The sequence below is a fragment of the Melozone crissalis genome, unplaced genomic scaffold, assembly GCF_028551555.1.
Source record: "Melozone crissalis strain CALT ecotype California unplaced genomic scaffold, PUWL_Pcris_2 ptg000026l_1, whole genome shotgun sequence".
Lineage (NCBI taxonomy): Eukaryota > Metazoa > Chordata > Aves > Passeriformes > Passerellidae > Melozone > Melozone crissalis.
The window spans coordinates 8,792,677-8,911,582 of NW_026535804.1; the positions used below are offsets into that span (position 1 = coordinate 8,792,677).

Genomic DNA, 118,906 nt, shown 5'->3' on the forward strand with positions numbered 1-118,906 from the left:
GTGTAGAATATTGGTGTAGACAGGGTCCGATTCTCTATCTGAAATTTGCTGGGCACTGCTGTGTTATTTACCTTTACAATGTCATGTCAATATACTCAGGTTTTCCCAGGAGCCACGAAAATATTTAGTTTTACTGCTGCAAGACATTGCTATGACTTACAAAATATCCTGAGCTTCTGGGCCTGGGAATTTGATCTGGGTGGATTTGTCCTCCTGACACAAATCCCTCTGTGGTGCAAGGCAATGTCCCCTCTTTGGTGCAGGAAGCAGAGCTTTTCTAAGGCTGCCGGTCTGAGGCTGCAAAGCAATGTACTGAGAGTAAATGATTCCATCAGATCTTTCCATCTTCCCTATTGAAACCCACCAAGCATCTCTGAATATCTTTTCCTCGCTGAGTATAGAGCAGTGGATAAAAAAAACCTAGAAGCACATGCACCCCATGAAAATAAAGCAGAGCACTCCATGTCTCACATGGTGCTCTCCAGAGGCAGGATGAAAGAAAAATGAATAAACCGTGTCTGACAAATGTTAATGAAGCACAGAGACACGTTTTAATGAAGCACTGGAGAGTGGCCAGTCTGTTGTAGCTGGGACATCATGAGCCATACGGGAAAAGGACAGGCCATGAAGAACGTCTTTGCTTTCTCAAAAGTGTCCTTCTTTAAAGATTTTTGGGAGAGGTTTTTGTGGCATGCTCATGGATGCAGCAGGAGAACCTCCAGCTCCTGAGAGGCAGAAAAGGCCCTGTGCTGACTGGACATTTCTTGGATCTGCCTGTTAAATCCTCCTGCAGCTGCCTGGGGAACGCTTTCAAAAGGTCAGGAAGCACCACAAATTCCAAATGATAGTTCTTGAATTTGGCTCAGAATAACGCGGCTGGACGTGTCTCTGTTCTCCTGCTGTAAATCCTGCAGTTTAGAGGGATGCTGCAGAACAGCTCTTCCCAAAAAACCCAAAAAACCTCCAGCCTTCCTCAGCAAAGGAATCAGCTGGTGACAGGGCTGCTGCTGCTTGCAGCAATGGGAGACTGTGCCTGGCAGCTCTGGAGCAGACTTTGTGTTGTGTGCAGCTTTTGTTTAATCTGCCAGGGGAGATCGGGATATATAAATGTATTATGCTTGAAACAGGAATAAAATATTAAACTGAATGCAATAATGAGACAAAAAAACGTGCACAAGGTTAAATGCAAACTTTATATACTAAAAAAAAGCCTAAACCAAATGAGTTCAGGGAACTTGTGGACCAGCAGTCTTAAGATGTATTCCACATTATTAAATTTACTTCAGAATTTAAATTTGGCTTTTGTTCCAAGCAGAATTCTTAAGGAGTTGTGGCTAATTTTCAGCCTATTTAAGAATGTACTGAGCCCTCCCCAAAGAGTAATTTCATTACTTGCTTGGTACTACTGCTGCTTGGACTTATAATCCTTTTGTTTAAATAACAAAATATTCAAGCCACAACACCTTCCTTACATGCAGCATCAAAAAAGATTCCCCTCCATGATTCTGCTGGGGCTGTTGACACAGTGCGCCTCTGCAAATTTCAGAGTATTTCTGGAAAGGGATCTGTTTATAATAATGTTTGTGTGCAAATGATCCCTACAAGTCTTCGCTTTAATCTTGGTTAAATAGTGAAGTAATTAAATAGTAATTCCTGTTGCTGGAAAAACATCATCCTCCCATGAGACAAAACAGGAACAGGCAATGTTTATGGCACTGGCATTTTAAAGCTAATTTAAAGAGGATTTATCACAATTAGAAAAAGAGTTAATGAGGGGTGTATGCCTATTGTCTGGCTAACAGTGATTCACATTCCACCACCATCCTCAAGCTGAAGCAGAGGTTGGAAGGGCCAACTCTGCCTGCCAGGGCTCCAGCAAAGCATCTCCAGCATCACTTCCCAAAGAACCAGCCTGAGAGCGGCTGTAAGGAGTATTTAATAGCCCAAGACAACTGCAATGATATTGAAAAGAGAAATCCTGTGGCTTAAGGCGCTATAATTAACCCTGCCTTCCACTCTGATTTATCTAGAGAAGAAATGCCTGTGACGAACTTCATCAACTGCGCTGATGATCTGTGGGAAGAAAGGTTTGTAGAAATGTGACTAAATCTTCTCTCCTGCAACACAAAATATACTGCTTACAGAAAAGAATCTAGTAAAAGAATCTGATGCTCCAATTTTTTTTTTTGCTTTTGGCAAGTTGTAATTGAAGGTGACGCCTTGCAGAGGACTCCTGGTCTGGGGATCCACATGAAATGGGTTTGAGGTCTAATGAAAACACCAAGTAAATTGTCCTAAAAAGATGGGTAACTTTGGTGTCAATGTTAGCATTGGATTTTTTTCAGTGTCATATTTTAATGTGTGCTTCTCTTGGGATCATGGAGAGGATCATGTTCTAATATGAAAGTAATTCAGCACATCCTGTTTAAAGTGGATAATTTAACACAGCAGTTTTGACTTTTCTAAGACTGAAGGCTGAATTCCATCAAAAATTAGCCTATTTTCAAGTTACAATACCTCAGAAATATTTTTCAACCTATTAACTTTTACCATACAGTACTACTATTACTTCTAACACCAATCACCTATATTTTTTCCCCACATGGTTCTACTATAATACATCTTTCACAGTTCTAATTCTCTAAAATATCTAATCTTCTTACAAAACCATATTTTAAAACTTATGAAAACTTATTTCTAATTCAATCTCTCTCTCAAAAATGTCATCTCTATTCCATAACCTTCCTAAGTCAACACGCCTTATCTCAGTGTTTACATATAAATATATAAGACCATGTAAACTTTTTATCAAGTTTTAAAAATTCTTTAGAAATCCATTTCTCACATCACGTTTTCTGTATTTAGGAAGCTCCAGTTCAACATTCAAGTATGGTATTAAACTTCTGAGGTTAATCTAGTTAGTTCTTTAGCATGCTATAGAAAAAAAAAAAAAAAAAGAGAGAGAGAAATGTGGTTGTCCATGTTTTTATATTTAACAGCCCTAATGATCCTTTGTTTTCCCTGTCCTCACCTAAAGTCTGCCCCAGCCTCTCTGGCAGCCCTGGGGCCATACCTGGACAACCACAACTCTTCCAGTTCCACACAGAGCTGCTTCAAAAGCTGATTATTTTCCTCGGTGGGTGATATCACAGTTATTTGGGCGCTCCAATTTCATGGCCAGTGGGAATCTTTGTGAGTAAAATTTCCTGGCAGTGGCCTGGCCTGGGAATGCTCCATCCTGGCTCCCTTCCAGCCCCACAGCAGGTGAGGGATGGCGTGAGTGAAGCTGCTGTTCCCTCCCAGCTGAAGGGCATCAGCTCTGACAGCATTTGCTGATGGCCACTGAACCATAAACCATATTCTAAAAGTACTTCTGCTCTGCTCACTGCCAAGGCGATTCATGAGCAGTTTGTGAGGGGAAAAAAAATTGAAAAGGGAGCAGGGCTAAGGAGGACATGCGAAATTTTGGAATGGGGGAAGAAAGTACTAGGTAATGCTAACTCATCAAAATAGGCCTTGAAATGGGTAATAAAGGAGATGAAACAGTAAGAGAGGCATCACAGTGAAAATGATTACAGCACCATCCACGTCTCTCTGGTGCACACTTCTCACTCCCTCATTTGAAAGCAATTTTTGACATTTGGGCTCCATCAGAACACTTCTTGTCAAGAGATCACTGTATAGTTTCACAAGTATTATTGAGGATTCACACAGTGCCTGTGAAGTAGATCAGTGAAGTTATTTCATTTTTTCAGATGAGTAAATTGCATCATAGAAGTGAGTGATTATTTTTTTCTATTTTCCCTGAGACCACAGCAAGCCAGCTTTAAAGGAAGATCCCAAGAGTCCCGGCTCCTGCATCCTGCTTTTATAACCTGAACTGCACTATCTATGATTTAACAGAGTCCTGGTAAGTAATTTTGGGGCATTAAATGCCATTTCTGATTAGAAGTGGGATGTGTCTATATATGGAGGTAGGTCCAGTGCATTAAAAGAGGAAGAGGAGGTGCTGCACACCAGGATTGTATTTGCCAGTGTCTTGGCAATCAGCCAAAAATATTCCTCAGCAGTCAGGGGCTGCTGTTCTTACCTTGATGTCAGGAATGTAGAGGAGTATTTGGAAAATCATTGGTAATGCTGAAAGGTTAAAGAGTTTTCCATATTACCTAGATCATGGATATCCCACAATTTCATGTGATGATGCCTCATCCTGAGGAAAAACTTTGATTCTTGAGGATAGTCCAAAGACTCCTCAATCCTCTGAGTGGGAATTTCTGAATATCAGAAGTGTAACTCCTAAGAGATGCTTCCTCCAGCTACGGAATTGTGTATTGACTAGAAAAAATACATTTTACATTACATAAAGTACACATTAAGCAAAACATTTTTATTTGGGAATGTAGAGGATATACTGAATGAGAGACTATTTATGGAGGTTTGTTGGATGATGCTCCTGATCAAAATTAAACCCCTAATAAGTTTCTTTTTACAAATGAAAAGGGCTAAGCACTAAGATTTTCTTGTTAAAAATATAAAATCATTCTATGGAGTGTATGTTTACAACCAGTCATTAGAAAGATAGAAAGAACTGGAAAAAAATAACAGGACAATAAACATTGACTCAACTGATAGCTAAATATTAACCATCTTCATAAGGGGAAGGGAAATTACAAAGGCCTTGGCAAACTGAGTTGTCCAAGCTGACTGACTAAATCAAGAAGTTAAACATCCTTGGGTAAAGCAAACTATGCACCAGCAAAGGTCATTACTGTTTCCTCAAAGGGTTTGTCTCTTTCACTTTGCAATTGAGCTGGGGTTTTAAATACAGTTTTAATGTGCAGACATAAACCTCTTGGTCTCTGTTGGGCAGAAAGGATTTGGAAGGAATTTCCTCACACAGGTGTGCAGGTATTGGGGTGTTACTTGCAGCAGATTCACATCGGTGTATGTGAGGGCTCCACCAGCCATGCAATGGTTAAAGATCAGAGGTGTAATTAGCTGTGCTCTACTGGGCTTGCCTTTAGGCCTCAGAAATAAAAGGATTAGAAGAAGAGCAGTGGAAAGATTCCTTTTTTTTTTGGTCTTCCATTTAGCAGTCTCAGCACCACCAGCATGCTGTCTGCTGCATCTGTGCCATGGCACCTCTCACCACTGCACTGCTATTTCAGGTTGTTCCAGTAGAATTAATTTCCTTTATTATGTCTGTATTCCGTTGCCACAGGAGCTACTTAAAAAACTAGAACTGATGTAAAACACCAAGAAACCAGCCATCACCTTGCTGGTGTGCAGGTAAACACATCTGTATTCAAAAGTCTGCTGACAATATTGCACATTTTCTGCAAATGATTTGAGCAACGGGAACAACGAGGGTCTAACTGTGGCTCAAGTGCCCCGTTCACAAGAGGATGGTGCATTGTTAACCCAATCAAAGCTAAGATTAAGGCTTCATACCACTGAAGTGAGTCCAGTTAAAAGCAAGCACCAATCTCCAGGTAGTGACCCTGAGCTGTGGGTGTTGCATTATCAGCTGCAGCTGAAAGGGATTTGGTCCAGCCGAGGGATACGCACGGACTCACAGTAAAGAAATTATAAGTAACATGGCACTGCATGAGATGCTGTCTGCCTTGCTCTCAGTCCCTGCTCTCCACAAAGTCAGAAAATTGATGGTAACTGCACAACGTGTTATCGTTCATGGGTGGTTAGAGAATTCCAATTTGAGAGGGCTGAGGTTATTCTTGCCTAGCAGACTAAATACTAACTATATTCCAGTCCATTTGTGTATAGCGATGGAAAACATGATTTATCTGGGATGTCAGGAATGACATTGCCTTTCATTAGCCATAAATAATGTTATAAGGCTCTGCTCTACTGCTAGGTAGGTTCATGTACTATCAATTTCTGTGCATTTATACACATGCAGAATTAGTAAGGTGGAAATTCCTCAAAACCTTGCTAGAAGAAACCTGTTAAGAGCTTATAGGAGGTATTTATTTTATGTTTTAAAAATTCAATAGACTTCAGTTAATCTGCCCTCTGGTAATCCACAGAATAGTGATTGAGCCAGACACTTAGCTGGTGTAATGTACTGAAGCTCTTCTGAACGCAGCAGTCAGGCTGCTCCTCTAAGATATAAGAGGCTTAGGCTCAATTCTCTAATTTACAACAGGTCTCCTGTGTAACTTTGGCCAAATTCCTTCTATCTAGATAAAAATAGGGGTTTACAGGTAGCGAACAAAGTTCAAATCCCAACGATGCTCAGACTTCCTACACAATACATAAGAGAGAAAGGCTCAATGGACGGAGTGCAGAATTAAAACCACAGTGGCTGCATAAAGAGGCACCCTCAGCACCCTCACGTAATTTCTGTGTGCTTTAGGAAGCCAATTCTATGAAAGAAGGCATAAATCTCCATATTTCCAGTGAGAATCCTCTGTTGCTGTTTGCCATAATAGCAGAGCACCAGCTTCTTACTGCTTCTGAAGGCAAGTGGAAATTAGGGGCCAAGCAATTCAGTTCAGTCACGACAAAAGGCTTTGTGGGCGGGCATGGAGGCAAAATTTTCCAGCCTCTGGTCAAGCCACAGCTGCGAGTGCATTTCAAGCATCAGTTCTCTGGAACTAGGCATCAGAAGAAGGATTTTGGAGAAATTAACAACTCCAACATTTAATCTTCCTATTGTTGCTTCAGAACTTCAGTGTGGGATTGAAAGGTAAGTGGATTAAGGAGTGTAAAGCATTCATTATTGCAGCAAAGGGGAACATGTAAGCAGCTAAAATTGATAGGTGCTGTCATTTATAATTGCTGAGAGCTTGAGCACCAGAGTGCGTTACAAGTGAGTGCAGTGGGAAGGTTTGAGCTCTTCAGGGGAATGGTCTGATCCCTGATCCGTACAGGTGCAGCTGTCTGGGGGGCAACTGTGTGCAGATGTGCCAGTCTGGAAAGGTCTGCCCTGCAGACAGGACTGCAGAGCAAGCACTTCCACAGCAGTGATGCAAAGCCTGGGTGTGAGTGCTCTGTAAGCAACTGGTGAAAAGAGCAGTGGTGTCAGTGCCTTTTGGTGGCTTTGGTGCCTCAGTTCATTACAGAAGAAATCTTTATTGTGGACACAGTTCCAGGAATAAGTGAATGGAAAACGCTTTAGGGGACTGTTATGCCAGAAGAAGGGTTGGAGAAGTGGGCCTGGCAAAGATTCTAGAGGCCAAAAGTAACTGAGAAACAAGGCGAGGAAATATTAAATCAAATAAGGAATGCATGGTGGGCCTTCTGTGAAATGAGAGAAATGTTTTGGGGCAAATTCCGCAGAATATGAGAGGACAAGTATCTGAGGAAGGTGAGTGTGTGAGCATGCATGCAGTGCATCAGGAAACAAGTTTCATGCTCCTCTCATGCAGCATGCTGCCTTGTCAAATGACATCTCACCATAAGCTAAAAGTTATTTGCTTCCTGCTACACTTGATAGCATTTTCTTCATTCTCATCTTCTCCCCTTCTTCCCATTTGACCCATGACAGGTATTAATATCCACTTTGACTATTCAGGAGCATTTCCTGACACAGAATCTCAATTTGAGAGAAGTGTGGCAATTTATAGTTGAGTTACTTATTGCTGGATCTCAAAAGCTCCTTAAAGCAGCGCTGCCAGAAGACAGTGATTTGTCAAGTGTGTCAGTGGGAGCCCAGGGCTGTCCTTAGTGATGAGAACATCAAACCATGGACAGCTCCTGGCTTTGGGCTTTGTATGGAACCAAACATGCAGGGAGAGCACCAGCCATCTTTCCTTCTCTACTGGTTGTGTAAATCCCTACCAAAATTCAGCAGTGGTGCTTAAAAGCATTAGTGTAAAGCCAAGGCATGTGATTCTCTTAGGCTGAGAGGCCAAAGGTACAGTTCAACTGCATTTCTTTTTGAGCAGAGCTGTGTGTACCATTTAGGAGTCTTTCTGCTCGCAAGATCAGAAGTAGGGAATGCATATTTATGAGTGTCACTGCAAGGAAAAATGAGTGTACTGAATTAGGCAAAAAGATGGAAGAACTGCCTGTTTTCAGTAGTGACCATAGTAGCAAGCAGCAGCAGACTTGGTGTGATGGTCCAGTATGGGAAGACCTCTGACATATTGATCATGGTGGAAAAAGCAAATCATCATTCTGTATTAAATATTTCATTAAAAACCCCTCCACTGCTGACAATACTGCATCATTACCCAGAGACAGCTGTGGTGAAAGATGAAGTACAGACAAGCAGAAATTTCCAGTTTGTCTACAGCACTTGTGCTGTCTCTTAGAGTGAGTATGCACAGTGCATCCCAAACCATCCTCTGCTTTTGGAAATAGCAGTGGGATTCCTGCAGTGCATGAACTGTGCCTTTAGACATAATGATAAGTGTTTCACACAACATTAAATTACTCGTAGCTGCATGGTGTTACAAATGCCACAGCTCCAGCTCCCTGGGTAAAATGTAAAACGTTTGCCAAAAACATCAGTGTGGAGGTGCAGCCAAAGCAGGGAGTGCATTCTGAGGTTTACAGCTGTTCTGGGTAGAAATTCAGAGATTTTGACCTCAAGTTTCAGAGCAGCAACCAGCACTAATTCCACCCTGATACAGAGGATGCACCTTACTGAATGTAATTTCAGCGAGCTCAGGCTCCATGACAGGTCACCATCCAACAGTTTCTGTAAACCTGCAGTGCAGAGGAACTCCCTGAGAAATGTGTGTGCTCCTCAGGACGGCACAGAGGTGACAGTGCCACAAATCCCCATTTAGGCTCACACATGTGTTAATCTGTGAGTCCCACATTAACAGCTGGGGCAGCGTAGCACTGACCACACCCAGGTGTGGTGTAAATCAAAGAAATCTGGATCGTTTGTACTCACAAGGTTCAGCCCAACCACAAGCAACCTTTGTTTCTATGTCCAGATTAAGAGCCCAGGTGAACATTTGCCTCCCTTAGAAAAAGGGAAAGATGTTCTTCAGCCTGCACTGAGTTACAGCGTTAAAATCTGCATTTATTTCTTTATTCTCTTAACTGGCAGATATGTGGCTGATTCTTTCCATTAAACAAGTTGCAAAATTTTCTCTACATCCTGCGCTCCAACAGTAGGAAAATCATTGCCTTTCAAGTGGGACCTTTTGGCAGGTCCCCATGACTGTCACCACCAGTGGAAAGAGTTTTGGGTTGGGTTTTTCACTTCCTAGCTGTGGCGTAATTACTGTGTAATAAAACTTGCAGCTGATGGGAAGTTTTTCCAACAAAACACCCCTGATGAGCAAATACTGACTTGTCAAAATCAAAACTGTCCAAAATTCTAGTTCTGAAATTATCAGCATATCTGGTTCTGCATGCTCAAAATGAAACATAATGATTTTTTTTGTCTTTGAATAGTTTTTGGATACACTTGGATGAAAAGCATAGTTTAAACTGTTGTTTTGTTAAAGAAAAAACAAAAACATTAGGGAAATCCCAACATTTTCTCATTTTTATGTGGAACTTACACATGGCAAAAACCCAAAATGGATTTCTGAAGAGGATGGAGCCATAAATTGCATACGTATGTTAGTTCAAAAAACAGAACAAAACAAAAAATAAAACACAAAGCGTTCAAACCCTGTAACTTCTTATTCTCAAGCAGAAAACCACCCCAGCAGAGTGAACCTGCATCCAAATGACCTCACTGTCTGCTCAAAGCCTCTTTCCTCAGCTCACCTGACACTCTCCATGTCACCTCGATGGATGAGACTCACTCAGACTGTAGATAAAGGCTCCCATGGAATAGAATAATTGATGGAGAGCTCAGAATCATGGCACTGGGTTTTTTCTTGTTTTTCTTAAAATCCTGACCTTGGAATCTTTTCAGGCTCTGCCTATGTTTCCTGTAATGCATTTACTTCATTCAAACTTGTTTTGAAACCGCTTTGTCAGGCAATTGAAGTTATTAGTAAAGTTATGACATTTGTTATCCCTTATAAGAGATGAAAATTAGTGCTTTTCTTTATGAGAGATGCTCAGTGTAACAACAATTGTTGAGCAATCAACTAGTTCTATTGTTTACCTTGGCATCACACAATTTTTTCTTAAATTAGCAACCTAAAAAAAACAGTGGGTTTTATTTTTAGAGGAAAGAGGAGCAAAATGGCCCCAGCAAAAGCTAAAAACCAAACTAAGAACACACGTTCATAAGCTTTTTTAAAAACCAGATCCAAACCTGTTGCAATTGTTATTTTTATGCTGGGAAGTCCCCTTGCACTGCAGAAAAGTAACTGGTATTATGAACACTTCTCACTGAACATCAGCTAAATCTCCACCACTCACTTGTTTAATCATTCCTGAGTTTTTCTGCCAAGCACCTGCCCTTTAATTTGCTACAACCCACCTGAAACATCTGTCAATTTTTTTTCCCCCCATGAACGAATAATGCTGTAATTAAAATCCAGCAGAGAACTCAGCTGAGATTCCTGGTTAATTAGGACAGGAGGGGGCTGTGTGGGCAGCGTGGCACTGCATGGCTTGGGTTGGAACCAGGGCTCTGTGGGTGATGAGTTTCTGCCAGTCCACGAAGCTTTTGGATGCTTGTTCCAGCAGCCAGCACAATTATTTGATGGCAATCAAGTATTGCTGAAATTATTTAATTTGGCTGCAATGCCAAAAATTACTTTCTGTATGTGTATTTTTGAAGGATCTGCGTTTAGATATTGTTTCTCTCTAAGCACCAAGATGAGAAGCAGCAGTGCTGAACTAAACAAACTCTTCCTGAGAGATGTTCTGCACTTCAGGTGGCAGTGGGAGTGTCACGAAGAGAAAAATGAACTCCTTGGGAAAGGCCATACCTGCTGCTCACGGGCAGGGATTGAGGGTGTGAGCTTCTTCCAGGATTGATTTCCCCGCTGATAATTGCAATGCTGCCCAACTAATCAGATTGTTCCTGGTGCTGAAAACATCAGCTTGGTTCAGGTTTGATACTTGTTGATTCCTGTAGCTCAAGTTCTTATACACACATTGGAGATGTAAGGATTTGGAGATTGGCTGATTTGTTTTGTTCTGGAACAACAGACAAACTTATTTCTAGTTTTATTGTATTTCAGCACACTTAGAGATGAAAACATCAATCTGAAGACCTCATTTATCAAGTAATTTTTTAATTTTAAAAAGCGCACAAATTAAGCTTTTTCAAGCTTGCTCGTTGAAAGCAGAGAAATTTATACTGCACCTCAGAGTGAGATATAAGAAATTTTCATCATGAACTTTAATAATTTGAAAACAAAACTAAACTAAACTTGTAGCACATTGCAATGTATGTGTAACCTCAGTGTCCTGCTATGCACCAGCACCGCGTAACTCAAAAAGCATTCCTGATTTAATTGGGCAAGTGTGTTTTACAACTCTCCAAATTCCTGAAGGACCTCCCACAAAATAAACTTCTTCAGGTAGCCTCTAATGCAAAGAGATGTTTGGCTGATTCATACGTTCTTTATTGTTAGCTTAAATGAGAACCACTTGTTTGCCACTTTCCTTTGAGAACAGAAAAGTTCCCAACTTCTCATATGTTAGTTTACAAAAAATCTGAATTATCAAGTTCATACCTAATTTTCAATTTTGAGCTTGTTTTTATGCAGCATGATATATATTGATATATATACACATATATATAGCAGTTGCATTCTATTAATGAGAAAACGATCTAAAATTACTATAATTTAAGATTAAGGGAGTCTTTCTTTCTTTGTGAGTTTTCCTGTGATAGTCAAGTTGAGGATTCTACCTTCCAGTGGATAAGATATACGATATATTTAATATTTACCCTACTAGAGAAAAGACTCACCATATTCTGCAGTATAATAATAATTTCATAATTTCTTTATAAATCTAGAATCCATTAGAGGAAAATACACATCTGGAAAGAAGCTCAGGGAACTGGATGCTGTATCTTTGTCTCTGAGAAGGTGAACTTCAGAAAAGGCTTAGGTAAGTTTCCTGAATATACAATATTTATCTCCAGATAATAGAATATTTATCTCCAGCTTTGATCCAGGGAAAAAGGAGAGCTGTTTCCTGAAAGGGAGGAGGGGAAGTTTTTGGATTAACACTATATGATGAGGGTAAAATCCCAGAGGGAGGTAATGTATAATATCTTGGGGAAGAAAAAAAAAAAACCAACAAAAAAACCACAAAAAATCCAAAACCAACTGAAAAATAACAACAAAACCAGCCAAAAAAAAAAAACCACAACAGAAACCTCACAACCTCAATAAACACAATCCTGCAACAGCAAATGAACAAAACCCAGAAAAATAAACCCCCAAATAGATGTAAAATACTTATTTTCTGCAAGATTCTAGCCTCAGCCTGATGTAAAAGAAGGTGGACATGATTTTAATTTCAAATTAGCTGAGACTCTTGTAGTGTATTATTAAAGGAAAAAAAAAAATCATTAGAAATTCTCAGTGTTTTAGGAGTGGGAGAAATACAGATTTGTCTAAATTCACCTGAAAGTCCCAGGGCAGTGAGAGCTGCTTAGGGCCTGTGCTCCAGGAAATGCAGCAGAGTCACGAGTGAAAATCTGACTCTCATCCACAAAAATGCCACCTCCCTGACCCTCTCCTAGCTTTTGATCACCAATGCATGGCATTTACTGAGGGGTTTTTTTAATTATTTCAAATTGCAGGAGAGCATTGCAAGGGCTAACCAGCTGTACCTGAAGCTCAGTAAGAAAGAAAAACGAATATGGCTGAGAGATAGCTGCTGCATGAAAAATGAGGAGATTCCTTGACCAAGCTTGCCCTCTGCAGGCCTCTCCCTCTTTCTGGCACTGCTAGATTTGTTCCTTTTTCTAAACAGGCACATTAAACCTGCTGCTGACACAACAGCACTTGGACATTTCTTCTTTTTTTGTTGTTTGTTTTGGTTTTTTTTTTTTTTTAATAATAAAATAATAATTACTTAAATAGATATTTGGGGACAGCTCTGTATTCTTAGTGCAACTGGGTCCCAAGCATTAATTTATTTTCCCAAATAGCTCCTGATTAGGTTAGCTGTTATGTGAAGCAGTGATGCTAATGGAGATGATGCAGGAGGGATTTGATTTAACCCTGGAGCTGTTTGTTCAAGTGAAGCTCCCAGCACAGCCATAACCAGCAATGGTCTAATGAGCCACAGTGAGAATCCCACCGACTGCATCCCTTATCCCTTATACTGGATAACAAGGGAGAGTCACACTAGAACAGGCTTCTGGTGAAGGCACTGAGAGTAAATGCAGCCCTTGGGAGATGGAGGAGACACTGCTTTGCAGCTCCTCACTTAATGCCTAACAAATAAGGACCTTTTAAGAATCTCTCATTTTGAAACAAAACCAAAAAATCATTGCAATGGCTTTTAATTTTCATATAACAAACAAAAGCAGGTACAGGTCAATGCCATAAATCAATTTATGAATGACAGCTGTTTAAGTATTTCACTCAATGTCCTCTGTGCATGTATGTGATTCTTTGAAAACAGGACTGAAACCTAAATAAGGTAAAAGTACGATTTTAAAAATAATTTATGAGATATAACTCTGAAATGTAAAGCCAGCAAAACTAAATTAATAAAAGAATCTCTGCATAGCTGTAGCAATTTGGGTTTTTTTTTTTTTTTTATAATTGACATAACATCATCAAAATCTCTGGTAAAAATGAAATCACATTGACAATTCTGCTTATGTTGGTATAATACATGTTAGCTGAGCTGAGGCAGGCAGAAGCTATGCCACCAAACACTTTTGTTTCAAAACATTTTGCAAAGCAAAGTTATTTAACCTCTTCCTTCTTTCTTCTTATAACACTCTCTATGTGCTTGCAAGGGGCCAAAAATATCCATTAATAGTAATAATTAAATGTAATAGTATCTCTTCAATATTAGAAAAATTGCAAGAAGTGCAAGGCTCTCCTGGGACTCTCTGACCACCAACTCATGAATTCTGAGGATTCCAGCCCTGACAAGGCTGAAGAGCCAGAGAGGTTTTGTTTCAAGCAGAACCTGAAGCCCACCAGGAGTTCACAGATCTATACCAAAAGCTGATTTCGGTGAGTAACTTTAATCAGTAAATTCCAATGAAAAAATGCTTTACTGGAATTTTCCCCCCCTGATTATCTCAATAAAATATGCTCTTTGAAATGAGATCTGACTTGTGTTGCAGGTTTAACAAGGGCTAATTTAAATGGGCCCTCATTACAGTTCCAGGGTTAAAGAGCAAATGAGTGAAACACCTAAGTTTAGAGGATATCTTTCAAAATTCTGTGAACTAAAACAAATAAACTGACTTCTGTTTTGACAGCTGGTGTCTGGCTTTTAGCCAAGTAACAGGATCACAGAAGTGTGGAAAATTGAGATGTGCTCATTAAAACAGTCTCAAATGGAGCCTCATCAGACTGCATGATGGATTCCAGCCATTTACTGCAGACTGAGTAAGAAAAAGACTCCTACATTCATGGTACATTACCGATTTGCCTAAGAGTTCTTTAACTTGTTTTTCATAGAGATACTTGCAGGTACACCAAAAATGTGGTTTTCTCCTGCATTCACGTTAAAACCATCCAGTAGATGGGGCCACAGAGTTGTACAAAACACAAAAGAAAGTATGATTAGTTGCTCCTAAAAAAAACCCTCTCGTAGTGCAAATAGAGCTTTGTTAATCCATTAAATTCTAATGTCAGGCAAATAATTTATTTGCTTATATCATGTCTTGACTGTATGACTCATTAAGCTCTACTCAGAGGCTATTTAATATGATTCCGTGTGTGTTTGATACTGAAATAATTACAACTGTCAGCCAACAAAAATTACAGCTGACATCTTAATTTTCATTCATCGTTCATTCCCAGGTATTGTACAGGTGTGAGATAGGCTTGTGATGAAGAGACACAGTGGAAGTCATTGATAGTAATTGCAGCAAGGATGTCCCACATGTAGAAAGGTGCGTGCGACAGGAGGAACACGTTAATGGTTCCTAGTGAGCACAAAGAGGATGAATTTATGAATGTAACTTGGGCGCACCATTGGGAATTTTCCCCGTTTATTTGAGATCTTTGCTTGTATTCTTTTCAAATGTGCGGATCAGAAGGGAAGGCGGGGGTTTGGAAGCGCCTCTGGGGAGGTTGCAGGAGCAGGGGCAGCCGCGGGGGCTGTGTGCCCGTGGGTGCAGAGGTTACACTGTGTGTGCACACGGGATGCAGCGCGGTACCAGCAGCACAAGGGGCTCTGAAGGTGTTCCTGAGCTTCGCCTCACGGAACGCCAAGTTCCTCGTGGATTCACTTGTGAAATCCCATCTGGGACCCGGCTGAGCCACCTCTGCCTATGAGCGGGGGGCTCGCAGGTCCCTGGGGCAGGACAATGAGCCCGGGGCTGTGCGAGGTCAGGGGGTGCTTTAGGTCCGGCCCGGGGTGAGGGGCGCGGGGGTGGCACCGGCGTAGCCCCAGGGCAGGGCGACATCGAGCAGCCGGTGTAAGGTGCTGATGTGAAGCGACCCGAAAGACGGCTTGGGTTGCCAAGGGAAAGCTTTGCCTGGCGGGGGTCGGGGAGCCCTCTGCCAGGGGCGCCCGGGTGGGAGCCCTGTCCCAGGAGAGCCCGGGTGGGAGCCCTGTGCCAGGGGAGCCCGGGTGGGAGCCCTGTCCCCGGAGATGCCCGGGTGGGAGCCCTGTCCCGGGGGGTGCCCGGGCGGGACCCGACCCGCGGGGCGGGCGGTGCCGGTGCCGGGATCGGGTCGGAGGGGCCGCGGCCGCACCTGGAGGCGGCCCCGCCCGAGCGCAGGAAGGGAGCGCCCGGCGGGGCGGGAGGGAGCGGCCGGATCCGGCGGCGGGGCCGCGGCTGCCGCCCCGCAGAGCCCGCGGGACGCTGCCGGCAGCGGCCATGGCTTTCGGGAAGGCTCCGCGGGACCCGTTCGGCACCGCCGTGGGCAGCCTGGTCGGTGAGTAGCGACGAGCGGAGCCCCCGCGCCCTCCCCGCCGTCCCCGCCGGGCGCTGACCCTCGGCTCCCCTTGGCCTTTCAGAGCGGGCCACGCTCGGGTCGCTGCAGACGGAGGAGTGGGGACAGTTCATGCACATCTGCGACGTGATCAACGCCACGGAGGAGGGGTGAGCGAGCGGGCCGGGGGCTGCGGGGCGCGGAGGTGGCGCCGGCGTCGCTCGAGGGCAGGGCGACATCGAGCAGCCGGCGTAGGACGCTGGTGTGAAGTGACCCGAAACGAAATAGCGCAGGGAGCTCGTGGCTTTGGCTCCCAAGGAAAAGCTTTTCCCCATCGGGGCTTTTACGGATTAGGCTCGGAGGTTCTTCCCCATAGACACACGGTAGAGCAAAGTGGTGACGAAGGTTTCTTATCTGCTCGTCATGCTCTGCAAACCCGCCTGGAAAAAGGCTTTGAGCGCTTGGGTGCCTACAACAATGTTTAAAACTCTTGGCTTTCGCCTTGGAGCTCGCCACCGTGCAGTGTCTGTGGCAGGCTGTGAAGCGCGGGTTGGATCCCGTGCAGGGAGATCCATCCCATCCAGGTGTGCTCCCAGGACTGAGCTGGTCTCTTGCACCAACAGCCACAGCCAGGTTTGCTCAGCCGCTTGCTGCTCTGAACTTCCTTGTTTCCACCTGTAAAAGGGGAAAAAAGGAAACTTGTTCTCATGTAATGTCTGCTTCAACATTGCATCTTGAGAACTCATTCTAGTAGGGGCATATTTTAACACTAGCTAAAGAGTTTTCTCCAGAACAATGAGGTATGGCTTACTTTCTGCGCAGGTGTCTTTTTTACTGTATCAACTTTTCTCTTCTCTCCTTGTTTTGGATTCCATGCTCTCACCCGTGGTTCTTAGTGCTTAGAATGTCAGTAATAATGACTTCCTTCTGGTTATTGCCATAAGCAACAGCACGCTTTGACCCTCAGTGTTAGTTTTTATGTAAAGTTTCCATGCAACAGAGCCTTTTTTTAAATAAACTGTTTCCTTTTGTGCACAGCTTAAGCTTGCAGAGGAGCTCCTTGTAACTTCCTCCTAGGCAGCTACTACTAGTCACAGTCTGTAACAGAATAGTAGGAGCAGCAGAACTGCTGCATCTAATTAGGCAAATTGTTATTTTAATGCAATATCCAGCTCCTGACCAGAGCATTTCCAGATGCTTCAGTGGGGGAAGCAAATGGGACTGGGATTGTAGAACAGCTCTCTAAAAGGGAAACTTCGCCACTCCTGTGCCATCTGTCACTTGATGCTCTACTGATGTGCCTGGGTATGGCATATGATTAAGAAAAAGAGAAATGTGTCCTATTTTTTTTTCTTTTTTTTTCTCATGAAGTATAGCACTTCAAACAAAGAGATGCAGTAGTGGTAAACACCCACCTAATTTCATTGACTTTGAAATGTTTTCAACAAAGATTTCTTTGAGTTTTTTTTAAGTGAAACATTGTATTTGGGCCTATTGCTCCACCTTAGATTCTAGAGAGATCCTAAAGAGATGTTAGGACATCTTGTTTATGTTGATCATGAGTGTTGGGCTGGCCCTAATAATTGTACACTATAGGCAGTCCGTATTAATGAGGCAAAACTGCTTCCCACGTGTGATAACCTCGATACCATCTTCCACCCTTTTCCTCCTACACAGATAGTTAAAAGATATGGGGTGTATATATAGAAATGAAAATGTCTGGGTTAGAATGCCCTTGTCTCTTGGCTGGAGTGGATTGTCCATGCATCCCTGGTAGTTACTCAGATGAGTTAAGTGCATCCTGCAATTATAAGATTGGAAGTTATCCATGACACCCCTACTCCTGACAGCACTCCCAGGAGAATATTTTCTAATTGCATCATGCATGAAAGCTGCCAGTCAACTCTTGATATATCTGGCAGTTGATATTTCATTTCATGGCAATAAAAGCTAGATATGTAATTCTATTCTACAACAGTGGAAAAACATCATTTTGGAGCAGACTTTGCAGAGCAAAACTTTATCTCTGCACAAGTCTCTGGAGTAATGCACAGTCTGCAGTAACAAACCTGATTCACTGCTTTGTTGTTCTGCTCCAGTGCTGAAGAGATTTTGCTGAAATCGATGGGGCAATTGCTCTGGTTTTATGTGGGTGTAAGCACAGGGGTGGATTTGGTCCTGTGTCTCAGGCTGGTATTTTTGGTTCTTGGATGAAGTTATGAACTAGAAAACATCACTGGTAACTTCTCCTCTTTCATTTCTTGTCACAGGCCTAAAGATGCAGTTAAAGCACTGAAGAAGAAGCTTTCAAAAAACTGTAACCACAAGGAGATCAGGCTTACCTTGTCTGTAAGTACAGCTATATTTATATTAATTAGACACTAAGAAGGCAAACAGTCTAAACGATAAGGTGGCATGCAAATTATCTCTGACACAACTCTCCAGGATGTTTTCAGTCTTTGTTGTTTGTGTGTACGGCACTGCCACAGTGCAGATCAGATGGTTTGTTGGCATTCCATGGGCTCCTGGGTGATGCAAATTCTGGTGGCGAGGTGGGTAGGGAGATAACTTGTTCTGTGTAAAAGTAGGATAGTTCTTATTTGCTCCAGTGACTGTCCTGCGAGAGCCCCACCTGTTTGTGAGGGACATAGAGGTTAGGATATTACATAAAAGCTGCATTTGGCCATTCTATTACTCACCTTGTGGTGCTGATCTTAGTCAGACTGAGCACAGTGTGCAGCACTGGTGGAATGTGTGATACGTGCTTGGTAAAAGGAAATGTTATCACATATAAATGATAAACTTGAAGGAAAAGGTAACCATGGTGAGTTAAGTAAGGGAGCAAGAGGCAGAGTGAGCTGTGTGAAATTCAGATGTTATGCCTAAAGGCTGGAGTGTCTGGGAATATCCTCACTTGACATGTGGCCTCTGGAATCTGACAGTGTTCCTGAACTGCCCCAGGGTTTGGGGAGCTGTTGTGATTTCAGTCAATGTAAGATTTACTGGAGTATGTTAATGCAGGAAGTTCCAATACTGTCCTAAGTCCTGAGTTTCTGATTTGAATTACTCTAGACTACCAGTAGTGCTACTGTGACAAGAGTCATATCTTTTGTAATTTAGGTTCTTGAGGATTTTAGCTTTTTGTTAATTGGCTAAAAGTATTTTCTTCACCATTTCCTTTTTTGAGGTTTTAGAGGCCTATCTGCATCACTTTGAGTACTGTTACTCATAGGTTTGGTATTTGTTGTGCAAAATCATAGTCTATATCAAGATGTGCTGAGAAGTGATTAAAGAAGATGGGTGATGGATAGGGCCAAATTGTAGGTCGCTTAGCAATTGCCCAAGTGTCTCCTGACAAGTTAGAGATGCAGATAATTGTTAAACATGTCAGTATAGACCTCTAGCTCGCTCTGTTTCCGCACTTCTTCCCTGGCTTCCTCCTCCACTGTCTCATGAGTCACATTTTTGTGTGTTCTGTGTGTTTGCATAGTGGGAGCCCTGGCTTTGCACTGTACCTGCCATCCCTGTGTCAGCTCTGTCTCCTGCAGCGAGGTCCTGTTGTGACCATCTGACATGGTCTCTGCTGATAACCCAGGGTTTAGGCTTGGGAGCTGTTCCTTGAGTATTTACAGTGCAGATATACCCAAGGTGACACTGTAGCTTAGCTTTTGAGTATGTAAAAGTGTGAGAAGGAGCTTGAGCCAGGTCTATCCAAGGAACAACTTTATCACACTGACCTGGGAGCTCGTTGTATTGCAGACAGAGCACACGGCAAGCTCAGCTGGGAGTGCAATTTCTGTTCTGTTCCAGCCCCTTTCTCTGTCCTCACCCTCTCCCCATGACACCTGTAACTTGCCCACCAGGCAGTCACATTTTCTTGGTCCAGCTGCTGTTTTCTGTTTGCAGAGTTCTTATCCCTGTGTCCTTTAATCTTTTTTCCTTATTTTTTTAAATTTAAATAAGTTCCAGCCTTTCTTCTAACTCTCTCTTTCTAGTTTTAGTTCTTGCATAATATCTTTTATACTTTCTCTCTCCCTGTGCCTCTGGCTTTTTTCCTTTTTCTTTTTTTTTTTTAACCAGTACTGCCGTTTTTTTACCAGTACTGCCATAATTTTAGCATGTGTAAAATCTTTTCCTTTGATGACCTCATTGCTAGCCGTGTGTGGCTTTTACATTTCCCACATCACTCTTCCTATGTGCTGTATTTTCTGGTTTTATCTTCTTAATTGTCTTAATGAAATTGTTCCTGTTTTCCATTTTGAAATTCTTAGATGACAACAGCAATTAACTGCAAATGGAAAAAAAGAAATAATTTTCAATCGCTGAAACATAAGCTGTTCCCTCCCTGTGCAACTCTCATCTCTTAAAAATTGTTTTCCTCACAGAGTTTTGCAAAAACAAGGGGTTTTTTTTGGATGAACTGTTAGTGCCTGTATTTCTTTACAATAAGTGTGGTCCTCTAGCTTTTGAGACTCTACATCAGATTGTCTCTCCTACCTACATTGGATAAAACTAAGACGTATCTACAAATCACATTTCTTAGAAGTGCACTTTGATCCACTGCTAACTATTCAACCTTGACATCCTTGAATTTAATACTTGTAATGAAGCTGCTTAAGGAGCTCATTCCCAGAGGATGCACATGGAGTGGAGTGTGGAAATCTCCATGGAAGCAGCTCGACTGCGCATGTCAGCCCTGATTTTGCTACTGGATGTGTTGAATCTCAGCAGTGTGTTCCTCCTCCTCACTCTTGGATGATGCTTTATTTACTCGGAGGAAGAGGGCCGAGTGCCAGCTGGATGATGTGCTGGCTATGGCCTGGCTTCAGGTGCTCTGAGCTGCTGAGGTTCCTGTGCAGTCACGTGGATGGAGGTGTTTATGTCAGGCCCTGGAGTTGCCTCATGCTCAGGCTTTGATAACACCGAGAGATCAGGGCTGGCACTGGAGGTTGTGCAATCAGAGTGAAGGGGATTAGAACTTTCAGGCAGGAATCCAACAGACTGTGTGTGTGTGTGTGTGTGTTACTTGACTTTTTATTGCTGGTCGACTTGAGGTACATAAATTCTGTTTATGTAATGAGTACTGAGACAGCTGTTCAGTCACCTGCACAGAGCTCCCTTGGTTTTGTAAAGCATTTGCTGCAGCGCCCCAATTCTGATCCCTGTAAGGTCTCAGGAGCTGAGCAGCACATGGGGAAATTGTTTATTGAATGTGTTCCTCTCACTCCTGCATTCAAAGCAGTGGGCAGAAATTTAAGATTAAATTACTGTTTCACCTTCGCATTATATTGTTGGAAAATATTTTAAAGGAAGTCATTTTCCCACAGAAATTGTGGATGCCCCATCCCTGGAAATGTTCAAGTCCAGGTTGGACTTCACCTGACCATTCACCTGATCTAGTGAATGGTAGGGGAATTGGAACTAGTTGACCTTGAAGGTCCCTTCCAACATAAGCCATTCTATAATTACCTAGAATAAAATTTTGACAGGTATTTTTTCCTAAGAATATTTCCACTTATCCTTTTAATTGTGTGTAATTTTTTTGATGCAGAAAAAAATCAGCATGGTACATGTGGCCTTCAGATTTTAGTTTGTTAAATTAGCATTCTACAAAGCAGAGGATCTAAAAAACAAAAGCATGAGGAAGTCCTCCAGCTCCTCAATTAAAAGAGTACCACTCTATTTTATTATACTTTATGGTATATGCTGACAAAGAAGAAAAGAAGAAGACATCAAGTGGGAGCAAAAGAAATCCAAATCTCAGTGTTTGAAATGTGAAATCTAAAAAATTCAAGACTTCTGAAAATTCAGTGTTTTTGAAATGCTGAACCTTGATCAAGTGTTCCCAGGCCCTGCACTGTAATTGGTGAGTGGCAGCTGAAAGAGCTGCTCATACCGGTTTGGTTTAAATGCTGCCCTTGGAAAGAGCACATTGCAGTTCCAAACCTCATCTGGGCAGGCATCAGGATGTGTTCAGGATGTGTTCAGTGGAGTGCAATCCTGGAGACGGATTAATGGCTTGTTCCCCTTGAGTCAGAAACGGGAAGAAGCAGGCTGTTCATCTGGGTATTCTTGCAGCCACCTGGGGCTGAGAAGGGTCCCTCACAAGCTGCACCCATTGCTCAGCTTTATGAACCAAATCTGGCTGCTGTAGATGTGCAGTGAGTCTTGGAATCTGAGTGAGGTCTCTGTTGATAAGGTACATAGCTGACCTTCTGCTGTACTCACCAACTTCTCCCATTTTTTGTTTCTGCTTCACAGTTTAGCTTCACCTCTTTGTAGATGCCTTTTATCATTTTAGTTTTGTGGTTCGGTCCTGTAAACCAGAAGCCTTGGGTTACGCAGTTTGCATCTTCTGCTGAGTGCAGATCTCTGGGATCAGTTATCCTGGAACGCACCAGCTCTGTCGATTCCAGCACTTCTCACATCCTGTTTGCCATTGACAGGAAGTTCAATGGTTTGATTGAAGTTGATTTGCCAGTTTTGTTATTAAAACGTGTTTCTGTTGAGTTTCCATTGAGCTGTGTGGAGCAGTGGTTGGCTTGGCCCCCTTGGATATGTTCCTTCCAGTGGAAGTGGTTGGGACTGTGAAATCCTATTTGCACCATAAATACCCATGTTGAAATTCTAATGAAAGGTGTTATTAGCATGAAAGTGGCTTGTTCATTAATAGTCCAGTTAAAAATAATTGAGTCAAATTCTTCTTTTTCTTATACCAGCTTGGTTTTTCCCTGAGTGAGTGGGCTGGGCTGGCATAATTGTGTGGAGGATCCAGACCATTAGTTCAGTGCTTTCATTCAGTGGATAAATACTCAGTCCCCTAAGTAGGGAATTAATAATAGGGAGTAATACAACAATTTTCCCATGCACTGGGTTGAAAATATTTTACACAAAGCATCTTTGAAGTACTGCACAGGCAAATGACTTGGCTTATTAGCATATGTTTCATGTACTCTCTATGAAAAGTAATGTTTTGAGCCAAGATTTTTTTGTAATTATCTTTAAGTTAGCTTTTTGCACAGCAGTCTGTCAGTGTCTCTTTGTTCTACCCTGTTTTCATTTTGGCAATATATTTTCTTCTGGTCTTCAGCCTGTTGTCCTGTAAGTTCCTGATCACAGTGGGAGAAAAATCCGTGAGTCTTGAGGCTAAAGAATGAGTTAATAAAATGATTTCACTTAGTCAAACGTAGTCTGCTCTCAATAGGAAAGTATACTTAACCTACTTTTATTAAGATCACCATATCATCCCTTTAAACACTTGCATCCTTTTGAGAATACATTCTGTCTTGTGACATGATTCAGGGGAAATTTTGTCTCAACACCCATGACATTTTGCAGCCTTTTGTTAATGTCAGCCCTTTGCTTTCACCTTTCTATCTTCCCTCTTAACGTTGGGAGTGAAAATGAAGCTTCAATTGAAGAGAGAGAAGCACAAGAGTGACAATCCCTGTGTGGGTCATCATCCATCTTTAGATTTGGGCCAGGCAAGATGAGTTCTATTCCTGGTTCTGCACCTGATCTGATTGATCCCAGTTTCCTGCCAAGTCCCGGGTGACTGGGATGTAATGGCAGTTTTTGACATCTCTTCTGCAAAATGAGAATTGTAATCAGCCACCTCCAGATGTACAAGGGAGAAGTGTTATGTCATTACCACATCCTGCTGTGTTTGATAGGGCAGGCACAGTGCTTGCAGGGATCCTGCTCTGAGCATTTGAAGCATGTTTTTGGAAGCAGACTTCCCTCATGGAGATGAATCTGAGAATTGGAACATTTCAGCTCATCTGTTTCAAATTAATGTGACCTTTGAAACACATGGAGAAATTGTGCTCCAAGTTGGTGAATTTGTTCTTTTCTATTTTATCATTAATCTCTCACTTACAGGGCAGATTAGAGGACAGGCATTTAGTAATCTGATTGTCTTCTCTTGCAGAGCTCTTCAGAATCTGTCAGACCAGGGTACCTATGTGCTAGTGAATTAATTCTATTGCTGAACCTGTGCAAGTGATTTTTTTAAAGATATTGGCAGATTTCCTGCTGTTAAGGTACCATGTGTTCAGTAAGTGCTGTGACCATGCTTCATATCCATTCCTACTCTTCCCTACAACTACTTGAAACAAATTAAACAAACAAAAAAAAAAAAAAAAAAGCTGTCAAGTTGTGGGTTTTCCCCCCCTATTCTTTGTGTAATCAAAGGGGTTTTGTGTGTGCAGCTGCTTGAGATGTGTGTGGAGAACTGTGGCCCAAGATTCCAGTCTCTAGTTGTGAAGAAGGATTTCTGCAAAGACAAGCTGGTGAAACTGCTGAACCCGAGATACAACCTGCCCATTGATATGCAGGAGAAAATCCTGACCTTTATCATGGTGAGTCTGGAGTAAACTGTGGGTGTTCACAGAGTCTCTGCCATGTGGCAAATGTTTAATTGTGCAACCTGTGTAAATCCTGCAAACCTCTTTTGAAAGCACGCTTAACTCTGGAGCTGTTGTGGTTCCTGTTGCACTGAATGGAGTTATCCAAAGTGGAAGAAGGGAATGACCTCTCTTTAGGACCATACATTTTAAAAGCATTTTCCTGACCCGCTGACTGGCCGTTTCTGTGACTGTTACTGTCCCTGATATTTCAAAACCAGGTTTGGGCACGAGGTTTTCAAGGGATGGTGGATGTGAGCGAAGTAAAAGAAGTTTACCTGGAATTGCTGAAGAAAGGAGTGGAATTTCCATCCTCTGACACTAGCAGTGGTGGATCTAAGGTGAGGATACACAAGGACATTTCAGAAATGAGATGTGTTAATTTTATGGGATGCAGAAGGCGTGTTTGATCTGGGTTTTTTTATTTAAATGCTTCAGGGCAGAATATGACCAAATTACTTAAGCACATGTGCAGGAATCAGTTTCAGTTGTAACAGCTAAGATACCAATGAAGAAACCTGAACTATAGAGTAGTTTATTTCATTTTCAAGTACAGATTCATGGTTTTGTTCTCAGAAATGAAGCATCTCTGTCTTGAGACTTTAAAAGATCTGTGCATGCTGTTTGCTTCAAAATAAATGAGTGCTTAGTGCTCCAAACTTGTCAGCTTCTGAAAGCCTCAACAAAAATGAGTAAGGTTTTCACAAAAACACATACTGTTGAGAATATGAGCATCATCTATCTTTAAGATTAAATGGAGAGATATAGAAATCTATAAGAAAATATTATTGTCTGTGTATCTCTCCAGCTTTGCACAGTAAGCGTTATTTAAGCCTCTGTCATAGGTAGTATTGTGTGGCATTTAGGACATTAAATATAAGTATGGTTTGAACATTGTGCAGCAGCTGGAAATACAGTACATGGTTTAATGCCATTCTTTCTAGATTTCTTTTTTTTTTAAAAGAAGAATTTTCACAAGAGCTTTGGGCAGTGTGAAAGCCATCCATCACTGTGTGGAATCTTGCAATTATAGAATTTGATGTCTATACTCGGAGCAGACAGGAATAATTCAGATTTATCCTAAGTTTGATCTTCTGGTTGAATAGTGGAGTACACAAAAGCTTATGTATTTAAAGGTTGTTTCAACAAGCTCTGTGAAAAATGCTCTCAATAGATACTAATTTTTTCCCTCACCTGGTGCATTAGAGATTACTTTGTCTACCTAATGTACTTGCCAGTAAAAATCAGTGGCAAACCTTCTGTTTGTCTTAGCAGACCTGAGGACAGTTTTTACCTTAGTCTTCAGGAAGTGAAGGGTTTGTAGTGTATAGTGCAGGCTGGAGTTTACATTTGAAGTTTTTTATTAGTCAGTTCAGATGCAGTGCCGGTGAAGCTCCCTCAGGCTGTTTCTGCTTTTCAGTCCAGGAGACTTTTGTGTTTTACCTGCTGCAGAGACCCAAACTTGGCCCTCCAGCCTTTCTACTGCTTCCAAGCGTGATCACATTCCAAATTGTCCTTCACTGCAAAATTGCAGTGGCACTCTGGGAAGGACTCTCTGCTCTTAGATGGCTTAATTTATTCCTTGCTAGCCTGTTCTTAAGCCATTCCCACTTCATCCTGCGATGGAACTTATTTGCAAACCCTTTCTAAAAATATTTGATTTCCAAGCCTCATTTCATCACAAAATGTCCATTAGATTTATTTTTTTTTAAATAGGACTTGCTCAAGAAATTCCCTGGGAGCACTGATGATGAGGAGCGTATAGTCTGAGATGTGTAGTCTGAGAGATGTTCCTCTCTCAGCAGGAGCAGAAGTTTTGTTCAACCCAAGCTCTTGGTTTTTTTTTTTTGTGTTTTCACAGATTTCATCCCGGCCTTGTGCAAAGTCATCCCCATCCTCTGCCATTCCTGCCAAACGTTCCTTCCTGCCTCTTCCCGCAGGCCCAACGTTGTTGTTGACTCCGGAGCAGGTGCAGCACTGCAGGTTTAGGGGAGGGTGGGTCCGCCTGGGGTGTGCTGTGAAAGTGTGGCTTGAGCAGCCTGGGTGCCCCTGCAGGGACCCTCAGTGCTGGCTTTGTGCAGTCACTGCTCGACTGTGTGGATATCTGATTGCATCTTACAGTGCCCTTATGCAAATTGATAAAAGCTGGTTCAGAGATAAGCGAGAAAGCCAAACTTATTTCACGTAAGGCTTGTGTGAAGAGGTTATTATAAAAAGCAGGAAGGAAAGGACAGCTCTCTTGCATGCCTGCTTGCCCTGTATGTGAGTAAAAGGAGGAACAGGGACATCAGTGAGAGGGATTAACTGTAAGAAAAACAAGTAGTGTTATCAGGCTTGGATCTTAGTTTGAGTGCGCATTTAAAAGCTGAACTAATTCTATTCATTTCCATGTCGTGTTACCAGAGTAAAACAATGCTTAATAATAATAATAATAATAATGCTTGTTATACCTAATGGGAAAGAAAGTGTGTATTAGAGGTAAAAATTACTCTACTTGCTCTGTTCACCTACACAATATTCTCCTGTTGAATTCCAACAGATTGGGAAACTGTACAGTGAACTGGATATGGCAAAAATGAATGTGAGAGTCATGTCATCAATATTGAAAGAAAATGTTCCTGGCTCTGAAAATCCAGATGATATGAATCTTTTACAGGTACATGATAATTCATTGATGGGGCTATTGGTTTGGTTATAGTTGCTTTTTAAATTGTTATATCTTGTCTTTTAACAAGATATCTGAATTCAGATTGACAGATGGAACCCAAGAACAGGTTTCTATCTCTCATTTTGCTCAGCTTTCTTCCATCTCCTTCACCTTCCCTTTGACATCTTGATAGTCAGGAAAGGACAATACAGCTTGCAATGCAAATTTAAGCTCTAGGGAATTCCAGTGGCAAAGGAATTTCATAATGGAGCGTTCTCTGTTGAGCGTGTTCTGTCAAACAGCCCCGAGAACATTCCAGCTGGAGAACAGATGATGACACAGTGTCACTCTCATATCCATCCTGGAGTTTGCAGAGCTCTCTTCATTATCACCACTCCCTTAGGGGCAGACTGAGGGCTGCTGAAGAATATGAAGCGTTGGCTTTGTGTGTATGACCTCAGAGACTGGGAGCTTGCTGTGCCACAGAGGAATTCATGTGCTCTGTAAGTGTAGCCTGAAGGAGGTGTATTGCAATAGTCCAGTGATGTGACAGTGAACCTGTTCATGCTCCTTCTGTGATATTATGAGCTTATGCTGTATTTTCCAGTTCAGAAATTAAAAGTACAGTATTACTTCAGCATTGCAATAGTGACCTATGTTAATGGAAGCTTTTCAGTTTCACGTTGTCTCTGAGAACTTAAAAAGCTTTTACTGCATCCTTCTGTTTCTAACCTCACCTCCAAACTGCTACAATGAGGAAGCATTTTTGACAGTTTTGCAGCATTTGGTGTTTTGAAGAACTGATCTAATTTTTGCAAGCCTTGTGTGCTTCTCCTCCCCGGGGTAGAAATTCTCCTGTGCAATGAACCCTGACTGGGTGCTGTTGAGAATACATTGATGTATTATTCTTGACCACCTCTGTCCAATCTCTGAAAAGGCTGGGAAACAGAAAAAGGTTGTCTTTTATTTCCTGTCTCCTGCCATGACACTTCATGTGTGGGTGCACAGATTGAGCTGCCCACAGTAAACCAGCGGATTCTTACTGACACTCCCAGTAATAAAAGTGTTGGCAAAAGGTTGAGGACAGGGTGTGGAGTTTCCATATGTAGGAGAGTGAATGAAAACTCATTCCTTTCACTGTTGTTCTTTCTGTTCTTTTTCCCCTGTGCAAGGAGTGGTGTAAAACATCAGGCACGGCCGGCCTGTTCCTTGAACAATGCTTAATGTTCTCTTTTTGTTTGTGGCACTACCTGTAATGCTTGGATTGGACTTCTGTTGACACAGAACAAAATCCTTTTTTAAAACAGCTGCTTGTGTAGACTTTGACTGAGTTGGAGACATTGATTTTAGTACTTCAGATTATCTGGATCCCTCAATAAAAACTGTAACAAGGTGAACTTGATCAGTGTTTACAGTTCTTTATAGTCATTAGTGGTCAGGCTCCTCTCTTTCCCCACCCTCTTTTGGACAAGGCTTAAGATATCATATTTCACTGGAAATAATGTGCTGGCCAATAAATAACTGTAGTTAAAGAATAGTTCAGGATCAGCCAAGAAGAGTAACAAACTTTTGTACTGGATGGTGAATAGACATAATGAACAAATAGTGGATGGATGTGCAGGAATTTGGGTCCAGATCAGCAGCTGGTAAGAATTAGCAAAATGTATTGGAATTACTGGTGACTGTTATTCCAGCTGTTACTCCATCATTGTAAAATCCAGTTTTCAGACAAATCCATGCCTGAAATTAGTATCTCAATTTCCTTGTCTGCTGAGTATTGATACTTGCCAGTCTGTAATGGAGTCTTTAGAAATGCACATTTTTTTAAAAATGAATCACATAGTAAAGTGTGCAGTTGGGGAGATTTTAAATGTAATTACAGACATTAGGGTGAACACAGTTTTGTGTGTTTTATCCTGGGCTGTGAAGCTACAGTACTGAAAAGTAGAGCACTCTGCAATCCTGACACAGATTTAGCAAAGGGGTGCAAATTTCTTTTTAAATAAATAATTGATTTACATGAAGTATTGTCTTTTTCTGAGGAAAAATCAGATCACTTGGAATATTAAAGCAATTTCTGAATAGTAGTGTGCAAAGAGAGTCATTTCCCCCCTCGCTTTTTTCTTGTTTCTTTAAGCAGAGCCAGCCTGCATTTGCCAGTGTTGTATGAAGGAGAAAAAATGTTGGCTGAGTTAAAGTTCCTGTTGCTAAAGAATTTGTTTCTTTGAACATGCAGAGTTTGCAGAGTAATATAAACAAACTGTCTTCCACTTCACCAGGCAATAATGCAAAATTCTGCTTAATAAACTCTCATAATTCTCCTATCTGCTGATTCTCTTAAGGTTTGTGTTACTTTCTCAAAAATCTATAGATTAAGTTTATCCACTTAAACGAATAGTTGGAGCTTGAGATTTTCACAGAGCACTTCTGACCTTTAGACTAATATTGTCTTTTCTTCAAGCAGACATTGAACAGGATTATGTCCAAGTATCCTGCTGAGTTTAATCAGCTTCAACCAGAAGGGGGTCTCTGTTATTTTGCAATTTGTAATTTATGTTTTAGAGACACATATATCTTTAGAAAGGAAGGTGGGTCGAGAGGTAGAGATTGTGTAGGAGTGATGTGCTGGGAGCTGTGACCCTGCATTGCAGAGATCAAGGACATGGACATTGTTCCATTTGCAGTGGTTGGTACCTGTGTGGTTTGTGTAAATTAAGGAATGTTCCCTGTGATTCTATAGTGCTTGAGTGTCTTACCATTCATCTCCAGAACCGACACACTGAGAGACCACAGTTACAATTTTTAATTTTTTTCCCCTCCCTTGCCTTGGGCAGAAATTGTACAAGACCTGTCGGATGATGCAGGAGAGGATCATGGAATTGTTGGTGACAGTGGAGAATGAAGATGTAATTGTTGAGCTAATACAAGTAAATGAAGATCTGAATAATGTCCTCCTGGGACATGAAAGGTAAGTGCAGGGCCTCTCTCCTGACATTTGGAATCCTACCTGAATAAATACACTTATTGGAGAGATGCTTCCTATGCCTATTGTTGATCCTCCCCATGGAGACAGATTTTATCCTAAAATTCAGAAAAGAAATATGATTGGGAAAAGAGAAAATTATGTGTTTCCTGCCTCCTAAACACCTCAGAAATGGTTCTGGAAAGTAGTTAGGAAACATTAGAGTGGTGTAAAGCGAGTTAACAGCATAGGCAAGAAATCAGATGGAGGCACGCAAAAATAATTTCGAATTTGACATCCCTTTTTTGGCACAGTCCAGTGAATTTGTCAACAGCTGCTCCAAATCCTTTTGTGCTGGTGCTTATCTCTGTTAAGTGTCTGCGCTTCCAGAAAAGAATACTTGTCCTCCTTCCTAAACAATTTTGACAGCTTTACTGCAGGAATTGGCCATAGAGCAGCCTTCTGCCTCATTGCATGCTTAGGAGAGTTGCTTGCTGTTCTTAGCTGGATTGAAACATGGTGTTCTGCTTGTCTTAGAGGAGAAAATGTTTCTCTCTTTCACACATGAAAGCACAGCAGTACTGCTGTTGACATCCTGGGTATTTGTCTGTTATGGCACTGGTAGCATGACTGCATGCTGGCAAAACTGAAATTAGTTTTCAACTTAGAATTCCAGTGCTGCTCCCCAAAATATAATATGAGTATACTTATGGAGAGTGTTCTGATTTAATAGGAGATACCCTTCCATATTAAGAAGCTGATCTCTTCCATGGCTAAAGAGTGTTCTAGGAATCATTATGCATCAAGTGCAATTGTTTTGTATTAAATTTAGCAAATTTGTATAATTTAGTAATCTTTTCTTTTTAATCCTGTTCTGAGTGCTTCACTGAAAATATCAGTAATTCTTCTAAGTGTCAGGCATAAACCTTGGGCCTAATCATTACAATGTTAAGTTTTCATTTACTCTTTAATCTTGTTTACTGTAGTGTTGGTGGATTTTACAGCAGCTATCTTGTAAGAACTGTGTGATCACTTCCTTTAGGAGGTTTTTCCTTTTAATAAACAAAAAGGGAATTTTATTCAGCTTTCTTGTAAATCCACTGAAATCAGATGTGGACTTACATTTTTGTTACAAGTGATGAATACTGTTAAGGCCAGGAGTCCTCAAACTGTGAATAGGAGTTTATGGATATAATTCAATAGATTCCTCACTAAAGATATGGCGAGGGAAAGAATTATTAATTTGGACAGAAAACTACTGTATTCTAGTAATGTAATGCTATGGTTTGTATGGTACAGGTCTCCCCGAGTGCAGATCCATTTCACTTCAGAGTGGATAAGAATAAAAACGTATCTGGTTAATTTTGTGTTGCATAAGATTTGTTCTTTGTATTTCCCCCTGAACAATGAGGTGTGTAAAGGGCCAGCTGCTTTTAATGAGCTGCATCTGTTTCACACTGTGCATGTTGTTGGAGGATGAGTTGTGCTGCATTTTCTGTTTCTGATTATTAATGTAGAATCCAGATTATTAATGTAGAATCCAAATTAAATCCAGAGCAATCTCAGCTGTGCAACCAACAGCTCATGTGTGTAACAGTGCCTCCCTCTAGTGTCTGCAGCTTCTTGGTTCTTTCTTGATTTCGGATAAATACTTTCTGCTCTGCAGTTGGAAAGGTATTTTTACTGCTGTTTCTTTATGCATCTATGCTCTTTTTCTGGGCTTCCCTAGTACAGTGACCCTGAATAGCAAATGCAGTTGGATAAACTGTCCATACATCTGTCCAGACAACTCAGGGCTCCTGGTGCTGAAACACAGTGACCTTCCAGATGTTCAGTGTCACCTGTGTGGGTCTGCTCTGGACCCACAATAGCACTGCTATCGCTCCTAGAAAATACGTATTTATGCAGATGGAAATTTTTTTTGTTTCCATTTTTTTAAAAATTCTTGCAAAGGGCTGTGTGCCACAACAGGTGTGTGGCTTGTCCTGGGAGGGCATGAGGGAATGCCCAGAACTCTGAGGACAGAAGGCTTCCTGGGACTCAGCTGGAAGTGTTCTGGTCAGAAGGAATTGGATTTGGCGCAGTGGATGTTCACAGTTACCTGCCTGGTGTGAGCACAGACAAACTGTCGGGACTCAGTTCATCCCTTTGGGAGTCCAGAGTTGCTGGGATCCCTGCCAGGGGGCTCAGAGACCCTGGCACACAGCCCAGAGCACCTGTGGGTTTGATTATGACCCCTGGAGCAAATTACCAGCTTTGTATGAAGACCTGAAAGCAGCAGAAGTTTAAGCAGCGTAATAATAAAATTATCACTAGATGAAAAAGTAAATTTTGGGGTTTTTAGAATAGGGGTTTTGGGAACAAGATGGAGGGACTTGGCCATGTCCAGCCTTTCTTCTTCTTCTCTACCTCCATCTTCTGCTGTGATGTTGGCACTTTTGGATTGGTTTAGAGTAGAAACTCATTGTCTAACATAGGTGATGTGTGTTGGGAAGTAATTGTAAACATGTTATACATAGTTTGTAGTATACAGAGATAACACTGCCCCGAGGGCAGTCAGTGTGCCTGGAACTGTTCTGCTGGACAGACCTTGGCAGGGCAGGAGAAAAATTTTTATAGATAAGATACAAAAACAACTCTGAGACCAAGAACTGAAAAACTCCTGTTGGGATTTTAGCTGACTAGAGACTGGAAAAGTACAAAGCCGTGGCTAATTCCAAGTTCTGCACCTGCTAGATAGTGTGTCCTTGGGCCTAGCTGTAGTAGGATAACAAACAGTGAAAGAGACATGAGAAAAGAGAGATGTAACCCCTAAGGAATGAGGAAGAGTTCATGGTATAGTTTAACCAATAGATTGCTTGGCTTACAGAATATTCATAAGCTTATTATTTGCTGTATAAGTGTTTGATGCTTTCTTCAATAAACTGGACCTGTGATGAACCAGCTGGTGTCCTGGTCCCCTTCCTTCGACAAACTCCAACTCGTTCTTTGAATGTGCGAGCCAAAACAGAGGCTTTTCACCTGTTCTCTTCCGAGAACAAACCACTGCCAGAGGAGCCTTGGGTTTGTTTAGGAACAAGCAGATGGCTGTCTCCAAATGTGGGGCCAGGAAAAAACCGGCTGGTGTTGGTTGTAGGAGATAGCAGGACCACAGCCCCGGAATGGGAGTCAGATTGCCCATAAAGCCAAGTGCCCCAGAGACAGCGCCTGGAGCGCTTGTTTGGTGCGTCTGGAGTCTTTTGAGAATCAAAAGTTGATTATAACTGGTTTCATATTCTTCTGAAGCACAGCACAGGCGTGTAAGAATGAACATTTAACTCTTCCACAGGTTCTCACGGAACAGAGTTCGCTTCCTGGAGAACCAGAGGATACAGCGGGAGCGGGAGGAGGTAATTAAGGATGAGCTCCTGAGCTGCAGGATTGTGAACATTCCTTTTACTCTGCCTTGAGAAAAATACACTTCTGATACATGCAGAATTTTATTCTCTGGTTGAGAGGTACCAGGAGACAGCAAAGTGACACTACTCTTACTGATTTTTCCAAAGTCTCAGTTGCAGAATTTCATGCAAATTCATGTAACTAAAGTAGAAAATAATGTCAAATGCATGAGGGAAGCTTGGGCATGAAAAATGAGAGAGAAATTTATTCAAATGCTGATTTATTGCCTCTCCAGCTAAGCACAATTATCTGCCATGCAAAAAATGAGAAACCATAGGTTCTTTTCATTTGTTTCCTGTTAATGATCCAGAGACTGAAATACTGCTGCACTTTGAGAATTCACTTCTTCTATTGATTTTTTTTCCTGAGTCAAAGCTTTTTCTGAATTGTGAATAATGGCTTGTAGCAAATCTTTAATGACTGTCCTTTATTGATTGATAATTACGGTTGTTAATTATATTGCCCGAAGTAGTTTTGCACATGTTTTGCCTTCTTCTAAGCCATAATTTTGCAGTCATCTGGGACTCAATGTGAAAATGCATTTTGAATGCTGAAATACTGCTGACAATTATTAAAAAAAGGTAGAAGATGATCTTGTTTTCCTTGAAAAGCCACTATTACTACATTCTGATTATGTAGGTGGGTGGTTTTGCTTGATGGATCCACTGTTGGGTCCAAATGGTGCAGTCTGTGCATTTTTATATTATTAAGCAGACTCTGAGTTTAAAATGCATCATCTTTTATTCATTTATTTTTCATCTGGTGTTACCAAACCTGTATGATTCAAGCATGTGGTTTTATTAAACCTGTGGCTGGCTATGTTTTAAATTCCAACACATTCACAGGAGAAAGGAAGGGAGCTCTTTTCTGTGTCCTAGGAAACATTATTGTAGTTTTGATTTTTGTTTTCTATCCAAAAAGGGACTGGAAAAAATCAATCTCCTAAGTACATATCAAATCTCATTAACACAAGTAAGTAGCATGAAAAGAATTGTACAGGATTGATCAGAAAATCAATATCAAACCTGTATCTAAACGTTCAGAATGGCTTTATAGAATTGAATACTTTCTATTTTCTACTTCAGAACTGGTTTTCTTTACTTTTTGAAATTGATCTTTTCTGAAATGAGTATTTTATTTCATGGGTTGAATTTCACACACACAGAGTCCTGATCTTCTCTTATACTTAACAATTTTTAATATTACGATTTTAAAAGTTAATGTTTTGTGAAAACAGCGATTTGCTTAAAACTATGCAAGTTTGAAAAAACAATGCAAATTCCTTAAAAAAACAAAACACCAGGAAAAACCCCACATAACTTATTCTTTTTCAAATGTTAAGCTGCACAGGAAACAGCCATCTGCTCCCTCAAGTGATCTACTTGGCCTCTCCATAGATTCTCCATCTTCTGGGTCTGCAGTGCTGCAAAGGGACCCTGCAGTGTCTCCTTCAGCAAGTAAGTGGTGAAGGAAGTTCCCTTCCACCCTGGTTCCCTAAAACCCACCAGAGCTTAGTGGAGGAATCAAGAAGTTCCTTGTAAGAAAGAAAAAAAAAATTATACTCCTTAACTTTAAGGATGTTCTTTACATTTTCTTAAAAGGAGAATTGAAATGTGTCCATAGGAGCAAAATTGCAAGATATTGTAAGGTTTCCTGTAATTTTTTTATAGTAATCTTTCTCCCCTTTTACATAGATTTGAGCAATAGAATATGCTCTGTTTTCTACTGCAGTGAGCCTGTAAAACACTCTGGTAGCTGCTTGTTCTGTAGACTTGGCAGGAAGAAACAGGAGTTTTTTCAGGAGTGTTAGAAGGACTTGGCTTCAAGTACCCTGAATTACTATTTGCAGTAGCCCCTCCTTTACCTGCTTTAGGGAAGTCCATATGCTAAAGTTAAAGGTGTGAATGTCCCCCCTGGGAATACTCCCTAGATTTCAATTTTAATCCTTTACAAATACCAGCAAGAGTTTTAAGTGGTATCTGTCATGTAGAGCTCTGCTGATGCTCTAAATACAAAGATAAAATCCTTGGATCTAAGAATTTTCAGAGTCATTAAAACTTTGCCTTTCATGTGGTAAACAGCAATCCATTTCAGAGCTGTGTAGGCCTTCCAAAGAAAAACTTTACTCTTTTAGTGTTCAAAGTACAACTAGCTACTTTTGCATAATAATGTTTAAATTACCATTAATTATCACTTTGAATTTCAGATGGCCTATCTGCACACCCTGAAGATAAAACCAGGTCTCATCCATCAATTTACCCACAGCTGGATTCAGCAACTCCTACAAAAGCTCATCAGTCCCTGTGAGTAGTCTCTTATCAAGGAATGGATTGCAGATCCTTAGGGGTATTAGTGCTCTATAATTCATCTAATGAATATAAGAATCTCTGAGGACACAGACTTAACTACTTTTACATATTAGTCAAGTAAAACAAGTGAAAATTCCCTCTGTGCTCAACATTGTTTCAGAGGATTCAAAATACACTTATGCCTGCATCACTGTTTTGTCATGGACAGACATAAATGTAGCTGACTTTTGGCAGGGAAAGGGAGAAACATGAAAAAGGTCAGGAAAAGGGTTCAAGACAGGGGATGTGTCCTTATAATTCATGTGCATGGGCCACTGGTCCATCTGCCCATGCTGCTCTCAGTTGTAACACACAAGAAAGGCTGACCAGCCAAAAAAATGTTGGAACAATCAGAATAAACAGTTTTGATAGTTTCTTACTTATATTCAATGTATTGCTCTCTCCTAGATTTGCAGCTGAAGCACAAAACAATAGTTTAAGCAGCCCAGCTGGACACACATACAGCAATGTGAACATCTATAGCAATGTGAGTAATACTCATGTTTGGGATGATCATTCTTGTCTGGCAGCTGTCAAATGAGAACTTCTGGATTTACCCCAACTGCAAAGATCTCTTTTGTGGCCCTTCGCCATACCTCAGGGAATATTCTACTTGGTAAACAGGTCAACTTTCCTCTTTTGCTGCCACAGATCCTAATGTGGAAGCCTGTTTCCTTGGGTCCAGCACAATCCCAGGGGAATTTGCAGAAAGCTCTTGCTCTATTATTTAATTTGTTGCTATGCAAAGCAAGCTGAGCTCTCCTCCTGTTGCCATGATGTTACTGTGGTGTACTTTCTATCACAAATAAGATATTAAAAACAAACATACAAAAAAACCCCAAAACCTGCAAAGCCCCCACAAAAACACAGCCCACGAAAAAGTCACTTAAACCCCAAGTACAGTGCAGGACGAATGTCATGCTGCAGAGAAACACCCATGACAGAAGGAGTGGAAAGAGCCTGAAGGGACTTTGAGATAATGTTATGAAGGTAGTATGAAATAGAAAAGATTAGAAGCAGCTCCCAAACAAACATGCATAGTCCTTATTTTAAACTGCAAATAAAAGCAGATGTTTGAATCTGTGTGGTGGAACAAGTCACACAGAAGTAAATTATACACATGTGCTATAGAAGACTAGGTGTTGCTTTGAAGGTTGTGTGGAGAATGAAGATTAATTGGGTTGCTAACTGTTGGCCTTGGAATTTTACCTGCAGTAGTCAGAGAGTTTAAAGATAAGCCCGCAATTATATAAGTTAGGTCAAACCAGTCCATGGAACAATCTGTTTATGCATTGTTTTGCTTGATGTCCTCAGTTGACGACTCTTTTAAGCCCAGTGCCTCTGAACCCAGTAAGTCTGCAGGCTGGACAGACTGTGCCATCAAATGGACCATCACCAGCAGGTAATAAATACTGCAAATCATGCTTCCTTTCATGCTTCCTTGTCTTGTTAGAACTTAAAGCCTTTACATAATGGCTGTCAGTGACTAGGAACAGCAACAGGCATTGACAAAGTCATATTGCTCATGGAGTCCATTACACATCTGTCCATTTCAGCATGTAAAGCAGCTGAATCTGTAGCAGATAATGTGCTGCTTTTGGGAAGACACAAAAAACATGCAGTAATCCTGCTTTTCATTCTCATTTGAATCTGGGTGTGTCTGTGTCTCTTTATTCTACAGCTACATCAAAGAACAAGTCACAGTCGCCTCATTACTATGAAATAATGGAATTTGATCCCTTGGCTCCCACTGAGTAAGTAACATTTAAAATAGAATTTTAAAATTCTGTGTTACCAAAGGCAAAATGTCTTTTTCTTCTGAGAGGAAAACCAGACCACTCTACTTAGGCTGAGTTGACTGACCAGCTGCATCATTGATGTAAATGGCAGTGGCTGCATTTTGTATGATTTCTTCAAATATTTCTGGCACAACCAATTAAGGAATAAACTATAGTGTGTTCACTAACTGGCATCTGTAAAAATGGAAGAGAAATGCTCTATCAAAATTACTAAAATCTTATCCAGTTATATAGAAAGGTGAAGGAAATATAGTCAGGGTCCTGCTGGAGGTAGCTGATTGAACTTCAGCACAGGTAGTTCTGGAACAAGGTAACAATATGAACGGGAACAATTCCTGTTCATAGCAATTGTTTTTTTTAAAGAGTGTTTTTCTACTGCATATGAAAAAAATCCTTAATTTAAATATAAACTACAAAAGGGAATGGATGCTGTGTCTCTCCAGAAAACCAAAATAGTGAGACAGCAAACTAATACAAAACCCAACAGATGGCAGAACTCCCCTTTCTAACAGTAAATTGCAAAAAAAAAAAAAAAAAAAAAAAAAACTGAGCTATCTGTACAAAACTTATTTCTGAGGAGCCACTGTATTTTGAGATAGGGAAATCTCAACAAAGCTTCCATTGTTTTTTTTAATTAGTGCAGTAATTGCACAGTGGTGCATTTGCCTTTTGTGTTCTGCAGTTCTGTTCCCAAACTTGTTTGAACAAAAGTGATAGTATCCAGAGGTTCCTCATTAAATGTACAATCAGATAATCAGAGCAGGGATGGCTCTTTGTTTCCATGGAGACCTGGGCATCCTGCAAGGGAAGCTACACTGTAAACTTTGGGCAGGATTTCCCTGGTGCCATTTGTCAAAATGAAATGTGATGTAGGAGTCATCCTTCTCCTCCTCTTTCAGAGCTATTTATGAAGAAATTGATGTTGTGCTGAAGACAGAAGTTAAAAAGAACACGGACTGAAAGTGGAGGTGGAATCCTTTCCTGAACACTCTCTAGTGCTGGTCCTGTGCAGTGCTTCCTGTAACTACAAGTGAATAACAGAAGAGGTTTTGCATTTTGACACAGTAATTAGTGTTGGAGTACAAAGCTGTGTGCAAATTGAAGAGTTACTTGGCTCCTCACCTTGACAATTTGTCCTGAATGTTCAGCTGTCTGCTCTTCAAGGTCACCTGCGTGGTTATTTTAAAGTATTTTGGGTGCCTGTAAAATGTGACTTGCAAATTCACCTGTGTATGAAGTAAGACTTGACACCTGGCACGAGTGAAAAAAAGACACATTATATTCACAGAAACTGCAGAATCCACTTTCTCTTTTGGCCTCACTGCTACGTTCATCTCCCTAGAAATCTATGAGGGTGTTTTGAGATATAAATTTTTTTCCCTAAAATTGGCCTCTTAATAGATGTCTGAAGATGTGCAGTGTTACTTGCTTACATCCTTAATTCAAATTTTCCTTTATTTTCTTCCTAAAAACCCACAGTATAGTTGGATTTTTGTCTTAGGAAGAACCTAAGCTGGGACACAAAGTGCTATCATCAATAATCAACAGGAAAAAAACCTTATTGTTCCTGTGTTGTTGTTGTTACTTTTCTTTACTCAGTAAATATTGGAGGGGGATCAGTTGTTTCTTTCAATATTCCTGCCCTGCAGAGATTCTTCTGGTGAAGGAAAAATTAATCATCTACAATGCAGATGAGCAATAGTTACCCATTTACTTTAATTAAGTTGTTTAATCCTGTTAATAACTGTTTTATCTTTTAGTAAGTGCCTTATCTATTTTAATGCTGAATGTAAACTGTGCACTTTAACAGGTATAGTTCTCTGAATTTATAGCTGATACAAAATTTGAGAACTTAGTTCATATTCTTACCAGATAAGCTAATTTTTTGTGAAATAACTGCATTTTAAACATTCCTTATGTTAACTTTTAAGGATAAGAAGTTCTCAGCTGCTTTTGCAATTTTTATAGCATAAAATTCCAAATAAAAGCAAATGCTTACTGAGAAATAAACTCTTATTGCTTCCAAGTTTTTCTCTGTGTATTCCCTGAAATATAAATGTAGGTAGCATTGAAAGTATTTTAGTGTGAAACTGTGCAGTTTGCTGCAGGACCATTAGAACAACACCCTTCTATCCAAAACACAACCTTGAAGGAGTCTGGGAGTTTTTTAAGTTGAGGTGAAAAGGTGAGTTGCTTTACTCTCATTTTTCTTGCTCATTTGTAGTGGTCTGGACAGCAGCCTGAGAAAACAGCTGAAAATAGGATTGGAGGTGGATTGATTTAATTTTTCCCCTATAGCTGGGTTGTATTGGCAGAATTCCCACAGTGAAGGGTAACAAATCGAACTGGGCTGTTGCAGTGTAATCCACAATGGGCGGCTGCTGACGGAACTCTCCGTGTTTGCAGCAGCACAATGGTTATGGGATTAGCAGGGTGACCCCAACATCTGGGAAGGATGCATCTGACTCCATGATAGCAGAAGGCTAATTAATTACTTTATTATACTACATTATTCTATACTGTTTTACACTACATCTAAACTGAAACTGAACAAGAACTGCACAAAATCTCGTGACTGTCTCCTGACTGAGCGTCAACTTGCAGAGATTGGTCAAGAAAAAACAAAACATACCAGAATCCAATTTCCAAATTCCTTCAGGTAAATAATCTTCCAGCACATTCCACATGTTCACAAAACAACAGGAGCAACAAATGAGACAAGAATTGTTTTGATCACTCTTCTCTGCTTCTCTCAGAGAATGTGAATCCCACAAATGGTCACAGAGATGGAAGGGAACTGGCTAGTGACCAAGGTTAGAGCTGGTGTTACAGGGGGAATGTGCTCAGTATTTGTGCAAATTTGGGCTTTCAAACTCGGGCAGAGAACCCACATCTTTATGGAACTGCCACTTGCCAGGAGCATACTCCTTTTCTTCTAAAGAAAGTGGCCAGAATAAAGCAATGGGTGGAGAACTGCCATAATCAGTTCAGCTTTCAGAAGGACAATGGACTAAAGAAAACTGAGGTAAGAAGTTGGGGTTTTTTCCCCCTAGCCTGGATTCAGAGATTTGTCCTGATGTTACTTTTTTTTCCCTGAAGCATATTGGATTTATAAAGCTTGCTGCCATCTTCATACAGATGTATTTCACTTGTGTGGGCTTCATATGTTCTGCTGAATAAAATGCATGAGAGAGATGAAAGAATGAAAAGTTTTCATTAATAAACAGTGAAGCCCTGTATGTCATCCACAATCTATTTAACCAACACAAGTAATTGGTACAATAATGGATTTTAAAGATAGCATGCATTTATTTTCAAAAAAGCAGTTTTTGAGTTACTGTATGCAAATATAATTGAGACTTAAGTAACTGGAAGTTACCATTGCGTTTTCAGAGTCCATGCTAACCAACATCACCCTTATTTTAGTAGATCTTCTCTGCTGGAAGGTGTAGAAAGACATGGCCCTGATAATAATTTCTGTCTGAAAATGAGCAGGCTACTTGAACTTGCTCCTGGTTTGCAAGGCAGTGATGAAGTGTTATTAGACCTACTGCACAGATAATGCCCAAAAGTTACATAAACACCACTTACGTGTTCTGGTGGTAAAAGAGTCCCCCTGGAGAGCTGCTGTACTGCTGGGCAGGCTCAGGCCACCTCAGCTTCTCAATGGGCTGGTCTTGGTTTTTGAGGAGACTCCTATGCTGTTCATTCAGCTGCAATTCAGAGCAGTAATACCTGCCCTACCCTCAAAGCATGTCAGACACAAGCCAAGCTTGTCTCTTGTGGAGGTGCCCAGTGCAGAGCCCTCTGCAGAGGCAAAGTGCACTCAACAGCCCCACACATACTTCAAATGAGTGGGACACAACACAGAAATAAGATGGTGTTTCCAGATGGAAGCCATCCCAGAGATCTGATGTGCTTACACTTAAATTACTGTTCTCATGATAACAGCTTTAGAGCAGTCTGCTCTTACCAAGTGAACTACTGATTCAGTAATAACATGAGAGGGTGCATCACCTTCTGAACCATCTTCTCCTCCTGTGCCAGGGAGGCTCACACAGAAATAGCAGTCTAACTTTATTTAGTTATGAGATTACCTCAATTTATTATCTGCGTTTACCTTCTTCTAAAGTAACTAAAATAACATGCAAGTTATTTTCCAGAGCCAGCAATGGAATTTTAGATAGTTATCAACTGATTTTTTCTTCTGCATTTAAAAGAAGATCTTAATTTACACATTGATTTAAGAATTTGCCTTGTGGTATTCAGGTAACATCTTACAAAAAGATGGCCTGAGAAAAACCCTCTCTACTCCAGGAACAGTGTGTTCCCTTCCACTGTCTGATGAAGAAATACTATCCCTAAGTAATAGGGATACATTAAGTTGGTTTCCAAAAAAAAATATATATATATACATATACTTTCATAACAGCATGTGCCCATGGAGGTTTAATCGTATAATTTCATACTGCACAGTACTCCTGCAGTTTTTTTCTTCCAAGGAAAAACTGCATCAAAACTGGCACTCAGATGTAGCAGAAGTCAGATTTTGTAGAGAAGGCCTGTTACTGATAGCCAGGAAGTGGCAACTTCTGTCCTTCCTTTGCTTCAAAGAAGGTGTAAGAGAGAGTGATCAAATCAACTTTAGCCATTTTAGGGTCCTCTGCAAACTCTGGGTCAATGTAGAAAAAGACAGGCATGTCCACTTCCTCCTGAGGATTTAGCCTCTGTTCTTCAAAACAAAAACACTGCAGGTGGGAGGAAAAAAAAATCCACAATTAGACAACAGTGATGATAAATTTTATCTCTGTCAACCTGAAAGAAATCTTAACGGTTTAAAACAAACTCTCATTCCCTTTACACCCCTAAAATCCTGGGAAGGATCAATAAGATGAGCAATAAGACAGTAATTTTGTTACTGTGATGATATAGAAAAAATATATTAGCTTTTAATCCAGTGTGTAAAGGCATCAAGGGGCCAGCTCACATCATTCTGCCTGCCCTCCGAGTGGTACTACATAACAGATTTTGGAGCCACTCTGATGGGATGAGCAGCTTGATGTAAGGGCAGTAAAGCTAAGAATGAATTGATGCACTTCACCATTTGAAAAAACAAGGTATTTTCTTAGAATGTTGGCACACGAAGAATGTTGTCCAGGGTTAAAATGCAATTTATTGGATTAATTAAATTATTAAATGCAATTATAAACTGTTTTCTTTTGTGTAAAGGAAAATGCAATCTTTGCTTTGTTCATACTTACTTGTATTTTATTGAAATACTGTCCTGCTTCAAAGGGGACAACGTTGTAGGTGGAAATTCCAATTATTGGTTTGTCAGTAGGATTTTTTGCTTTATAAAATGCCAGTGCAGTCTCTCCTGGTACCACCTGTGTAACATAATTGTACAGTGATTTTCTTTTTTTTTTTTTTAATCACTGCAGCCCTCCACCCCTCAAACCAAGTTCTTTAGACTTTATCTAGAATTAATTTTCTCTATTGCTGTTTCAAATTGGTTATTTCACAAATAGTTTTGATTACATGCAGTTCACCCATATTCAAAATTAAAAGCTTCAATACTGTTCTATGTATTTTTAATCTTACCCATTTTGCCTGAGTCTTCTATTATCCTCAACAGTTCAACAGCACATAGAGCATTTTTAATATGCAGATTTAGATATGGTGTGCATTTAATTTCTGAGATTATTCTTTCAGTACTGGACTCAAACTATTAAGAAGCATAACTCCTTATTTTGAGAACGAATTTGAAACAGAAGAGTTAATTTCTGGTTTTTTTAAAATATTAAAAAAGTACCTATAAGGATAGGGCAATAGGAGAAATTATACAGATTTAAATACACTGTTACACTGTATATACTGTTATACTGTATATTTTTAAGTATATATACACACTTTTATGGTGTATGTACAACGTGCATGTGGTGTATATACCATGAGGTGTATATATAAATATAGTTTCAATAACTTTTGATAGTTTAATGGGGTGGCAGAGGGCCAGCTACACACAATGTCCTTTAAGAAGGACACTGCCATGCTGGAGCATGTCCAGCAAAGGGTAACAAATGAGAACATGTCTGGGGTTGTTCGGTCTCAATAAGAGGAGGCTCAAGTGGAACATCACTGCTCTCTGCAACTACTGACAGGAGCGTGTAGTGGTGTGGGGATCGGCCCTTCTGCCGTGCCTGCACTGAGAGCACCAGAGGAAACGGCCTTGGCAAGACAGCGAGATTCCCATTAAATATCAGAAACATTTTCCACTGTTGGTGTGGCCAGGCTTTGGGAAGGGCTGCCCAGGGAGGCGGTGGAGTCCCCATGGCGCTGGGCCTGGTGTGGGTGCTGTGGTTTAATGTTTACAATGCCGGCTGCACGGTCGGACCGAGTGATCGGAAAGGTCGGACCGTGACCAGGGCTCGGGAACGGGGGGAAGGCGGTGACTCACGTAGATCTCGCTCTGCTGCGGTTTGAAGTTCCACTGGATGCTGGCGTGCGTGTCGGCGTTGAACGTGACCCTGATGAGCCGGTCCCGCACGGGCTCCATGCGCTCGATCCGCTCCGGGTCGCCCCCCGTGCCCGCCGTCCCGCCGAGCCCCGTGGCCTGTCAGGGAAGGGCAGTGAGGGCCCCGCGCCCGCGGAACCGGCGCCGGCCGCGGGCCCCCCGTACCTGGCAGTAGAGGCGGTAGAGCGGCACGGCCGCGTACGACAGCCCCACCATGCCCACGGCCGCCGCCGCGATGTAGCCCACGGTCGAGCGGTTCCGGCGCCGCCACTCCTCCTCCTGCTGCCGGGTGAAGGGGTTGGAGCCCCGCACGCCGCGGGTCCCGCAGAGCCCGGGCCGCGGCAAGGCCCCGAGCCGCAGCCCGCGGGCACAGCGCGCCCAGCCCCGCCCGCACAGCGCCATGACCGCAGCGCGGGGGCTCTCGGGACGGGCGGCCGGGAACGGGGCGGGGAACGGGACAGGAACGGGGCGGGACGGAGGCGGGAACAGGGCGGGAGAGAAGGAGGGAAAGCAGAGACGGGGGCGGGCCGAGCCCAGTCGACTCGCCATCGCATCATTACCCTGTGTGCCCGCTCAGAGCGCGCTGACCGAGGGGGTCCCGGCGGAGCCGCCCGTGGCTGCCCCCGCGGCTGCCCCCGCCTCGCTCGCCAGCGGGACGGCCCGGGCGCAGGTTGTGTACGAGGTAACTGGAGCAGCCCACAGGCCGGCGGGGTTCCACGGCTCCGGTTACCCGCGCCGAGTGGGCTGTGCTGGACGGGAGCGGCACCGAAAGGCCGGCCAGGAGCGGGGTCACCGGGAGCGCGGTGGTCCCGCAGGTACACCGCACCGGAGGTATCTGGTACCGGAGGCGTGCCCCGGGTCCCGCAGATTCCTGCTTGTCTCTCAGGTTATTCCGCGCTGGCGGCCCCAGGACGGGCGCTGGGTGCGGGGCTGCTCCGGGTGGTCCGTCCGGGGCCTGCAGTTTCTCCCCTGTTGTAGACGCTTGACACCGGTTGTTTGTTTGTTCCTTTTTCCTGCGGTGCTTTACTTCTCGTTAGTTTCATTTGTTCATTTCATGAACAAATTCAGGCAGAGGCACTGACACGCTGCAGAGGTAGCGAGCGCTGTTAGTAAACAGCGGTAACCTGAGGACGGGCAAAGTCGGCCAAGTTCACAAACAATAGTTTTTCACACGGCTGGTGCCATGCACTGTAATAAAATTTGCTGTAGCAATACTTGAATTTACTGCTTTAGAGCTGTGTCTCTCTTCCGTGGTGGTTCCAGTAAGGTGAATCACACATGGACTGGCAGCTCCTGATACTTCTTCATTTTCCACGCTGAATAAGAGAATGGTAAAGGCTCGGTGTAGCCATACTGTGTTTTTTCCCCTGTCTTCAGATGACTGTTTTTTTGGTTCTTTAGTGATCAAAACCTGAAAGTGTTTACTGCAGGAGCATTTGTGGCATTCCAACGCGGATTTAACATCTTTTTCACACAATAAGTACAGACACGCAGGAATTGGAGGGGTTTTGTGGAGGCTGACACTGCACCTGGGGATTCTGCTGTATCCTGGCCAGGGTCTGTGGTGTGACATTGGTGCCAGGGGCACCTGTGCTGCCCTTCCTGTATGTTGGGAGAGTTCCTTGCCCCACTTGCTTTGGAAATAATTCCTGTTCTGGATTGTGGCATGTGAGGGTTCAGCCATGCACCTCACAAGGTCAGGAAGATTTCCTACTGCTGATACAAACAGATATTTTTGCATTAATGCTTTTTTAGCATTTTTTGAAATGACTGTAGTTCAGTACATCCATGGTTGTATTTCCTGTCAATTAGTATGTACTAATAAAAACACAATGTGAATTTCTGGGGCTACAGAAATTGCTACATTAGTGGTGTGTAAGCCTTCATGTGAGAAGTTCAGAGACACTAAATACCAGAGTGTAAGTTAAAAAAAACATGAGAAAACAAGACACACAAAACACCACTCCCTTTCCAAGTAACTTTACATGGGAAAAAAAGAGATTGTCTTTGCCTTCAGCAGTTATGTTGTATCATCCTAGAATTGTAATCTGGTTTTTTTCCTATTTTAGAAGATTTTGATCCTGTAGGAGCCTGTTCATATGTCAGAGCTCTTAATTTTGAACTTTTATTTTAATAGTGCTTCTAAGAAGATGTCCAGTGCAGATCCCCTCACAAATACAGAGAAGGGGTAAGTACTTTTTTTCCCTAGATGCAGAAATACAATTAATGGATTGTAATATTAAAATTTTTGCAGCTTCATTGGTAGGATCTTATCTTGATGGAGACTTAAAGAAAAAATAACTTTGATATTGAAGCAATCTGCAGTAACACCGTAGGAAAGCTGACACCAACATCAGTGAATTTGCACTTTAAGGAAGGAATTGTCCCTTAAGCTTTTCATTATTTTAATTGGCACTTGGTTAGGACTTGTTTTGTAGAGATAAAACCCTGCATAGAGATTTCTTAATTTAATGCTTCTGAACTGTGAAAACATACTTGTATATAGTAGGTCACTTCTTTGTACATCTGGGGTACCTGCAGTAGCATAAGACTGGAGGTTTTGTATTACAGTGCATTAATTTTTCAGAATACTGTTTCTATACCTTTAATATTTTATATGTAGTATAGTACTTAGGAAACATTGTATTTTTTACCAGTGTCACAGGATATAAAAAAATTATGTTCATTCTATAAAACGTAATCTTATCCACTTAGAAGTTGGATCAGATTCTAAATGTCAAATATGGATTCAGTCATGACTGAAAAGTGTAACTCCAGACCCTTTCCAAACTGCCAAATAACCACACCAATGCTCTCATCAAAACCAGAATTAAAACCAGGCACAGGCAGCTCTTGCTGGACTTACCATGTTTGTTGTACTTCTGCAATAGAATCCAGCAAAGAGTATTCAGAAGAATAAAAAAAAATTAACATAGATTTAGAGTTATGCCACCTCATAAACAACTTGATTGGTTAGAAAAGAAAAACCACAAAACATTCAAAAAGCTGACCTGCTTTTTACTGGGACCTGAAGAAGCCAAAACTCTGCTTGTCTGATGGAAATTCAGGGTATGTGATCACAAAGATACATCTTCCAGACAGCTGTGGCTTGCTAGAGTCATGTGAAAGATGAGTAGTTTACACGAGTAGTTCCTAGGTCTCTGTATTCCAAAGGTGGTTTTTCACATTAGAGATGAACAGGAAAGGCACCTAAAACTGCACTTCGGCTGCATGCTGATGGCAGGCTGTCATTTTCTCTACTTTTATTTCTTGTAGAAGATGATGCTTCCAAGAATGGACTTGGTTATATGTTAACTGAGGTTTACCTGGACTTTAAATCATACCTTTCTTCTCTGTGCAGGGGGTTAGCTTCAAACCATTCATGCTCCTCCACAATTACAATGTTGCCCAAGCTTTTTTTTAGGCCTAACAGTTGCCATATAATGACCTATGATTTCTTTTAACCTTTATAGCCTAATCAGCAGAATGTATTTTGAATAATGAGTGGGTTTGGATGGATCACACTGGGTGCTCATCCATGGTGTGTGATACAGCATTCCTTTGCCTATGGTCCTTAAAATCTGAACTTGGGGTTAGGGAAGCTACAGTTGCATAATGGATCTGTACAGGATTTTTGTAAAAGGCTTTTGGGTTATTTACAACAAAAAAGATCTTATGAATCGAACTTCCAAAGATTCTGGAAATCTTTTTGTCATCTGCTAAAGTATCATGTAATCCAGCTCAGTTGCTAAAGCATTGCAAAACTTCCCTTGAGAGAGGCAAGCTGTAATTATGAATGTGGCTGGAATGGAATAGTTTTCCAGCTGTTTGGAAATGAATCTTACTTAACAACAAATGAGAGCTCTTGAAAATTTAGTCTTACTTATTTATACTAAATTTCATGGAGTTTTGAATTACAATTTTTCTTGATCTTTCTGGACATAAAAAGTAATTTGTGTTCTTCTGAGCGTGTTCTTGAAAGGCAGAGCACTTGCAAGAGAGGCAATAATGCTGGCATTCATTAAAAGCAGCACAGCAACAGAATTTGAAGGTAAGGAGGGATAGAAGCCTTGGAGATGAGTTCAGGAAGCTGAACAAAGCACAGTTTACTTTGAAGAAGGGGTGGAGGAGCAGTCTTCTGAACAAGTCATGTATTACTGGTAATAGCTAATAAAATCAGAGCAATAAGGCTAATACTACTTTATATCTGCTTAAACTGTGCAGAAGTTTATGTCTGGTTTAATAAAAATAACTTTTTGCTTTTTTTCAAGGAAATTGGAAATTGGAGAGCCTTGAGCCATGCATTAATTGGGGGATTTCTATGGCAGAAAATGTGACACTGGTTGATCTGAGTGATGTATTTTGACAAATGCTCCTGATATTGATACCACAAATTGAATTCCACTGGTGTTAAATACAGAGGTCGTTTTGTTGGAGAAAATCTATTGGTACTTTATCTTCTGTAACCTTGCCTGGAGCAAATCTAATTGATATGAGGCTTAAAATATCAATGGATTTTCTGTAATGCTGGTAACAGCAGCAGAGTAAGCTGACTGAGGAAATGCTGCAAAGGGGCAAATTTTCGTCTCAGAAAGGATGTGGTCACGGTGCCAGAGGGGCTTTTCACTATTTGGGAACTGGGAAGGCTGCTTTATGTTCCCATTTCCATCTCTGATCTGCTCCTTAATCTGTGGTGGGTCGCTCTGCTCCTTCTGTGTGTGCATTGCAGGCTCTCAGGACTGACCGCTCTCTGTGAACGCTGTTCAGCAAGTTGGCTCTCAGCAAAGGGATCCTTTCCCCAGAAGGATTATCTGCTAATGAAACCACAGTCACTGCAGCTTTAAAAAAAAAAAAAAAAAAAGCTGCCTGAGATAAGCTTTTGCATTCCTGGCATAGCCAGCCTTCCTGCTGCACCTCCAGGCCTGACAGATGCTGTCTGATCACAGGGCTGCTCCTGGCTAGAGAGGATTCACCTTTCTACTTAAAGCCCTCAGTGAGCACAGGGCAGTAGGCTTGCATTTCAAGCTGCAGTCTTGTTAGGATCTTTTGAGAGAGGGGGAGTAGTAGGGCTACTTCTGTGGCAAGCCTGGAAGGAAACATTCATTAACCAAACTGGTGGCAATGATCAGAATTTCTGAAAATGTGCATTTCTCTGCAAGACCAAGTCTCCTGTCACAGGATCTGACCTCTGGGAACAAGGGTGATACATTTGACTTCTTAAACTACATTATTCGCAGTGTAATGACATAAATTTGGCAGTTTTATTTCCTTTCACAGAAAAGTACATATATACATATATACTTGTACATATACAAGTACAAGTAGCTTGTATTTTTAGAGAAAATAAATAACCCAAGTTCTGTGTTGACTTTTGACTGCTGTATCTTGGAAGTCTAAAAATCAAGTTAGATCATGGCACAAGCCAGTACCGTGATTGAGAATGAAAAGTAATAGCATAATGGCATTTCTTTCATTAATACTCCCAGTCTGCTTTGTTGGCTTTCCCTTTTGTGTGGCTGTGCATAATGCAGTCTGTTAGGAAGATTGCTTTAGAAAGGTCATGAGTTACTGCTTTTGACCTTGTTTGCAGGGTGTATGTAAATACATTTTAGAAGACCAGGAGGAAATAAGTTGCTTTTAATCATCGCGTTTGCCTTTGGCTGCTGGATCTAGATTGCTTAATCACAGCGTAGTAAATTTTGTCCGTTGCATTTATCAATCTTTAAAGTTGCTCTAAATGGCCGTTTCAAAGGGAGAAAAAGTCAGCATTACCTCTCTAGGTGAATTAGCGCATGTGACGCAGAGGCTTTCAGAGAAGATTAAGTAGGCAGAACGCTCAGCTGGAGCTCTGTGTTTGGGTTTTTTAGTTGTTAGCAGAAATCATCCTGCTCATAACCTTTATCCGGCTGAGCTGGAAACCTCCAGTGCGGTTTGGTTGCGTTGTCCTTGTTTTTCCTGCTGTGCTGAAGGATGTCCTTGCTTTCTCCAGGAGCTGAAGATGAACCAGAGCGTTTTGATGGTCTCTCTCTCTTATACTGGTATGCTGAGCCATTCAGTTCTGAGGGCATTGCTGTGGTCTGTAATTGGGCAAAGTACAGGAAAGATCATTGAAAAGCTGATAATTTTCAGCTTCTTTTCATCAACAGCCAGAGTTTATAATTTAGATTTTTGTGTGTCAAGTGATATGTGTTTTGTGAGTAAAGTGTATTTTTCTCCCATTGATAAACATAGGTAAATGTTTTGTTTGTGCACATAAATGACTAATAATTTCTCAGGAATGGAGATCAGATGAATATCTGGAGCTTTGTGTTCTGTTAAGTACTAAAAGAAATAAAACCCAAAGTTGTTGAACTTCTTTGTGTATGCTGCTAAAAAGTAATAGAAGCAGGTTGATTTTAATTGCCTTTACTGGAGCATCTGGACAAAATGTTGCACACTTAGTCTGTTAGCATTCCAGGACTTCAGCTGGAGTGTTGAGTTTAGTATTTTTTAGTGTAAGAAGGTTATAGTGTAGATTTTTGTGAGTTTTACTTGTTTATTTCATCTCTTGCCTCACATCTTCTCTATGTGCTAAAACCTTCCTTACAGGTGCTTTTGCCTGACCTCAAAAAATGAGTATTGACAAGTGATTATTTCATTTGCATCTTTTTCTGCAAAAAACATCGAATAATTTTTTGTTACTACTGCTAACTTGTTTAAAAGCATATTTCTTTATTTATACTGTTGAGCAGGTTTCTAAAGGTCTGGGAGAAATATTCTAACATTTCACAAATACTGAAATTGATGACATAAAATGAATATTGGGTGGGTACTGAATCCAAGTCATTTTATAGTGAAATTGTTAAAGTTCTGTTTATTTTATTAGAACTATGACAAGTAGCTTGACTTGAAGATCTGTGTTATATGGGGAAAAAAACCCTAACACTGAAAGCCGACTAGATGTGATATGCTAAACAAATTAGGGGCATTTGAAAATCTTTGGTTTTGCCTTTATGTGGTAAAGTAACTTTAAACTGCATGTATTGGAGGGATTTAGTTTTTAGAGCATAAACAGACCTGAGTACCTTGTAAAAGTTGTCTGTCCAAAGTGTCAATTATTTCTCATTGTAGGTGGCAGCATCACAATTCCAGTGTTTCAGAGATATCTTACTCCTCTCCACTGACTAATAATAACAATTAGTTGTGTGTTCTGTGTGTCTTCTTTGTCAGAATCCATTTTAGTTCCATTAGGATCTCTCTTTGCAAAGTATTGCCAGTTACTTCTGAAAATGTGGATTCTTTCCTATTGATTGTCCTATTCTTAGATTTGATCATATTTCATTATTATTTTATATGGTAGTATATAAAGAGGTTCTACAATTTCTGGCAAATTCTAAACTTCAGACTTAAATTCTGAGATTTGGTCTTTTCAGACTTTGCCAAAGTCAAACCTCTGTGTCGGTTTGTGCGAGGTTGAAGTAACGTCTGTTCTTGCTTTTTAATTTTTACCAAAAAATTGTTGTATGAAAACTGCTGAGAGGGGATGGTAAAGCAAAACCAATAGCCGTAGCAGCAAAAGGCAAGAGAGAAAAAAATTGAATAATTGCCTATTTTAAAGATCAGTATACCTTGTTTAAGATTTCAGAGCAGGACAAAGCATGACTGGGATGCTTTCCTTCAGCCTCAAAACCAATTTGTGGAATAATTGCAGTGACAGTCCTGGGTAGTAATGCAAAATACTCTGTTCTTGTCGTGGAGTAGGAGGTTGTCCAAAGGGTATTCTTAAATAAATACTGGGCTTGGGGGTTTGTTCTTCCTTTCGGGCTGTGATTCAGTAAAAGCAGTTTGGTTCACTTTTAGCCTTACAAAGGGTGCCTTATGCTCTGACATGTCATGGCATGGTCATGTGCAGTCTTGTCAAACACACACACCACAGCCACTGGGTTTTGCTATTTCTTTTTAGCCCGTGAAACAAATACTTCAAGAAATACTACAGTGAAAATGATACAGTGCTTGAAGCATAGGTTTACTTTTTGTTTCTAAAGGTTATTAGAATTATTAGGTCTCTTCTTGTGGCCAGCCTTTCTAAAGCAAAGGCTAATTTTGCAAATACTTGGAAATACCAAATTTTGGGAAATTGTTGCTTTTCAGAGCTAGTGCTTATAATTTGATTTAAAAAATCTCATCTCATCCAGTTTTCTTCTCCAAAACCAAAAGAGCTGCAGATGTTCTTTAGAAGCTGGATCTCTTGGCTAGTGCTAGAATTTAAGAGCATTTGAACCTTCTAGAATTCTCTCTCCCTTCTGGCACAGCACCTTTTAATGATGTACTCTGGCTTTTGCAGATGTACCCAGTTTCAGGCACAGAGTTCAGGCTGTGTGCTGGATTAGGTTGTGTGGAAGGATTTGGGTCACTGTGTCCTCCACTTTGATCTTCTTTCCCACCCTGCTAATGAATTCTTGTTTTTACATTTCACTAGGACCCTCTAGAAAATACAACTCTTATCTAATGGAGAGCAATATGTAGGTCAAAGCAGAAAAACCTCAGTGGCGCTTCTGCTCTTTTCTAGAAGAGATCTGCTGAGTCTTCTTCAAAAATATTGCAGTGAAAGGACAGAGGAGATATAATACAACTAACTGGGTTTTTTTTACCCATAATTCATCTACATGAAAATAAAACCTGGTAAAGGGTAATCTGGATTTATTTCCATTCTTAATACTCTGCATTCTCAGAGCAGTGTGCTGGTCATGAGTCTGATGAAACTGTAAATTTAAGTTTCAAAACTCTTAATTTTACTTTGTATTCTTTTTTAACTGCCTTCAAAATATTTCTCTGCATTTAGACAATTCCAAGTGCCATCCCGGTGTTTCCCCTTGGAGTGGGAAGGTACACAGAGGATCAGGCAAAAGAGTTTGGAAAGAAACCTTTTTTATGATAGAGACAGAAATCAATTTTGAGTGAAGAAACTAGTAGATTTGGGAAAAGATTATGTCCATAAATATAAAAAAATATATTTTAGATATCTCTGGAAATAATTTTATGCATTGACTTAGCTATGCTTTTGTTCAGATATTCATTACCTAATGAAAACTGATTTTACGGTATGTTTTTCTTGCCTAAATATTAAGATGGACCAGCCTGTGGAATTTTGTTTATATTTAATCACAATGCCTTTATTACACAAAGTGGGATTCACAGTTCACCTGAAGTGCTCTGGGGGAAAAGGAAGTAAATTCTGTATATTTATTGTACCTTTTCATTTGATGTTTGTGATGAACAGAGTGATTTTTGGCTGGGGAGGTGGTGGCTCAGAGAAATCAAACAATATGAAGTTGTCAGTGGAGCAAGTTGGTTTGGGTTTGTATTTGAGTTGAAAACAGTCACTGTAATTTCTTCTCTGTTAACACAGCTCTACCTACTTTTCTGTAATTTGATTTTATTTTGTTCCCTAGGACCATTATGGGCCCTCATGGAATAAATCGAGCTGTTCACCGCATCTCTTTCTCTGATTGCCAGAATGGATTAGGTAACTAAGATTGCACATTCTGTTACTCTGAGTAAATCAAACCTGAAAACACCTTTGGCAGCTCATACCTGGCATCAGGAAAGTTCATTTGGCTTTCATGGATTTGACTGCAAATGCATTTAGCACAATAGAAGAGCCAATTCTAACCACAGGTGGAATAACCAATTTTTCCCTTTTGTCTTTTTGTTTGTTGTTCAGGAGTTAAAATTATTGGAGGTTATCGGGCACAAACAGCAGAAGATTATGGGATTTTCATAAAGAGAATTCTGCCTGGAGGGGTGGCTGCTACAGACAGTAAGTGATTTTAACTTTTTTGGCTACAAACACACTGTGGATAAAAAGGTGTCAAAAGAAGTCTTTATTTTACTTTGTGGGTAAGGATATTTAAAATAATATGGTTTGGTCAGGATCTATGAGGTGTTAGCTTACTTTAAGATAGATAAATGAAACTTGGAACCTTTAGGGAAAAAGATTTTAATACACTCAGGTGTTGAAAATGTGTTCAAATCTATATATGGCTGGTGAAGGCAACTGGCAATCTTTCTGGCAATTGGCAGCTCTGTTGAGTGAATGTTGTGATGCTGAATCACTTTTGATGTATAAGAGTGAGGTTTCCTGTATAAACCTAGTATTTTTAATTAGTTCTGATAATTTTATTACTATTTTTTAATGTTGGTGTGCTGGTGGTTAAGGTCTGTGTGGAGAGAAGAAATTACTCTCAGTAGAGTGCAATAATTAAGCTACAGACTTCCATCCTAGGTCTCTGTATGGGTTTTTTTTGAGATTCCAGCTTGTCTTGTGCAAAATGATCATTTGAAATAATCTGCATCCACTTCCTAAACTTGAGATTTTCAGGAGGTTAAAGGTAGAATTGGTTCTAAAAAATCTTTTAGCTGACTTTATTGATGTCTAAAGCATTAATATATCTACACATGGTAACTTACAATAATGTTAAGAGCAAGAGTCAAATAAAATTAGTTCCACAATTGTAAAATATAAATTCTAGTCTCAAAATATTTATGCTATGTGTAAATAGTACAAATAGCTAAATGACAGTTATTTTTGGTGGCTATTCTGTTGTTAGTAAGATTTTGATTTATAGGTTCTAGTCTTATCTCAATTATCTGCCTTAATTAGGATCAGGTGCCAAGGGTCATAAAGTTGTTTAATGCATTAAGTCACAAAAAATTGAAAGGTAAGTCCTGGGTTAACACCTGGTTTAATACAATACCTTCACCATTTTCCTGTTGATTCATCCATCACTGTTGGTTTCATTTAAAGGCCGTTTGCTCACTGGGGACCTAATTCTGGATGTCAATGGAGAAAACCTGGTTGGAGTAACAAATGAAAGGTATGTTTGTACTGATTCCTGAATGTTTATTAGAGCTTGGAATGTTACACATGGATTATTTTGGACACTATCAGTGACTGATTGAAAGAGCACAGCTCCCCTGAGATCCTTGGAGTTCAACTCACAAGTAATTTATCCTATAGATCTGATCTAAAACTGTTGTAGAAAAGTGAAGGACTTTATGTGCTTCTGTAGCAGCAGAATCAGCTGGTTTCTAATGACACAGATGACAGCATGTGTGTGAAAACAGCAGTGCAAGCTGTTAATACAACTATCTGCTGTTCAGTACTGATGAACGTGAATGGTGGCAGCAATCATGTAATGGCACAAAGAAGGAGCTGTAGGTGGTTTCTGTAGCTGGATCTGCAGAGATCAGTGCAGCTTTCAGTGCAGGAGATGGAGATTGAAAATGCAAAGGAATTGCATTTTCTTTTGTATTGCTGGGGGATATTCTGAGCCAGGCACACCTGAGCAGTTGCTTTTGTTGGGGTGGGCTGTTAATCCTGAAGGAGGCTCAGGAAGGCAGCAGGATGGCCCAAGGAGGGATGGGGGCAGAAGGGAAGGGAAGGAGAGGTCAGTCCCAGTTTATTCCTGTCAGCAGATGCACCACAGCCTGTCTTTTGCTCTGTTCTTTGGTGCTCACTTCAAGTTTTGCTGCTGCCAAGCTCTTTTCTCTGTATCTGACCATGAAAATTATTAACTACCTTAGCAATTTGTCCATTTTCCTGCTCTTCTAGCACTGCTCACTTCTTGCCAGCACCCTGGTTTATTTATTTGGCCTTTTTCTGCCCCCTTCTAGGGCTGTTGACATCTTGAGAACAGCCTCAGCCTCTAATCACATGTCTCTGCTCGTTGCTAGAGATGAAGAAGCAAAGTAAGAGAAAAATTGTTTTAACCTCAAAACTAATAAAAGTCCAGTGCTGTTTCTCAGGGTGGGTGGGTGAGCTTGCATGAATTTTTGTTTCAGGTTAGTTTTAATTGCAGAATTCCACCACATGTCACGTTTTACTGCATGGTGTTTGATACCAGTTCATTCTGAGATCACTTTCATCAATCACTTCAAGTAGCAAGCTCAGGCCAACTTCAGTTTACAGAGGAGGATTGTAATGTTGTATTTACAGCTAATGCCATTAAGAATTATCTGCTGTGATAGTTTTTGAAATACTCCTCACATTTTACAATAATGAAAAATGAGGACTCTGTTAGAGCTACCAAAGAACTGTAAGATTTAAACTTGTCTTGCCTTTTGACAAAAGGCAGATTCAGTTGTTTTTTTCCCCTCAGAAGTTTGTTTTTTAATTTCTAATGAGTTTTGAATAGTTTGGGTAAGTAGGTTAAACTATTCACTGCAGCAGGTAGTCTAAAGCACTTTTCATTTTAAGGACATTTTAATTACATATTCATTTTAAGGACATTTATGTTAAATATTGCTTTAACCTGACTGATGAGAGTTTAGCATATAAACCAATGTTGGCAGAGAATCATCAGCAATGTGACAAACCAGGTCTGTGTCCCCTTTTGACTTAAATCTAGGGAGAAAACAGCTGTTATGTAATTGTTTTTGATAATCATTGCAGGAATATCTGCTGTTATTTGCCTTTCCTGGGATGTTCCACTTCCAGAGTAATCTCCCCATAAAGGATTTTTCTCTAAATTCCTTTAGCCTTTTGTCCAAGTTAAGCTTCCTCTTTCTGTTCCTTGAATTCAACATCTAAATCACTCTGTAGCCTCTGATCTCTCCTTTTTTCAGACTGCCTAGATAGATGCGAGGTCCACTCTTAATCTGCTTTGATCTAAAGCATACTGGCCTAGTTCCTGTAAACTCCTGGAATAATTAAAATCCATCAGTCCTTTAACCACTCTGGGGGGGAAGTGCAGTGGCCTGGGCAGAATTTGCCACTCCATGCAGTCCCTCACCAGCCACCTTATGACTTTACATTCTATGCTTGAAGATTATTTGATTTACATTCAGCTGTGTTTATGTGTGTACCCTGGGGCCAGCATTAGCACAATAAATGTTATTTTCAAAAAAATAATGCACCCAGCATTTTTGAACAACCTTCAGAAGTCAAACTGGAATTACCTGGGAATTACTCTCCTTGCAATTAGTTAATTTCTTTTCTCTCTGGCTAATTCTGTATATTAATTTGGTGATGTTTCTAGCTTATATCACTCTAGATTATTTTTATCTTTTAAATCAGTTATCACTGAGGTAATCAGAGCTCAGATTAGAAACTTTTTTTCTTAAATTAGGCTGCTTTCAATATCAGATTAATCAGGTATTTTTGTATTTTCTTCAATGCCTGTCATGCAAGATGTTCATCTTTGCCTGTCTGTTACAATGTGAATGGTGTCTGCAAGGAATTTCTGCTTTTAGTAGTTAATAAATATTTCCTCTGTCCTCTTGTTTTTAAGGAGCCATATCTTAGTCTTTTCTGGGTTCTTGTTCAGTGAAATTGAACTAAAAGCATTCTTTAAAAACAAGGGTATGCTATAGGTGTATAATCTGATTCCCTCTAATATAAAGAAATTGTTCTGGAGCTTGGTAGTACCACTGTCTTATTATCTGTAGTTGATGGTATTGCAAGTTTTTAAAGTTTTGTCATTCAGGGTAAAGAGATGTAAAAATAAAGCTTTTGTACCAACAGTCCATTTTGGCCATAATCTTTTTCCCATCTTTATCATGCATTACATGATTTTTTTGGGTTTTTTTTTGGTGGGTTTTTTTTTGCCTTTTCTGGCCATTTGACAGGGCTTTCCTCTCTCAGTGGAGGTTGAGCTTCCTTCTCTGAGGAGGAGCAGCAGTGCAGGTTTCACAGGATCCATTCAAACTGACAGAGAAAATCTTTTTCTTGGCACAGGAAAGAATTTCATGACCTAATGGATAAGTATGGCTCTCACAGTGACACAACCTCTGCAAGAACTTCTCCAACACATCATTTAGCTGGTGAGAGATCTCTTCCCAGCCTGAAACAATCCTGGGGGACAAAAATCAGCCTTGGGTGGAGTAGAACCTTGTACTTAAAATTCCTTATTTTAGTGGAGGTGTATTGGAGGAAGTGGCTGTAAGTCAAACAAAACACAAATATACCTTGAGGAACTTGTGTGTCAGTTTCCCTAGCTCTTTATTTAAATATACTGGTATCTACTTTCAATTTTAATCAATTATTTATATGAAAAGTATTTTTGTATTTGTAGCTGAAATGTGCCTCAAAATGCTAATAGAAATTTGATCCAGAGCACTATAAATTCTAATCTTTCTGGAACTGCTGCCTAATTGCTAATTGAGATGCCTTTATATAGCATGGGGGAATAGTTTGTTTTGTATTTTACACCCAATTTGAAAGAAATAATCACTTGTTATGTTTTAAAAAATTATTCCTGGAACTCTGGGTGCCTCTCAGTTCTTTACTGTGCAGGCATTTTTTTTTGTTGTCTTTTTTCTTATATGAAAATAGTCCTACTGAACTTCCTTACATGAGTTGAAATTTTGTGCTTTTTCCCAAATGTGGTTTTTATTCATTTATTTATTTTTATTTTTATTTCTTTTATTGAAGCAAAATCTAGAGACAGCCTTTCTTCTGGGTCATCCTCAAGGTCACAGAGTCCTCAGTTGCAGTTGAAGGATAACATCACCAGCAGCAGCAGAAATAATTCTGTCCCATCACCATCCCCAAAGCTTCCAAAGTAATCTCCAAAACTGACTGAAATGCTGAGGAAATGCTGTTATTTGGCTGGTCAGGAAAATTTGGGTTGAGCACTAAGGGTTAAAGTTTGGTTTTGTTTTTTAACTTCTAGTCCTGTAGCTCATAATACCATAGACATTGCAGACTAATAAGTTTCTTTTCTATTTATTTATTGTTCGTGTGGCAGAAGAAGATTAATCAGCTTAATTTTTTTGTGTCTCCTAACGAATTAATGCTCTTGATTTATATGTACCCAGATACTCCCATAAGCCTTGGGGTATAGGATATATTTCTACTCTATATAGTAGACAGGAGTTTTTAGCCTTGTAAAATAAAGTATAAATTCTTTTTGTAATTGTCAGAAGTGCCTGAGATTGCTGATTTTGTTGTAAATAGTGTAATATTTGATCGCTGAGATTAAATGTATAATATTTCTGTTTGTTACTGTAATACATATTTGCAAAACCTGTAAGATAAAATAAGCTACTGCTTCAGTCTTTATTATCTAGTTCTCTGAAGTAATTCTGTTTTTCTTTCTCTTTGTGTCTCTAGTGACAGTGCATTTCAGATTATCTCTGTTTGCAAAGGAACAAACCTAGGTTTGAATATTGTGGGAGGAATTAACAGAAATGAAGGGCCTTTGGTATATATTCAAGAAATTATCCCTGGTGGTGATTGCCATAAGGTAAAGACCTTTTTTCCCTTCCTTCCCCTTCAGACACCTGTATTTTTTGCCTTCATTGCTTTGGTATGCTACATCTGCAGTTATACTTTAAATACAAAATGTGTTTGCGTTCCTCCTTGCCCTCTCTTTTAACAGAATTATCTCACTGCAATGTGACAGATTTGCATGGTAATTAAAATTTATTCCTAAGTTCATTTGAGGTAAATGAGGATCTTATTCCTCAGTTTATGTATGAGAAGGTACAAAACCAACTTCTGTAAGAAATTGCATGATGCAAAGTAATGCAGGAAGGATGGGACAGAGCTACAGATTGCACCTCTTTATTTTCTTGGACATTCAAAAAACCATCTTTCCCTGAGACTTAATTTAGATGGATCCTTGCAGTTGGAAATCATTGTGTAGGCAAATTAGAAAAAAATATTCTGAAAGTGCAGACTAATAAAATGTATGAATTGGTGTTGGTTATTGTTTTAATTTGTGACAAATGCAGTATGTAAATCCAGGGGGATTTGTCAGTGTAAAAAGCAAATAAATAATGTAATATCCTGGTTCAGGTACTCAGAACTGTTTATCCAAGTGTCTCCTCTGGCATCCTGAGTAATTATGATTATTTGGAAGTGTAGATAACCAGCCTTTGCCTCTGGCCCAGCAAGAGAGGGTGAGCTCAGTTCATGAGCAGTGGGGTTTGTCCCCAAGCAGTTTATAACTATTTGTTACTGAATTTCTGTAGACTAAGTGTATTCCTAAAATGCAAGCTGGAAGATACAAATGCAATATTTCTCAAAGACCTCTTTCAGTAGGTAAATGGTAATCATTTATCTTTTATTTTCTCCTATTTTGTTGTGTTTTCTAAAATATTTTTTTTCTCACTGTGAACATATAATTTAAAGCCTATCACACATAATCAATAGACTGAGGCTAAGACATCAATTTCCATTAGGCTCTAATATTAGCAATAATAGAGGTAATTTCCCAGTACTGGTTATCCTGTTTGGGAAGGTGAAACAGGAAGCATATTTTAAACGTCTGCCACGTGAGGGCACCGTTGGATATCTTAGAACATGCTAGATGAGAGTAAAATGAAAGATCTACAGCTTTATTCTTTAACCAAAACCAAAACACTAAGTGACAAAAAAAAAGGTAGGAAAGTATTGGCATAGGTGTGAAACAACACAGCAAAAATTATGGTATGTGGGTGTTAAGCAGGTAAAATTATACTGGTTTTGAGATGGTATTTTATTTATTTCCTGTGTATCATCTTCTGCACACATTTTTTTCACAGAGTGATTTTGTGTCTGATTTCTTAGAAGCTGAAGAGCAGAGACATGTTCTGTGTTACATGATGTGTATTGCATTAGACAAATGTCAGAACTCTGTGACAATAGGTGAATTACATGAATTTCCAGTTGAATTGTTGAGGGCTCTCTGTAAAAAAAAAGGCTCTGGGACAGAAATGTGAAAAGTTCTTGTGCTGGTAGAGAGTTTGTAATTAATTCAACAGAAGCACAATGCTGACAATATTATTTCTGTCATGGTTTTGACTGGTGAGTACTAATAGACCAATCTGGTTTTCTCATTAACATGGCTGGTGAGTGTCTGAACAGTTCCATGTATTGCCATGAACATTTGCTTTTGAAATACAAATTAATCCAGCTCAGAGCTGAATTAATTAGTAAAGAATCTTCCTAAAGTCAGATGGGTCAGTGCTGGAAAAATCTGTTGTTTGTTTCCATGTTTTTTGGTTTTTTACAGAAATGTTTAGCTGGGTCCAAAGTTCTTCTTTATACAATTTCTGAGATCTGTTTTCTCTGATGAGTTTTTATAATGATTGCTTTAATGGTAAGGGATGATTGCTTAATCTGTTTATTTCTGGAGGATTGTCAAGCACAGGCAGAATGCAGAGCTGTTCCTGATATTTTTTGTCCTAATAGAACCAGGGGAATTTGTCCAAGTGCTGTGACTATACAGTTCTTTCTGTAGTGTTAGCAATTAATGTCAAGTTTGTGGCTTTGGTTTTATATTTGTTATTTTAGGATGGACGATTGAAACCTGGGGATCAGCTTGTGTCCATCAACAAAGAGTCCATGATTGGAGTCTCCTATGAAGAGGCAAAAAGTATAATCAACAGAACAAAGATGAGGTATCTGTTACTGTCAAACAGCCAAGCATCCAAAATGGTTCAATAGATCATATTTATGGTCAGATTAATGTGAAATGAGGTTTTGTGTGCTTAGAAGAAATGAGGAATACTAATTTTTTAAAATACTCAGTTGTAATATTATTTCATAGAAAAGATTCGAGTGCACATTTTAGACCTGCAAAATTATTATCCTTTAATGTTTTTAAAAAAATCACAGTATTTGTCTTTGTAATGATGGGTAGCAAAACATCCTTTTAGAAAAATAATTAAATAAACCCACACACGGTGTTTGGAAATGTGTAATTTTTGCAGAAATATAATCTTATGAATAATATAAGTATACAATATGTTGAAACTTTTTAAATTTTAATTCTAGGTTTGAAAATTTTTGGGAGATAGCTTTTATTAGGCAGAAAAACACACACAGTTTTCCACAGAATCTGCAGCATCCTTTCAGCCTCTTAACATCTTCTGTAGCACATGGAGAGCAACAGGCTGCAACCCTTGGTCCTCTTCCCTCTCCTACTGGGAGGCTGCTTTCACCATTCCCTCCAGATGCTGTGAGTGTACTTCTTAATCCTCTTACAACAAACTGAGCAAATGGTTGCTTTTCTCCTAATTGTAATTGAGTTTCTATTTTATTAAGAAAATGACTGTCTGTTTTCCTGCACAATATTGTCTTTGGACTATCAACACTTTTGGAAAAACCATGTTGTATAACAGGAGAGTAAACCACACTGATGAGAGGAATTAGTTGACTTGGGGTAAGAAAACAAATTAAATAAGCATTAACTGTGTTCTTAGATATTAAGTTCTCCTTCACTGTTTCTCTGAGGTTTTGGAATTAGATACAAATGGTTATGTATTTCAGAGACAAAACACTCCCTGCTTACTACATATGTGTGAGTACAGTACAATCTCACACTTGTTCTGTGATGATGAGATTTTTGCTTAAAAAAAGTCCTAAAAGTATGGGGTTTTCCCCCATTCTTTTGGCTAAGCAGCAATTGTTTTAATTCATACAACTCACCATTAGTGTGAAGAAGTAATGTTGACCATGAGAACAAAGATTTTAAAACTAATATTTCAATATTTGATAGCAGGTTTTCAGTTTATCGTATTTTTAAAGATAAATAAAGTATTGCCTTAGAAGAAGGAAGAATAAAATATTCTCAACTATGAAATCAAAACAGGTGAATTTCAAATCTTATATTTGTACTTAAAATTCTTGCCCATTTTTCTTTCCTATTAGGGATATAAATTCTTGCCCATTTTTCTTTCCTATAGAGAGACTGTGCTGTCTTAATCTGTGAAGGTTTTCAAAACCCAAGATTTTGATGAGGCCCCAATCTGATTTTTTCCACTGCTGTTCCATACCAGCGTCACCCCCTCCCTGCCTTTCTTTTTCTCCTGGGGTTGTTTTGCTCTCCCCAGCCCTTTTTTCTTCCCCCAGTCTTCCTTCCTGTCCCTTTTTTCATGAACCTGTGTTTCTCCTTTGGCTTGTGTTCTGCTTTAGGAATGGTATTTCATGACTTTTCATTTCCTCTCCTAGATGGAAACTGGAGTCAAGATGGGAGAGCAATCTCCAATTACTGCTCTAGACAGCAATCCTGCTGATGTGTCTGCCACGGGTAAGGGCTGATTTCATTCCCTGCCACCCTTTTCCTTGCTCATTCAATAACACTCAAACAGAGCACAGTGCATAGTGAGACTCAGTAGTCTTTAAAAAAAAGGGAATATTGCACTGTTTTTATACTCCTAAATAAAGCACTGAGATCAATGGATTTTTAGTAGCTTCTGTCAAATATAACTTACATTGTCTCTAACAAACAGCTGAAACCAAACAAAAATGAGTGATCACAACATTTGCTATACAGCAGTCATGATAATAGACTCAGTAGAAACCTGATAATGAAGACTCACATATAGATCAAGATTAGGTTGCCATAGAAACTGTGCTTTCTTGATTTGATGAAATTCTGGGCATGTGTGCTGCTTGCATGGTTTTTTTGCTTAAATCAGGGCAGCATATTGAAAGGATAGAATTAACATGCAGCCCTCTTAACAGCTTTTCCATTAGTAACAAATACAATATATCATGTATATTTCTGTTTTAGAGTCATGACATTGTAACAAGGACAAGAGTTACTTTGATCACATCTTGAAATATTTTGAAAACAACATTTAAGGAAAATCAGGGTTTGTGAAACATGGTCAGAACCAAATCTGAGCTGAACAATTGTAATTCCTGTGGGAAACAAGAATGTTGTATTTAGAAACAGTGTGACACAATAATGGGAGTCCCCATTGGCACGCTGATAGAACTGACTCTGTTCTGTATTTCTCTATGCAGACCTGAATATTCTTTTTCTTCAGGCAGCAGCAATTAAGCTTAAGCTGAACTTCTCAATCTCATGTCTAACATATTGAGGAGAGGAAGGACAAATGCACAGGATCTGATTCATTCCAGATATCTCTCCACTGATATTATTTAAATTGTACCTGCATTTATTATACCCCATATTAGATATTCAAATTTAAAATGAAACAGTTCCCATGTTGCAAATCTGACCAGTTGGTTCCCTGCCTTGAAGGGTGAGCTGAGCAAATGTAGGCTGTTGAAACTGGCAAAGTTTTAGTATTGAATACACCTGGAGATTGATGATCACACAGTTTTTACATATTGGCTATGACAAACACTGAATCAAAGGAACAAGACAAAAGTCTTTTTTTTTAATATATTCAGTATATAAGACTCTTGGTTAATATAATTCAGTACACAGGAGCTTATTTTTTTAAAGATACCAGGAGGGGCACAGTCTCTGAACACATCTGAAGAATGTAGGGAGGGAGTAGAGCAGAAAGCACAAACACTTGCAGCTCTAGTCATGTTTCATTTTCTTCTTATTTAACAGCACATCTTTAGAAAAGCCTGTCACTTCTTTCATGCTGCCCTTTTTCAAGGATAAACTTTCAAAGATAACCTTGAAAAATTAAAGCATCTCTAAGATGAGACACTCTTGTTTTTAACACTTTATAAAAAAATCAGCATAGTTTTGAGAAGTTTTTGCCCAAACTCACACATGAGGCTTTTTCATTCTGAGCTGAAGGGAAATTGAGCCAATTCCACCAAGGTTCTAGCTCACTGCCTTCAGACTTTTAATATAGGATGTGAGAGGTGTTAATGTCAGAGATTTTCAAGATATTTTGGTTTATGCTTTTGGCATGTAAAGAGAATGTAAATTACTTTGAGCTTGGAAACAGATATGCTGTGAAACTAAAAAAATTAAAAAAAAAAAAAAGAATTCTCTGTGATTCCTTCTGTTCCTTTGGAGAGAATCTCAAACTGCAAGATCCTTTACTTGTCAAACACTGGTCTGATTTCAGTACCTTTTTAATTCACTAATGAAATGATGAATTAAGACCCACATTATATTTATAAATAAGGAATGCAAACAATTATTTTTTTTATTTACATACATCTAAAATCCAAAGTGATAGTCCAAAAAACCCATTTAAACTTGTGTTTCTGACTATAAGGGTAGAAAGGGGCTGATGGGTGATGGCCTGATGGACAGGAGTTCTTAGAAAAGAGTTCCTTTCCAGGAAAAATTACTGAGGAGGCTGTGGGCTTCAGCCTGAGCTCCCTGCCATGTGTGGGAGCAGGTCATTCCCTCTCTTCCCCAGTGTTTTCTAGATCACTCCATGTGCCAGCTGTCACTTACACTGAGGGTGTGTCTTGGAGGTCTCTCTTGGAATTCACAAGTGTGTTTCCCTTTCTGTTTCCTGAGTATCTGTGTATCTCTGAGAGAAAATACCACAAGGAGAAGCCATATGCTTGATGGATCACTGAAAGCTGTTCCTGGTTGTTTTCTGTTCATTTCCTACTTGTCACTTTTCTATGCAAAAAACAAAAAAAAAAAAAATAGTGGAAGTGATTGATACCCATAATTTTTTTTGATTACAATTATGTCCTTTAAAAAAAGAAGCCAGTCTAAGGATTAACATGTATTTTTGGCAGGTGGGTATTTAGCTGGCATCCACTTGATGAGCAGAGCTTCAGAGCAATTTTTTTCAAAGCAATAGTTACCACTGCATTAATATTACTTTATTTTTTTTAATCTCTTAGTTATTGCCCCCAGCCAGAATGATGATTATGAGCCCCAAGGAAAGAACCTGAGTATTCATCTCAAAACAGAAAAGCTGGAGAGGGTAAATACTTAAAAATCTTGATTTCTCCTTCTTCCCCCTTCATGATGCAGGTAAGACATCTGGACAGTATTTCTAGGCTGACAAACTTTAAAGTATAAATGACACACAGAATTATCTATTCGGTGGATCTTTCATGTCGCAGGCCAATATTTCAGTTTATGTATTGGGCAAATTACTGTTTTTGTTAATCTAATTACTGATTAACTCTTCTGGGAATCAGAACTTCCCTCAGGATTTTTAAAGCAGTTATTAAGGACAAAGGGGTTTGCTTATTACACTCATCTGCATTCAAGGTTAAATAATATCTGAACATCTCTCAATTAGAAGGAAAAGTCACTGAGTGGCTCTGGAATAAAAGTGTTGTCAGTGAGAGTGTACCAGGATACAAAGGCTCTTTGAAGTGTAGGTCTTTAATTACTCCCCCATGTCCCTGCAGTCATTATCCTTAGTCCTGTCTTTTTTCACTCCAAAATAAGTTTTTCCTTCCAGGCACTGAATTATCTTGGGATTCAACTCACAGATGAACAGCAGCAAGCCCTAAGGCAGCAACTTCATAAAGATTCTAAGGGAACAGTGTCTTTTGGAGGTATTAATTTGTTAATTACCATAGAAAATAATGAAAAGTAGGAATACAAAAATTATAGATAATAACCATTAATATATTTCTTGTCAGTATTGGGCTGCTGCTGCAAATAAAATAATAATTTGAGGCAAGAACCTTATTTTGCTGTATAAAAATAAGCTTGAAGTTCTACTTGAAGCTAAATAACGGGAATGCAAATCACAAATTTATTTTATTAAGAGCAGCCTTGGGAAAGTTTTATTTTGTGCTCAGAAAATCTTGAATTTTTTGTTCTGACAATAGGGAACTGTAATATTTCCAGAAATTATTTGGGAGAGTTTTGATGGTTAAAGAAGCTTCTTGAGGCAAGTAAACAGATGGATCACTTAATTTCAGTATGTGGGAAGCAAGAATATTTTAACTATTGCATATAGAAACAGGTTTGCAGGGAGACCATCACAATTCTTCCAGCTAAACCTAATTCTGATGAGAATGAGTTGCTTCTTGTAGTTGTAACAATTTTGGTTGATGACACGCACAATTTAAAAATATTTTTCAGAAACTGTGAGACACGATGGTTCTGATGCTAAAACTGATGGAAATTTCCCTTTCCCTAAAGTCTGTGAAAAACACTAGTGTGTGAAAAATAGTATTTTGTACTTAAACATCCAAAAAGATCTTCAACAAGAAAAATACTGAGTGTTCTATCAGATTTTATGTGGTGTAAACTGACCTTTATATTTCCACATTTCTGTCATAGTGTAGCAGAATTTTTAAATCCAAAATATCTGGGTAATCCAAGTCATGTTTATTGTGCATTAAAGACTCTTTATATTTAAAACTTGGTCAACATCAATTTTACCAAGCCTCTATCAGGGGTATAAAGGGTCTGAAAAGGAAACCATGAGCTCTGAGCTAGCAGGAAATTTTTCCTTTTTCTTGTCTCCTCTGGTAAAGTCAATGGATTGGAAGGGCAGGTGTGTACACCTGGTGTGCAGACTTATTTCATTTTCCAGAGACACCTGCCAAATGCAGAACCTCTCAGGTACCTTGAAGGTGAACTTCACACCACCTTTGTTTTCTTTTCTCCATCACAATTTGATTTGAGGATACTTAATTCCAATGTGTTTGGGCATTTTTATTCTCATCAGCTTTACTAGAACTTTCTCTTTGAAGATACCTCTCTGATTTTCTTTTTTTCCTTTAGAAAACTGCATTTATCAGAGTGGCTGTTCATGGTGATGTTGGCAGTTGTGTTGCATCAATGATTTGTTACTAAACTGAACTTCCAGGCTACAACAACCAAATCTGAACTGGTTTTTTCCTAGATTTCATTGAAGTTTCAAGGAATCTGTTGTCTGTACAATCAAATGAAACGGATGATGGCCACAAATCTGAAGCCTTTGGGATGGGTGAAGTTGCCAGCTTGCAGGACTCACAGGTAAAATATGTGCCTAGTCAGTGTTTGAACAGTTGGGAGGAGATTATTGGAGAGTTTATTGTATGTAAAATAACTCCAAATCTTGGGCAGATGTTTGAAACAGCTTTGCAGCATGGGGTTATTTAAGATAACCTAGTTTCTGTGAAGCTTTTTTTAAGCAGCCTAATTTGAAAAAAGCAATTAATGTAATTAAATTGTGGTTTGTAGTTGTAAGTCTGGACAACATTGATTTACTGAGGTTTCTTAATAGAATTTGGATTGCTACAACCTGTGTGAGTGAGAAACAATTACTGGGCCCAGTGATTTGAACTACTGCTACAGTGAAAATCATTTTAATTTAGAGGTGACTTTAAAAAAGAGCATTTTTAGTATATGAACACTAAAATATAATGCCTTATTATTTAAAATATGGAAATAGTGACATATTCTTGATACTTTAAAAAACACTTTATTAATCCATTTTAAAAGGAAAAGTAATTGTTCATTTGGAAGATAAGTTGTTTAAAATTTTATTAAACATTTTTAGCATTTTCAGATCTGTAAACCATCCTAAAATTAATATTTTCTTCTCCTTTTATTAACAACAACTTTTAATATAAGATGTTAAAGATTATGGAAGACATAGTTAGCAATCCATTCAACCTTATATATTTGTGTACACACAGTTTGTAACCTGTGATTCCTTGGAGGATGATGTGGAAAAACTTAAGAAAGAAAGAAATGAAGCTTTAAAAGAAATTAGCAAATTAAAGGTAACATTTATTTTTTTTATTTGCTTTAAATTATTCAAGATACTAGGGGAGGTTTTTTGAGTGTGTATAGGAATTTATTGGTTATTTGAATTTCACGTGCAGTTTTTCAGAGATAAATAAAATGGCAGTGCAAACAGTCCTAATCACGTTTGAAGATTGCTTACAATGTATTTGTGGAGACAGTGTATTTTAGCCATTATACTGAATACTAACACATTTTTTAATCTGGTCTATAGAGAAATGAGACTAAGCAGACATTTCACAGAAGTGAATGTATAGAAATTACTGATTTGCATGGCCATTTTATTTAAAAATGATGCTAGTAACTGCAGAGGCTGAGTGTGTGCTAATACTTCTGAAAGGAATCAGAACTGGAGGATAAATTAATCTGTGTGCACAATTAATGCATATTTTCCCAGACATTACAAAATTCCCATGTCCTAAAGCAATAAATATTATTTCTTAATACCCCAGGTTGCTACCACATTCCCATGGTCCTGAATTTCTTTTTTAACAAACCATAAGATAGGAAGTTCTGTGTTAAGCTTACATAACTCTGGTTCTTCAGCAAGAGTACTGAGCTTGGGACAAAGACAATTTTAAAAATTGCCCATTGGTCCAAAAAATTTCTTGCTGTAAATTACAGAAACATTGGGTTGAAATGGCCAGAGGTCAGTTCTCTGTTCTATGCACAGTGATTCTTCTTCTGAGAGCTTTGTACTGAAATGAAAGAACCCCATTTACATTGAACACAGGGAATACTGAGCAGGTGTCCCTGAATTGCTGATGTGGAAAACTGACAATCATCAATCTATAATACATTGCTTTATTTCTTACACTCTTTTGCACCCATCCCAGAAATGTGCAGTAAATAATTCTAAAATACTCAAGAAACTTAAACAGCATCAATGAAATCACAGAAAAGTTATCTTTTAGAGATGCTTTTATCACAGGTTTTATAAAAGTTGTTGATAGAAGTTAAGTATTGTTATCTGTAGTTTTGAAAAAGCTAATTGCTTTAGGATCAAAACTCCTTCTCTTTCAAACTTATTTATCATTCTTTTTTTTTTAATAGGAAGAACTGTCTGAATCTGTGAACTTACAGAAGCAGTTAGCAGAGCAGCTTCAAGTAGTCAAGCAAGTATGTTGAAATCTCTAAAAATTATAATCATGTAAAAGTTTTTAAATTTTTTTGTGGAAGGGAGATAGGAGCACTTCTTTTTCTCTTAGAGCTCATATAGACTATGCTTTCACACTGATTTCAACACAAAGATGGTTCTTGTGCTACTGAAGAGCTTTTGATTAAAAGTGGAGAATTGATTCTTCGCTTTTTAGAGCAGTAATCGATTTCTCTGCTATTGAATTGAGATAGGAATCCTGAGACCAGCTGGATCAATGAAGTGGGATAATTATGTAGTAGAACCTTTCTAGTCTTAAGGGTTCTTGAAGAGATTTTGCTGCTCTTAGGCAACAGTTGGCTAATTTACAGTCCTAACATTAACTGCTTTATATGTCAACCAGTCTTAAGTGTGAAAAAATTACCAGGGAAAAAAGTTGTAGTCAGGATTTTCTGAGGAAAGTCTTTTTTCTGCCTCCAAATCTATCTATAATTATGAGCCAATAAATCAGAGTGTTTGGCTTCCTTGTGTCTCTTAAAGGAAATTCCCAATTAAATGTAAGTCCCATGTCATTTATAGCCTGGATTCAAACTCAAGGAAATTTCCTGTTCCCTCTTCCTCCTGAACACCCTGTCAGCTTTTCCTTCTAATGCGCTGGCTGCTTTCCTTCCCTCCTGCACTGCTGCACCTGTTCTTTGTGGGTTTCTCATGTCACATGTCATGTAGAAATGCAAGATAAAGTTTGAAAATCCCCTCTGTTAAGATTAGTTTTATATCTTGCTCCTAAGATTCGTTGAACAGCTTCATTATTACCTTTATTCCTTGAATATACAAGAGCTTGCTTGGAATCTTTTTCCATTAGTATTGTGTTGTTTCCTTCTGTGCACTGTGGGAAATAAATTGGGTTATCTCCTGGATATAATTTACTTGGAAGATTGTTCCAGTAATGCACTTGAATTCCCATTCTCTAATGGGCTGACTGTGTTGTTCTAGACCAGAACACTTGTTCAGTGTTATTAGTCCAGGCTAAAGCTGGTACAGAGTACAATCCCCAGTACAAACCTGCTTTTCCTGGGAAGGCAGCCTTGGACAGGGCTGCTTTAAGATGTTTTAAGTGGCAGCAGTGCCCATTTGCCACCACTCGAGGTCCTCCCACTTTTATTTTTCTCAGGTACTGTCGTGTGGTGGTGAGATTCAATTTTGCCCTGCAAACCTCCCAGGGATAAATACTGATTTTGTTGTAGGCATTGAAAGGGTTCCATGTAGTGAAGTGAAAGAGAAATACTAAATTATATATAATTATAGCATTGTATGATCTATTTTAAGAGATAAAAGTGGGCTTTTAATGGACTTTTTCTTCTGTTTATACTTGGTGCATGTTCAAGTGCATTATATTTATTATTATATATATATTTCTGTTGTTTAAAAACAATATTGGCGCTGAGATTCATGGTGATAAGTTTTTTTAAAATAGGCTACTTATAGTACAAGTTGCCATTTAACTTATGATGTGCATTCCTGCTTGAGCTGGTTAGTGAAAGGAGTTAATGGGTACATTATTGAACCCTAATGCCTGATTAAAAGTAACAAACAACCAAAATAAACAAAAAACCCAATTTAAGGCTGTGCTTAAGGTCTTCTGACTTCAGCGTAATTTAAACATTTTTAAAAATGACTGCTTTCCTGAAAAAACAACATTTTAAATGAGGATTTAGGTTACCAATCGTATATTGAGGTATATTTTGTGGTATTTCTCTTTTCTACTAATTGCTAATTGCAGAGATTACAGATTAATTAAGACAGGGGTACAAATATTCTGGTTAATGAACATGCTTTGTTAGTACCAATTCATCAAACAGTGCTTGACTCAGTAATGAACAGCATGAATAAACTCTTAAAATTAGAAATGCTGCTAAACTTGCAGTGAAGTAGTAATTATTTTCTAATATTGGTGTGAGACAATTAAAATCCATTAATTGATCTATTTTGGCTTTGAAGCCGTGATGTAGCACTATATCTTTGGGGCTTCCTTGAAATCATATGTAAGCTGGAATTGGCACAGAACACAGAAAGGCATTTCTGCGTACCTGAAGTCTTGCCAAGAGCACGAATGTGAAATCTTTAATGATGTTTTCTGTCTTCCTGGAGGAGCTGGGCTGGATCCTGTGCTGCCTGAGAGTCCTGGGGATTTCAGCCTGAATGATCCCTTCTGTACCACAGCTTTTTCTGGGCACTTTCTGTCAGCTGGAGCACTCAGCTGAACATAGGAAATGGGAGAGGTTGTGAAGATAAGAAATTGTTTGTGGTGTCCCAAACTCCTGGACTTGGTTCATAGGGCTGAGATTTGCTACTCTGTGGTTGTTTTCTCTGAGGGGAAAATAGGGGCTTTGAATGACTGCTGTTTTGGAAGCAGTATCTAATCTATTTCACCCTGCCTGAAAGAAGTGTTTGGTTTATTTCATTAGGTTTTTTATTTTATATTATTTATTATTTAATATAATTAAATAATAAATAATTATATTAAATTATAATAAATAATTATAAATTATTTATCAATAATTTATTATAATATTTATAATTATTATTAAAATAATAAATAATTATATTAAATAATTTATTATTTAATATCATTTAATAATATATATATTAATATATTATATATTTTTATTATTTATAGTAAAGATATTCAAGCTTCTTGTAAAGGATGATTTCAATATACAATTTTTGTAGAATTAATCAACAAGCATGATTGGTTTGTAACTACAATTTTCACATAGTTTAAAAGAATATCTTAGTTTAGGTGTTTGTGGTGGCTGGAATAAAACTATGATAAAACCTTCTCACGCTTGAATTTATCCAAGGAAGAAACAGAACCTGGCTTAGGAATAAACCTGTACCTTGAAATTGCTTTTTTAAGGATTCAGCTTCTCTCCTCCAGCTGTTAGTTCCTTATTGGCTGTAGTGGCTTCATACCAGATCAGGACAATGGGTCCCATGAGGTGTTTATATAAATGAAATATTAGCAGCTGCAGATCCCCTATCTGTTGTGTCTTAGAGTCCTGGATTGGTTTGGGTTGGAAAGGACCTTAAATCTCATCTCATTCCACCCCCCTGCCATGGAGAGGAACTCCCTCCACTATCCCAGCTTGCTCCCAGCCCTGCCAGCCTGGCCTTGGACACTTTTTTCATAGATTTGAGTGGGACAAGAGCTCGTGTTACTGAAGTGGGTATTGCCCATCAATTCTTCACTGGTGGGTCCCCCTTACCTGCCAGGTGAGAGAACCCACTGTGTGCTCACAGTGCCAGTTCCAGTAACTGGAGAATGGAAAAACCCAATGCAATCATTTCCCTTTGTGCCCCTCTGCTCCAGCAAACAGCACTGGTGTGTCAGACAATTTTACTAATTCAGTTGTAGTGTGTGTAATTGTTTCATTGTAATGTAAGAAGCCATTGTTCCTTAATTATTCCTTTAGGTCTTTCACTGTTGAAATCTGGTCATACTTAGTCTGCTATTACAGAGAAATTAATATTCAACAACTGGGGTTCCGAAAAAACAATGGAGGAGTAAAGGCAATTCTGGATTATAAGAGATTAAACCTTTATCTCAAGGATGTCTTCTTTCAAAATGAAGACCTCCCTTTTCATAATAGCAATTTTCTCTTCACTTTTCTCATGTCAGTTTATTTAAATAATTCCTGAGTGTGGGTTTTTAAGATGCCACCCTTTCTCAAGGCCTCTGTGTTCATTTATATTAGTCAAACTTAACGTCAGAGCATCTTTTCACTTTTGTCTCCAAGAATCTTTTTCCCACCTCCAGCCTGTTTCCCAAGGATGCTTTTGCTGCTGAAGGCTCCCAGCTCATCCTCTGTAGCAGCAGGGCCCAGCTCTTCTTGCTGTTGATTCATTTTTTTTCTTACATTGGCAAGAAAGTGCCCTCCCCAAAGGCAGTAATTTGACTTCCACTTCTGTAGGTTGGTAACTTCTTAGAAGTCCCTGTGTTCCTTGAATTGTTTCTAGGAAAAAGGAGTGCCAGGAGCAGCTTGCAGGAGGGGTGGGGTGATTACTGTGCTTTCAGGGGGTGTGAGCAGTAATGACCCTCACTCACACTGCTCTCAGTGCCATAAACACACAACTGTGAGGAAAAACACACACATCTCAGTTTGGGATGAGTCTGTGCTTCCAGGTGCAGCTGGTCCTTGTGTAGTTCACCCAAATGCTTCCAGAGGAAAAAAGAAAATCATTCTACTTGCTGTCAAATTAAAGGTCACTTAAATGGATCTCTTAGTGCTTGTGCCCTGTAACAGAAACCTCTAAATTATGCAACACCAATGTCACCTGTGTGCACTAATGGTGTTGCTGTTCCACATGTGTGGTTACTTCCACTGCTCTATTTTCTAAAGACCAGCATGTCCCTGGCCATTGTCCAAATTGGTATTGTGTTATATTATATTGCAAAGATGAGGAAGATGATGTACTGGTTTTATGTCACTGAGATTAACTGATTTGTGGCCCAGAATATATTCTCTATTAAGAATAACAGTGTAGAGGTTAAAAGTCATATGAAGCTGAGATTGGTAGACCATTTTACAGAAAGAGCATTATCACAAAATATAGGAAAACTTAACTTGAAGGATATTGATGGTACAGGACAAATGCTTCTATGTTAGGAAAGAATTAAATCTGCATTTTTAAGTTTAACTGACCTCTCTAGACATTTCTATTACGACACCTTTTATATGCAATTGCTTCCACAAAACAGGAAGATCTGGTCATCTAGGTTTTTTAGAAACAGCAATTTCAAACCCAGCTTCTAGAAGGTTATTTCCTCCCCATGGTAAAGAGTCATGGTGTGTTTCTCTTCTATGGGAGGAGAAACACCCCCCTGTTTTCCCTCTAGTTCCGTTCCCAACCAGGATATAATTATAATTATAGAATGTAATAGGTAGACCAGGAATAGAATATTCACCTAAGTATCATTAACTGAGCAACTTCTACAAAAAAACTTCTAGCTCTGTGAATTCGTGTATTCAAATCTGATAACTTTAATTATTCAGAAAATTGATATAAAGTGACTTTTCCTACAGATTAATTAATAGCTGACGGAAAAGGTGGCTCAGTGATTTTGGTGCCAGTGAGCCTGTACATTTTGGTGAGCAGTTTGTTTGTTTTATTCCTAGATGAGTGTAAACAAACTCCATTGTACAGACCTTTAGTTTGGCTTTCTAATTTACTAATCAGTTAATTTCAATTAATATTCAGTCCTAAAATGAACTGAGCAATATCTTTCTTGAAAGGAGATTTTGCAACATTTAGGGATTATGTTAGCTGAATTAAAAGCTAACAGTTTCTGATTTTCTGTACATTATTTATATATAAGTTTTATTTATCACTCTTCTGTGATAATCCAGGATATTAGGAACATAATAGGACCAGGAAAGAGGTAGAAAAATAGATTTTGAAAAAAAAGCACTGATTCTGAAAAGAGTGTGGACTGAATTACTTGCATTAAAAGTCCATCCACATGATGTGTGTGCTGTGACTAGAGTGTGAATTCAAGCAATAAAAATACAATGAAGTAACATCTCATTAAGGTAATTTTTGGTGTGAAAGCAATGGGGCAGATCAGCAGCATCTGGTGCATTTCGAGAAAACCTTTCATTCAAGTAGATTTTCAGTAATTATAGAACTTGTAATTTAATTTATTAGGAAAATTATGTCTCTGTACATACCTGCTTTTCATTTGCACATCGCAATGTTAAAAATTAGCCATTGAACCCTCTAACCATGAAGACTAACAGGTACCCCTGATGCCAACTGCAGTAGTTGTGAGCTAAATCTGCTCTTTTTTTTTTTTTTTTTGGTAGCTGGAGTTGTAACTTCTCCTGTGAATTATATAATCTGCAGGAAGCCAAGGCAGCTGTGGAGGAGACGCGAGCCCTGCGCAGCAGAATCCACCTTGCAGAGGCTGCTCAGAGGCAGGCCCGGGGCATGGAGCTGGACTATGAGGAGGTGATTCGCCTCTTGGAGGCTGAAATTGGAGAGCTGAAGGCTCAGCTCACTGAGCATTCTGGCCAAAATAAAGTAAGCAAAGCCTGTCAGAGTTACCATGGTTTCCTTGCTGTTGTCATGTATCTGGTTTTCATTTTCTTTTCATCTGCTTTTCTAAAGTAGGTCACTGTTTGTCTTGTATTATTCAATAACTGGGATGATGTGGATTGAAGAGGGTAATGTGAAGTGTACAAGGCTTCCTTTATCCAGACATCTTTGGGCTGGAAAAACAGGAGCTCCTGGTATATGTGGGTTATAGGTCAGAATGGCACATCTCAAGCATTAAGCATGGAATAGTTTCTGGGCTGCAGATGTATTGTCTTTAAAGAGTACACCTTGCATATATTTTTATGCTTTTGTACTCATGTGAAAATGGCCTTCAGGTTTATGTTTCTGTTAGGCAAATAACAACCATGTGAAGTCCAGTCCTGTTCCAAAGTAAATTTAGATGTAATCAAGGTAATCATTTGAATGCTACTAATCCTGCAAAAAAATAAAAACCCAAAAAAATTAATTGAACCTCATATTTTAAGTCTACTTCAGTACTTCATCTTCAGCAAGGCATTTCAGAACAGGCTAAGAAATAAAATACTTGATGCACTTCAAAAATTTTTTTCATAACTCCTGACCTGTGTTTTTGACACAGTTTTAGCAAGTGCAAGCAGGTTGGCATTTGTGAGGTTACCTTGCTTTTCTCATGAAAAATGAATGTGCATATGACCTGGTGAAGAAAACCTACTGAAATGTTGTCTTGTTTCATCCTGAGAATTAATCTAATATTTCAAGACATTAGAAGGTAAAGTCAAGCTCTGGGATAAACAAGCTTGCAGAGAACAGCTTAGGAAGTCCCTGTGGCTCCCAGCAGGAATTCCAATTATCTGAGTGTGAGTGATGAGGTAAATCACACCCTAGATGTTTTTTCTGAACATCTGGGTGAGATGCTCCATCTTTTATGTCAGGTGTTCTTGCATCTAGACTCTAGAAAACTGTTTTCTAGGACTTCTATAAATTACCAAATTTTAAGAAATTCATACAGTGTGGGTTGCTTTCCTGGAGGTTTGTTCCAGAGATTCTAGCTTGAGTTCCTGAAATTCTGACTGAGTACTACAATATCTGTGTGGAGAGTTCAATCTCTGCATTTCTTATCCAAGAGAACCAGTATCAAGTAGGTCCCAACTCCATTTTATAGCCTTTTGTCCCCACCCTGCTGTAAAAGGGGAGTCAGTTACAGGAGCCAAGTTTTAGGCAGGGTAACACCTGGTTTTTTTTCTTTAATGCATGAGTAAATCTCCCCCTAAAACACACTCACTAAATGGAATATAACATATGTTGAGGCATAAATAAAAATCAGATTGGTCCCTCTCACTTTTTTAGTGGGAAAGAGTGAGTTCTTTCACCAGCTTCTTCTCCAGAGTTTACAGTAAAATTACCAAAAAAAGGTGTTTGAATCAATAGATTCTTTGACATTCAGGGGGGATGATGATTCTGCTGCTTTGCACAAATTATTTGCTTCCAGTGAAGTTAGTAAGTGGGGTTTGGTGATTATTTTGTAGGGGTTTTAGAGTAGGTTGTGGGCTTTCAGAATGATCACCTGCAGTGTGATGAAAAAGTTTCTTTTTAACTACAGTGCTTTTTCTGTATTTTGGAAAGATCTTTCTAGATCTTGTGTTCAGCAGACAGCTGTGCTGAACAGAACATGCCCAGGTCCACGTGAGGACTTTACTCATGGTCCTGTCACAGGAGCAGTGCCAGGAACTCTAATGAAACCCAGAGCTGGACCTAACAGGGCTCACATCTTCTGCACTGAAGGAGGGAGGGATGCATAACACTGATCAATAGGTTATACAAGTGCATGCAGAGACATCCTAGGGGGTAATTCCCTCCAGGATGTGCCATAATTACTGTGTTGGCCGATGAATGTGTGGATGCAAGCTAGGGGACTGAGTTTGTTCTGGCTGTTTATGCACCCTCCTGAGCTACTGTCACCATTAGGTTGGTATTTTTGATCCATTTATCAGTCAGTTCAAACTCTCTTAATTTTCAGCCCTACTCCTGTTGTTATCTTCGAATTTTAATTTACCTTTCCATCATTTGCCAAAATCTGTTGCAGTTTGGAGCTGATTTGCCAGCTGCTCAGACATTCCAGTTTTATGTTTTACAGAAATGTAGAAAACAGCATGTTAAACATTCCAAACACTCTGTTCACACTATGTCTCTGTGTGAACCATGGGAGGAAAATTATTAGAATAAAAGCCCTAAAATACTTTTCCCAGGAGAGCATTCACGACTTGAGAAAGAGGGTTACAGTGCTTGACTGCCAGCTGCGGAAATCCGAGTCGGCCAGGAAGACCTTTGAGGTGGCCACTGAAAAATTGCTGCAATTTGTAGAGGTAACTCTGCCTTTCATCTTTGGTAATATCTTATTTGGAAAAGGGTTTTGTTGATGTTTGTGAGGAATGAGTGTAGTAAAATAGCTATAAACCAGTTTGCAGAGATCCTTCCATTCCTACAAATATAGATGATGTGTAAGTGTGCAGATCCATCTGGTAGTTTACATAATCTTCGGGTTTTGCTGTACTGGACAAATGAAAATGATCAGATAATTTTTTCCACCTAAACTCCCTCAATTTCTATGAAATTCCTCAGAAGAAAAAGGCAGAAAAGCTAATAGTTGATAAATCTTTAGCGTGTTATGAAACAGCAACAAAAAAAGGGATATGGTTATATTTACTTAATTTAAAGGGGTTATAATATTTTGGTTTTTACTTTTGCCCTTCAAGCTGGGAGAAACTAGACTATTTAATTGTAAATCAAGTCCCCCACCCCCAAGTAGAAGATCAAACTATAAGGTATTAACTTTTTGAATGTGTTGATTTATAAACTGTTAACACTTCTTGACTGTCACCAACAGGTTGTGCATGAAATACTTTCAGATAACTCCACTTCATCAACAATTTTAAGGTAATGAAATGGCAATATTAATAGTGAAAAACTCCACTATTGTTTCCAAGTCTCAAAGAACTGCCTTGTAGCTAGTTTTTTCTATACTTTTGCTGTATAGTTCTGAGAGTCATTTTATTGAAGGAGAGGAAATGGCGTGAATTATAAATTAGGCTTTCAGGATACAGCTTCATTAAAAACCTCTGAATTAAATTAAAACAGTTAGTAATTACATAGCTATGATTGTCTGGATGTTTCCATAAAGTAATTATAATGTACTAATGATTAGTTAAAATGCAAGGAACCTTAACAGTGGGTTATAATTTTTTAATTTTTTTTTTAGATTTTCCTAGGGGATTTTGCATTACAATGAATGCAGTAGCGTATAAATATATTGATAAAATGTATATCCATTTACATTTTGTTACTTTTCTTGTTTAAAAAGCTGCTGGGAATATTCAAGAAGATTTAAGCAGCCTTTGGTCCTTCAGAAAATTGGCATGATTGTGGCTATATATCGCAGATAGCATTTCATTAATATTTATGTAACAGTAAAATTGTTCCCTCTCTTTCCTGCAGATTTTTTTCAATACAGCTCTCAAGAAAATTAAATGTATTTAAGTGAAGTGAACTGGAACTATATTTCAAAATACCTAGGTAGGCTCAGACCCACTAGGATATTGTAGATAATGGGTGAGATGCAGTTCCCATTGGCACTGCACACAACAACGATGTTGTCTGTTTTATGAAGTTCACAGAATTTATTTTAGTGAATGGATTAATTATCAAATACTAAGCCAAGGTGACAAACTGACTCACTAACAGCAGAGAAGATAAGAGTTGGGTCCCATGAAGCAGTGTCCCTTCTTAAATGCTGGTATGAAAATTCCATTCAAGTTCCGTTCCTGACACCCTCTGAGTCCTTGATACTGCATTTTGAGTTCTGAATATTATTTGAATTGAACTTTCCAAAAACCTTCATTGTTCAGCCAGGACTGCTGCTGGGGCTGACCCACTGATTTGGGAGCATGAATCTTTTTTGTTCATACAGTGAGAACAAAAACACTTCAGAAAAACAAGTTTACCTTGTTAAAAGGAGCAGTTTCCTCTGTCATATTACAAATAAACACTCATTTTTTCATTATCTTAGTGACAGGAGGACGTTGTCCACTAAAGCACTTCTGGCTCGGCTGGGAAGGGTCGGACCCACTGTCACAGCAGCTCTTGCAGCAGAAGCCAGGGACCTTGCCAAGTCTGTCCGTGCCATTCTGGAAGTGGATTGTGAGTGAGTGTGTCCATCTCTGTGTGCTTTGAAATCTGCTATCAGTTCATCAGCCAAGAAGATGGATAATTTCATTTAAAATTGGATGTGAACTGGCTGAATAAATCATTCCTAGCATGGAAGGACAGAGCAGGTTCAGTGTCAGCTCAGGCAGCATCTTCATCAAACTATAATTAGAATATAAAGTTATTCCAGAGTACATTTCTTCGCAGCAAAACTTACAGCACAAAATTAGTGCCAAAGTGAGGAATATGAAGATTACCAGAATCATGTAAAACTAGCAGAATTTCATTACTTTAATGCTCTGTTTTTCATACTGGAATATTTACAAAATGTTTTTCTGCTGGATTTGCATGAACATGTATCAAAGTGTTTTAATGAAGATGTTGTTGCTGTAGGGAGTGAATGTAGGCAGCAGTTCCATTTGGAGATATCCATGTATGTCCTCAGGTCATGAACAGAAAGCTGTTCCCATTGGTGAAAATGATGGTAATTCATGAGAGTGACTGGAATAAACTGCATCAGTTGAAAGTCTAAGAAACAGGTTTGAATTATCATATAATTCCTGGTTCAGATCATTGAAATGATTGTGTATTTTGATGGTATTTGCCTATAGTTGAGCAGGCATGTCAGTTCTAATCCAATTTTGATTTACAAAAATGGAACTGAAATGGTACATCACAGGAGGTTTTGGAAAGGTGGTTAATTATGGTTGTCCATAATTCTTGTATCAAAGGACTGTTCAGGAATTAATTTAGAGAGACTGAAAAAATGGTTGTTGAGAAAATAAGATATGAAAAATAGTTTTTTGATGTTATTTATGAAGCATTAATTTATTACTCACTCCGTGGCAAAGAAAGCAAAATAAGAAGATAAAATTTCTTCAAAAGTGTCCAGAATATTAGAGTTAGAATTACTGGTGGAGTGAAAAGAATAACAGTGACCAGGAGAGGAGATAATTGGTTTTCCACCAATGATAATCATAGTTCTGTCACACTGAATTGCTCTTATTACACTACACAGAAAATTGTGCAAAGAAAACTTTTGGTTTTAAATGCAGCTGAATTCTAACATGTGCTTATGTCAAACATAATGGGTAGAATACATGCTAGAAAGCTCTGGAACCACAGCAGGGATCCATTTTATGAACCTGAGAATTAAAAATAGATCTGCAGAGAAGGATTTAAAGATTGAACGTCATCTTTCTGAGTTCATTCTGATTTGGAGAGCATTACAGATAGATTTGGGCTCTGACAAGCTTGGGTATGAGATTAAGGCTTTAAACCTCACTGGCTTTTTTCTCCCTCTCCCTCCAAATAAAAGTAGTTAAGGCAAAGGAACTATGTAATAGCATTCTGTCTGCAGTGTTCTCTGCCAGCTTCTCACTAAATGTTTTCCATGTGATCTGAAGTTTTCTTGCAGATGAACTGTCATAGAAAGTGGGCTCTTGTGTATGTGGTATTTCATAAATATCAACCATCAAAGAGAAAAGTGTACTAGAGACTACAGTGCAGACTGAAGGGTTTCCTTTTCCCAGGAAGGTGGCCACAGCATAATAATTGGTTATTGAATTCTTAGAGAGAGAACTGGAGTTAATATTTTTTCAGGTTGCTCAGTGGATCAGAATGTCTGGCTGGGAAACCTCTGTGATACATTTTACCTTCTAAATAGAACTTCTCTTTCATTATTTGCTTAATTCTTGTAAATACGAATTGAAGGAGCCCCAGCCAAAATTCCTCTTTGATTCATTTACAATACATGTGAAACAAAGTCTGGGTGCCAAGAAAATGTTGTAGAGTGTTTTTCCAACAGAAAACTGCTTCCTTTGTAAAAAAATCTTCCTTGACAACCAGGTCAAAATGACATATTTATAAGTTATCCACACAAACTATCCCCTTCCTCTGTAATAGCTGATGTTTTGCCTGAGGGAAAAGGCTTGAAGAATTTCAGTGTATTCCTGAAATATAAGAACACATTGCCTTGTGATACTGCTGCAGATCAGCTTTCAGCTCTGCAGGCTGAGTGACAGCTCTGTGAAGGCACTTGGGTGATTCTTCAGGCGAACACTGGAAAAAGAACAACAGCTCCTTTTCCAGGGCTTACTGCTTCAGGATCCTCCAGACCTCAAATGCAAATAATGAAGTAATAAACAGAATAATCAGGCTCATCCCTTGAAAGAGCCATTCTTCATCTTCTTTAAGGACTGTAAGCTCTTTTTAGAAACCAGGCCTTGAGAGGCTGTTCTGCTTTACAGAATGTGAGCATCTCCTGAACACTTGAAATGACTTCCATCATGCAGAGGATAATAATGCCTCAGTGAAGAACTGCAGCATTTAAAAGTAGTTGCTGCCTGCACTTAGTAGACCATATGGTGCAAATCATGCTACAAAGAATAGTGATAGCATTTTCTTCTTTTCTAATTCAAATTTAGAAAAGGAATACACTGGGTACTGGTAATGACCAAAATCTGATTAACCCTGGAACATACTTATCTCCTCATCAAAGAGCAGGCAATCAGCATTTTGAAATGGGCACTCATATAACACAGCTTTCAAGTATTTTGGCTGCTGATTTCCGCCCTCTGCCTCTGACACTTCTGTCCAAAAATACAATCTTGCTGTAATTGACACAATTCCAACCATCCCCATCCAGGAAGTGCTCTGAAGCCAGGGTCTCCACTCAGTGGGAACTCAACCACTGAATTTTGAGCTTTTTTATCCCATCACATTCCTGTAATTTGCTCTCAGCCCGGGATCTGACATGAGGCAATCACGCTGAAGTTCACTCAAATGATATCCAAATTAATACAGGTTCCAAAACTCCTACTTAATTTACTCATATTGATCTTGCCAGTCACTCTGCATTTGATTTTGAAGATCCTACAGGCAGAAGTTTAGTTGCCTGGATCTTATATTAATTTCCCTGAATGCTGACTAGATAAGAGAACAGAAACTGCTGCTGCTCAGCATCCATTAGTGCTTGTTCTCTTGATGGTTAAAATTGCTTTTTATTTTTGGGCAATGCCTTAGATCTTTGGCATTAAAAGCTGAAATATTGGATCTATCCATTTCTTCAGTTTAGGGATTTTTCAGCTATAATGTGTTCAAATGCCAAAACCATTCCATAGTCAGGAAAGTGTCAGTTCTCCCTTCCTGTTCTTTTGACAGTGTGGGTGGAACTAAGCTGTAGAGTAACAAGGCTTCACAAATAACAATTTTGCTATTTTGAAAAAGGCCAGTATTATGAAGTATTCATATTTCTTTTGTTTGTTGCAGGCCTGGTGTGTTTGTCTGTTACAACAGAATAAATGCTATTTATTTATACATTTATTATACATTATTTATTCATACATTTTTGCTATTCTGTTCTTGAATCTTGTATTTTATGAACACAGCAGTGCTGTAACTTTGTGCGGGTAATTGGCTGTAGTTCATCAGCCAGAACATCAGCTGCTCCCCCTCCCCTTTTTGCCTTCTGCCTGTACATCAAAATCCAGCTGTTACTGTGGCATGTCCTGTTAACTTCTATTAGTTTGGCTCCTGATATTAAAGATGCTGTATCTTCCTGTATTTTTAGTATTAGGCAAATTTATTTCCTGCAAGGTCCAGCTTGAGGGAGGAGTGTGCATTGAGGGAATTCCTCTGACATTCTTTCTGCTGATGAACTACAACTGTACCTGTCCCTCCCCACTGGAAGCAGCATAATGACAACTAAAGAGATAGCTCTGTGTGTTCATTGTGCTGGCAAGGCCATAAATATTTCAGTGAATTACTGAAATCAGAAATAGAAGAGCCCTGGTAAATTATACAGAGTATATCCTGAACGCAGCTGTACAGCTCCCTTTTTAATAGTTTTTGCTAGCAAAAAAATTAATATCACTGCTGTGTGCTTTAAAGGTAAAAAGCTTATATTTGTCAGCTAAACATTAGCTGAGACAGTACTTCCACTAGAAAATATTGATTTGGTGACATTAATATGTATTATTTCTTTGAAACTTTTAACAACAACAGAAGTAGTGAGTTTTCCCAAAAGGAAATTTATCAACTGTTTTATTCAAAGGAAAATTTCACAGTTTTGCTATCCCTGAAGGTTGATTTTTTTCTTTTCCTCCTAACAAAAATACTTGACAGTAAGATAGTTTCATTTTTGTCAAAAGTAATGTGATTAAGTTATTCAATTAACTTTTTGCTGTTGAATCTTATTTGAGTTGACATTAAAAAGAAAATATAGAAATCTCAGAATTACATTATTTTAATTTTTACAATAAACATCAGTTATATCCAAGTTGAGAAGTAGATCTGTTTCACATTATATTTCAGACCTTGTTAAATTTTTGCCTTCCTTTGAAAATCGGAATGTTTCATTAAAAATTTTATACCTTTTTTGCAACTCTTTAGATTCATTGCAAATCAGATCACAGGAAGAAACCCAAAGGCTTCTTTAATTTTTATGCAAGTACAACTTATGTACTTGCATAAAAATTAAAATTCAAAGGTGCATAACAAGGAAAATGGCTTCTGTAATCTTCAGGAAAAAAAATCCAATCATATTTAATATCATTTTACAAGGATGCAGTCAAGAATGCGAAAGCTTTTTTCTACATAACTATCTACTTGCAGCAAGACTTTTAATTTTCTGGAAATCATTTAAATGTCCAATTTTGCCTGCTCGGTAAAAAAAAAAGAAGAGTTGTAATTCTGACAGTGTTCACAGAACTGCAATTTCAAAAAGAAAATCTGTCCAAGAATTTGAATATGTTTCATTGCAACAGAAAATAAATGTTGCAACTAAGAAATGTAATACTGAACAGTATTGAAAATAATTCTAATATAAATGAAATTGAGTGTGTATAAAAATTAATTTGAAATGGGAGCACTAAACCTCTGAGACAAGTCCGTTCTCTCTCCAGTCAGTAAGTCTGATAGAAACTGCTTTACTGATGTGATTTCTACACCTTGATTAAAATTATTGCCCCAATTTTTAAAAGAAATTTGAGTCACGAAGCAGCTGAGTTGTTCGTTCATAGGTAAGAACAACAAAAACTCAAGGATTTAACAAAAGTCTTCTGAATTTAATACTTACATTTTTTTCTGATTAAGTGTCTTATTGATAGGAAATCCTGAAAGGAGCTTTTTTTTCCTTCCTGGACAGTATCCTACAATTACTAAAATTTAGTATTACATTAGGGATGGTGTTCTCCAGCAGCCTTTGGTAACTGTCAGGTTTATCAGTGACTTGTAAAAATTCTTTGCTTCTGGTTTATCATTGCTGTGTGTGATGTTTATGCAGTGACTTTTCATTGAACAAAAATCCCTGGGCTGTGAAACATTGTCAGGGAGCACCTTTGCACTGTCTGCCCTGGAAATCTTCATCGGGGAAGGAATGACTGATGAGGAAGCACAGACAGCCATGGGCTCCCTTTCAGGTTTCTGACAACATTTTACTGAGTTGGTTTCTTGCCTTCTTTATCATAATTGCTGCAGCTCAGTACTGCAGCTCTGATGCAAAGTTTAAGTGCTGTGTGCTGGATCCACATTAATTTTGTAATGCATGGTTATCCACATATTTTTTAGGTGATTTAGACTTAGAGCTGTGGTTTTCAGGCTGTACTGGGTCATCAGCCACTGAGCTGCAAAAGCCTCATGACTGATTTACAACTTTTCTGCAGAACCTGGACTCTTTTATATTCTTTTCTATTGCAAGATTTATTATGATAATCTGGGATCAGTTTTGATGTTGGGTGGTGATCTCTGACTCAAAAAAAAAAAAAAAAAAGGCTTCCAAGCTGTAAGCATCATCATTGATGAAATACTAATATTTAAGTGCTTATCTGCACTTAAAAGCAGTGCCTGTAATGTTATGGAAATAAGTTATGCCAGTGCAGCCAAATCAAGGCTAATACAAAATATAAAAAAAAAAAAAATTCAGAATAACCAAAAAAAAAAATAAAAAAGAAAACAAGACCAAAAAAAACCCTTTTGCTGTTTTACCTTTCACTGTGGTTTTGTTGTTTTGTTTGGTTTTAGTGTTAATGTTGGGGTGTGAATACAAGTGCTGTCTGATGAGCCTTGAAAACATTCTCTAAACCTTGTTTCTCTGGCCAGGATTGCCTTGGGTTTACAAGAAATACTTTAAAGGAGACAAGAGAGGAGTTTTTTGGTGCATAATATAATTAAAATGTATCACCTCCACGAACACAAGACATAAAAACGCCTTGCAAATGGGAAGCAGAACAAATGTCTGCATATAATGTAAATTACACAAAAGTGTACTTTTGTGTAATTTACATTATATGCACACTACAAAAGTGTGTAGAAAAGTAGCACTCAGTAGTTTGCCAACAAGGCATCAGAAAAGATTTAGCTGGGAAGGACCTGCAGCAATTACACCGTGCATCTGTGTGCCTCCAGCAACACAAATTATTATTAGCTCAGACAAACAGGTATTTGTCTAACATATCCCACTGCTTCTGCGGGCCAGCTATTGCTATCCTTAATTATCTTTGCCACTAGATACCTTTTCCTTTGGCTTAAATCCTCCTCACTGTGGTTAAAGCCTGTTACTGCTTGTCTTGACCCCACTATTTCCTCTTAGTGGCAGCATTTAAAATATTTGAAGATTATGTAGCATCTCCACCCAGTTTGCTGTTCCCCCAAATGAATGACGCCAGTTTGGTGAATTTTTCTCTACACCACATCTCTCCTGGCCACTTCCTTACCTTTGCACTTCTCTGACTTCTCTCCAATTCATCAAAGTTATACTGAGTTCTGTACTTGAGAGCTTCCTGCAGGAGACAAAAATGGAATAACCTTGTTTGCTTTAATATGAATTCATACCATGTCCCAAAAGGGGCTTCCTTTCCCCAGTAGCTCCACGTTACTGGTTCCTGTGAAGTTTGGACTTTCTTTTACTCCCAGAACCAAAGGCATTTGGGTGTGCCCACTTCCCTCTGGGCAGCTGATTATCCACATCTTGAATACAACACTCTGTTGTTGTCTTTATCCAGCTGCACCCCCTTTACTTCAGACATTTGATCCAGTTAGTCAAGCCCTTACAAAATTCTAATCTTGTTTTTCAATGGTATTTCAAAGAAAGGTCCTTTTACCAATGGGTTTTAAATCCTGAATTATCCCCAAACTCCCCTTCCTTGGGCTAAACCCACGTTTTGTTGAGTGTGAGTGAGGAATGACATTCTTTTCACCTAACTGCCCTTACTTGGGGTGTTGTTACAGGGCCCAGGAACTAGACCCTGCTTATTCAATTTGGTGTCCAAGTATCAGAACATTACAGTAATTATGGACAAGCAGAGAAGCCAGATAAAAGCTGACATTAATAAGGACAGAATAATTTTAGACCCTGATCAAATCAGAAAACGCATTTAAATATCAGTTATGAACAAGTTGCATGCTGATTTATTGGTGATTGAATATGCATGTTAATCCCCATGTTTCACAGCAAGGAAAAACACAATTCAGTGTCTACAGCTAAATACATAGTCTAAAGCTTGTATTTCAAGACAGTTCTTTAATGTGACCTAGATTTCAGAGCTCTGTTGTTGCTGCTAGAAAAGCAAATTATTCTCTCTCCATTCACTTACCTTTAATGAGAAAAGATGAGTCAGCTTTTGAATAGGCACTGCCTGTCCTGACTTTCAAATCAAAACATTTTAATAATGAAAAACAAGTGATATAATAATATCTTAAAATACAGATGACCTAACAAGATTAGTGCAGTCTCATTAGGATAATTTCCAGCATTTTTAATCCCTGAAAAAAAAAACTTCATTAAAAGTCTACAGACTTGTTTCATTCAGACTGTGACCCCTCTATGAAAAATTAGTTGACTTTGTGCCTCTTCCCATACAAGTTGTATTTGCTCTTGGTAGCTATGGAGACTGAAATCAAAACTCTCCAGATTCATCAATTTTACTGGATGGTAAATACTTCCTAAACTGTCTCTCTATTAATTTCTGTTGACATAATGCTTAGAATTTTGATATATTAATCCTTCATTATAGCATGGTGTTTTGACATAAGGGAGGAAACAAACTTTGAATTTCTGTGGCACAGAAATGCAAATTGTTCCCAAGTTGGAGAAAACACCCAGGGGAGGCAGGAATTGCTCTCTGCCCCAGATCAGTGTCTGCAAGCCAGAAAATACCCTGGTGAGACAGGAGTTTATCCTTGAGGGGTCAGTCCCAGATCCAAGTGTGACATCCCCTGTTTGCACGGGCAGGGAGAGCTCAGATTCAGGTTGTGGGCAGGGGTGGGTACCCCAGTGTCCCCCTGTGGGTCTGGGTGTCAGTGCCACCTGTGCCACCATTTAAGGTGACCAAAGCCAAAGTGACCATTGCAGTGGAGCTGACCCAAAGCACTGTGTGTGCTTTTGGCAGGCAGTGCTGAGTTCATTTTCTTTGAGCATCCTGAGAGATCTGGATTCATGCTGACAAGGGGAAGGGGGATGAGCAGCATTCCCTTTGTTGGGAACCAGCGTGTGCTGGAGCTGTCAGGGCTCATCTTGTCTCAGAGGGCTCGTAGGCTTTGCTGTCAGCTCCTGCAGTTGTCACATTTTTTCACTTCTCCTCAGTAGGTAGGAGTGAGAAGCTGAGGGCCAGCAGAGTTCCTCAGACATACGCGGCACACAAGTGTGTTCATTTAAATGGAAAGAAGTACGAGGAAAGTTGATTGCCAAGAATGAGAGAGGAAGCTTTTTTAAATGTGTGTTTTAAGGAGAATTTGCTAGAGGAAAACATAATTACTTGGTGCTTGTAAAGGAGACCTAAAAGAGGTACAAAATGTATGTATGGCTCACACTAGATGTGTTGCCTCATGGCATGAGGCATATGGATCATTAACTGGGAGTTAAGGAGGGAGATTTTTGCCTTGCATTAGTGATTGCTGTGGGTATTGTGTTTGGTAACAGAAATTTTCCTTTCACTGTAAATTTTACCGTTACACTTCAGGTAAAGTTCAGTATGCTAAATGGAGGCACTTTGTGATTTTTCCCCCTTCTGATTTATAACAAAAAAGGAGATCCATCTTAGATTTTAAGAACTTTTAACATTATTTCTAAATTGTTTAAAATTATTTCTAAAAACCCTTCTTTTACCCGTGTGTAGCTAAAGGCTTTTTTATATCAGGCTAAAAGGATGTCTTGAGTTGATGTATTCTTACAATTCTTGCTTCAAAAAGAAAAAATATTACTTTGGTCAGTCCTTGCTGTGAGATGAGCTGAGCAGAGAGTGGTTCTGTCTCTCTATTGTAGGTGGTTCATGCCAACCCCTTCTGCAGTTTAATTTCATCATCAGCGCAAAAAAAAGTGAGATATTACTTAGCAAGAAAGGCATATCATGTAATACTATTGCTTTTTAAATCTCAGACAATTTCTGCTCCATTCCAATTTTAGGCAGTCATTTTAATTTGTTACCAATGAATGCTTTCTAATTAAACTTGCATTTAACGATCACATGCGTCAGTGAGCAGTGGCAGCTGACAGTGATGGAAGGGGGTGGAAAGCACAATGGATGCTGACAGGAGAACTTGATCCAGTGAGGGAAGGAGATGGGTGAATTCCAGAACAGAGGAATCAAGGGAGCAGGAAGGAAACTGGGGGAAAATTAATGATTTCTTGGGACATGCAGTGAAGTATTCCAGGCTATTCCTAATTACCTGGTTCTGGTGGTGAATGCCCTGTGTGCAGAGCCTTAAATTTCTGGAATAAGAATGGGTTATTCCAGGTTCTTTTTAATAATCTGAAAGTGGCTTGTACCAATGCAGAACAAGAATGTTCCCCAGAGAGTACTTCCATGAATTTAACTTTTTTTAGCCTATATGGTATTGGTGTAAAATTCCCCAGTGCAGGACTGTTTCCCTAATTTAAGAATTAATTATGTGTTCCCTGTTTTCTCTTCGGCAGTTTGAGATTCATAGGTATAAACAAAATTATTTTCAACTTAATTTATGCAAATATTCCTCAAAAATTACTTTGTAACTTACAGTGTGTTCAGTCAGCATGGAAGCAATAATGCATTCTTGACTCATCCCAAGTGGACAGCATCATGCTAACAGTCAATAGTGGGAAACTGCAAAGAAAAGCTTGCAATTAATTCATAGAAAGGAATATTTTTTTTAAAAAAAACTGGAAGGGGCTGAGAAAAATGTAATGAGGAACATGTGTTTACCATTTTTCAACCTTAGCAGGGAGCAGTACCAGCCCTGTGATCCTCGGGTACTGTATTTCTCTCACTGTGTCACTAATTGAGACTTGGCTGTAGAAGCCTTTAACACTAAAATAAAACAAAACATCTTTAACTTGGCAAACAAAACAGATGGGAGCCACTGTGGGATATGCAACACTGCTGTGATTTCTTTTTCTTTGCAGCCTTTTCTGTGAAAGAGGTGGATTTCTGCATTCTGCAGTTTTCTGATTTTTCTGTATCACCTCCACCTTATCAACAGATTCTTGACCACAGGAAGCCAAATAATTTGGAGTGGTTGATCACTGCATCCTTTTGTATTTTCACTGGATAGCCAGTAGCATTTTAGAAAGAAGCAGTGTAGGTGAAAATTACAAAAATCAGCATCAAATAATCAGTATGTTGAAAGCATTTTTAAAGCAAATACTAAGAGCCAGTGGATTATTCAAAATCCAGTGTTTGTTTGGTCAGAAGAAGCTGGTCTGAAATCCCTCCCAGCTTCCACTATCCCTCACTTTTGAAAGTTTATGCTCTCCTGAGCTAATGCATTAACAAATGTATTGCACCCATGACTGAAATATGATAATACTGAGGGACAAGCAGCTTCATGGTATCTTGGCCTCCTCAAAAGCCTTTTTTGAACACCTGACCATCAAATGTGTGATGTGGAAAGACTTTGGAAGCCAGTTGATTAGAAGCATATTTCAATAAGCTTGGTTTTTTTGATCCAAGTTGCTAAAGAATTACTTTTTTTCCAAGAGGTAATTATTTTGTATAATTTTGACTACTACTAACCTCCTGCACAGATTAAAATGAGCATCTCTTCCTCTGTTTGCTTCTTATCTTGTTAAGCACCTAAGAGTTTTGTGAAAGTAGACAATTAGTTTCTCTGAAAAATAGGTACTTTGGGGGTTTTTTTCTGTTGTATTTCCAACATCCAGCTTCTGAAAAAGTACCATTTTAAAGATAATTCTTTATCCTTCTTAAAGACACAGCACGAACCTCATTGCTCAGGTGACTGCAGCTCTCACTCATTTCTGAAGAACTTCAAATTGAGCAGAGTTTGTTGTGACTTTGGATCTCCTTGTTAGGTAGGAGAGGGAAATGTCTGTAGTAATGTCTGACCACATGTGCTGTTTGAGGTCATTCTTATTTCCTTAAATTTTAGTCGGTTGACTGGTCATTGTTCATAAATTGCAATTGCTCTTGTGTTCAAACTGTTTCTAATTAACTGTACCAAGCTTTTCACAGACAAGTATTAGAATAGAAGAAAGACATTTATAACAGTTTGTCATTTCAGAATTACCAAAAAGATCTAAAAGTTGTTCATATAATCCTTCAGCATGAAACACAAGCTATTTAATAACCCCTCCTAAATTTTAAGTTGTAATTGTTTTAATCCAAGATTAATGAGTTTGCCAGCATAGATGGGTCAATATGATTAATGAGTAGTGGAAAAACACAAGCTCATCTTTCACCATGCCCTGAATGTCCAAAGTAAGACAAATACTGTTCCTGAAGCCTGGTTTCTAGGAACAGACTGAAGGGACACAAGCCAATCTGCCACCCATAGTCCAAATCAGCAGAAGTTTCAGTTGCTACTATTTCCCAGATGTCTCTACTAGAAGACTACTGAGTCATCTTTGTTTTATTAAGTGACCAAAAACAAAAGAAAAAACCAATTTTTTTAAATGGAATTTGATATGTGAAAAAAAGGAATGGAATGTCCCCTCAGCAGAGCATTATTTATGAAAGGAAACATATTTGGTTTTGGGAAGAGCACTTGAAATGATCTAAAGTGACACACAAGCAAATGCCAGGAAGTGCATATTCACTGCTGAAAGCTGTTTTCCTGAACCTGACTGTTCATTATTTAATTCACAAAAAAGCAGGAATATTACCAATTAAAAACAGCTAATATTATTGATAGCCTCAAAAAATACAAGTCCATTTTGTGCCTGCACCCTTCTGAACACTCTGGATGAACAAGGGTGGATATTTCTCTGCTGATTTTTGCTTTAGTTGTGTCAAATTCCATAAGTCACAGAGGGGAGTTCCTCTGCTAGTCTCACACCATGATACCTCTCTGGGATATTCCCATATTCCAGTAGCACTCAGCAGACTAAAACCAGGCAAGTTAGAGCCAACAAATCAGACCTTCAGCTTTCCATCCTCTTTGCATTGCTTAAATAGCTCAGAAGAGAAGAGCCAAAGGCACTGGGGATCTTAATTAACACCTTTCCCTTTATTATTGAACCAACTGGAGGAAGGTTTAAATGTTGATAAGAGCTGAAATTTATGGCTATTGAAAAGAGATCAGAATTCAGAACCACATTTATCAAGTGACAGAGAAAACTGGTTTTAATGTCCTTTAGCAAATCTTCTCTATCAGAAACCCTTTTAGCAGGTAATCCCTGTTTCTTAAAAAAACCCATCATTTTTGAGACTCGATACTAAATACAGATAAATTATCAGGAGATAAATAAAGGGTATGAGCTGGCCCATAATCTAGTATGTAAAAAAGACATGTACAACTGAAAAAGTCATAAAAGGATATGTAACAAAGACATCCCCGTTTCTGTTGTTGATCAAAGAATGGTTCATTGTGATACAGAATACGTGTACAATGTGGCTTTAGCATTGCAGGTAGATACTACATCCCTTAAACTTAATTAATATTCCAGATGCTGACTGTTTACCCATAACAGGAAGGGAATCACAGCCAGAGACCCTTTTAATGGTGGATAGCAGAGGTGTGAACAATGCTGGAAATCAGTTTTTGTTCCACGAGAAGAATGAGATTGGCACCTCTGGGAGGCAGCTGTCCCTGAGCACTCCTTCCAGGTCCATCAGTGCTGTTTGGTGCCTGCTGTGATGGGAGGAGGGTTTTAAACTCTGGCCCCAAGGCCAAAAGAAAGCGCTTAAAGACATGCTTATCTAGAAGCATCTAAATAGGGCAAATCTAGACAGAATCCTAGTGCACAGTGCATTCATTTTAGAGATTCTTACTATAGGCTCTAAATATCTCATTTGCTTTGAGTAATTTTGTCAAAAATTAAGCAAAATAGAGCATTTATGGACTGCAGTATTTTGATGTCAGAATTGCAATTTTGAGTTTTGAGTCAGCTGAATGTTCTGCTGTTGTATCTGCTTTAGTACTTTCATCTGCTGATCTCCACATATCTTTTGCTTTAATGATTATTTAGGGGGGGGAAAATCATCCAACTACATTATTGCAGTTTCTAGGTTTGATAAGTGCCCAGGAAAATGAGGCTTTTCCCCTAATACCTGTATTTTCCCCCTAAAACCTGTATTTCCCCCTTTTTCCTTTAGAAACATGAGGGATCATGCCATGTGTGGTGTTATTGAGGGAGAGCACACACATTCTCTCTTGGGAGCTGCAGGCAAACTCTTCCATGTCTGTCACATCCTACAGGTTTATAATTTGGGCTGATGCTCATCTCCGTTTTTTCTGGGACCCACAGTGTCAGGGCTGGTGCAGGTTTTGTCCTGTTAGGCCGAGGAGGTGATGAAGATCCATGAGCTCCACACTTAGCAGGGATCAGGAAGGTTCTGTTTGCCCGAGGGCTTCATTTCCCCTCAGCTTTATGTAACTGCAGAGCAGTGGTTATCCCCTCAGTGGTTATCCCAGCTGGCAGCTCAGGGAAGGAGGAGCAGTCCCCAGGGACCCTGGGGTCTGTGCTGGGGCACAAACAGCAGCAACTGGTTCCTTGGTTGTGTTTGTCACAGAGAATTACAGACATTTCTTTGGCATTAACCCTAATTAAATGCACACACTCAGAACAAAATGCTGGTAAGGTTATTGTGTGTTTTGACTGAAGCGCTCTCTCTCAGGAGACTGCTCTTCCTTTTGCATGCACAATTGCTTTTGCAGTTTTACCTTTTCTTTACCCTGCAGAAGGTAAATAGTCACAAGTATTTGAATAGCAGGAAGCCCTCTGTTTTCTGTTAAAATGAACTAGTTTTTAAATACTGTAAATCTGTGATTTCTTAAGATGATCTGTGCAGACAACTGAAGCCAAATATATTATTTATGAAGATTCATCAAGGAGACTGTAGCAGTTCACACTAGAGATTATAAATATGCAGGAAATCTGAGATTGCTGGAGTTTATGTAGGCTAAATCCTGTATATTTCAGACTGTTTTTCTGACTTTTTCTGCTCCTTTACCTCCCATTTACTCCAGGTGAGAGCTTAGCAGCCTTTCAAAGCAAGTCCTGGGACAAACAACAAATTTGACCCTGGAGGGTGTGAAAAAATAAAGCAGGAGGAAGTAGAACAACTTATGAATGATTCATGGAGACAGTGAGCTTGGAGGAAGTGGAGATGATGTCTGGGGAAATTCGATGCAAAACATGAGAGCTTCCTAGCTACCAGGGGAAATACAAGAAGTAGAAGTACAAATCTGAAAGGGAAGGAAATAATAATAAAGAGAACAGCACTAAAAACCTAGTGGAGAGCAAGTAAAAAATTTGGAAAATAAAAGCATTAAAAAACCTATAGATGTAGGTGGAGTGTGGAAGCATACAAAGAATGGATAGGATACACAACCTAATGCATACAAAGTCAAAAAGGCAAATAAAGCATTGGAGATATTTCCAGAGTTCCATTTCTAGGTGACAGATATATTCAGTGTATTTGAAAAGCAAAGTCTTCAGTGGGTAAGGGAAGAGTACAGAACATCACTTATTGCTACCTATGTACAGTTCTTCAGTTAGAAGAGGAAAAAAAGGCCGTAATTTTAATAAAATCACCAGTGGAAAAAAAGTGCAATTATCACTGATAAATGAAACAGGTGATGTAGGGGATCTGTGTGAGCACAGAGCAGATCCTGGGCTTTCACTCATAATTGAGCAAATCTCTTGTCATTTATTTGGACATGCATGCTTCATGCAGCAAAAAGGAAATGCCAGGGCAGATGGAAGCAATTGAGGGATGAATCCCATAGCCATTTAAATAATCAGAAAATACCCATGCTGGATAAAGGTCCCATCTTTCATGGGAGAGGAAGGAAGAACCAGTGAGCATGTCTGGCATATTTATAGTTTAAAATCCTTTTCTTCCTCCCTTCATAATGGAGTCAGAGCCTGAGAGCTGCTACACAGCAGCTGCTTTGTGTTTAAAGGGAAGTGGCTGTGGATTGTTCTCTTTGAAAGGCAGTGGGTAGTGTGTTTTGAGGAACAGATTGTATAGATCTGTTCTCAACTGAAAATGGTGAAAAGCTTGATATAAGTGACTAATGGGGGTAAAACTGATAGGGAAAAAAAAATTAATCCAATGGGTTTTTTCTTTTCCAAGCTGTACTGACTGATCACAGTGCTGTTCTAGTTCCCAGTTCTCAAGTTCCCTTCCTGAGTTCTGGAGTTCTGGTTCCTTGTTGCTCCTCACTGGGTGCCTACAGGTATAATTCCTTCCCAGGAGGTTTGCACCAGCTCCAGTGTGCCCAATCCTGATTCAGTGGCTGTAATGAGTTCTGTTCATACTGGAGAACTGAAGTTATCCCTCTCCAGACTTTCAAGAAGAACCACACTTAGGGACAAAGGTGTGACAACAGAAGAAAGTCAGCCTTTTTAAAAAAGAAATTTAAAGAAATAGACATGTGCACTTAGGGCAGTCCTTGGGAGGAGGCAGCTTTCAAAGCTCAGATGGTGCGTGCAGTCCAGCACATTTTCCAAATAAAAGTTTTAAACCAAAAGCAGGCTCACAGATGGTTCTAATGAGCTGGTCTTTGAGATACACTGGGACTTGAACAAAAATAGTTTAACTCCTAAAACACTAACATTTCGAGATGAGTTCCAGGCAAAACAGTTCAAGAACAATTTATCTTGCACATTTAAATTTTATATATATTTGTAGTCTCAAAAAACCCACATTTTCAGGACCTTGCACTTGCCATTATGTACTTTACAGTACAGTATCACAAGGGCAGGAGCATTTTGACACAGGGACTGATGCTTCTTTCTCCAGCACTTTTCAGACCTTACAAAGAGTTAGTTTTGAACAAATAGTTATTAAAAACATAAAGATTTGCTAGGACAATTTAATTTTTAAGGGAATACAGAATAGTACCCTACTAGAAGTGTTAATCATCATTCTAGTAATAGAAGTATCATCAAATGATATATCAAAAAGTATCCTCTGTTAATAAATCATCAAAGCTAGTAGCTTTGTGGCACAGCAAGTATTTGTTAAACGGTATTGTTTATATTATTATCTGTTACAAAAATAGGAATTGATTTCTAAACTTTTTATATTTGAAATGACAGCATTGTAACTTACAATATCTCAAAACTATGTTCTCTGTTTCACTTGAGTTTTGAGAGACTTCTTATTTCTTTATCTCCTCTTAGGTCTGCCTTATGGATGGGAAGAAGCTTATACAGCTGATGGAATCAAATATTTTATCAAGTGAGTGTTCTGGGGAAAACGGGTCAGAGTTGAAATAGAAGCACATCAAACTAAACATATTTTCAGTCCTAGAATTAATGGAAACATTTATTTCACTGTATGCTGTTTTTTCTAGAATATAGTGAAGATTAATTTATATGATAGGGTTTTTTTAATAATTATTCCTCTTAAAGACTGAAGGAAATGGTGAAAAATATAATTCACCTCCATTCCATATATATAATGATCTAGTTAATAGCTGCTGAAATTTCCACAGTACTTAATTCTTATAGGTGCCAGAAACACAGTTTTGCAGGTGCAAACACAGTTCTGCAGTCTCCTGAAAGAGAGGAAGGGCAGCAAATAAATTATTTTATCCCAAACTCTTTCAAAAGTCACGTAAATAACACTGAACTTGATGCATTAACTGGCAAAGAAAAGCAGGGTTTTTTCCTTTTTTTTTTCAAGCACAGTGCTCAGTTGTCCTTGCCTCACCCTGTGCTGCCTGGAGCGAGATGTATTAAAGCAGACATGTTTTTTTCTGCAGAGGTTTCCAAACACACTGTATATGATCCTGCATTCCTGCTCTAACCAAAGGCTGCCTTTTCTTTTCAGACGGATGTAGGTTACTACATGAGATTTATACAAAAAAAACCCCCAAAAAGTAGAAAAATAGCTTAGGAAATGAAAGTGAATTAAAAGCCAATTTCATAGCAATGGAAATAAATGCAGGAGCAACTATTAAAATGGAGCATTGTTCCCTTGGGCTCTCTGTTCATGCAGAGAGCCATGAGAGGACAGCTGGGAAGTGAAGGTGGATGCTGGACTCTTTTCTGGGTAATGCTATGGGTTCGTGTCTGTGTGACTGGAAACTGAGCTTCAAGATGGTATTATCAATAAAAGCAAATCAAATTTAGAATCAGAACAGAAGAAATGACACAAATGACACATTCTTGAAGCATTCCCCCTGGGATTTTTTTTGTTTTTTGTTTTTTTTTGTTTTTTCCTGTGTTTGTCATGGTTATGTATCTCAATGGCTCAGCAGAAAGCTGGATTTGCTGGATATGTGCAGACAGGTCTTTCTGAGCTCACTTGGATGCTGAACCATTACAGATGTGGCAAGCAGATGCTTATTAGCAACAGCAGAATCTCAGCTACTCTAGGTGGTGCAGGCCTAATTTGCAGAAAGCATCAGATGTTTGCATCTTATTTTATCCTTGTTGCAACTACAGATTGGAGCTTGGGAGTTCACATGAAAAAGCTTTTTCAGGAATTTTTGTAGATCTCACTGTTAGTGACTCTCTTCATTTGCTTCTGGTGACAGTGCCCAGGTTTTCCATTGCTGTTACCTTCTGTAACCTGTCCTAAAAAATTCTGCCTGTCAGTCTTTGTGAGGAAGAAAGGCAAGGAAAATTTATCCATTCAATGGCAGAGAAGGGTGTGAAATCACCCCTCATGACCACTGGTTAAAAACTTCTCCTGAGTGGAGTCACCACACTGAAGTAGTGTTAGAGTTCTCAATGCAGCTCATTAGAATGGAATTAACTGAGCATTTCAATAACACATCATGGTAATTAATATTATTTTTAACTGTTTCCTTGTTTTGCTTTCATCACTGTTTCCAAATGCCTTTGCAGAGTGTAAGCCAGGCTGTTTGCATGCCTGGCAATCCATACCTCTTACCACACTGTGTAATGTATATGAAATCAGCTGTCAACTGGTTGGAGCAAGGAGCACGGCTTGCACAGTCCCTTGTTTCTAACACCAAATGGTGGAGGTTTCAGGGTGAAAACCAACACTGAAAAGATCCTTTTTCTAGAAGGAACTTAGCTTGAGGGGACATTTTATCAGCTGATCCTTTCCAGTAGGATTTAATCTTAATTGTTTAAATGGGGATTATCAGAATAGTTGATACTTCACAGCCCTGGTACTAATGCTGTAACCTTCTTGTTCTCTTTGGCTGTGAATGTCAATCCTTTTATTCTACTTTAGAATCCTTTCATTCATTTTTAGCCCAGCCAAGGCTATGAGGGGCTTAAGAGTATTTCAACACTAGCCCACTTCCTGTATACAAATATACAATCAAATATTATTTTAATTAGCAGTTGCCTTCAGTTCCAACATGCTTTATTGGGCCATCAAGTAGCTGAGTCCATAAATCTATACATTATAAATCTAATGCAGTAAACACCCCAGAAAGGAATCTTAATAGCACATAAGCTTGAGACAGCTTGCTGTAAAATTTCCATAAATATCTCTGAAGGGGTGTAGCAATATGAGGTGCATGAGAAATCAGAGTTTAAAAGAAGCAAACCAGCTGGCTTGTGTTACACACTAAAGTGAAACCCACTTATGTGAATAATTGACATGAATAAAACATTTACATCGGGCTGAGCAGCTCCCTGTACCTACCAGGGAAAGCTGAATCTTGTCCATGAATCTTGACTTCAGGAAAACTTTTGAAATCACCACTTTTATCCAGCAAATCATTTCAGCTTCACTAAATTATTTTCAATCAACCAGATTGTCAGGACTAGGCAGTGCTGCAAGTGTGAGAAACCACCCTTCAGACTTCTAACACTGACCTGAGCCTGGGCTGGGCATGAAGCTCATTTTTACAGCTTTACCATGGAATAGCAAACTGGAATTGAAGCCTCTCTGAGTCAAAGCTCAGTGTGCACTAGGAAAAACGCTAGTTCAAGTGTCTTACTAAAATGAAATAAATTAACAGTTATCAAAGGACAAAAATTCCAACAGTAGATGGGGATCAGCTTCACTGCAAATGTAACTTCCCTCCTTCCAGGCAGTAAAGGTGGGATTTGGGACCAGATATGTTTGAAGATAACTTGTTTTACTTTAAAATAACAGAGAGGACAAGCACTGTTGTGTTTTTACGTAGCAATACCACCAGTCATTCACACATGGCAGCAGATTCATGCCCCATCAAGAGAAACAAGGCACTGGTGCCTGTTTCCTCACCAGTTTACATTTGGAATCTCAATCCTTTTTATACTGGCTGGATATCCCATTCCAACGTTTAGTTGTTCTCACAGTGAAGAATATTTTGTTAACCTGGACAAAATTTCCCCTGAAGCAACTTGTGCTCCTTGCTTCTTGTCTGTGCCCAACATCTTTGTGAGAAGAGAGGGCTGAACACACCCAGTTCCTTCAGCATTTCTTCATGTGCCAAGTTCTCCGACCCTCTCATCACCTTGGTCACCTCCTCTGGATCCTCCCCCATTTTTCCATTCTGTCTTGAACTTGAAGGATCAATGCATTGAAGAGACCCCACAAAATAAGGTTAAAAGGTTCATTAATTAATTTTACTATGAGGTGATTGATGAAGGCATTTTCTAAGTTACTGATTTTCTAATAGACATTTCTGTCCCAAACAGACATTTCATCTGTAAGTCCCAGAAACACAAAGGGGCCAATGAGCCCTCATAGAGTATCACCTACACCCAGATGAGTGTGGGAGCACTTAGAGTTAGCTGGGAGGCATTAGGATGGGAAAAGTTTTTTAAAGAGGGGAAAGGCCATCTTATTCACTTTTGAAGTTTTCATGTGGCTGGTTTTGCCCAGACTTAGTTCAGGTGTTAAATGAGTTTACAAAGTGTTGTAACAAAATCTCACTTTTGCTATATGCTCCAGCTCTAAAATCCTGCGGTGCAAACAGTGTCTATTCATTCTGCCACTGAACTGATTTTGTGAATTAGGAATTTCTGGGTTTGATTTTCAAACAGGAGAAGGAGTCTGTGCAGAACTGCCCTCCCAGGGAGGCACCATAATGCTAATTAATGGTTTCATCCTGATAGTCTAAAATCACACAAGAACAGCATAAACCCCCATAGCTGGGACACACTCATTTTTCCCCAGAAAACCCATTCTAGTTAATCTCTTCCATCCTCCCACTGTGTTCACCTTTAACATATGGCAGCTCTGTATCATAAGGCTGGCACCTAAAATTAGGCAGGCCCTTGCTATGCTCCCTCCTACTCCCACCCACTCCTTGCATATGTATGTGGTTTGTAAGGACCAGCTGTGAATTTTGCCCCTGTAAACACTGTTTCTCTAGCATTTTAATAGGACTAGATTTCAAATATTCTACATTAGCAGCTATTTTCCTCAAGAATGCTCATCTTAAATTTTCACAAAAGACAAGTAGAAGTTAATCAAATATTTTAAAACTTTTGGGATCTTTCCCCTTAGATGTATTAGGGCCTGTGATGTTTTCTATCTTTCAACAAAGAGGAAACAGTAATGCTTTGTTTTCCCATGAAGGCATTGTGTACTTCAGGTGCTCCATTGGAAGGTGGAGAATTTGCTCCAGGTTAAGTAGAAGCCTAAAATCAATACTTAGAAAATACAGATTAATAAAAACCACACATGATGTGTTCCAGTGGATTTTAAAATCATGCCTAAGAAATCAGGTTTCTACTTGAAAGCAGACACATTGTATTTAGATACTATAAAATTTTATTTTGTTTGGTCTTGCTTGGGGAAGAGACACCATTCACTTTACTGAAAACTGGGCATTCATAGAAACTGTTTATCATTTTAGCTGAGCTAAGAATAGCAGAGCATGTGTGATAGATGAAGAACTTCTGTAGTATAAACATTGATGGTTTGCAGCATTAAAGGTATCATCGTAAAAGGAAATAAATCACAATTGATTTTACTTACTGCATGGTAACTTGAAAATATAAATTGGTTCTTTTCCTAAATGTTCTCTGCACATTTCTACTGCTTTATAAATGAAGGATGCAAATCCCAACACACTGAGGTGTGTTCATTTCTGAATTCATTTCTGAATGCTCTGGTGTATTACAATATCCTGGTTATCTGCAGGTTATCTCTAGCAAGGGTTGTGGCTCTTGCTAGAAGAAATCATTTAAGTTCAAATCATAGCAGACCTTATGTAGAAGTAAATTTCTCTGTATTCCACGTAGTTTTCAGGCAGTTCAGAGTAGCAAACTAAGAAAACTCATGATCTGCCATACTGATTTCAGCATGGAATTGAAATTCCCCTGGACTGAATCCAGTGCCAGCTCTGTTCCCAGCTCCTTGTAAAGCTGTAGGCAAGTTACTTGCACCAAAATTAGCAGTTATCAAGTCATCATTGTAGGTGTCCCCATCTTAACTCTGGTGTTTTGTGGGTAGGGATGGGTAATTTGAGGCATGCAGTGCTGGTTCCACCAAGTTCAAAGAAAGCTGCAGTTACTTTGCATCTCTTAAAATTTGGACTTTTCCAATTTTACATTTCATTAAAAAAGAGGTTGTTTTTGAAAACAATCCCTTTTACCTGTCATCCTCAAATTCTCCTGAATGAAAATAAAGAATAGTTATATAGTCACAGGAAGTGGCAAATATTTAAATAGAACCCAGAGCTGTGTCCATCCATCAGCTCAGCATCAGCTCACACTCCTTCTGAAGAAGCCCTGTGAATCTGGCTAGTCCTGACATGTTTCTCTTAGATTTTTGGAATTCAGTTTCTCTGATTCTCACTGAAATCATTTTGCATGACTGTAAGTAAAATAATCTCAGATGTAGAACTAGGAAACTTGGCATTGGATTTTATGATAACATGAGCTTGTAATACAAGAATGTTAAGACCTTAAGCTGCTTTTGGTTGGGCAATCTTTTTTTTTCCTGGGAGGTTGTTTGTTTTTTAATATCAAGAACCAAAATGGAGAAACATTCTTTCAGCTTCTGGCCCGTCACCGAAGGCATCTGTTAAAATTTCTTGTGAGAAAACACAAGAAAGTGAAATTCTTTTGCTCCCTGGGTTTTGGGAGGGCCGTCAGAAGCAGATCAAAGCACACAGCAAGGTTTTTTAGGATGTGCTTGATCTGGAGCAAAGTCACTGCTCCAGGTTCATGTCAGTTTAGTGCACAGGAGTTTAAACAAAAGCCTTGAACGTGCTCTGATGTATTTGCAAATACACAGCACTGGGATTCTTGTGCAGCTCACTTAGACACAGGACTGTGAGTAGCTGCACACATTGAGCCAGCACTGCCAGAGGAGCAGCATTGGCTGACACTGGGGGAGATTCAGGTAGATTCAGAGATTCAGGTAGATTCAGAGATTCAGGTAGATTCGGAGATTCAGGTAGATTCAGAGTTCAGGTAGATTCAGAGATTCAGATAGATTCAGAGATTCAGGTAGATTCAGAGATTCAGGTAGATTCGGAGATTCAGGTAGATTCAGAGTTCAGGTAGATTCAGATAGATTCAGGTAGATTCAGATAGATTCAGAGATTGAGGTAGATTCAGAGATTCAGGTAGATTCGGAGATTCAGGTAGATTCAGAGATTCAGGTAGATTCAGAGATTCAGATATATTCAGAGATTCAGGTAGATTCGGAGATTCAGGTAGATTCAGATAGATTCAGAGATTCAGGTAGATTCAGAGAGATTCTCTGGGGGAGACAGATTTCAGGTGGTACTTTCACCTGAAAGTGCCTGGGATGTCTCTCAAACCTTAGTTCTGATTCAGCCTTGGCTCAGATCCTGCTGTTGTTACTGGTTTTATTTTAGTTCGGGCAATTTGTTTATTGTTGACAGTTTTTAATGATGCAGCACACACTGTTTGGCTGGATAAATCCTCTTCCTAGTGATTACTGCCCTCTGAAATGGCTCATAGATTTTTCTGAGTAGACAAGGGTTTAATTGGTTTAATCAAGGAATAAATAGCAAGACTGTCTTCTGGGGTTTCACTTTATATCCCTCAATCTTTAATTAATACTCAAGCAAAATCTGCAGTCTCGGAGGGAAACACAAGAAACATTTATGTTGCCTCAGGACACAGCTCCATGAGGTGACAAGTGCTCTTGATCTTATTACACCAGTAAAATTAAGGTCACTGACATTTTCCAGGACCTGCCCAGCATCTCCTGGGGTGCTATTAGAGGTTGCATGTTCCTTTTGTAAGAGGGTACAGGCTTAAATGAATTTTAACAAAAAAAAGGAAAAAGAAAAAAGTTAATGTTTCCATTCAAATAATCCTATCTTGATAAATGCAGTGCAAAAACCCTTCTCAAGCTGCCTTTAGGATTCACGTCTGGTATCTGTCATCCTTAGATGCTCTCAGGATTGATTGATTGATTGATTGATAGATAATACTTGCATCAATGTCACTCAGTTGTTTTATTTTGCTCTAATTGCTTACCTGCTAAATTAAAATGCTTTAGTTACAGCTCAGAATAAGTTATTCCTGGCAGATCCTCCCAGCATTTGCTCTTCAAAATAGCAAGAGTTTTCCAGTGCTTGACAGCATTTAGTGTCTGCTTTGCAGCCCCTGGCCTTTCCAAAGGCAGACACCTTGGCTGGTGTGTGCTGCCTCCAAGAGCTGCACAAACAAAATATGAATATACCAAGTTTAAATTCATAAGGGACAACAGCAAAGTGTTAAAAGCACTGGCTCTGGAAAGCTGAGAAATAGTTTAAGTGCATTCCTGAAATGTGTGAGGTGCAGCACCAGCAGCTCCATATTATATTTAATAGAGTAATGGAGTGATTTAGAAGCAGGTAGAGATTTAGGGCGACAGAATTGACCCACTTGCAGCATTTTGGCCATCCTGTCTACCAAATATTGCTGTATTTATCTAAACTCCACAGCCATGTGAGGGAGCCAGCTGCTGCCTTGATCCCATGGACTGCCTTCAGGAGCAGCAACTCCTGGAACTCTGCTCCATTGTGACCTGCTCTGATGGGGAAGGGTGATTCTCCTTCCCTGCCAGGATCTGAAGGTCCTTAAGATGCTGCTGCAGGCTGGGACAGCTCCACTGTACTGCAGGATCTATGTTTGATTATATATTTTCTAATTATACAACATTTCCAAATGTGCCCAAGGAATTCTGATCATGGCTGAAGAGAGTTGCTTTAGAGAAGCATGAGAATAAGAGCTGAGAGCCTTCTCTGAGGTGGGAAATTTGGGGCAGTGGGTTTGAAAGGGATAAAGGATCCTTGCAAAGCAAAGGGCTGTCCCAGGCACCAGGGGAGCAGGAACAGAAGGGCCTGAAAACAAAAGCCAAAGGCAGTAATTCCAGCGAATCTTGTGTGGAGTCCAGCACAGAGTGACACAGAGGCTGTGCTAGAGCAGGCAGGGAGGAGGGAAGAGCCTCTGCATGGAGGATTAAGTTTCAGGACCTTCATTCAGAGGCATTGTTCTTTATTTTCCTGTATTCTGGCCCTCATTGGCCTCCAAGCCAGCAGTGCCCAGGCCTGCATGCCAGTGGGTAAGGAGGGAGTGAGGAGCTGGTGTTGAGCTGGTGTTCCCTGCCCTGTGGCCGATGGCACACCCTCCTTCCACAGCAACTCCAGCCCTTCCCACGGGGAGATGTGTTCAAGTGTGAAAACCACCAAAGCACCACGTGGAACAGATTCCTGGGTAGTGTAGAGCACGTCCCCTTCAAACCCATTGCATCTACATCTCACAGTGCTGTTTGCTGCGTTCTTTAATGAACATTGCAGTGGCAATGAAGCACCAAAGGGTGAAGCTCCCAGGGTGGGCAGTGTCCCTGGCTCAGCAGCCCTGGGGCCACCAGCCCTGTGCAGAGGGCAGGAACAGCTTCATCAAGCATCAGTAGTGAAGACTGGGAAATCAAAAAAGCAAAGGCAGATTAAAAGTTTAGTGAAGTTACTGCAATGGATTACATGGATTTAGTTTATGGGGTATGCTCATTAAGGAGGAAAACGTGGGGTTTGTGTTGTTTTACATGAGCAGAGTTTCGCTTTCATCTTCCATACTGCTCAGTTTGGTGGAGAAGAACAGGGCTCATCTGAGGCCAGAATTTGGCATTTTAAGTTCAGATACAGCTAAATCCTTTTTGGTCCCTAATGAGTAATGGTCCCTATTCATTAGGAGAGTTTGACTAATTGCTTATGGTGGCATCTCCTCTCCTGAACTGATCCCAGACAAATGGATCTTGCACAAGGTGGCTCCTTTTAAAGCTCAGGAACCCTGGTGCTGTTGAAACATTGAGCCAGGTGTTGTGAATGTCATCTCATATCAAAATAAGGGAAAAAAAACAACTTGCAATAATTCATGTTAGGTTTGTAGGGCAACATCCTGCACTGAGACCCACAGCACTTGTGCTGTCTGCAAGACTTCACAGTTCCCTGTCAGGCTCCAGATTTTGGCCCTGGCTGGAGAGCCCAATTTAAGGTGAAAAAGATGTCTTGATAATGCTTAAAATCTTTTTTAAAATGTGCAGATATTTTTTCCAATAGCTTTTCTCTGAATTTTTGAGTTATTCTTTCCTTAAAAGATTGTCTGAGGTTTTAGTTTTAAAAGAAATAATTTTCCATGTGAAGAAGGAAGAGCCATAAGGAGAGTAATTATAATGGCATTTGAAATAATCCGCTACTATTTCTTTGCCAAAACATCCCTCTGTGCTCATGTTTTGTTTTCCCAAGCTCTGAAATTTGTCCTGCAGTTTGCTAATGTTAAAAAGACAGACTAATCTACTGACATATTTCCAGATCAAATGTTTCTGTTTTCTAGCAATAAATTTGGCTGCCCTCCGATAGCAGTGATTTGTTTGAAAACCTAAAAATCTTTAAATGTTGCTAATTGCTCTGAAAATGTTAAATTAGACTTCTGAACAGGAACATTTGCAAATGGAAAATGTTGTACATTTAAACTTTGTAATGCTGGCTTTCCAAATACTCCTTTAATATTCAAATCAGTTGCATCAGTTAAACAAAACCTGTGGTAGATTGGGACTCCCTCTCACTTTTTATTGCTGGCCCTAACACACAAATCAGAGAGGATGTATTTCTAATACAAGAATGTTCTCCAAACCAGTAAATCTGGGATTATCTCTTCGGACTGATTATGTCAAAGCTCTTTAGTCACAGCACTTTTGGAGAGCTAAAAATAAACAGCAGCAGGGTTTATACATTTATTCTCTACCTAAATAATCTGCACGTATTGTGTGTGTCTGTCTACAATGTGAGACATGGTATCTGGACTTAATGTTTATTTATAAGAGCTCTTTTCCTAGGAAGGATTTTGGCAAAGGGTTTAAGCCAAACTGTCTTAAGAGAATTGCCCATGGGATAAAGTCTAGAGCAAGTTGAAAGGGGCTGGGTTCAAACCAGAAGTGTTGGCAGCAGCAGCTTGACAACAGAGCAAAACTTTTGGGCCCTGTGCCTTGAAAATGAATGAAAACTGCTTCTTTTCTTTCTTACCAGTGATGAAACAATCTTATGCCATCAAATACACATAAAGGTAACCCAGATTTCAGTGCCACAGTTTTGCACTGTTAAAGACCTGGAGAATTTTGTGCATTTAATTTGCGTGAGAGCAAACTGAAGTTCTCAAAGCAGCAGCAGGAAGTTGGGCATGCTGTCCTTTGCCTCCTGGCCCTGGAGAGTGTAGGAGAAAAATCTTCTGAAGAAGAAACACTTTACAAAGAATTTTTAGTTGGATATGTCAAAGATCTGTGGATGCCTTTCCATGTAACTCTTGACTCCTGTGCAGTCCCTCCCATTGCACAGGGTTGATGCTGCATGCTCAGGAGAAAATGGAGCCAGGGCTTCAGGTACACAGCAGGTCAGGGCATGCTACACGAGGAAGTAAAATGGGGAAAAAGAAAAATATTCTAAAATCATTTTGTTCTTATTTAAATTCAGCAATGGATTGCTCAGAAATGGTTTGATAAAAGTAGGCAATATAAACACTTAAAATAGTGCTGGAGGCAATAATTCTTGCATTGGCAGAGCTGGAATGGATGGAATTCAGTTCATTCAGCACCTGTAATTCTGCAGTATTGGAAGAAGTGCTGTGTGTTATACCAATAAATCACATGCTGGGACTTCAATTTGGAGCACATCTCCAATACTGAGCCTTATTGACTGAATATTTTAATTGGGAAACAAGGCATTTCCTGACATTACAGAAAACATTGCAGAAATATGCAGCAAAGATACTTTTCTGAGTATATTTACAAATGTAAATATATTCATAATATAAATATGAATGCATACATTTCCCTGTGTTGTGGAATAATGGGAACAGTGTTCTTGGTTGCACAGACTTTATTACCAAGTCTCTCATAAAACATTGTAAAACAACTCTTTTCATGTTCATGTTGGCTGTCACCTGACTTTCTAAAGGTAAACATTGGAAATGTTTGGCAAGTTGCTCTTATTCCTAGTAAAAGAAGTACATTTGCTTTCTTAGAATGAAAGAATTACTGTTCTTAAGAGTGATCATTGTCTGCTGCAGTGTATTTTCTGTAGGAACATGTTTTTAATTTTTCCTTTTGTTTTAATGCCTGTGAAACTGATCCTACAGCCACAGTAATGCATATTTTTGTAACAAAAGAAGGAATGGAGTCCATCCAGTCCTGCTCCCACCAAAAGAGCACTTCTGAACTGGTTTTACACATAACTTGAGCTTTGGGGTTTGATTTTGGGGTTTTTTTTCTTTAATGTATGAGAATAGAGGGTATGGCCTTTATATTCCACTTTGTCTTCCTTGTGTGGTCCTTGCTCAGGCATTGCCTCAGTTGAGGTAGTGCCTGAATTCACACATCACCTGTTCAGAGCAGGGATTTACATGAGGATTATATTTACCTTTTGGTGAACACTATCATCCTCATCACACCCAGCTGATTCTAAGCCCAGTGCACTCAGCTGAAAGGTGTGAGTAGTCTGATCATGGTGATGGGAACAGTGACCCCAAACCCATCACCCAGTGTAGTGGAACACGGACTCGAATTCCTGCTTCACTATCTCTGTTCCTGTACTCAGTTATTCATGGGAGTGTTCTCACACAGGGAAAGACAAAACCTGTTCTCACTTGAAAAGGTAAATCCAGAGTTCCTCTTCAAATTTGATTAAACCAGCGCGCCTGGAAAGTGAGTACAGACCTGGGCTTTAGGGACACTGTTAAGACATGTGAGAAGAGCCATTTGTCCTTCATGGCATTTATTATACCTACAATATTTTTCAGCTTGTTCTTGTAGTGAACTTATATTACAAAATTAATCTTTGCGCTGACTTTACTATAAAAGCTGTGAATTTATTAGCAAGATTTTTTTTTTTTCCAAGTGAAAAGAAGCTATTTCCTTTCCCAAGAACACATTATTCCAGAAGGGAGAAGAGGCAGTGTGTTGCCCACACACAGTATGGCTCACATGCACACACCACTCACAAGGTGTGCAGTGTTCTCACCACAGACTCCAAACCTGTCCATGTGTCTGTCCTCACTAAGCCCTGCCTGGGCTCTTTCCATTCACACAGAAGCTTTCCAGAGACTATAAAGCAGCTTAGCCTGCATGTCAAGTGTAGGGTTTAAACCTTAAAAATCAGCACTGATGCACTTTTATTCTGTGTGTAAAGGCTGTGGGAACACGTCCAGAATTTGGGCTAGAGGACATGTAAAAAACATTTTTTTTTTCTTTTTTATTCTTTCTGCAAGGGGAATTAGTTAAGGATGCTAGAATAGTAATCATGGAGTTGTTTGGGTAGAAATTATTTTAAATACCCCCTCATTCCAACCCCCTGCCATGGACAGGGGCACCTTCCACTATCCCAGACTGCTCCCAGCCCCATCCAGCCTGGCCCTGGACCCTTCCAGGGTTCATGTTCTGGGGAGCTGAGTGTGTTTCTACAATGGGATTCCACATTTGCTCAACTTCCCCTTGACCACCCTGCCTCCCTCAGGCTGTAACCAGTGAGATGGCCATGGTAATACCCTGCTGTGTTAATTGTCTGCAGCTGCAGTAATTAACAAGAAATGTCACCAGTCTGTGTCAGGAGTCTCATACAAAAGCATTCTCTTTATTGCAGTGGGAATTGGAACCTCCAGTCCAAGTTGTGGCTCTCTGCAGACTCCACGTTTTGTTTTTAGCCAGAAAAAGACAATTCTGTGTTTGAAGGTGTCATAATGATTGCTACAACTCCAGACCCCAGCTGGAATTCCTTGTTTTGGGATGGGGAAGCCTCTTTGGGGTTGCTGATAGCATTTCTTGTTGGTTTTCAGCCACGTGACACAGACCACGTCCTGGATCCACCCCGTGACGAGCGCCCTGAGCTTGCTGTGCTCCGAGGAGGAGGAGGATGGCATCAGAGACCCCAAGAGCTGAGGACAGCTGTGCACACAGAGGAGTTGGTCTGGTTTTAGTCCCTTAGTGAGCAGATGCACAGGTTTTAATCTACCTGCTTTCTAGTGTGATGTAGTAGTAGCTGGTGACATTTCTCCTCATCAAGCTGGAGGAAGTTCTGCTGGTTTTGAGGCGGGTTTGTTGATGTGTGCTACAAAGGATGCAGGTGCCACAGAATCAGTCTCACCTTAGGGCCCAGTCCCACCTTTTCATGATTTCCCCACGGACCCATCATTTCCCTGACCTGGAGCAGAATTTTCCAGGTCAGCTGAAATTTTCACAGCTCTGAGCAACTTGAGATTTAAGGTGGGATCACTGGTGGTAGATTCCAGCTGATGGTTGACTGAGAGATGCAAAGTGATGTGAGGCTTTTGAACCAAGGTTAGTGAGAATAATGGGGATAATTTAACTGCAAACTCATATTTCTATGGGAAAAATCTTCAAATAAGTTTTGCTACTAGAAATTTAGTGATTTATTATGAATATTGGAGCCCTGATGACTTTTTGAACAAATACTTACTAAGATTGGTTGTTGAGATTTAGAAAATGTGTCTTTGATAAGTTGTCAAGTAAAAAGAAAGTTTTCATAGAGGACATCATAATCTGACAACAATATGAGGCAATATGAAAATTATTCTACTTTTGTACTCTGCTAAACCGATACAGACACACATCAAATACTTCAGTGGAAGCTGTGAAGTTTCAAGTACAATGAAACCTGTGAAACCACCTCCAGGATCAGCAGAAATCAGTCACCTCCTCAGAACTGGTCTTTTAAGTGGAACAAAATCATTTTGTACACATCAGTGATGTTTTAAAGAGGATAAAGAAAATGATGGGGGGTACAAGTTAATGAACAGGTTTCTGTGTACCTCAATAGCACAGGATATTTTAAATCTCATTATTCACAGCACAATGTCTGATGTCAGCTTTGTCAAATCTTTGATTCTGTGCTGCATTTTTCTGGAGGCTCTTTCTGTGTGTGTTGTGTATATAATGGTGGGTGTTACTAATGAATGAGACAGACCTGAACCTGCAGAAGCACCGATGGATATGCCGAAGGAAATCTCCATCTCTGCTTCAGTCCAGGAGGGAGAAGGGGATTGTGGCACCGTGAGGAGGGCACAGGCTGCAGTCACATTTTTTCAGGTCTGTCTTCAGCAGGTGTGGCATTGGAGTTAAGAATCTTTGTCCTCTGAGGAATGAATATGAAAACCAGACTCACTCTCAGTTCTGGTGCCTTGACCATGCTCTCTGTCCTCAGCAGTGCAGAGCTGTGCCAGGTCAGGCTCCCTGGAACAGTTGATCCTTTTGAACCAAAATAATTCACCTTTTTTTGAAATCCAAGTCAGGCCTCTGAATAGCAGCCCAGTAATCTCCTGCACTTGGCCAGAGAGCTGGAGAGCACATCACCAAATGTTCCTCCTGAAGCTCACAAAAGAGGCCTTTACAGGCTTTGCAGGAAGTAGATGTCAGGGTATATTGAATAAGCAAATAGGAAAAATTTGTTTTGTACTTTCAACTAGGTCAAACCCAAATTATCTGTGAATCTACACAGGTGGTGTGGATTAGGGAAAAAAAGCTTGCTCAGCAGACCTACACTAACTTACATTTCTAAGAAAACTTCTCCTAGCAATAACACATGAATGGTTTAGCCATATTTGCTCCAGTGGCTCCTGCATGCTCCAGAGCCTCCTTTGTGCTCCCAGAGAGCTCAGGCCAAAGGGACAGGGCACGTGCTTCAGTCTCAGGCTTGGACAATCCAGAAGCATTTTGATTTAAACCCCTTTTCTCAGAATGGCACAGACTCATGACCTACAGAAGATATGTCATCCGAATTCCTTGTGGTGTTTGCTGTAGTAGTCATTTGGATGCTTTATGGCAGCACTTTCTGTTCCTCCTTCAGTGATGCCCAGCCTGCACACAGATTGCACTCCCCAGTGCTGCTCAGGAGAGGGTTGAGCCACCACTGTCCCTTGCAGCCTTGGGGAGCAGCTCCTTAGGGCTGGGAGGGTGGCTCAGGCAGGCCCTGCAGAGCAGGGAGAGCAGCTCAGAGCTGTCCTGTGGATCAGCTGCAGGGCACAGCCCTGCACGTGCTGCCCTGCTGCGCACGGGGACAATCTGCCTGCTCCTCTCACTGCCGCCTCCCACACACCCAGTGCGGCACAAACCTGCAGCCTCGTCCTCTCTCTCTCTCTCTTACAAACTTGCCTAGAAATTAAAGATGTTAGAAATAGATCTCTGCATCTCTTCAGCTGCTCCAGTGAGCGTTTCCCTCCTCAGATGATCCACCAGTTCACATTCTCTGGGGTTGAGAATACATTTTCTTACCTACCATCTCCAAATGTTCCAACCTATTTTTGTACTCTGGTATACTTGTTTCCTAGGTTATTTCTCTTGATCTCCCCTTATCTCTTCCTTTATGTGAAATAGTTTTGTGAAAATTATTTTGCTTAAGCTGAACTGTGTATATTGAGAAAATGATTCTAGCATAACTTGGAACAGGATTTGTAAAGAGCAGTTGTCAACATATGCAGCACTGTAAACGGCAAATTTTCATTTTTATTCCTGAATTTAAAAAATTAAGTGGAAAAGATACTAAAGTGCATGTGATAGCCTTTAAATTAATAAAACTACACCTTTATATTGTAATGAATCTGTCCCACATTCTCCATCTGTTGAAAAGCCTCTTGTAACAGACTGCTTTAGGAATGGTTTGGTTCATTCCTGACACTCAGGAGGTGCCTGGTGCCACTGAGGTAAGGAAAGGAAAATCCTTTAAGAAAAATATTTGTGGTTGTGGAACAGGCTGGGCTGTGCAGGGCTGACTGTGGGCACGACTCTCCAGGAGCTCAGGAAATGCTGCTCTGGCTTGGCTTGTGAAATGTTTCATTTTCTGGGAACTGATGGGAATCCTAACCCTCAGCTCAAGACACACAGGACTCCAAACCAAACTCCAAAATTCAGTGGCCTTTTTGCAAGTGCTGCTCTGAGTGACTTTGGTGTGGCTCTATTTTAGGCCAGCTCAGGAGCCTTTGTTGAGTTGTGTGCTCCTGGTCCTTGTGTGTTCCCAACACTCCCCACTCCAAAGGAGTCACACCAGTGACACCAGTTCAGACTGGCACCTGTCAGGCCAGGCACTGGGGCCAGCTTTGCAGAGATGTTTAGCAGCTTAAACATGTTCGTGGAGTTAATGGGAATTAGGCACCTAACCTACTTAGATGCTGCTATAAATGCTGCTAGGCATGTTTAGGTACCTAAATACCTTAGTAAATCTTTCCCCTGGCTGCTTGCAGTGATAGTGCACCAAAAATCAAATACCAGTGACTAAAGCCTCACCTTTGTCCTCTGTAACCAGCTTTGCCTTTCCCTGAGGATTCTTTTCATGTAACACTAAAAATACCAGCCAGCTCACAGGTTGTACCATCCAGGCTCTGCTCATGTTTTCTGGTGGCTTGATTATTTATTGCTCATTCTAGATTTTTTTCCACCAACAATGGCTGATGTTGGCAGGGATTTAATAGGTTGGTATTTTCACAACACTCATCTAAGATAGGATATTTTATTACAAGATAATACAGGTGTTATTTCAGTTATTTTATTACAAGATAATATGCTGTTTACAGCAATGCTCGAGACTCCAGAGAATTTAGTCCAGCATTTTTCCAAAGCACAGATAAGCTGTGTGCTTCCTTCACCTGAAGAAGGATGTCTGATAGAGACATTGAACTGCAGCTACACAATCCTTATTATTTACTGAGGGCTCCAACAACGGAGGTTGCTGCAATGACCCCTCATCCTGATGAGGAAGAATGCAATTTCTCCAGCCAGTCACTATGGGGAATTTTGGTTTCATTGTTAGGCTTCTTGGCTAAAAGCAAACCATGAAAAATCAGTAGTTTTGATGCTGTTTCACATAAGTCACTATTTCACCCTGACCCCCAAAAGCTACACTCTGATCAGAGCTGTCTTCATCTCCTCTCAAGTACCCTGCCTGTCAGCTACTCACAAGGCAGTATTTCCCTGTGGTCCAATTATTATTATCATCAAGAACTATCCTTGCTCTTGTATGTGAAGAGAATTCATTAAAAAATGATTGAAATGGAAAAAGAAATAAAATTATGTTTCCTGCCTGAAATAGAAATGTAACAATAACAGCACTTCTATGGGAAAGAGAAAGGATCCAAGCAAAGTATTGGGGTTCCTGCTGATGTTTTCATTTTCACTCCAAAGGCTGGTGATGCGTCCCTGTTCCTTTCCAAGCCCACTGTTCCTGAGAACAGCAGGGGCAGGGAGTTCTCCAGGGACAGGGGGATCTCAGGCCCTGGCTGAGCTGCACATTTCAATCTCCAGGCTGAGCCCTGGGGACCCATCCTTGGGGGTGTCATTGGTCACTGTGGGGCTCCCACGCTCCCAGCCACAGACAGCTGCTCATCATGAGGCCATGGCACGAGCAGGGGGGGCCAGGAAGAACCTGCCTGGCACTCCCAGACCATATTACACCATCCATGCAATGCAGAACTCCTGTAAATAATAAAAACACAGAGGATCAGGAAATAGGCCCCTAACTGTTGAAGAATGCCTGTCTTGTTACTTGGCTAATTGAAAGATGCAACCAAAAGGAATTTTGGTACTAACTGAAAATGTGTAAATGCAATTATCTGTTACTCCTTTCTCTGCTCAGCTTTGGGCGTGCAGTCCGGTCCCTTGAGCCTAAACTCTCCTGTGCTTAACCCATTCTGGCTGCAGATGCTGAAGCAGCACAGTCCTGCAGGCTCTGCTGTTTCCAATAACCACTTAGAGTCCTGCAGAGAATGATACAAAAGCAAAAAATGAAATCAATAGTAAATGTTCACTAACAGGAAAACTCCTGTGGCTGGCTGAGGGTAACAGAAAAATGTTTTACTGCTGTGCTCAGAGGCTGTTCGGTACAAAACCCTCAAGTCTGTTTCAGGCCAGATTTGTTATTGTTGCTTGTCCCAATGTTTTGGATACACAATTTAACCCACTTACAGAAAACTGGAGGAAAAGGCCTTGGTAATTTCACCACATCCATAAAAATGCAGGTTCTCGTTTATAAGAAAAGTCAGTATCATCCTGACTATGTTCTGAACAGCAGCTGTGGCTGCTCCCAGGGAGCTGTTCTGGGCCAGGGACGCTTTCCTGGAGCACGGGGGGAATCAGCAATTCAGCTTCTGATGTGGCTGAGGGAAATTACAGCTCTCCAGGCCAGGAGAAGGGCTGAGTTCCTTTTTTTGCTATAGCCAGAAGGGAAAGGGCTCTGGGGCTGGAGTGAGGACAGGGACACCCTGCCAGGGGCATCACCACCTCCATAAGAGCTGGATCCTAGGAAGTGTTACCAGGGGAGCTCTTCCTTGCTCTGACAACTTTTAGCTCATCATAGTGGAAAACGCTGAATCCAAAAATGAGTGTGCTCTGCAAAGGCACCCACAAGCTGTGGCTGCTGGCAGGGAGGTGCACGAGCAGGGATGTGCAGAGCAGGCTCTCATTCCTGGCCACGGCTCAGCCTCCTCCCTCTGTGCCCACTGCACCCAGAAATTGTTCTTGGATCCATCCATCTCTCCTGCCCTGGCCAGTTCTGATCCTTCCCCTGGAGCAGAGCAGTGCTCAGCTCTCTCTCCCTGTCACTGCCACCTTTCCAAGGGAAGGGCTGCAGCTCTAAGAGCTCCCAAGTGGGTAAATTGAGTTTGCAGTAATCCCAAATACCTGAGATAAGAAGCACAGCTCTGCCATGGAGCTGAGGGCTTTAGAAGCAGGGAGGCACAGGGATGGATGTACGTGCCTCATGTCGTGTCCCTGCCAGGGCTGGAGCCTAATTGGATTTCACAAATGTGACTTCTGTGCCTCTTGATCACAAAACCAAATTAAACCTCAAGAACTTCTGAATAAATCCATACCTGAAAGTTTGCCTCAAAAAAGAAAAAGTCTCGTTCCAGCTCTTCCTCCGCCTCAGCAGGGAAACAAAATGAAAACTTTGGAACTATTGCTTTAAAACAAATAAGAGAAGCAAACCACAGCCAGCAGATCTGAATTCCTGAGTGCACTGAATAAAATCAGTCATGTGATAATGATGGGATTTTCTAGAACACCTTTTAGGCATGCAATTTCCACATTAAATCTATTCAGATGTCCCTAGAACATCTGCTTCTTCTGTAAAATGGGAGTAACTGCCACTTTTTACACTGCACTGACAGCTACAGATAAAAGCCTGGTAATTGCTAGCAGGAGCTACTGCCTAACCAGAGATTTTCTTCAAAATTAACTTGCCAAGATTTTTAAGACTATTGCACACGATAGCCCTGTGCCGGTTCACACAGCTCTGGGAGGTGGAGTTCGTGTTAAATTCTAGGTAACAGCGGGATTCAGAGAGATTCCAGCCTGCCTTGAAGGCAGATCAGACGCGGCTGGTGCTTGGAGCCGCGGCAGCAGAGGGAGCAGAGCAAATCCCAGATTTGCTGTTAATGTGACCTGAAATCAGCGGGAGCTGCTTTAGCACGTGGGTGCCATGGGATGCTCCGCTTCCCCCAGGGAGACACCGGAGCACCTGCTAAAACCCTGGGCAGCCCCGAAAGAGAGGAGCCCTTTATAGGCACTGCCTGCCCGGGAAGAGCCACAGCTCTGCAGCAACACGGTCCTGGCTGCTTTTCATCTCCTCCCTCTCTGCCTATGTTTATTCATGAGTCAGGGTGCAGGAAGATGAAAAGGCTGCTGGCAGACTTCTCCCCAGAGTCTCCACTTGGAATTGGTAGCACATTTCCAGGGAAGCCTCACTTGTGCTCCCAGCAAGGTTGATCCTCGTGGGAATGCTGTCGTTCCTCTGCAGCTCTCAATCAGGCAAACACTGTCATCCATAGTAACATTTTCATCCAGTAAACCTCATCTGCTTTGGTGAGATCCAGAGCTGGAGTGAGACTTTGCTGCTCTTGAAAAAGCCAGTATTTTGATGGATTAGGCCAGTGCCAGGCTGTCCCTCTGATCTTTACAGCAGCCACTTGAACAGCTGAAAACAGCACCTAAAAACCAGGCACACAGGGCTCAAGCAGAGCAAGCTCTGCTACAGAAAACCCAGCTGACATCTTTCTTTGTGAAAGGGAATAGCAGCTAGTGGAACAGAAAAGAGAAATCCATGCCTGAATGGAAGTGACACTGGGGAGGACTTCTGAGCTCAGAATAGCTCCTGCCATGCTCTGTCACGGCCTCACTCCGTGAGCCAGGGAGAGGCTGCCAGGGTTCTCAATTCTTGTAGACAAACTCCTCTGCCTGGAGAGCCTGCAAACTGGAATAAAAATCAGTCTGATTTTTGTAATTTTGAGGGGAAGTGTTAAAAATATTAAAAAGAAATCACATCTCTTGTTAACTAATATAAAACTGGAAAGCCTAATGGGTTTTTCAGTTGATTTCAAACTCCCATCAGTGTTGTTGGTGCTGCTGCTGTATCACAAAGGGGTCTCTGCTGACAAGTTTGTTCTCTAAACAAAGCAAAACCACAGCATTTTATGTCTGCAACCACAGTGTGTGTTAGTTACAGGGTCCTCTCCAATGAACTTTGCATGTTTTACTTTTTATTCAAATTTACAAGCACACTCAGACGACAGCAAGTCCTATGTTTATAATAAAGCCAGTGTTCCCTTTTCAGAAAAGCCTTTTCAGTGGTATGGATCACCATAGGCCCTTTTCTGATCCTTATGCCACAAATAAGACATTTCCACAGATTTCTTTGAATTTCAAACGCAGTCGCTGTGGCAGGGAGCTGTAGCAGCTGCGTTGCAACAGTGAGAGTGAATTGTTGTAGTAGAGATTACTCAAGAGCAACTAATCTTAGCATAACAAAGCCTTTGACTGACTTCCAAAGGACCTCAGTGCAACTCTTAAGTAAATCAGTCTCACCTACTCACAACACAGACCAGTCAAGGTGTTCTCTTGCAGGACAGCATCTCACAGTGTCCCTGTCCCAGGCTGGACCCCCACCAGCCACGTCCATCACCTGCTCCGAGGGGCTGAGGTTGGCTCAGCTCTCAACAACCCCCAGCACCTGTCAGGATCAAAAACCCCAAACCCAGCTGGGGTCTCAGCAGCTCCGTTTTCCTATGAGGAGCATTGTAAGAGGGTTTGTGCAGAAATCTGCAGTGACTGAGGCTGACTCTGATGCTGTTACTGAGCAGACACTGCCGAGCAGCCTCTGAGCAGCTCAGTGAAGGGGCTTGAGCGATGGAGGATCTTCATCCAAAAAGATGTTACTGTGAGGTTCAGAGAAGTCTAATGTACTGCTGTAGGACTTCCTACTGGAAACAAGTACCTGGCTGCTGTGTGGATTGCAACCTGTCAGTGTCAGAACAGACTTTGTTACTTTACATATCTAAGAAATCCCACAGTTAACTCTGGCAAATACTCACCTGGCATACAGGCATGAGTATCTCTTAAGATCCCCCCTACCTGATCCTACAAGGAACAGGGACAAAGAGAGGGACACAACACTGATGAAAACTCAGTGACTTTTCCAAGGTCATGCAGCAAGTGGTGGCAGGGGTTGGAGAGCCAAGGTCACCAGCCTGGTGCTTCCAGCCCTGCACTGAACTGTCTCAATAAGTGAAGGCTCCAGATCAAGTGTAAAGGTTTAAATTACAAGAAATTTTTATTCTTTAAAAACAGTAGTTAAAAAAAAAGTTTTTAACTTTTTAATCTCCTGCTCAAGAAAATAAAAATAATAAGACAATATGAACTTGCAGAAAGGACAGGTTTTCCAGGAAAGAATTTACACAACTAGTTGACAAGTCAGTTAGATAATGACCAAGATAAAATAAGGATGCTGGATATCTGAGCAAAGCATCAGAGAAATATTCCCAAAATCTTGTCTAAAAGTCTGCAGCAGCTGACGTTTTGTTTCTGTTGCATGGAAGCTTCTTGGCCATGGAGGCACTGCCCTGCCCGATGGCTCCAGGACAAAGAGGAAGGATTTCCCCAAGGAAAAGAACAATCCCCGAGTTGTACAAGCACAAATGCAGAGCACTGTGAGGGGCTGATTGTGCTGAATGGAGCCAGCGGATGGGACTCTGTATCCATGGCAGCTGGGGAGGTGACTCACGGCACCACTATAAATACAAACTTGCCTGCAAAGAGCTCACGAGTAAAATCTGCATTTGTACTGCGTTTGCACAACAAGCTTGATACACCCGGCATTCCCAGGGCATCCCTCAGGATGAGATACTGGTGTGGAACAGGAGAGACCCCGCAGTGCCCCTGCTCTGCCTCCCCTTGTCCCAGCTGGTGGCACTCGGGGACATCGCACCCCGGCAGCGGCAGCACATCACGGGCTGAGGATCGTGCCATGCCAGCCAGGAGGGCACCTGGGTACAACTGCAAGAGCTCAGCTTTCAGTAATTCCAAATGTTCGCTTCACTCAGGAGC

General features: G+C 39.9%; 3 protein-coding genes across 3 annotated transcripts; 2 read left to right on the plus strand and 1 right to left on the minus strand.

Annotated features, from left to right (window-relative positions):
• Nucleotides 1-15,846: 15,846 nt before the first annotated feature.
• On the plus strand, nucleotides 15,847-39,051 carry TOM1L1 (target of myb1 like 1 membrane trafficking protein). Its single transcript, XM_054278840.1, has 15 exons — nucleotides 15,847-15,932; nucleotides 16,015-16,099; nucleotides 18,200-18,278; nucleotides 24,140-24,289; nucleotides 24,556-24,675; nucleotides 26,196-26,303; nucleotides 26,874-26,990; nucleotides 29,816-29,949; nucleotides 33,272-33,332; nucleotides 34,724-34,838; nucleotides 35,588-35,684; nucleotides 36,138-36,216; nucleotides 37,044-37,131; nucleotides 37,411-37,483; nucleotides 38,428-39,051. The coding sequence occupies exons 1-15, from the start codon at nucleotides 15,875-15,877 to the stop codon at nucleotides 38,486-38,488; spliced, it is 1,425 nt and encodes a 474-aa protein (XP_054134815.1). The 5' UTR covers nucleotides 15,847-15,874; the 3' UTR covers nucleotides 38,489-39,051.
• A 1,947-nt stretch (nucleotides 39,052-40,998) lies between these two features.
• LOC128938501 (cytochrome c oxidase assembly protein COX11, mitochondrial) lies at nucleotides 40,999-44,444 on the minus strand. Its single transcript, XM_054278790.1, has 4 exons — nucleotides 44,208-44,444; nucleotides 43,986-44,141; nucleotides 42,790-42,915; nucleotides 40,999-42,276 (listed from the first exon to the last, which is right to left on the minus strand). The coding sequence occupies exons 1-4, from the start codon at nucleotides 44,442-44,444 to the stop codon at nucleotides 42,094-42,096; spliced, it is 702 nt and encodes a 233-aa protein (XP_054134765.1). The 3' UTR covers nucleotides 40,999-42,093.
• Nucleotides 44,445-46,184: 1,740 nt separating this feature from the next.
• On the plus strand, nucleotides 46,185-109,761 carry STXBP4 (syntaxin binding protein 4). Its single transcript, XM_054278851.1, has 22 exons — nucleotides 46,185-46,230; nucleotides 53,474-53,547; nucleotides 53,746-53,841; nucleotides 54,829-54,898; nucleotides 55,698-55,772; nucleotides 57,760-57,845; nucleotides 58,456-58,585; nucleotides 59,137-59,269; nucleotides 61,303-61,409; nucleotides 61,786-61,969; nucleotides 62,962-63,040; nucleotides 65,539-65,621; nucleotides 66,111-66,207; nucleotides 67,512-67,624; nucleotides 68,290-68,376; nucleotides 69,452-69,517; nucleotides 75,399-75,575; nucleotides 77,816-77,932; nucleotides 78,454-78,503; nucleotides 79,633-79,763; nucleotides 96,331-96,388; nucleotides 109,360-109,761. Exons 1-22 carry the CDS (start codon nucleotides 46,193-46,195, stop codon nucleotides 109,460-109,462), a joined length of 2,154 nt encoding a protein of 717 aa, XP_054134826.1. The 5' UTR covers nucleotides 46,185-46,192; the 3' UTR covers nucleotides 109,463-109,761.
• Nucleotides 109,762-118,906: the final 9,145 nt, after the last annotated feature.

Bases quoted from the DNA above. Each gene is read 5' to 3' on its own strand.
- STXBP4 (XM_054278851.1), top strand. From the start codon at position 46,193: ATGTCCAGTGCAGATCCCCTCACAAATACAGAGAAGGG. The intron at 61,410-61,785 runs GTATCTGTTACT...TTTTAATTCTAG, and splicing joins ATCAACAGAACAAAGATGAG to GTTTGAAAATTTTTGGGAGA. The intron at 79,764-96,330 runs GTGAGTGAGTGT...ATCTCCTCTTAG, and splicing joins TGCCATTCTGGAAGTGGATT to GTCTGCCTTATGGATGGGAA.
- TOM1L1 (XM_054278840.1), top strand. From the start codon at position 15,875: ATGGCTTTCGGGAAGGCTCCGCGGGACCCGTTCGGCACCGCCGTGGGC. The intron at 15,933-16,014 runs GTGAGTAGCGAC...TTGGCCTTTCAG, and splicing joins CGCCGTGGGCAGCCTGGTCG to AGCGGGCCACGCTCGGGTCG. The intron at 33,333-34,723 runs GTAATTAAGGAT...TCAAATGTTAAG, and splicing joins TACAGCGGGAGCGGGAGGAG to CTGCACAGGAAACAGCCATC.
- LOC128938501 (XM_054278790.1), bottom strand. From the start codon at position 44,444: ATGGCGCTGTGCGGGCGGGGCTGGGCGCGCTGTGCCCGCGGGCTGCGG. The intron at 44,142-44,207 runs GTACGGGGGGCC...CTTCCCTGACAG, and splicing joins TCTACCGCCTCTACTGCCAG to GCCACGGGGCTCGGCGGGAC. The intron at 42,916-43,985 runs GTGAGTCACCGC...TATGTTACACAG, and splicing joins CGCAGCAGAGCGAGATCTAC to GTGGTACCAGGAGAGACTGC.